Here is a 144,179-nt window from a genome sequence, read left to right as displayed (position 1 = left end):
CTATTGTAAGTATATACCACATTTTCTTTATCCATTCATCTGTGGGTACACATTTGAGTTGTTTCTACCTTTTGGCTATTGTGAATAATGCTGCTGTTACTGCACAAAATTGGGATTCACTTGCCTGATGCCTGTAAACAGCCAATTAATTACAACATCAGCCTTTGGGAAAAAAAGATCAGCTTTATTCTGTGAGATTGACCTGAAGGGAGACAGGATGTGTGCCTTCAGATCTGTCTCCATGATTCAGGATTTGGGGTGAAATTTAAGAGGTTAGGGAGAACAGGCTGGCATGCGGAAGTGCTGGTGGGACAGGTTTTGATTGGTGGGCTTCAAGAATTTATGGTAAGGTTTTAAACATTTATGACAGTGTTCTAAACATTTATGATAGGCTTCTAAACATCTTTGATGAGGTGGGCAAGGAATTTTAACATCATATCTTCCTAAATGAGGGACCCCTCGCTTCTGATAAGAGTCTAACTTTCAAGTTCTGGTTGTGTTCAAGTCCTTGGGTTCTGTGGGAAGGAGAATCTTTGGTTCCATGGTCATTTAAGGTCAAGCTTTCTTCTTTTGTGTATGCACGGCTGCGTGAGTTTGCAGATTTTCTGCAAGGCAATTCTTAATCACTCTGTTGATAAGAGATGGAGTCAGTTGAACTGGCCCCAGAGGGCCCACAGTTACAAATCTCCCCTTTTTGTTGTTCATTCCTCATTCTTGAGGGACATAGGGTGACGACTACTTTAGCTTCTTCCTACTGATAAGGGGCAGAGGTTGTTCCATCTCGTTGAACCAATCTCTTAGTAAGACAGTGATACAGGTGGGCTCCCAAATTTAGACCTATATTGTGTAAACAAGTAACCAGGTATTTAATAAGAAGCATTTCCAGAGAAACAAAAAGAAAAATGAGGTTACTGCTTGGAGCAAATTATAAACCAGTTTCTGAAGCCAGGGGGCAACTGGTCAAAAAGATTTCTAGATGTCAGAGTTGAAGCATCTTTTGCCATTTGAAATGTCTCTGATGATGTCATCGGGTGTTCAGGTATCTTTCTGAGTGGCTTAAACAGCAACAGACATGAATCTCTCTTAAGTTTATATCAAGTTGTCCAGCTTCAGTTTGTAGGGCTTCAGGAAAAAGGGCCAGTTTAGTTCTCAGTGATTCCAAATGAAAATGATAGAAAAAAATTGGAAATGTTAGTTTGGAGATTTGTAGCCAGGTATTTCAGGAGACTAGAATTCAGGATCTGGTCCAGTTTACAGATAGAAGACAAAACCTCAAAGACAATTAACAGAACTAGAATCTAATATCTATGGATGTGTACTATAGTTTCTATTGAAACATAATTTTTTTCTCTAAAACCACCCTCATTTTTACCAAAGATAGCCAAATTAAGACTCATTCGTTTGCAAAATAAGTCTAGTTTCAATAAACTTGGCCCAACTATTTACATGAGTACAGCAAGAATAGCGATTGATTATATAGGCTCTTTCAAATCTGCTTTGCGGAACTTTTCATATGGAATCTCAGATTGAAATTTAAAGGCCTCTTGAGGCCAGGAAAACCAACCCAAGGACTAGTCCTCAGACTCTGCCTGCAATACCTGCAGATTTGGGTGAATTCCTTTCTTTTCGAGGTCCCCAAAATATGCTGAGGTTCTTTGTACCTGCCAGGGAAATTACCTTATTTATTCAGCTGGTAAGGTTACTCAGAACCCTGTAAGCAAGGCCAATATTTCCATGTGGCTTTATTCCATAAAGTCACATTTGTTCCTCAAAAGCTGTCTTATCATATCTGAGTCTGCATATTTCTCTCAAATATGACATTCCACATTGGAATGTCATATATCAATATCATTGATATATTATCAATGCTTTGGTAATATAACCAGTGTTTCCAATTGTGTCATGTTATAAGGAAAACAGATTCTTATTGAACTTATGCAAATAACAATATTACCATGAAAACAATACTCACTCACTAAGAGTTTCCAAATTCTCTAAGGATCAGGTAGGGAGAAAAAGATAAATGTTTCAATTCTGCTTACAAAGGTATAATTTACCAAATTGCTATAAGTTATAGTTAGCTTAAGAAAAAGAGAAAAAGGTTTCCTTAAATCTGGAAAAAATAAAACATTAAAAATCAGCAATATCTCAAATAGAAAGTCAGAAAAATTATAATCATCCTCATTAGTTCATTCAGTCCTGTGTAATCAATTCTTGATCTTAATCTTCCACTAGTAGTTTTATGAGGCCATCAGTTTCTCCATTATTGTTGTGTAATTTCTTACCCAGCACAGTTTTATAATCTGAAAGTTTACCAGAAACCTGTGTTCTAGAGCAAGTGTCAGAGTCCTTTCTATGAATCTCTCTGAGGGCGAAATACATCTGCAAAAACATCAGAGTAAAACAACTATCTGGGCCGGCCCTGTGGCTTAGCGGTTAAGTGCTCGTGCTCTGCTGCTGGCGGCCCACGGTTCGGATCCCGGGCTCGCACCGAGGCACCGCTTCTCCGGCCATGCTGGGGCCGCGTCCCACATACAGCAACTAGAAGGATGTGCAACTATGACATACAACTATCTACTGGGGCTTTGGGGGAAAAAATAAATAAATAAAAATTAAAACAACTATCTGCAAATGACAAAAGATTCAAAAAGGGCAATTGACGAGGAAACTTGGCTATTTCTGTCACATACAACACTTCAAGATAATAACTGGAATTATGGCTGACAACCAAAACAGATGAGAATTTTAGGAATGTTATGTAATTTTTAAAACACTTATGTCAATGACATTTACCCACATAATATCATAGGTGCCTATGAAACAATGCTTAGTTATCCATTTAACTGAAGTGACAACAGAAGATGTTAAGGCAAACAGAAAATTAAACAAATATTTTGAAACCTTTGTTTCTTTAGTAGAGAGACCTCAGCTTTTTGAGCATAGGAAATTATTTTGACAAAACATAAAACTTCTGTCTTTTAGGTAGACTTGCTCAAAGGTAAAGAAAAATCTTTTATAATCTCTTTACCAAGAGCAGACTAAAAGTTCAAGAAAATTATCCTTCTTAAGAAAGAGAAAACCAAATTCTAATTTTTACACCAGGTTACTTTTTATATTTAAGCTCGTTTACTTAATTAAATTCATTTTAATCTTAGCCAACTTGATCATGCACAGAATTCTTTCCTTAGGTTTCCTCTTCCACAAACCTTCTGTAACTTTCTTTTTTACCTTCAAAATTTTTCCCATACCTTCTTTCTTCTCTTCTAGTACTCTAGGACAAATTTATCTTTCTTAACAAAACAAACAAAAATATCTCTTATTTATACCTTCTTTACTGAAAACATACATCTTACTCTCCTTGAATACAAAGATGTTTTCCTTATTAATTTTTAGTAGCTTTAATCACATATATTAATTAGAATTTTTAACCCTTACAGACCTTAATTTTTAGTGAAAACTAAGAAGTGATTATGAACTGTCTTTTACATTAGCATTCCAAATACTTTTCATGAAATTTCTAGAAACACACTATTTCATCATAAAATTTTTAATAAAATACAAGACGTGTTTACTAATAGACCCAAACATCTTTTAGTTTCTCTGTAATAAGAAGCCAAAAGTAGATAAACTTAGACATGTTCAGTGATAGTGTTTCAGTATTTTATCTTATTTGAAAATGACCCAGATATTCAGTGAATTTTTTATCATTTAATTTCACCTAGCAAAACTTCAAAGTTTCAAGTTACCAGAGAGTTATCTTAAATATACATGCCGTAACACATAATTATTGTTAAAAAGTTCACCCAGTGCTTTTATCTTTTTCACATCTATTTAGTTTACTCATTCCCAATAATTATTTAGATTGCCTACAAAACTTTATGAGACATTAGGCAAAACTGGCCATCATTTTAAGTTGTTATTTTTGCTAACCAGTTTTGTAATAGAGATAACATCAGCTTATTTGACCAATAAATGTAGAATAAAAGCTGCATGTCTACGTGATATCCAATGCTGATAACTCTGAAGACATGTCCATTTTAATCAAACCAACAATCTTAAATAATCTTTCATTTACCAAAGATTAATTTTATCATGTTAACTTGAAAGACATTTGGATTAGTTGCTATTACCTTTAGAAATAATTTATATAAGCACTTACTAATTAAGCAAATTGAATAGAGCTCTTTAGAAAGTATACCATCCAGAGGTAAGACATCACACACACACACACACATATATATAGAGACACACATACACAGTGACTCCACTGCTATTGTTTTAAAATTACTGCTAGGAATCAGGTACAGTGATACAAGGCTCCCTGGTTATGAATCCAAATTTTGTTTTAAGCTTTTTAACTAATAAGAAGACACCTAAGATGCTAGATTTTTGGTGAGGGTGCTCTTATGGCAATTTTTCTTTCCTTTTTTTCCTTTTTTGTCCTTTAGTCTTAGGAATTGGTGACGGGATTAGATAATTCGTGGAGAGTTTGCAAGCTCTTTGAGGTAAGGGAAATGGGTGGAGTCTGAACTGCCTCCAGAGCTGCATTTTTAGTCTTGGAAGGATTTTTTTAAGGACAATTGTTCTTAATTCCTCAGAAATTGGGTTGTAATTTAAATGACATTATCGCTTGATCTACGTGTCCAACTACATTACAAAGGCACAGAGAAACCATTCAAGTTTTCTCCAAGATGGAGTTTCTGGAGCATATTTGCCTTATCCGTTTCTAACATCCCAATATCCTCAAGCATTTGGAGAGAAATGAGAGGCTTTGGGATTGGAAAAAGTACAAGTGAACTTTGAATCACCTTCTAGAGCCATAGCTCTGGCCTTGCAGGGATTTGCAAGATAAAGATGGTTCTTTCCAGTTCCCCAAAGAACTGGATTACAATCTGAATGATAAAGGAAGTTGAGCCACCCTTTTAGCTACATTTTTACAATTTAGAAGTTTTTCCAATTTAAGGATCCATCCTCTGACCATTGACAAGTAGGATCTAAATGGTGACTCAAGCTAATAAGCATTTATGGCTTAACTTTAGGTGTCCTAAAGAAAGCAAAAGAAGCAGTCCTCACAAGATCTAGAAAGTTCACTCCCAAAAATAGTCCAAGAAAGCAAAGGCTGCTGCTGCCCAGGCAGTAGTGCACTAACAAGTGATGAAGGTTGAGACAATAAAGGCCCCCGATGGGCTGGGACCCATCCTGACAAACTCCCCTGAGAGCTGATACAGCCAGACAAAGAGAGTATATCTCGGAACCCCAGTCTACTCGACTGGCTGCCAGGATGCATGCCAGTACCTGCGTCCTCCAGATGGTGGAGACAAAAAAGGTCACAAAGCCAAGCTAACAAGACAAAAGAAAAAAACCTCATGTTATATGCACATTACCCACTTTAGCTAAGCCTTGGGTTTCTCAGAGCCTAGGAGGGAGGTGCTGTGGGGTTGGGGATCATGTGTGCTTTACAGAGTACCTCGTTGCATGGACATTTTCTTGAAGTTGGCAGGGGACTTGTCATCATCTACCCTATTCCATGACCAACCTGTCCTATTACAGGAGTCTTCTTGAGGTGGCGAGTGCCCTAGTGGCGCTTAACTGCTCAACCCATGCCCACCAATTTTGCAGCCTTTTTTGGCTTCCAAGATGTCCCTTAGCAACAGCTTCCACCTTATGTGCGTGCTCCATAGGCCGGCCCTACAGCAAAGTTTACTGCGAGCTGCCCAGACAACAGGCTTATGGAGATGTCTGCGTCTTGCCCTATGATTTTTTTCCTTTTAATGACAAATGACACAAAAGATGGAGACAAGGAAAAATAGTGACCATTTCTGGGAGAAGAAGGATTAATAAACCAATGAGTACTCAAACCAAATTTCTCAGAGTTCCTGAATGATCCATCATTTGGCCATTTTCTCCAGAGTTTAAAGAATATTGTGGACATGCAGTGTTATAAAAGAATATCACCTTTTCCTGTTTCATGGGCTTGTAGCTAAAAGTTGCCCAGTTTGGGAGAATGGCCTACAGGGCTACAGGTGGGGATCAAATTAGTGTTTCCCATTGTTTCAGAATTTAGACACAGCCGGTCAAAAGCACATTGATACTGCAGCTGGAACCAGATCTTGAAAATTTTGGGCATCCCTGAACCAAGACCCCCACAATGATGGGAAAACCAAGGCTTCCTTCTAATGGCCAGTGTAATTCTCCTGAGGCTGATGGCAGTTTGGTAGGACCCTTAGCCATAAACGGGAGTGCACCCTGCATTTCTGCCCGACCATCTCTGACTGCAAAACGGAGTGCAACTGCATTTTCGCCCAACTGTATTTTGGGAACACCCCCAACGTGAGGATTACCAAGCCAAACCCTCAGGACACAAAACAAGCTTGGTAAGATTCTGCAGTTCTTTGTAAACATTTACAACTTCTGGAACCTTTAGGTTTTAAACAATTATGCCAGAAGGTGGCAAGCTTGACTCTTTAAAAAATTTCTCTATTACCTGGCTCTTAAAAAGGAGCCCCAAAATGGCCACTGTAATTTTAAATAATCTCAGGTTATTTTGCCAGCTGCTTACAGTTATCCGCATTTTAAGGAGCTTTTCCCAAGGTGGCCGCAACAAACAAGGTAATTTCTAAAGAGAGTTTGTTACAGTCACTGAGAAACTCAGTCCCTGAACAGCCAATTTTTAACAAATAAAACATTCAGACATAGACAAACATGGACAGACACAGAAATCCAATACCCTGGTACTCTAACTCTGGGACCCTACCCCAGAGCTCAGGACCCTAACCCAATCCTTTGAGTGCCCCAGCAGCTGTAACCCTTTTATATTGTCTCCCTTGGATCCACATTCCTAGCCTTGGGATTTTAACCTAGCAAAAATATCACCAGGGGGGCCTCTAACCCACCATCCTGATGAGATCTTATACAATTTTAGCCAGGCATGTTTTAATGAGGTCATTCACCCCAAAGACGTGTGATCCTAGAGGTGTTTTCTTCTCCCAAAAGGAAAAAAAAAAACGCCTTGGGGCCTGGAGCACCACAGCAGGGAAATGGGAATCCGATCAGTCAAGCTTCTAGACAAAATTGTCTAGGCAGCTGCTTAGAGTTGATGAAAAGACCCCACACCCCACTGGGCGTTCCAGAGTCTCAGGCGAGTGGTCACAGGACCTTGTCCCTTCGTGGTCGCCAATTTGTTACCACACAAAGTTGGGGTTCACTTGCCCGATGTGCATCAACAGCCAATTAATTATGGCACCAGCCTTTGGGAAAAAAGATCAACTTTATTCTGTGAGATTGACATGAAGGGAGAGGGGGTGTGTGCTCTCAGATCTCTCTGCCTGATTCAGGATTTGGGGCAAAATTTAAGAGGTGAGGGAGAACAGGCTGGCACATGGAAGCGCTGGTGGGATATGTTTTGATCGTTGGGCTTCAAGCATTTATAGTAAGGTTTTAAACATTTATGACAGGGTTCTAAACATTTATGATGAGGTTCTAAACTTTTATGATAGGGTTCTAAACATTTTTGATGAGATGGGGAAGGAATTTTAACACCAGATCTTCCTGAATGAGCGACCCCTTGCTTCTGATCAGAGTCCAACTTTCCAGTTCCAGCTGTTTCCCGGTCCTTGGGTTCCGTGAGAGGGAGGATCCTTGGTTCCATGGTCATTTCAGGTCAAGATTTCTTCTGCACATGCTCTGGCTATGTGACTTTGCAGATTTTCTGAAAGGCAATTCTTAATCTCTCTGTTGATAAGAGATAAGGTCGGTTGAACTGGTCCTGGAGGGCCCACGGTTACACTGCTATCTATGAACATTGGTGTACAAATATCTGTTCGTGTCCCTGCTTTCAATTCTTTGGGGTATATACCTAGAAATGGAATTGCTAGATTATATGGTAATTCTATGTTTAGTTTTTTGAGGAACCTCCATATTGTTTTCCACAGTAATTGTGCCATTTTACATTTTTACCAGTAATACACAAAGATTCCAATTTTTCCACATCCTCACCAACACTTGTTATTTTCTGTTTTTTTGATAATGGCTGTCCTAATGTGTGTGAAGCAGTGTCTTATTGTGGTGTTGGTTTGTATTTCCCTAATGATTAGTGATGTTGAGCACTTGTGCTTATTGGTCAACTGTATATCTTCTTTGGAGAAATGTCTATTCAAGTCCTTTGCCAATTATTTTAATTAGGTTGTTTACTTTTTGGTTTTTGAGTTGTAGGAGTTCTTTATATATTCTGGATATTAATACCTCATCAGATATACAATTTGTAAATATTTTCTCCAATTTTTTGGGTTGCCTTTTTACTTTATTGATACTATCCTTTGATGCACAAAAGTTTTTAATTTTGATGAAGTCCAATTTATGTGTTTTTTCTTTTGTTGCCTATGCATTGAATATGTAGATCACTTTGGGTATTACTGACATTTTAGCAATATTAATTCTTCTGATCCATTTATTTGTTGAGTATTATTTATCATGAAAGGATGCTGAATTTTGTCAAGTACTTTTTCCGCATCAGTTGAGATGATCACGTGGTTTTCCTCTCCAACTCATTTTATGAAGCTAGTATTATCTTGATACCAAAACTAGACAAAGAATGAAAAAAAAAAGTACAGACCCATATTCATCATGAATATGCATGATATGCATATGAATATGCAAAATCCTTAAAATATTCACAAATAGAATTCAGCAAGATATAAAAATAATTATACACCATGACCAAGTGGGTTTATTCTGGGGGTGCAAGGCTGGTTTAATATCTGAGAATTAATCAACATAATCCACCATATTAACAGGATAAAGAAGAAAAGTCACACAGTCATATTAATTGATGTAGAAAAAACATTTGACAAAATTTAACATCCATTCATGACAAAGACTCTCAAAACATAGGAAAAAAGGAGAACTTTCTCAACTTGGTAAAAAGCATGTACAAAAAACCTACAACTGAAATCATACTTACTGGTGAAAGACTGAATGTTTTCTTTTTCAGAGTGGGAACAAAAACAGTGGTAGAAGTTATAGCAGAGAATGAAAGGCATACAGATCAGAGAGGATGAAATAAAACTGTCCCTATTTGCAGATGACATCATTGTCTTCATAAAAAATCCCAGGTCATCAACAGAAAAACTCCTAGAACTAATGCATGAGTTCAGCAAGGTTGGAGGATACAAGAAAAACATACAAAAATCAATTGTATTTCTGAATGCTAGCAGTGAACATGTGGACACCAAAGTTAAAAATACAATACACTCCAAAAAAATGAAATACTTGGGTATAAATCTAACAAAAATTGTACAGGACTTGAATGCTGAAAACTATACAATGCTGATGAAAGAAATCAAAGATGATCTAAATACTTCTTTGGAGAGAAATACTGTGTATTGAAAGACTCTATGTAGTGAAGATGTTCATTCTCCCCAAATTGATATATAAGTTTATAATGCAATTCCTATCAAAATCTCAGCAATATTTTTGTAGCTATAGACAAGATTGTGCTAAAGTTTGTATGGAAAGGCAGAGTAACTAGAATAGCTACAACAGGACCAGCCCCATGGTCTAGTAGTTAAGTTCGGTGTGCTCCGCTTCGGCAGGCCAGGTTCAGTTCCTGGGCACAGACCTACACCACTCGTTGGCGGCCATGCTGTGGTGGCGACCCACGTACAAAATAGAGGAAGATTGGCACAGATGTTAGCTCAGGGTGAATCTTCCTCAGCAAAAAAGAAAAAAATTTTTAAAAATTAGAATAGCTACAGCAATTTTGAAGTAGAATAATAAAACGAGAGGAGTCAGCCTACCTGATTTCAAGACTTACTGTATATAGCTGCAGTAATCAAGGCTGTTGGTATTGGAGGAAGGATAGACACATAGATAAATGGGACAGAATGGAGAACCCAGATTCAGACCTACACAAATATACCCAACTGATTTTTGACGAAGATGCAAAAACAATTCAATGGAGGAAAGATAGCTTTTTCAACAAATGGTGCTAGAGAAATTGAATACCCACTGGCAAAAATATGAACTATAGCCCAAATCTCACATCTTATACAAAAATTAACTCAAAATGGATCACAGACATTTAAACGTAAAATTTTAAACTATAAAACTTTTAGAAAAAAACATATGAGAAAATGTTCAGGATCTAGGACTAGACAAAAAGTTGTTAGAATTAAAACCAAAAGCACAATCTGTAAAAGGAAACATTGATAAATTGGAATTCATCAAAATTAAAACTTCTGCTCTGCAAAAGACCTTAAGAGGATAAAAAGAGAAACTACAGACTGGGAGAAAACATTTGCAAACCACATGTCTGACAAAGGACTAGTATTTAGAATATATAAAGAGCTTTCAAAACTCAATAGTTAAACAAAAACCAATCAAATTAGAAAATGGGCAAAGACACAAGGAGACATTTCAACAAAGAGAATTTACAGATGGCAGGTAAGCACATGAAAAGGATGTTTAACATTATTAGCCATTAGGGACGTGCAAATTAAAACCACAGTGAGATATCACTATACAATTATTAGAATGGCTAAAATATAAAATTTTGAAAATACCAAATACTGACAAGGATGCTGAGAAACTGGATCACTCATACTTTGCTTGTAGAAATGTAAAATGGTACAGCCACTCTGGAAAACAACTTGGCAGTTTCTTATAAAACTAACCATGCAGTTACCATCCAACCCAGCAATAGCACTCAAGCATTTATTTATCCTAGAGAAATGAAAACTTGTTTACACAAAAACCTGTACACCAATGTTCCTATCGGCTGTATTTATAATAGCCAAAGACTGGCATCAGCCTAGATGTTTTTCAAAGGGTGAATATTTAAACTATGGTACATCCATACTATGGAACACTATTCAGCAATAAAAAGGACTGAAGTATTGATACATGCAACAACCTAGGTGGATTACCAGACAATTATGCTAATTGAAAAAAGCCAATCCCAAAAGGTTACATACCATATGATTCCATTTATATAACATTCTTGAAGTGACAAAATTATAGAAATGATGAACAAATTAGTGGTTGTCGCATGTTATGATGGAGGCGAGTGCAAGAGGGAAGTGGATATGGCTATAAAAGGGCGATGCAAGGGATCCTTATGGTGATGGAAATGCTCTGTGTTTTGACTGTATTGATGCCAATATCCTGGTTGTGATATTGTACTATAGTTCTGTAAGATGTTACCATTAGGAAAAACTGGATAAAGATACAAGAGACATCTCAGTATTATTTCTTACAACTACATGTGAATCTATAATTATGAAAAGTTTAATTAAAAAATTTTCCATAATTGAATTCAGCAAAGTAGCAGCATATAAAGTCAACACACAAAATCAGTTGCATTTCTATATGTGAACAGTGAACAATTTGAAAAGGAAATTACAAAAACAATTACATTTACAATAGCATCAAAAAGAATACAATACTTAGAATTAACTCAACCAGGGAGGTGAAAGACTTGTACAATGAAAACTGCAAAACATTACTGAGAGAAATTAAAGACATAAATAAATGAAAACACACCCCATGTTCATAGTTTGGAAGACTTAATATTGTTAAAATGTCATTACTACCTAAAATGATCTACACATTTAATGCAATCCCTAACAAAATGCCAGTGATGTTTTTTGCAGAAATAGAAAAACCCATCCTAAAATTCATGTGGAATTACAAGGGACTCCACATAGCCAAAATAATCTTGAAGAAGAACAAAACTGGAGGATTCACACTTCCTAATTTCAACATTTACTACAAAGCTATATAATCAAAACAGTGTGGTATTGGCATAAAGACAGACATATAGACCAATGGAATAGAGAGCCCAGAAATAAACCCTTGCACATATGGTCAAATGATTTTTGACAAGGGTGCCAAGACCATTCAATAGGGAAAGGACAATCTTTTTAACAATCGATGTTGGGAAAACTGGATATCTACATGCAAAAGAAGGAAGTTGGGGGGCTGGCCCTGTGGTGTAGCAGTTAAGTTCGCGTGCTCCGCTTCAGCGGCCTGGGGTTCGCAGGTTCGGATCCTGGGCGCGGACGGACACACCACTTGTCAAGCCATGCTGTGGCGGCGTCCCATATAAAGTAGAGGAAGATGGGCATGGATGTTAGCCCAGGGCCAGTCTTCCTCAGCAAAAAGAGGAGGATTGGCATCGGATGTTAGGTCAGGTCTAATCTTCCTCACAAAATAGAACCAAAAAAACCCACAAAGAATGAATTTAGACCCTTACCTACCACCGTATACAAAACTTAACTCAAAATGGATCAAGGACCTAAAAGTAAGACCTAAAAAAATAAAACTCATGGAAGAAAATCGATGGCAAAAGCTTCATGACATTGGATTTGGCATTGATTTCTTGGATGTGACACCAAAAGCACAGATAACAAAAGAAAAAATAGACAACTTGGTCTTTGTGAAAATTTTTACAACTTGTGCATCAAAAGACACTATCAATAGAGTGAAAAAGCAATCCACAGAATGGGATAAAATATTTGCAAATCATATATCTGATAAGGGGTTAATATCCAGAATATATAGAGAAATAACACTCAACAACCAAAAACAAACAACCCATTTCAGAAATGGGCAGGGGCCGGATCCCGGGTGCACACCGACGCACCACTTGTCTGGCCATGCTGAGGCTGCGTCCCACATACAGCAACTAGAAGGATGTGCAGCTATGACATACAGCTACCTACTGGGGCTTTGGGGGAAAAATAAATAAATAAAATTATTAAAAAAAAAAAAAGACTTAAATAATATTATTTCTCCAAAGAAGATGCATGAATGGCCAATAAGCACATGAAAAGATGCTCAACATCACTAATCATTAGGGACATGTAAATCAAAACTATAACCTCCCACCCATTAGGATGGCTACTACCAAAAAACAGAAAACAACAAGTGTTCGTGAGGATGTAGAGAAACTGGAACCCTTGTGCACTGTTGGTGGGAATGTAAGATGGTACAGCCACTGTGGTAAACAGTATGGTGTTTCCTCAAAAAAAATTTTTTTTAATTACCATATGATCTAGCAATTCCACTTCTGAGTATATACCTAAAAGAATTGAAAGCAGAGTCTTGAAGAGATATTTGTTCATAGCAGCATTATTCGCAGTAGCTAAAATGTGGAAGCAACCCAAGTGTCCATCAACAGATGAAGGGATAAGCAAAATGTGGTATATACATACAATGGAATATTATTCCTCCTTAAAAAGGAAGGAAATTCTGTGTATGCTACAACCTGGATGAAGCTTGAGGACGTTATGCTAAGTGAAATAAGCCAGTCACAAAACAGCAAATACTGTATGATTCCACTTATGTGAAGTACTTAGAGTAGTTAAAATCATAAAGACAGAGAGTAGAATGGTGGTTGCCAGGGGCTACGGGAAGGGGAGAATGAAGAATTCTTGTTTAATAGGAATAGAGTTTCAGTTCTACAAGATGAAAAGAGTTAAGGGGATGCATGGTGGTGATTGTTGCACAACATTGTGAATGTATTTAATATCACTGAACTGTACATCTAAAAATGGTTAAGATGGTAAAGTTTATGTTATGTGTATTTTACCACAATAAAAACAGGAAAAAAATTCCATAAAGAAGGATTTAGGTCCAGATGGCTTCATTGAGGAATTCTTCCAAACATTTAAGGAAAGAATAACACTAATCTTTCACAAACTTTTCCAAATAATAGAAAAAAACAGGAATATTCCCCAACTTGTTTGATGACGGCAGCATGACCCTGATACCAAAACCTGTCAAAGGCATTTTGAGAAGGGAAAATTACATACCTGCAAAACATAGGAACATAGATGGAAACTTTGGAACATAGATGCAGAATCCCAAATAAATATTAGTAAACCAGATCTAGGAATATGTAAAATAGAAAATAAATCACGAATTGTTGTTCCAATTAACACCAAGGAATGCTAAGTTGATTTAACATTAGTAAATCAATTAGTGTAATGTTCCATATCAACAGAGTAAAGGAGAAAAATCATATGACCATCTTGATAGTCAGGAAGTACATTTGATGAAATTGAATATCCATTGATGAAAAAGTTCTTAGCAACTAAGAAATAGAACTTCCTTGATCAAATCAAAGGGATATACAAAAAAAACCCTGCAACAAACATCATACTTAATGTTGAAATATTGAAAGCTTTCCTGTTGAGATTGGGAATGAGACAATAATGCTCCCTATCACCCATGTGTTCAGCATTGTACTAGTGATCCTAACCTGTGCAGTAAACAAGAAAACAAAAAACCCTAAACTGTGCTAAGGATTGGGAAGGAAGAAATAAAACTGTGATTACCATAGATCAAATGACTGTATATAGAAAATGCAAAAGCATCTAGAGATAAATTATTGGAATTACTAAGTAAATTTAGCAAGGTTGTTGGATTCAAGGCCAGTATACAAAAATCAATTGCTTTTCCGTATTGCTGCAACAAGCAAATAAATTTTGAAATAAGATAGTATTTTCAAAAGCATAAGAAATATTAAATACCTAGGAATACATCTACCATAACATATGTACTGTCTATGCAGAAAATTACAGAAGGTTATTGTGAGAAATTAAAGAGTGTCTGATAGAACCGTAAACCGAACCCTAATTCTAAACCTAACCCCAATCCACACCCTTACCCTAACCCTTACCCTAACTGAACCCAAACCCTAAACCGAACCCTAACCCAAATCCTAACCCAAAACTGAACCCTAGCCTGAACTCTAACCCGAACTGTAACCCTAACCTGAACCTGAAACCAAACCATAAGGGTGACCTTAACCTTAACCCTAATGTGAACCCAACCCTAACCCTAACCTGAACCCGAACCCTAATCCTATCGCTAACCCTAACGTGAACCCTAACCTTTACCCTACCCCGAACGCTAACCCTTACCCTAACCCTAACGCGAAACCTAAGCCTAACCTTAACCCTAACCCAAAGCCAACATTAACCACGAACTGAACCCAAACCCTAACCATATCCTTAAGACTAACCTGAACCCTAAACCTTACCCTAATACGAACGCTAAACCTAACCCTGACCCTAACCATAAAGGCTAACCCTAACCCTAAAAATAAATAAATAAAAATAAAATAAAGAGTGTCTGATAAATGGAGGGATATACCATGTTTATGGATTGGAAATCTCAACATTGTAAAGATTTCACTTCTTATCAAACTGATGTATTGACTCAATGCAATCATAACCCAAAGTCCAATCAGTTTTTTTGAGAACCTGACAAGCCAATTCTAAAATGTATATGGAAATGCAAAGGGCCTAGAATAGCCCAGACCATTTTGAACATGAGAGGACTAGCTGTATTGGATATTAAGACTTTATACTATAAAGTTGTAGTTATTAAGAAAGTGGAATGTTAATGGAAGGGTAGAAAAATTGACCAATAGAATAGAGAGCCCAGAAAGAGACTCACATATATCTGGACACTTGATATACGACAAAATTGACCCTAAAGAGAAGAGAGGAAAAGACTAATTTTTTTCAGTAAATGGTGCTGAGACAATAAGATATTATTATTTCAAAAAGAAAGAAAAATACAAAATAAACAAACCAAAACTTGAACAAAGCGGACACTATTAAAAAAATTAGTTCCAGGTAGCTTGTAGTTTTGAACGTGAACAGCAAAACAATAAAGTTCCTATGTGATAATATAGGAGATATCTTCATACCCTTTGTGTAGTAAAAGACTGTTTAATAGGATGCAAATAACACTAATTGTAAAGAGAAATACAGATAAATTGGACTACATTAGAATCAAAATATCCTGTTCATCAAAAGGCACCATTAAGACAGTATAAAAAGACAAGCCACAGTGAGGGAAGAAATGTTAATATTTGAAAAACTCTAACAGATAATACTAAACATTAGAATATAGAAAGAAGGTTGGCCCCGTGGCTTAGTGATTAAGTGCGTGTGCTCCGCTACTGGTGGCCCGGGTTTGGATCCCGGGTGTGCACTGACACACCGCTTCTCCGGCCATGCTGAGGCAGCGTCCCACATACAGCAACTAGAAGGATGTGCAACTGTGACATACAACTATCTGCTGGGGCTTTGGGGAAAAAAAAGGAGGAGGATTGGCAATAGATGTTAGCTCAGAGCCGGTCTTCCTCAGCAAAAAGAGGAGGATTGGCATGGATGTTAGCTCAGGGCTGATCTTCCTCAATAAAAAAAAAAAAAAGAATATAGAAAGAATTTCTATAAGTCAATAAGAAAAAAGTAGACAATCCAAAAGAAAAATGGGCAAGAGACTTAAACAGGACTTCACAAAAGCTATCCAAATAGCCAATAAATGTACAAAAATTGCTTAGCTTTGTTAGTAAGTAGGGAAATGCAAATTAAAACCTTAATGAGAAATCAATACACATTCACCAGAGTGGCTAAAATGAAAAAGACAGAACTCCAAGTGTTAGTAAGGGTGTAGAGAAACAGGAACTCTCAGAAACTACTGGTAGGGTATAAACTGGTAGAAAGCACTTTGGAAAGATGATTTGGCATTATCTACTAAAGTTGACCATATGCATACTCTTGGACCCAGAATTTTTTATATTAGGGTTTTATATTATATTTTGTTTGTATTTGTTTTATATTAGGGTAATCAACCATTCAGTTTTCCTGGGACTGAGGGGATTTCCCTGGACATGGGAGCTGTAGTGCTAAAGCTGGGAGAGTCCTAGGCCAGCTAGGGGGACATTTGGTCTCCTAGTCTATACTCAGCAGAAACACATGCACCTGTACACAAGGAAACACGCCCAAGAATGTTCAGAATATCATTATAATAGTTCCAAACTGGAAACAACCCACATGTTCTCCAACAATAGAACAGATAAATTACAGTCTGTTCAAACAATGGAATATTATACAGCAATAAAAGTGAACCATGAAAATGTAACTATATAGATGAATTTCACAAACATAATATTGAGTGAAAGAAGCTATATACAAAAGAATACATGCTGTATGATTCTATTTATATAAAGTTCAAAAAATAGAGAAACTAAACTAAAATGTTTAGGAACGCAAAATTAGGTGGTAAAACTGAAATGAAAAGCAGGGAAGTAATTATCGTAATAGTCAGGGTAGTGGGCCTTTGAAGGGCGGGGGGTAAGGGGGATGTTTTTGAGAAAAGGCGTAGATGGTCTTTGCGATGTTTAATTTCTTTTTTTTTTTCCCCCTGGGAAAGATTTGCCCTGAGCTAACATCTGTTGTCAATCTTCCTCTTTTTTTTTTCCTTCCCAAAGCCCCAGTACATAGTTGTATATTCTAGTTGTAGGTCTTTCTAGTTCTTATGTGAGCCACCACCACAGCATGGCTACTGACAGACAAGTGGTGTGGTTCCACACCTGGGAACCAAACCTGGGCCTCTGAAGCGTAGCACACCAAAATTTAACCACTAGGCAATCAGGGCTGGCTCTGCAATGTTTAATTTCTTGACCTGGGTGAGGTATATAGATATTTACTTTGTCATGAATGATTAAGTTTGTACATTTTTGTTTTGTGGTTTTTTTCCTGTATGTATGTCAAGTTTCTCAAAGAGCCCCTCCTCCTTCCTTGCTTCTTTCCTTCCCTCAGAATTATTAGAGAGCAACAATAAAAAGAAATTATTGGGGCCAGCCCCATGGCATAGTGGTTAAGTGCACGCACTCTGCTGCTGGTGGCCCGGGTTCAGATCCCTGGAGCACACCGACGCACCCCTTGTCAGGCCATGCTGTGGCGGCGTCCCATATAACGTGGAGGAAGCCCATCTGCCCACACAGATGTTAGCCCAGGGCCAGTCTTCCTCAGCAAAAAGACGAGAATTGGCATGGATGTTAGCTCAGGGCTGATCTTCCTCACACACACACAAAAAAATATTGCTCACCAGGAATACTGTGGTAGTATTCTCTCACTGGTATCCTCACATAAACTATTGTGATCCTTCAAGCCATTCTCCACAAGATAGCTAGAATGATCTTCTCAAAGTATACATCTAATTATGATACTCTTTGGCTTGAAATCCTTCCACAAAGACTGGTTAAATAAAGTCTAGGTTATCTCCATAAGTGAAATATTCGGTAGTCGTTAAAAAGAACGAGGTAGAGGGGCCGGCCCGGTGGTGCAAGCAGTTGGGTGCGTGCGCTCCGCTGTGGCGGCCCGGGGTTCGCCGGTTCGGATCCTGGGCACCCACCAACGCACTGCTTGGCAAGCCATTCTGTGGCGGCATCCCATGTAGAGTGGAGGAAGATGGGCAAGGATGTTAGCCCAGGGCCAGTCTTCCTCAGCAAAAAGAGGAGGATTGGCGTGGGTGTTCGCTCGGGGCTGATCTTCCTCACAAAAAAAATAAAAATAAAAAATAAAAAATGGTAGAGGAATAGATACAGTGGAATTTCATCATATATTCAAGTTACTCAAAATCAACAAATTCATTTGGGTAAAATGAAGAAAAATGTATATTATTAAATAGCGGTAGGGGACTGCCGTTCCCTTTTTTCCCACTTTGTGAGTGTGTAGTCCATCCCATAAGAGTCTATGGAAATAGTCTGCCAACAATTTTAAGGGTTTTACTGATCATTTATAGAAAAGAGTTAAGCATAATTCAGGAGACCAGACAAGTGAACAGTAGTGGTTTTCTTAACTATCAAGCAGAACAATTTGTTTAAGAGAGTGTCTCATATATTGCAGGATTTTTAGCATATTTGGCACTCAACCATTAACTGCCAGTCGTAGTTTCTGAGTCACTGGGTCAAACGAAGAACTGCCCCTACAGATCTTCAAACATCAATGGGCGGGGCAGGGGCTAGGAGTATACTGTCTCAGGTTGAGAATACTAGAGGAAAAAAACAGAAATAATATAGGGTCAGAGAGAAAGCTGAGTGAAGAAGAATTAAGAGGAACTGACAACCTGGTCTTTAGGATTGGTTGCACAAAGAACTGTATGTGTATGCTGTATTTGAATAAGAAATTAAGAGCTTTTCAAAGATTATTTTGACCATAAGCAAGGCAGGAAAGCAGGTAAGCTGGGTGCTCAAGTCCTATCTGGGGTTTTAAGTTGGGCTCTCAGTTGCCAGTAGCAGGGAGCTGCCAGGAAGTGGACATGTGCCTTTAGGACTCCTCAGTCTTCCCCTCCGACCCTCACCCAGAAGTGTTCCTCTGGGATCTGCACTTGCCTTATCTCCCCCCGGGCCAGCCTCTCTCTCCTCCCTCCCAAAGGAGGGGAAGGGGAAATGAGGGGGGGGGCCGCCCTGAGGTGAGGAAATAGGATGTGACTAATTTAGGAATTGTGAGGTGAGGCAATGTCTTACTGGATTAGACTAAGAAAACCCAGAATGAATTTAGCATAAAGAACTGTCTTAAAACTGTAATAACTGTGAAAAGTTAGAGAGACTTCCTCTCAGCAGCCGCTTGGCTGGACAGTGTTCCTTAGACAGCTTTTGGGCATAGCCAGCCTTGGTCTAGCACATCAGTAATAGACTGGATTGTGCCCAGTTTTGGTCACCACACTTTAAAAAAGATGTAGAAAAATTCAGGAGCCCACAGAAGGTGACCAAAATAATCAAAAGCAGAGAAAATATCAGCCCTAAAATTGTCATTGGAATTCTTTCTGGAGCCCAGACCAGAGGCCTTTCAAGTTTTCAGTAGTAGTACTATAAAAGACCACAAGATGGCAAAAGAACTCTAAAATGGCTTTTTTTTAAACCTGGGTTTTGGAGAGGCAATTATCAGATAAGATGTTCCCTGATGAAAACAAGGAAAAGAAAGTTTAAAAATGTCTATATTTCAAAACTTATGGAATGATCAAAATACTTGCTCTGGCAAACTTTTGCAATGCTTGCTTATTGATTATATGAAGGATTTCATACATGTTAAAGAGCAATACTGTGGTATCATTTATATGTGGAATCTAAAAAAACCCTCATACTCATAGAAATAGAGAGCAGAAAAGTGGTTGCCAGCAGCTGGGGGGTGGGGGATATAGGGAGAGGTTGGTAAAAGAGTACAAACTTTCATCTAGAAGATGAATAAATTCTGAGGAGCTAATGTAAACCAGGGTGACTATAGTTGATAACACTGTATTGTATAATGGAAAATTGCTAAGAGAGTAGAACTTAAATATTCTCACCAAAGAAAGTATATGTGTGTGTGTGTATCTAATATATATATAGTTAATTAACACGTCCGTCACCATATTTATATATATATGAAGCCACATGTTGAGATGGCAGTGTTGCAAGAAGATGGAGCCACTCGCAGCCAGGGACACTGTGTGATTACTTGGGACAGAACCCCTTTACCAAACTGCATTGCACATGTAGCACAAGCAAAAAATGAACCTTTGTTGTGTTAATCTAAAATATATATAGACACACACATACATATATATATATAAATATGTGAGGTGATGGATGTGTTAATTTAACTAGATGGGAGGATTCCCTTCACAATTTATACATATATCAAATCATCACAATGTACACTTTAAAGATCTTACAATTTTATTTGTCAATTATACCTCAATAAAGTTGGAAAAAAAAGCAATATTGGCAAATGTGTGAGATATTTGTCTCTCAGACTTTAACAGACATGAATTTTTCCTCCTTAGCTTTCTGCCCTCTTTTTCTCTCTCTCCCGACCTCTGTCCTTCTGTGTCCTTCCACCAAGACGTTATAATGTGAGGAAAGCCATATAAAGTAGTGGTTAGGGGCGTGAGTGTGGAGCCCTACTGCTTGAGCTCAGATAGAGACTGCCAGTTATTAACTGTGTGACATTTAGCAGATTATTTAACTCTGTGCTTTGGTTTCTTTTTCTGTAAAATGGGGATAATAATAGTACCCACTTCATTGGATTGTTCTCAGGATTAAATGAATCCATATGTGTAAAAGCACTTAGAACAATGCCTGGCATGTAAAAATGTTAAATTTCTATGGAATTAAAGTTTCAAATATTTTCTATTCATTTATGGAGTTACTTTGTTTTAATTGATTAAGCAGATGAGTGAGCTGTTTGAGGATTTTCTTTTTTTTTTTTTGCTGAGGAAGATTTGCCCTGAGCTAACATCTGTGCCAACCTCCCTCTATTTTGTATGTGGTCCAATGCCACAGAATGCCCATCGATGAGTGGTATAGGTCCTCGCCCAGGAACCGAACCCGGGTCACCAAAGTGGAGTGTGCCAAACTTAACATTTAGACCACCCGGGCTGGGCCTGAGGATTTTTTCTTGTTAAAAAAAAAACTACCAGAGTCAGCCCTGATGGCCTAGTGGTTACAAGTTAGGCGTGCTCTGCTTTGGAGGCCTGGGTTTGGTTTCCCTGTGCAGAACCACAACACTCATCTGTCAGTTGCCGTGCTGTGGCAGCGGCTCACGTAGAAGAACCAGAAGAACTTACAAATATACACAACTATGAACTGGGGCTTTCCGGGGTGGGGGGGAAGGAAGAAAAAAGGAGGAGGATTGGCTACAAATATTAGCTTAGGGTGAATCTTCCTCAGCCAAAATTTAATAGCTTTTTTTTTCTGTCAATCATTTCCCTATTTCCCACCCTTTTATTAGTAACCGGAGAGATGGCAGGGATTTTGTTTGTTTATATGGAGGATTTTTATTAGAGGGTATATGGTTGTTATGTTCCCAGAAAATGAAACAAGAAAAAAAAAGAAAAGAAAGAAAGATTAAAGCAGGATAGATTTTTATTTTATAAATATTTGCTGTCTGTGTAGAAGAAAGACCTTTTCAATAATCAAGAGTTTTGGGGTTTTTTTGCTGATGAAGATTTTGCCCTGAGCCGACATCCATTGCCAGTCCTCCTCTTTTTTTGCTTGAGGAAGATTAGCCCTGAGCTAACATCTGTGCCAATCTTCCTCTATTTTTTTGTATATGGGACACCTCCTCAGCATGGCTGATAAGTGGAGTATGTCCTTGACCGGGATCTGAACTTGTGAACCCCGGCCACCGAAGTGGAGTGCACAGAACCTTAACCACTTGGTCACGGGGCCGGGCCCAAGAAGATTTTTTTTAAAGGATACTGTGCTTTACTTATTTAACCATTTCAGAATCGTATTAAAACTATCTGCTAATGAAATTGAAACTTGTACATTCATTCTTTAGAAAACAAAAGAGGAGGTTATTTATTTTAAAATAAAACACTTCAAGTATCCAAAAGATATTGTATATATTTGTATGGTAAATATATATTTGTATGATAAAATTAATGTACTTACCACTCAGTTGAATAAATAGAACATTAATAATACCTTTGACGCCTCATCTACCCCTGCTGATCCCATGCCCCTCCCTGAACTTTCCCCATTCCGACTTTTTGATTTCTTAATCTCTTACATTAAAAAATATTTTCCCATTGATGAACATATTCATAAACCACATATTGCTGAGATTTGTATGTTTGAAAACTTTACATGAACAGAATCATATTATAGGTATTCTTCTGCAACTTGCTTTTTTTGTCAACATTAAATTCCTGACACTCATCCATGTAGATACATTTAGCTGGAGTTCCTTCATTTTAACTACTGTATAGTATTCTATTTTGTGAATATACCATTTATTTTGCCATTCTTCTGTCAATGAAGAATGGTATTAAAATCAAGAAGACTTTTAATTTTCTATTAAAAATCAGGGCTGGTACGACCATTTTGTACCTATTTCCTGGTAACATAACATTTAAGAGTTTTTCTAGGCTACATGCTTAGGAGGGTAGTGCTGGAAAGCTACAAATAGTTTTCCAAGGTGATCATTATCCACATACCTTCCCATCAGCAGTGTACAAGAGATAATGTTACTCCATAGCCCCACCATCAAGAAGCCCCATTTGGGGCCGGCCCCGTGGCTTAGCGGTTAAGTGCGCGCGCTCCGCTGCTGGCGGCCTAGGTTCGGATCCCGGGTGCTCACGGACGCACCGCTTCTCCGGCCATGCTGAGGCCGTGTCCCACATACAGCAGCTAGAAGGATGTGCAGCTATGACGTACAACTACCTACTGGGGCTTTGGGGGCGGGGGAGTAAATAAATAAAACCTTTAAAAAAAAAAAAGGCCGGCCCCGCGGCTTAGCGGTTAAACGTGCCCGTGCTCCGCTGCTGGCGGCCCGGGGTTCGGATCCGGGCGCGCACCGACGCACCGCTTCTCCGGCCATGCTGAGTCCGCGTCCCACATACAGCAACTAGAAGGATGTGCAGCTATGACATATAACTATCTACTGGGGCTTTGGGGGGGAAAATAAAAAATTAAAAAAAAAAAAAAAAAGAAGCCCCATTTGGCTTCTTAGGTTTTTGCATGGTGTATACAAAATGGTCTCTACTCCAGTCACTCTGGCCTCCTTCGTGTTCCTTAGGACCTTTGCACTTAAACTCTCCTCTGCCTGCAATGTTCTCCCACCTGATATCCCCATGGTTTGCTCTTTCACCTCCTTCAGACCTTTACTCAATTGTCAGTTTCTCTGTGACACCTTCCCGGAAGTCCATCTCTTTAAAAATTTGGCACACAGCTTCTGCACTCCCCATCTCCCTTCACTGCTTTACTTTTCTCCATAGCACTCATTACCACTGCCTTTCCCCATGGGAACCTAAACTCCACAAGGGGAGGGATTTTGTATTTCCTGTTCACAGTTGCATCCCTAGAGCTTAGAGCACTACCTTGCGCATAGTAGACTTTAATAGATACTTGTTGACTGAATGGAATGAATCTCATTGAGGTTTCATTTGCATTTTCTTGATTATTAATGAGATTGAGCAGATTTCTATTGGCTATTTATATTTCACCATCTGTGAAATGCCTCATCATATCTTTTGCTCATTTTTCTTTTTTTTTTTTTTGAAGAGGAAGATTGGCCCTGAGCTAACATCTGTTGCCAATCTTTCTCTTTTTGCTTGAAGAAGATTGTCCCTGAGCTAACATCTGTGCCAATCTCTATTTTTGATGTGAGATGCCACCACAGCATGGCTTGGTGAGTGGTGTGTAGGTCCGTGCCCGGGATCCAAGCCCACAAACCCTGGGCCACTGAAGCAGAGCGTGTGAACTTAACCACTATGCCAGCCCAATTGTATTGGGCCAGCCCCAATATAGTCATACATTTTGATCTATGCTAATCTGATAGGGAAGGTATGATATCTTCATGTAGTTTCAGCTTACATTTTCTTATGAGTCAAGTTGAGCATCTTTTCATATGCTTGACAGCAATTTGTACTTCTTTTTTGTCACGTCCTTTGCCCATTCTACTGAATTATTTTTTTTCCTTATTGATTTGTAGGTGCTATATATAGGAACTAGTCCTTTGTAATATGAGTTACAAATATTTTCCTAGATACATTTACTCTTTAGTAATGTTTTTCACACTTTCTGATTTTTTGAATTTTTTTTTGTAAATTCTTTCTTTCCTTGGTGCTAGTATGTAGTTGTGATAAGTGCCAGGCCAGAAAAAAATACAAATTTAGCATGTGGGAGAGATTGTATTTTCAAAGAATCTTTATGTTACTTTGGCAATCTTGAGTCAAAACTTGAGGGCTCTTATTTGATATATGATCTGTGTTTCAGGTAAAATTTTAAATCTGAGAACTGTATCCTGACATGCACATAAATTTTTAAAAGTTTGCTTTGGCACGAGGAAAAAACCGTGGTCATTGTAAAACAAATAAGAACGTAGAAGTAAAAATAAACAGGAAAAAAACCCCTCAATCTCTCCCACTGTTAACACCAGGCTTTTTATGACATATATTTTTGGATATATAATTACATATATATATATTTTTCCTGGTAAAAATGGGAACATACTATAAATACTTTAAACTTTTTCAGTTGATCTTACAAATCTAAAAATATTTGCTGAATAATATTCTATCATATGGATATAAAACAATTGTGTGGTTTGTTCTCATTTCTGCAAGCTCACCCTTTTCTTCACAGTCATTAAGTATTGCCTATTCTCGACACTTGGCCTTGACCATCTTCTCTTCCCACTCAGTATCTCCCCAGGTAATCTCATGGATGGCTCACAGCTTCTATTTTTAGATATATGCCAGTGACTTCCAAATTTACATCTTATAAGCCTCTTCTGAGCCCCAGCCTAGGTATCTAACTGCTTCTTTATCAGTTCTGCTTGTGTCAAAAACACCTCAAACTCTACACATCCATGCTAGACAGAACTAATGAATCCTCCCTCCCCCAAACCTGGCAGTTTTCCAGGGTTCCCTATCCAAGTGAATGGTAAGATCATCTGTCCCACAGAGTAAGCCATAATCTTAGGAGTCACCTTGATACATCCTTCACCTCTCCCCCATATCTACTGTATTACCAAATCATACCAATTTTTCCTCCTAAATATCTCAATTCTTTCTATTTCTTAGTGTCTTCACTGCCAACATCTTAGTCTATGCTATGATCTTTGGCCAGACCAACTGGTTTCCTGCACCCAGTCACGTCCCCATCTCATAAATTCTCTATACCAATGCTTCTCGGAGTATGTGTGGTGAAGAAATAGTTTTTAAAAATTTCCGATCTGTCATAGGCCAATATTTTTGTAAAACACAATAAAAATAAATTACTAGAAAAAAATGAAATAAAAAACAAAGATATACAAAATACAAGCCTCATATTTTTATTAGATTTAACAGACGTAAAACTGCTCTGTCAAACTGGTATAAAAGTTTCTGAACATGCTCAATTTTTGCACTTAACTTGTTGTGTACTGTTGTATCCCCAGTGCAGAGGACAATTCCTGGCATATAGAAGATGCTTAATAAATATTTGTGAAATGAAAGACAGAACTTTGGCAATTTAGGGACATTCAAGTTGTTTCCAGTGCGGTTCAAATACCACATGAATATATTTGTAGTTAAGTCTTCATTTCTTTAGGATTCATTCCTAGATATAGAATTGCTATATCCGGGGTAGAGACATTTTTTAGAAAGGTTTTTGTTAAGCTAAATTGCCTTCCAGAAAGATTATATCCCCATCAATATTGAATGTGCAGGCTCATTTCTGTTCCTTAGGAATAGGCCTCTTTCTCTATTAAGCTCCTTCACTCAATTTAACTGCTTGAGTCTTGGCCTCTGTCTTGGGGCATCTTTGAGATGGGGAGGCACAGCTTATCTTCCCCTTGTCCCCAGTCTGCATCCCGGAGACTGGTTCATTACCACTTGGTATCTGCCTTTGTCTCACCTAGAGTAGTTTGGGGTGGGGCGGAAAGAGGCATGCGGGACCTTGGCCCTTCAGGCTGTCCCAGTTCTTTGGGTCTTCCTGGATCCTACTCAGATCTCCCATTGTGTCTCCTTCTTTAATTTAGCTTGCAGCAGAAATTTTGGCTTTTGCAACCTAGTAAGGATGGTGATTTTCTGACTCACCCATTTTGGAATTACTGTCTGTAGACCATAAAGGTACCTCTTTGCAAGGCTCTATGGTATTTCCTATTTGCTTTCAGATGGACCAATTTGATGGAAGCTTGTTCTTTCTTGCAAGAATTCGATGTCAGAAGTAGCCAATTATATGACTTCAGATACTTTTTTGACTTTGAGATTAAAAAAACACCAATTCAAACAAATAAATTTATTGTCTTGCATAACTGGAAGTCCAGTGGTAGAGTGGGCTTCAACCTGGTAAAGATCAGCAATGGCTCACTTATGTCATTATCGACCCAGGTTTATTCCTCTCTTCATTCTACTATTCTCAACAGAGTCATCCACCTAGGGCTGGCTTCTTGTGGTGGTAAGGGAGCTGCCAGTAAATGTAGAGGACAGAGACTTCCTTGGTGATGTCTTGGAGTAGAGACGGAGAAGGGCCCTTCACTAAAATGAAATAAATCTTTTCTCTTAGTCTGATTAGACCAACTTAGGTCATGTGTTCACATCTAAAATGTTTCTAAAAGTCTCTAAAGCTTTAGGTTTGATTGGCACAAAGTCCGTGATCCAAGTTACAGCAGTTTAACCAGCTCTTTTATAACCACAGAATAAGGATTGTTACCTCCCAGCTAGGGATAGAGGGATCCTCATGGCATTCCATATTTTAAGGTCTATCATTGCCATCCCTCCTCTTGTCTGTTATCAATTTATACATTAGTGAGGACTCTGGTTTGCAAGTGACAAATACCTAACTCACACTGGCTTAAGGAAAATGAGAATTTATTGATACATGGAACTGAAAAGGCTATGGAATAGTCTAGCTTTGGGCATGGCTGGATATAAGGGCTCAAGTGATGTCATCCATATCCTTCTTTTCTCTCTAACAGGTTTTCTCCATTTAGTAGTCTTGAGGCCACCAGAAGCCCAAGACTCACATCTTATCAACTTAGCAACCTTGGCAGAAAGAGATCGATTCTCTGATAACTCAGACAGGAAAGATTCTGATTGGCTACATTCTCATTCCTGAATCAGTTACTGTGGCCATGGGAATGGAATATTCTGATTGGTCAGGTCTGGGTCACGTGTTTGTTATGTCAGGGGAGGCAGATCAGCCACACGTAAAGTACTTAAAAGTAGCTCCCCTCTGATTCTATATATAGAAAACCCTAAAGAACTCACCAAAAAACTGTTAGAAATAATCAACGAATACAGTAAAGTTGCAGGGTACAAAATCAATGTATAAAAATCAGTTGCATTTCTATACACTAATAATGAACCAGCAGAAAGAGCAATCAAGCATACAATCCCATTTACAATTGCAACAAAAAGAACAAAATACCTAGGAATAAATTTAGCCAAGGAGGTGAAAAATCTATACACTGAAAACTATAAGACATTATTGAAAGAAATCAAAGAAGACATGAAGAAATGGAAAGATATTCCATGCTCATGGATTCGGAAAATAAACTTAGTTAAAATGTCCATATTACCTAAAGCAATCTACAGATTCAATGCAATCCCAATCAGAATTCCAGAGACATTCTTCACAGAAATAGAACAAAGAATCCTAAAATTTATATGGAAGAACATAAGACTCTGAATAGCCAAAGCAATCCTGAGAAAAAAGAACAAAGCTGGAGGTATCACACTCCCTGAATTCAAAATATACCACAAAGTTATAGTAATCAAAACAGCATGGTGCTGACAGAGAAACAGACACATGATCAATGGAACAGAATTGAGAGTCCAGAAATAAAACCACACGTCTATGGACAGCTAATCTTTGACAAAGGAGCCAAGAACATAGAATGGAGAAAGGAAAGTCTCTTCAATAAGTAGTGGTGGGGGGGCCAGCCCCGTGGCGTAGCAGTTAAGTGCATGCGCTCCACTGCTGGCGGCCTGGGTTCGGATCCTGGGCGTGCAGCGATTCACCACTTGTCAGGCCATGCTGTAGCGGCATCCCATGTAAAAAGTGGGGGAAGATGGGCACAGATGTTAGCCCAGGGCCAGTCTTCCTCAGCAAAAAAAAGAGGAGGATTGGCACAGATGTTAGCTCAAGGCTGATCTTCCTCATACACACACAAAAAAATAGTGTTAGGAAAACTAGACAGCCACATGCAAAAGAATGAAAGTAGACCATTATCTCACACCATACACAAAAATGAACTCAAAATGGATTAAAGACTTGAATGTAAGACCTGAAACCATAAAACCCTTAGAAGAAAATATAAGCAGTGTGCTCTTTGACACTGATCTTAGCGGTATCTTTTCGAATACCATGTCCGCTCAGGCCAGGGAAACAAAAGAAAAAATATACAAATGGGACTACATCAGACTAAAAAGCTTCTGTGTGGCAAAGGAAACCATCAACAAAATGAAAAGACAACCCATCAACTGGGAGAAAATATTTGCAAATCATATATCGGACAAGGGGTTAATTTCCCAAATATATAAAGAACTCATATAACTCAGCAACAAAAAAATGAACAACCTGATCAAAAAATGGGCAGAGGATATGAAGAGACATTTTGCAAAGAAGATATACAGATGGCCAACAGGCACATGACAAGATATTCAACATCATTAATCATTAGGGAAATGCAAATCAAAACTACAATGAGATATCACCTGACTCCCATCAGAATGGCTATAATTAACAACAAAAAATAACAAGTGTTGGAGAGGATGTGGAGAAAAGAGAACTCGCATACATTGCTGGTGGGAATGCAAACTGGTGCAGACAATATGGAAAACAGTTTGGAGATTTCTCAAAAACTTAAAAATAGAAATACCATATGATCCAGCTATCCTGCTACTGGGTATTTATCCAAAGAGCATGAAATCAATAATTCAAAAAGATTTATTCACCCCTATGTTCATTGCAGCACTATTCACAATAGCCAAGACTTGCAAGCAACCCAAGTGTCCAACAATGGATGAATGGATAAAGAAGATGTGGTATGTATATTATATATATATATTTATATATATATATATACATATAACATTATATATAATATACACAGACACACAATGGAATACTACTCAGCCATAAAAAAGACAAAATTATACCATTTGCCACAACATGGACGGGCCTTGAGGGTGTTATGCTAAGTGAAATGAGTCAGACAGAAAAAGACAAATACCGTATGATTTCACTCATATGTGGAAGATAAACAAACACACACATAGATAAGGAGAACAGATTAGTGGTTACCAGAGGGCAAGGAGGTAGGGAGAGGGCAAAAGGGGTAAAGGGGCACATGTGTATGGTGATGGATAAAAACTAGACTATTGGTGGTGAACATGACGCAGTCTATATAGAAACTGAAATATAATAATGTACACCTGAAATTTACACAGTGTTATAAGCCAATATAACCTCAATAAATTAATTTTTTAAAAAAGTAATTCCCCTCTGGAAAAGTGTTTGGTTACTGAAAGAAGGGAAGACAAATGCTGAGAAGGCAAAAATAACAGCTGCTCACTATAACGGTATTTTAGCAATTCAAAAGAGGTTAATTTGGCTAGAGCAGTAGCTCTCAAATTGTGGTCCCCAGACCTACTGAATCAGAAACTCTGGGGGTGGGGCCAGCAATCTGTGTTTTAATAAAACAACAGGTGATGCAGGATGAAGTTTTAGAACCAGTGATCAAGAGGTTTCCCTCGGGGGCTATGGAAGTGCGATGGAACTAGCAATTGATTCTGGGTATAGGGGAAGTTTCTTAGGGAGTTGGAATCTAATTTGGGCCCTAAAGGAGGAGTGGACCTCACCTTGTGAAGAAGTTCCTATTTATTTCTTATTCTCCAGCTTCCTACTCTTCTCTTTCATTGAAGCCTGGCTAATGCCAATTTACCGTATTTATTATGCCTCTTGAGCCACTATATCTCAGCTTTTCTTTCTCCGTTTTGTTTTTCTCTCTTCTCGGATTCAAACCCTAGGCATCCTTGAAGGTTCAGCTTGAGCCTTCCTCTCTTCCAAAAAATCTTACCTGATAATCTCAATTCTCACACACTTATTAATTCCTTATATACCAAGTACTATGGTAAGTACTAGAGTTGCATAAATGAATTATATTATCTGGTTTAAAGGATATTTGCATATTCTTTAAGATGCCATCAGAATGCCCTCTAAAAAAAGTTTACATATTCATCAACATTGTGAGACTACTTGTTCCCCACATCCTCACCACCACTAGATACTATCAGTCTTTCTCATTTTTGCCAATCTGATAAGTGAACAATATCTTGTTGCTCTTTTAATTTGCATTCCTTTGATTACTAATAAATTTGAACATCTTTTCTTTATTGGCTATTTCCGTTTCTTTTTCTATAACTTGCTTGTTAATATTTGTCTTAGTTTGGGCTGCTATAACAGAATATCAGAGAATGAGTGACTTATAAACAACAAAAATTTGTATTTCACAGTTCTGGGGGCTGGAAGTCCAAGATCATGGTGCTAACCTGGTCAGATCTGGTGAGATTCCTCTTCTGGGTTGCAGACTGCCGTCTTCTTATTGTGTCCTCATATGGTAGAAAGAGAGCTAGAAAGAGCTCTCTGGGGTCTCTTTTGTAAGAGCATTAATCCCATTCATGAGGGCTCCGCTCTCATAAACTAATTACCTCCCAACAGTCCCACCTTCTAATATCGTCACATTAGGGGTTAGGATTTCAACTTACGAATTTTGGGGGAGGGGGACACAAATATTTAGTCCATAACAATATTCTAAGCCCATTAGTTTTTATTTCTTAGATTATCATACAGAAAAATTGATTTTTCTTTTGTTTTACCATTCTTTGCATTTTAACACATATATAGGTTTTTTTGTTTTTTGTTTTTTTTGTGTGCAGAAGATCAGCCCTGAGCTAACATCTGCTCTTTTTTGCTGAGGAAGATTGGCCCCGGGCTAACATCCGTGCCCATCTTCCTCCACTTTATATGGGACGATGCCACAGCATGGCTTGACAAGTGGTGCATCGGTGCACGCCGGGGTTCCGAACCCCATGCCGCCACAGCTGAGCGCACGTGCTTAACCACTAAGCCGCTGGGCCGGCCCCCATATGTAGGTTTTTATAACCACCACCATAATCAGAATAAAGAACAGTTTCATCATCAGAAAAACTCCCTTGTGCTAACCCTTTGTAGTCACACTTTCCCTCTACCCATAGCTCCTGGCTACTACTGATCTACTCTCCATCACTATAGTTTTATGGGTTTGAGAGTGTCATATAAATGGAATCATATAGTATGTAACCTCTTAAGACTGGATTTTTTCACCCAGCATAATGTCTTGAGATTCATCCAAGTTGTTGTATGTATCAGTAATTTGTTCCTTTTTATTGCTGAGTAGTGTACCAAAGTTTGTTTATCCATTCACCCTTTGAAGGACATTTGGGTTGTTTCCAGTTTGGGACTATGACAAATAAACCTGCTATGGACATTTGTGTACAGGTTTTTGTGTGAACATAAGTTTTTGTTTCTCTAGAGTAGTTACTCAGGAGTGGGATTGTTGGGTTATACAGTAAATGCATGTTTAACTTTATAAGCAAATGCCAAACCATTTTCTAGAGTGTCTGTACCATTTTGCATTCCCACCAGCAATGTATCATATTACCCTACTGCCTTTGCCATAGCTAACTAAATTAGGGCTAAGTGCCTTAGCTAAAAGGCACATTATGTTAACCAGGCCAGTGACTTATGAGTGGACTAGTATGAGAACTCTGCCAAAAAGGGGACAAAGGGACCCAAACAAATTTGAATTTGAGACTCTCAAAAAAGAAGTGAAGCAGAAGCCAAAATTAGAGGTAAAGCAGAAACCTAGAAATCCTGAGTCACCTGTATGGTAGACTAATTAAAGTAGGGAAAACAGTTGTCTATTTCAGAGGGAGTGAGGGGATGACTAAGTCAGCAGAGCTGCTGCTGGGTCATGAATGATGAAAAGTTCATATTCCATTGCTCTTTGAAAACTGGCTTCCAGCAGCTGAGCTGGAGCCTAGTACTTTTTTCTTTTCTATGAGCCTTAAAGTAAACTCTCATTAGTTATGGAAGGAACCTTTAATATAAATCCTTTATTGAAATATAATTCATATACCATACAATTCATCCATTGAAAGTGTACCATTCAGTGGTTTTGGCATAGTCACAGAGTTGTACAGCCATCAATATTGTACCACAATCAATAATAGAAACATTTTCATCACTCCAAAAAGAAACTCCATACCATACCACTAGTCAATCAACCTTTCTTATCTTGGGGACCAGGTGTAGTTCCTGCTTATATCTGAGTAACAGGTTTCCATTCCCTGCAAGTCTACAAAAGTATTCCAACAAGACAATTACAACTTACTGCAGGAACCAGGTATCAACCTACCCTCTTGAAATTACAAAGCCTACCTCCCACATGTGGTTGTTCATTCTGTTCCCGAGTACAACTCCCATAGGGCCATGAGGTGTGTGAGGTTCTCCTCCCCTAGGCTGTAAGCATATGTGACAAAAAACTGCTATCAATCTCATTTTTCCAGTGTTGGGTGTCATGTGTTCAGCCATGCCCATAATCCTAGAGTAGGAGTCCCACCCTCAGTAATGCAGTGAATAGGAGGAAATTAAAACAAGGTATCCAATAGCAGATTTGATCAGGAAGAAGAAAGAATCAACACACTGAAAATAGTTAATTGAAATTATCTAGTCTGGGGAGCAGAAAGAAAAAAGAATGAAGAAAAATGAACGAAGCCTAAGAGACATGTGGGACACCATCACACATACCAACATTTGTATAACAGGAATTCCAGAGGGAGGGGAGAGAGAAAACAGGGCAGAAAGACTTTTTGAAGAAATAATATACAAAGACTTCCCAAATTTGGTGAAAGATGTGAAACTACACATCTGAAAGGTTCAATGAACTACAAGAAGGATAAATTCAAAGAGATCCATGTGCAGGCACTATATAGTCAAATTGTTGGAAGACAAAGACAAGGAGAGAATCTTGAAAGCAGCAATAGAGAAGGGACTTATCTTGTACAAGGGAGTCTCAATAACACTGATGGCCAATTTCTCTTCAGAAACCATGTTGGCCAGAAGGCAATGGGATGAGATATTTAAAACGCTAAAAGAAAAAAATTGTCAGCCAAGAATTCTATATCTGGTAAAACTATCCTTCAAGAATGAACAAAAACCCCTCTCCTTTGATCTCTGTCACCACAGTCATCACCACTGCTGCCACCTCCCAGCAAGAGAGGAAGTGGGAGAAGAGCCCACGTCGCCTGTCATCCAAGTCCTCCAGCTGCACTGCCCAAAAGAGTGTAAGATGTTTGCCTGCACCAAGCTTGCCTGCAGCTCCGCTCTGATCCGAGCTGAATCCAGAATTCCATCCAGACCAATTTCTGCATCAGTGTTATCTTGACTGGAGAGGGCTCTGTAGTATTTAATGGGGCCCAGAATGGTGTGTCTCAGCTAATCCAATGGGAGTTTTAGACCAGTGAAATCAGCAGAGGCATTGATACTGCTGCCAAATTTATTGGTGCAGGTGCTGTAACAGTAGGAGTAGCTGGTTCTGGTGCCGGTATTGGAACAGTCTTTGGCAGCATTATCATTGGTTGTGCCAGAAAGCCTTCACTGAAGCAGCAGCTGCTCTCATATGCTGTCCTTGGATTTGCCTTATCTGAAGCTATGGGTCTCTTTTGTTTGATGGTTGCTTTCTTGATTTTGTTTGCCATGTAACAGAAATTATTACTTGAAGTGTTGTCATTCTTATTAATTAAGGATATAATTCTATGTATTTTACTGTGACTCTGAAAACTATAGTGTTGGCATCATGGAAATGTACATTATTTCCAAAGTCATTTCATTAAAGATGAAAACTTTAAAAAAACAAATGAAGGAGAAATTCATATATTCCCAGATAAATAAAAACTGGGGGAATTTGTTATTAGTAGACCTGCCGCATAAGAAATGCTAATAGAAATCCTTCAGGGTAAAATGAAAGTGCACTAGACAGTAACTCAAAGCTATATGAAGAAATAAAGAAACAATGGTAAAGGTACCTAGATAGGTAAATATAAAAGCCAGTATTATTGCTAGTTTGGTTTATAACAGTTTTTTTCCTATATGATTTAAAAAACAAATGCATAAAGCAATAATTGTAAATTTATATTAATGGGCACACATTGAATAAAAATGTAGTTTGTAATAATACCAATAAAAGAAAGGTGGAGCTGTAAAGAAGAGAGATTTTGTATATTATTAACACTGAGTTGGTATAAAGTCTATTTTGTCTAATATTAGTATAGCTACTCCTGTTTTTTTGTGTTTGTTTTGGGTGGAATGGTTTATTTACTTCAGGTCTGTTGAGAGAGTCAAAGTGTGTATTTGGAGATGTGTTCAGATGAGTAGGTGGGGTGGAAAGACATGGCTGTTGCTTGTAGAGGTGTCATTTGGAAAGAGTTGGAAGAGAAGAGAAGAGGAATTTTCTGGCCCAGACTATTGCTTAATGATTTTAAAGAGATTATCTCCTAAGAAAAAGTATGTAAGGAAATAGGTTTAAGAAAGACCAAGTCCTTCTCTACAAAAGTATGAATTTAACACCTTTCACAGAAAGAAATTCATAACAAAGGGTAAAATAAAATGTTTCATCCAGTTTTTTAGTATATTTATTTACTTGATATATGTTTTCCCATTCTTGCACTTTCAACCTATTTTTATCTTTGAGTCTAAAATGTGTGTCCTGTTGACAATATATAGTTGGACATGTGTTTTTATCAAGTCTAACAATCTCTGCTTTTTGATTGGATTCTTCAGTCCATTCACATTTAGTGTGATTATTGATATGGTTGGATTTATGTCTGCCATTTTACTTTTCATTTTCTGTTCATCTCATGACTTTTCCCCTCTATTCCTCCTTTATTGCTTTCTTTTGCATTGTGAATATTTTTCTAATGCATCATCTTAGTTCTTTTAATGATTTTTTTTAAATTTCCACTTCAGTTTATTTTTTATTTTTATTTTTGTGAAGAAGATCAGCCCTGAGCTAACATCCATGCCAATCCTCCCCTTTTTGCTGAGGAAGACTGGCCCTGAGCTAACATTCATGCCAATCTTCCTCCACTTTATGTGGGACGCTGCCACAGCATGGCCTGACAAGTGGTGCATAGGTGCGCGCCCGGGATCCGAACCCGGGCTGCCGGCAGTGGAGTGCATGCACTTAACCACTACGCCACGGGGCCGGCCCAATGATTTTTTTCATTATATAGATATTTTTGAATTATTTTCTTAGTTGTTGCTCTAGAGTTTACCGTATACATCTTAACTTTTCAAAATCCATTTTAGATTTATACTAACTTAATTATAGTGATATTTAAAAGCATGATTATGGTATAGCTCTATTGCCTCTTCCCCTTTTTGGCACTATTTTTTTTAACACATATTACTTGATGTATGGTACAAACCCAAAAATATATTGTTATAAATATTACTTTATATAATTTTATGTCTTCTAAAGAAGCTGAGAGAAGAAGAGCAAGTATATATTTATAGAGTTTGTTATAGTAACCTTCTTATTTACCATTTTTGGTTCTCTTCATTTGTTCCTGTGTTTTCAAGTTACCACCTGGTGTCCTTACCTCACTGCAATACAGATTTGCTCCCACTCACCTCCTTTGTGTTATTATTGTCAAATGGATTACATCTCTATGTGTTACATGCCAACAATACAATTATATACCTGTTGTTTTTTAAGTTCCTTTTTAAAATCACTTAACAGAAGAAAGGAGATGAAATATGCACTCATGTTGTCTTTCATAATTGCTTTTACTTGTGTCTTTATTTTTTATAAGGATTTGAGTTACTGTGTGCAGTCTCTTATTTTCCACCTTAAGAGCTTTCTTTCAGGGCTGGCCTGGTGGCACAAGTGGTTGGGTGCGTGTGCTCCTCTGCGGCAGCCCGGGGTTCGCCGGTTCGGATCCCGGGCATGCACCGACGCACTGCTTGTCGAGCCATGCCGTGGCAGCGTCCCATGTAAAGTAGAGGAAGATGGGCATAGGTGTTAGCTCAGGGCCAATCTTCCTCACTAAAAAGAGGAGATCAGCATCAGATGTTAGCTCAGGGCTGATTAAAAAAAAGAACTTTCTTTAGCATTTCTTGTAAGATAGATCTTCTTGCAACAAATTCTCTCAGTTTTTGTTCATCTGGAATGTCTTTATTTCACTTTCATTTTTGAAAGATAGATTTGCTAGATAGAAGATTCTTGGTTGACAACTTCTTTCTTTCAGCACTTTGAATATCATTCTACTGCCTTCTGGCCTCCATTGTTTCTGATTAGAAATCAGTATGTATGAGTCATTTTTCTCTTGCTGCTTGCAAAATCCTCTTTGTCTTTCAGCATTTTTACTATAATATGTTTGTGTGTGGGTCTCTTTGTGTTTATATTACTTGGTTGAGCTTCTTGGATGTGTAGGTTAATGGGTTTCATCAAATTTGGGAAGTATTTGGCCATTATTTATTCAAATTTTTTCTGCTCTTTTCTCTCTCTCCTCTCCTTCTGGTACTTCCACTCTCCATATGTTGATGCACTTAATGGTATACCACATTTCTTGGAGGCTCTGTTAACATTTCTCCATTCTTTTTTCTCTGTGTTCTTTGGGTTGCATAATCTCCATTGGTCTATTTTCAAGATAGCCAATTCTTTCTTCTGCCCGTTCAAATCTATTGTTGAACCCCTCTAGTAAACTTGTCATTTTAGTTACTGTACTTTTTACTGCCACAATGTCTATGTGGTCGATTTTAAAAATTATTTCTCTCTCTTTATTGATATTCTCTATTTATTGCAACATTGTCATACCTTCATTTACTTCTTTTAGCATGATTTTCTTTAGTTCTTTCAAGATATTTATAATGGTTATTATGAAGTTTTTGTCTGGTAAATCCAATATCTGGGACCTCTCACAGGCAGTTTCTGTTGCCTATCTTTTTTCCTATGTATGAGTCACACGTTCCTGTTTCTTTGTAGTCTTGTGATTTTTTTTGTTGAAAACTGGACATTTTAGGTAATATATTGTAGCAAATGTGGATAATGATTATCTCCCTCCCCTGGGGCTTGTTTTTATTGTTGTTTGCTTGTTCATTTGTTTAATGACTTGACTGAACTATTTTCGTGAAGCCTATTGCCCCTGCAATGAGCAGCCTCTGTTTTTGCTCCTCAAAGGTTGTAGCCTTGGATGTGCACAAGTCACTCTGGGATGACAGTGTTTTAGCAGGGCTCTTTTTCACTGTCTCTTTCCTTGATCTCTCTGTTAAGCTATCTGCCTCTGTTTGTATCACCCCTTGCTTTTAGGCTATATTAATTGCATGCTGATTGCCCTGTTGCTTCTGACCATGCCCTGAGGCATAAATTTCTCCACAGTCTGATCCAATTAAATTTGGACTCCTTTGCTTGCGTAGTTTTTTGTGTGTGTGTGTGAGGAAGAGCAGCCTTGAGCTAACATCTGCCAATCCTCCTCATTTTGCTGAGGAAGATTGACCCTGGGCTAACATCCATGCCTATCTTCCTCTGCTTTATATGGGATGCCCCCACAGCATGGCTTGACAAGCAGTGCGTCGGTGCGCGCCCGGGATCCGAACCTGCAAACCCCCGGCTGCTGAAGCAGAGCATGCGCACTTAACCGCTTGCCCCATCAGGCCAGCCCCTGCTTGGGTATTTAAGACCAATCTCTGACATTTGTTCTGTCCTCAGGAGACTCTTTTAGCTTTTTGTTTCCCTGATTCTCTTTTAAACCTGCTGGCCTACAATTTAGCTTGTTGGTATCATGAAACTATCAGCTTCCTCTTAATTTCTTATCCAATTTTTCCATTGTTTCTGAGATCACCCTTAGGCTTGAACTTCCCTATACTCTGTTTTAAATAAAGTTATTTCCTCTGAGGAGAGCTTAAGAGCTCTCTGTTGTTATGGCCTGCCTCTTTCCTTGGCCAAAATCTCTGAGCCACTGCTCCAGAGCTGGTGTTGGGGACAGTGGCACACTTCTTTTGGAATGACCACCCTGGTTTATGAGCAGGACTCTGGGTAGGGGTAGTATCCTCTGGTCTTCTTGACTTGCCTCTCCTCGAGTTGAACCTCTGCCCTACCAATGTGTTGGGACAAGGCCAATCAGGGTCATAGTATTTTTGGCCTGCTTTATCTGGGATTGAGCCTCCACCTTATGAGTGTGGGCTGGGTATAAGAAGGGAGCCCTTAACTTCTCTGCTGCACTTCCCTGAAATTTAGCCTCTATAACATGGAACTGGGAGGGAAAAGTAATGTTGATGGCCTATCTTTCTGGATGGATACCATATTCTTTGGGAGCTAGGGGAAGGGGGAGCCCCATCTTATTATCAATACCAACTGGAGTAGAGCTTCCATCACACTGAACTTGGTGGTGGTGAGCAAGCAGGTTTTGGCTCAAGTGCCACAGATTCTCACTGTTCTTACTGAGATTTAGTAGATTTTCTTGAATAAATGTTTCTTCATTTGCTGTATGCCCTTAGGACAATTTATAGAGACTTTAAATGGTTGTTTTTTAGTAATAATTTTCACCAGTATGGTTAATTCACTGGGGAGTGTGTCTATAGAACTCTGCATGCTTCTATTCTCAAAGTGAATCTTTCTCTTGAATTGCTTTTATAGCTAGTATGTAGACTCTATACATAGTGCTATAGCAGTAAGGAGTTCATCCGATGAAAATCCTGAAGGTAAAGGATTATTCTCATTTTATGCTTGAGGAAGCTATTAATATTGCTTAAATTAGAGTTCAAGTCAAAATTCTATTGTTTCTAAATCCCAGGTCATTGTTCACTGATTAATATATCATGCTTTTGATTTGTATTTTTAATGAATTGAGACCCTAATCGTCAGATAACAAGTGCATTAGTTATGCAGTGCTGCATAAAAAATTACCCCAAAACTTAATGGCTCAAAACAACAATATATATTTTTATCCTTACCATTACTATGGGTCAGGAGTTCAGCACTGACTTAGCTAGGCAGTCCTTGCTCAGCGTCCCTCATGAGATTGCTTTTAAGATATTGACTTAAGCTGCAGTCATTTGAAGGCTTAACTGAGGCTGGAGGTTCTGTCTCCAGAGTAGCTCACTGCAATGGCTGCCAGTTTGGTGATGTTGTTAGCATGAGTGAAGTCGGGTACCTGCAGGTTACTGTAAATATTAAGATTACCTTTTGACCTTGTTCCCAACACAGACATAAATGAAAAGAAGTTAATCTTGTCAATTTGCTATTTTTTTGTCAAGGGTCACAAGGATTTATGAGCTTGTTTTACACAAGAAAAAGAATGCCTTCAAGGATCACCAGATAACCAGCCCCCAGCTGCTGTTGACGCCCAGAAGTCAGATTGCCCAGGGGCTTATCATGAGTGAAAGAAACACAGATTACCCCTTTGTTTCTATGAAACTCCCCCTGCCAAGCCCCTTAGCTCTCTAAAACACCCTGCTCTCTTCTCTTGTGAAGGTGGATTTGAGAGACCTATTCTCCCACCTACTCATTTTGGCTAATTTGAATAAACTTTTCTCCATCTCCAAGCACCCGATGTCTCAGTGACATTAGTTTCTGAACTTACATATATTATACCTGGGTACACCTTATAGTCTGGCACAAATGCTGCAAAATTCAAGTATTAGTAAGAATCAGGTTTGCTTGATGTTTATGTTCTTTTTCAGGACATGAAATGGCTGTGGGATTTCCCAAACTTTCGTCATGCCGTGTGTCTTTCCCAATAGGTAGATTTGGATTCTAAAGACAGCAGGGGAGCAATAGTTGTCCCCAAATCCTATTTATTAGGACACTTGCACTTGAGATAAAATAATGATGGGATTCTTTATGTGACTGAGACAAAGCCTCATTTATGTGAACAAATCACAGGAAAAAGTTTGTAATGACTATTCTTTTTTCTAATACTTTCAGGTATTAAGCTGTGACTGTGCTGAGCAGGCAGAAGCTGAGCTCTGGATAGAGCTGCTCGGTACTTTTTATCTGGCCAATCAGAAAACAGAATGGGTAAAAGAAGAGGATGGGGAATTGTGGAATAGACTGATGGTAAGAAGAGGATGTAGGTAGGATAGCTTTTCTTCTGTCAAGAATATTGACATTTTTAGATGGGAATGAAAATTTCTGTAAGTGCTCCTAGGAGACTGGAAGACATAAAAGCTTGGATATAGTAGCATGGATATAGTAGACTCTAAGATAAAGAAAATATTTTTCTTAGGAATGCCATAAATATTAATGAGCATCTTTCAGTTTACAGGAGATTTCCAGACTCACATTTTATGGGAAAGCTAATCTAGTCTCCTCTCATCCCCCTTTGTAGTTGTGAGACACTGAAATCCAGTGAGGTTCATATCACAGCAGGGGCTAGAAAGGTAACTCTTGTGATTCCTAATCCAGTGTTTTATTCAATGTTCTATATTGCCTTAAGTGGCTTATAAGGCTTTGCATGCTCTGGTCCTTTGCTACTTTGCCATCCTCATCTTGTCCTTCCTCTACATCACTCCACCTCAAAGGAGCTGGCCTTCTTATTATTCTTCCAACACACCCAACATGCTCCTTTTCTAGGGCCTTTGCACTTGATGTGGCCTCTAGCACAAAGCTCTTCTTCCAGATATCTGTATGACTTTCCTCCGTCTTCTTTTATATCTCTGCTCAGATGTCACCGCATCAGAGAGGACTTCCCTAACTATCTAAAGCATTACCCAGCCCTTGCTTCATCATTTTCCTCTTATTTGCGTTATTTTGTTACCACATTACATATTTCTTTGTTTATGGTTTTTTTCTACTAAAATGTAAATTGCACAAAAGCAGGTACTTGATTTTTGTTGACTGCCGTATCTTCCATTGCTTAGAATAGTGGTGCAGAGTAAGTATTCAATGTAATGTGAGTCCAATTATGTCACTCCTTTGCTCAAAACCTTCCCAGCTCATTCACAGTAAAAACCAAAGCCCTGAAAATGGCCAATGTTATGGACTGAATTGTGTCCCCCTGCACCCAATTCATATGTTGAGGTCTTAACCCCCAGTATGTCTCAGAATGTATTTGGCGATAGGGCCTTTAAAGAGGTCATTACAGTTAAATGAGGTCAGATGGGTGGGCCCTAATCCAACATGACTGGTGTCCTTATAAGAAGAGGGAGAGACACCAGGGATGGTGTGCATAGAGAAAAGCCCATGTGAGGGCACAGCAAGAAGATGGCCAACTGCAAGCCAAGGAGAGAAGCCTCAGGAGAGACCAAACCTGTCCACACCTTGATCTTGGACTTCCAGCCTCCAGAACTGGGAGAAAATAAATTCCTGTTGTTTAAGCCACGCCTGTGGTGTTTCGTTCTGGCGGCCCGAGCCGACTAATACAGCCTGTAAGTATTCCTGGTTCCCTCACCTCGTCTCCTGCGTCCGCTCTCACTCATGCTGTTGCAGCCTCTGGTCTTCTTGCTGTTTCTCAAGTACGCCAAGGTGGCTTTCACCTCAGAGCTTTTGTATTTTATGTTCACTCTGCCTGGAATACTCTTCCTCCCAGATATCTCCAGTGCTTATTCACACACTTCAATCAGGTTTCTGAATGCTGCCTTCTTAGTGATTCTTTCTTGACCATCCTGTCTAAATTGCAGCTTCTGTCACCTCCTCATTCCCTGTGATGTTGCTTTGTTTTTCTCCATAGCACTTATCACCATCAGGCATATTGTCTATTTACTTGTTTATTGTCTGTCCCCTCCATCAAGGCTGTACATGCCATGAGGGCAGGACTTAGTGTTGCCTTGCAGTTTGTCACTGACTCTTTGGTACCCAGAAGAGTTCCTGGCACAGAGTAGGTCCTGAAGTAATATTTATTGGATCAGTTGATGAATGAACAAGTGGTCCTGACCCATGGGTGTGGACACATAGATCGGTAAGACGGACTAGACGGTCCATAAATCCATTTCTCACATGGAAACTTAATAATTTGCTGTTATTTGTTTTTTAAAGGGAAGAGGCATTTCAATGAAGGGGGGGAAAGAATGATTTACTTAATATCTGGAAACTTCATTACTGACAATACATTTGGAAGAAAACAAAGATCCGTACTTCATATCACAAAAATAAGTTTTAGATTAATTAAATGTCTCACTAAAAAATAAAATTATGTACAAAAATTTAGAAAGCTTAGGAAAATTTTTGTATAATTTCTGGGTGTGTATGCTTCTGGGGGGTGGAGTGAGGCTTCTTAGTTAAAAAAAGGACTCTCGGGAGTCAGAAAAAATTGACAAATTTGATTACATTTACAATTTATCATGCTAAAGACATTAAAAAAAATCAACGGGGAGAAACCAATTGCAAAATATTTGACAAAGGGTTAATATTGCTAATATTAATGTTAATATTGCTTATATTTACTAAGAACTATCTCCTGATTAAAAAAGAGACAATCAGCTCATTAGAAATATAAGCAAAGAATATTAAAAAGTTTTTTGTGGGCCGGCCCTGTGGCTTGGTGGTTGAGTGCGCGCGCTGCGATGCTGGTTGCCCGGGTTCGGATCCCGGGTGCGCATCGAGGCACCACTTCTCCGTCCATCCTGAGGCCGAGTCCCACGTGCAGCAACTAGAAGCATGTGCAGCTATGACATACAGCTGTCTGCTGGGGCTTTGGGGGGAAAAAATAAAATAAATAAAATCTTAAAAAAAAAAAAGTTTTTTGTGTGTGAGGAAGATTCACTCTGAGCTAACATCCGTTGCCAGTCCCCCTCTTTTTTTGCTTGAGGAAGATTAGCCCTGAGCTAACATCTGTGCCAGGCTGCCTCTATTTTGTACGTGGGTCACCACCACAACATGGCTTGAAGAGTGGAGTATGTCCATGCCCAGGATCCAAACCTGTGAACCCGGGCCACTGAAATGTAGCCTGTCAGACTTAACCCCTATACCATGGGGCCAGCCCCTAAAAGGTTTTTTAAAAGGAGGAAATGCACATGACCAGTAGATGTGAAAAGATGCTCAACAATTTCATACACACACACACACACACACGCACACAAATTTTTACCCATTAGGGTCATTCATTCTTTCATCAAATATACACTGATTTTCTACTGTGTGCCAAGTATCATTCCAGGTATTGGAGATAAAGCAGTGAAGAAAACAAATAAATATCCCTGACATCATGGAACTCATGTTCTAGTGGAGAGTGATAGATAACAAATAAGTTATATGGTATGTTAGAAGGTGATAAGTGCTGCAGAAATAAAGCCACATTAGGGAGCAACATAAGAGGTTGCTTTGCCCAACTCTAGGGAAATGAATTTGAAAACCTTGGATGCTCTTCTAGGAGAATATAAATTACAAAAATGATTGTGGAGGAGAGAGAGAAATTCTAATCAAATTATATATCATAAAATATTTAGAGAAAGCTGTTCAAGAGAAGCCCGTAGAAATAAAGCACCAGACAAGATATTTCAAAGGTGAATTCTACCAAAGCTTTAAAGAAAAGACAAATCCAATGATATTTAAATTATTTCAGAGTTTGGAGAAAGAAGTGAGGTTGTGGAGAAATGGTCATTCTCCTACATATTTAGTGGAAGTGGGAATTTGTGTAAGCTCTTTGGAAAGTATTCTGACAATATCTATTAAAATTAAATATATATACACACACATATATATTTTTTTAATGTATTTATATACATATATTGTGTATATATATATATACATATATCCTTTAATCTAGCAGTCTCACTATTGGTATTCTAGCCTTTAGAAATAAAAATATCATTTGGTAAGGCTGTTTGCATATGGCAATGTTTGTAGTATCAAAAAGACTGAAAAAAACTTCAGCCTTCAACAACAGGTTGAATAATTGAGGATGGAGCCATACTATGAATATTATGCAACTATTAACAAAAGAGAGGATATATGTGGTTCACTTGGAGAAATGTCAGTAATCAGAAAATGTTAATGTGTACATTTTTGGAAAAAAAGAATAAAGAACATTTCCCCCCATTACTTGCAAATAACATGTTTATGTATATTTGTATGAATCTAAAGAAATGTGTGGAAGGAAACACATCAAGCTTTAACATTGGTTATTTGGAGCTTTGGGAGAGCTTGTTGGCTCTTTGTTGTTTTTGGCTTGTTGCCTTTAGCAAGATTTTTAGTTTGAAATGAAAATCCGATAAGATAGATTTTATAACAGGCTTTTCTTTCAGCCTTTTCTATGCTTATTTTAATGTGAATACAAGAAATACATCTGCTCGGGTGCTAGGTAAAACTGATGCATGAGACTCAAGGTAGATGGAGTGGTATCTGTAAGGGAGGACTTGTGAGTTTTACCAGATTTTGCCGAATGATTGTGTTTTTATGCTTATATAGTAGAGTAACCTTGAGAAGTTACTCAAGTTTTCAACCTAAGGGTTTTCATCAGTAAGATGAGGGCTAAAAATATTTACCACACAGGTAGGTATTTTTATTGTGAAATGACATATGAAAGGATTTTCAGCGTTAAGTTTTTAGCTCAATAGGGTTTAACTGAATTCTAATTTCCTGATATTTTGAGTGGCTATGACATAGATCACATGATTGCTATAGGGATGCAAAAAAGAAAACAAAAGGCGAGAGGGTAAAATCTTAACAGGCAAAAATCTTAACCATACAAAGTATTATGATATCAAGTGCCAGATGAATACTATCTATTTTAATGTATTATTGAAGGCAAAAATGATCAGGGAAGACTTCATGGAGGAGGCGAGACAATACACGTCTTACGGATGTGCATGACTTGAATAGGACCGGCAGGAAACAGGCAGAGGCACTGACGCGGGTGCCTGAGTTTTGCGGTAGACGCCTGGAACGCCACCCGCGAGAGCGCCCTCTCCCGGAACCAAGCTCCTCTGGCCCTGTCTCGTGCCTCCGGGCGAGCGCGGTGCCGGCGGTACGCAGGCGCCGGGAGTCGACGAGGGCTCGCAAAGGCTCGACAGGCGCGCATGCGTGTAGCTCCCTGGAGGCGGTAGCTTCTTCGGCATCGAGACTGGAGGCTGAGTGCTAAACTGTGTGGGGCGCAAATGCGATCCGGCTGTTAGTCGGGTAGGCATAGGTAGGACCGCTGCCTGGTGGGGAGTAGGGGCTGGAAGGCGGGAGCCCATAGCGTGGGGGTCCCGAGCCTTTCCTGAGAGATCCGGGCCGACTATTGTATCTGTGTCGCAGCGGCTGCGCACAAAATGGCGGCGGGCAGACGGCGGGGGCGGGAGGAGCTTGGGGGACCCCCGGGATGGGAAGGGACGCTCGGCTGCCCCGCCACCGCGTCGGTTTACCTCACCGCCCCAGAGGGCCGGGTCGGGCACCGGCGTGGACCCTGCTCCAGGAAAAGCCGCCGACGCCGCTGCACCGGGCGAGGACCGAGAGCAGCCTTCGGCACGGCCGTGGCGGCCCCTGCCCCATCGGCGCGGGCTGCCGAGGCCGCCGGGCCTGATGGAGGAAGCGGTGGTGAGGGAGCGCCCGTTCCCGTCGGGCCTCGAAGAGGCGGCGGAGCTTGAGCTGAGCCGAGCCGTTTGGCAGGCGACGTTGTGCACGAAGCGTGGCGAGAAGAGCGTGTTTGTGTTTGGGGCTGGGGAAGGGGGAGTGTTAGGATCCAGCGGCGTCTGCTGGTCCGTGTGTCCTGTGCCTGCCTTGTGCGGGGGGTGAAAAAAGCAAAGAAAATGCCACTTCTGTGCGGGATATGGAGGGCTCGTAAATGGCTCTGCTGCTTACTTGCAGATTCCTCCGAAGAATCGCGAAGACGATCAGTAGTGATTTATTTTTGTGTGATGCCTAGCTGGGGCCCCGTTCTGTTAAAGGTGGGGGGAGAATGTAAACCACGTACATGAATCCTTGAGGACGTTTGAAACGGATCTTTTGTTGTGCGAGCTAATTGCGAATGAGGGAGACTTACTCCCAAAATCTTTACTTGAACTAGACAACGAAGGCTGCTCTAATGTTAATTTTTCTTAACCTGAAAATTTGCTTTTAGGAGAAATTTTGGGGGAAAAAATACTGTTTTAATCTGAAGGAGTTCTGAAGAAAAACTTGTTACCGGGATCCGGCGATTTATGTTGGTTCAAATTCTTTTTCTAACCAGCTCTGGAATGGTGCAGAAAATATTTTCTTCAGTTTTTTTCCTCATTTGTTGTAAAGGGTTAACTTATTTTTCAGGGATGATGGCTGGTTCAGATTTGCGATTAAAATTGATACACTGGAAACAGAAATTTACAAAAAAAGTGATGAGTTTAGTGAAGCTTATACAGAAAAATAAACGCGTAATTTACATTATTTCAGCATAGCTTTAAATTTTGTTGACTGTTAGGCATTCTAAACGTAGTGGTCTTTTGTTGCATTCTTTTTTTTTTTTTTTTTTAATTTGACAGCATTTCATATACACTTTATTTTGTATCCCCATACTCTGTAATATGCACTTTTAAATAATTAAATGGACTCCAACATGTTAATACACTAAAATGTGCTGGGCTATTCCCTTCTTGGTGGTTTGTGTTGGAACCAAGTAAGGATAAAGATAAAACAATTGGAAGAAATCACAAAATCTCATTCGTTTTTATTAACTAGTTTTCAGAGTGTGTTTATTCATGTCACACATATCTATTATCTTGAATATTGGATATATTTTAGTTTTGTAATCTCTTGTATTTTGTTAGGGAGGGTGTATACAGCAGATACTCTGGTTTAAAAAACACTCCTTAACCTCAGTGATCGCTGTGTACTTCGTGCCTGTCTTAAAGATTTTCTCCTGGGTGCTCTTAAGAAGATGTCTGGAAATTTTGTTTTTATGTAGTGACAGAAAATGAGAGACAAATAGTTTAGTGGAAAGAGAATAGGCTTTGAAATCAGAAGATCTGGATTTGAATCCCTGTTTTCCTCTTACTATGTGTGGGAGGTTTGGGGTAAGTTATTTTAGTCTCTGAACTTTTGTTTTCTTATCTGTAAAATGGTGATAATACTGCTTCTTGCTTGGGCTTGTGAGGATTAAGTGAGACAATGTGTAGAAAGCTCCTATCCCTTGGCACATACTAGGTGTTTAATAAATGTTAACTGTTACCTTTATTACAAATTTTTAAGTGCTTAGGCAGCCATCTTTTGATAGAAAATTGTAACCTGTGGATACTCCCTTAGAGGAGTTGGCCTTAGAAGAGGCTCAAAGGAATTTAGATTAAATTGATAGAATTGTGGAGCTGAAAGATCATCTAATCTTTCCTTAAAATATTATGTGCATCTATAAACTTTATAAATGCCTCTCTTGTAGTACTTATCGAAATATTGTAACCATTTATTTATAGGATTGTTAATGTTTGTCTTTGTATCTGTCCCAGTGCCTGGTATGTATGAGATGCGTATGTTGAGTGAATGAACTCAGCTGGTAGTTGCCAGAGCCTGGATAAGAATACAGGCCCTTGGAGTCCAAATCATGATCTTTCTACTGTGGTTTAATGTATACTGGTCAAGGTTTGAATGAATCTGTCTCATTAATTCTTAATAAAGTGCTTTATATACTAAGAAACAGTGCTTACAGTATGGATACCCAGTAACATAGTTTGGGCTGTTTTGCAAAGGAAACAGGAGCTACTGGATGTCGAAATGTGGTGGTTTAGAGATCCTCTAAACTGAAAGTAATTATATTTGTGCTTAAAGCCAATAAGCCCCTGTTTGTACCCAACTTTACCTACTCTTTCCTTGCTTCAGCTTTATTTACTGTAGTCTGAAATTTGTGGTTGAAAATGGAAGGAACATAGGCATATGGAAGATAAGAGAATAATGGAAAGGAAGAAGGGTGAGGAAAAGTTGAGGTGTCGAAATAAAACACATAGCTATACTAATGATCAGCGAGGGTCAAGAGTAACAAGGGATTTGTTTGAAAAGAAAAAAGTTCAGGGAGTATAGGAAAAAGTTAAGGTATACATATTTTGATATTCTCTTAGTGGTTACCTTGGGATACATATATTTTGGATTATTTTTCAACTCTTTTGAACCCCTTAGATACCAAAATATATTTATTCTTCCAGTCTTTTAAAAATTTCTATACTTTTTTTGTGCTTTATTTCTACATTCTTCATTTTATTAAACTTGCAACTAATTTCCCTGTTGATGAGTGAATGTTGCCAACTTTCTTTTCTTTTGAGTTTCTTTACTTTAAAAAAATTATTATTATGGAAAATTTTAAACATACACAAAAGCAGAGAGTATTATATAATGATTGACCCATGTACCTGTCACCAGCTTCAACAATTACAAGCTAATGGTCAATTTGGTCTTCTGCCCCCTACTCTATATTGTTTTTAAGCAAATCCCATATATCATTCATTAATTTATAGGTCAAAATTTTTCTATAAAATATTTAGAGAAAAACATATGCTTATCACTCCTAAAATAATAATTCCTTAATGTCAGATAGTATTCACATTTCCCCAGTTGTCTCATATACCACCCACGTACGTGTGTGTATACCTATATTAATTTAATTTGTATTTCTTCTGCAGTAATGAAATTTTCAGAAATTACCCAAGTCAGAATAAAAGGAGCATACACCTACCTGCTTCTTAAGTAAAGCATTTTGTTTATTATCTAACATTTTTTGAGTATTTTGAGTTAGGTGTAATTTTAATTAATTGTCACATCAACATTCTGAAGTGAGTACTGTTTTTATTCCCATTTTTCATATGAGGAAACTGAGGCTTGAGTTAACCAGCTTGCTCAGGGTCACATTTTTACCAAGCAGCAGGACCAGAGTTAAAACACTGAATGTAGGGTCCAAGTACTTGAAAAACACTATGCTACTTTATCGTTAAATTTTACTTATGGGAGTTAACCAGTTTTGCATGAAGTCATTCACTGGCACCTCTCCTTGCGGGGTGGGTATCCTCAGATCAGTGGAAATTTCGCCAAAGATCAGATTATTATGGGTTGCATAATAGGCTGACTAAGTCAATAGTTAGGGAGTAAACATGTTGCAGGAAAAGAAGAGCCAAATCCAAAAATGTGTTTAAGGCTCATGCTCTTTATCATTTTGCAGGTTTTCTGCCTGTTGCCATGCTTATAGTCCTTTTTTTAACGTAGTAAGTAACGAAGAAGTTCAGTAGTCTGGTGTTGGACTTAAAGGGTTGGGCCATTAACTGTTTCTCAATGAGTGAAAGCTGTGGCAGACAGGAAAATTCCTTGTCTCCTCTTTCCCTTCCCTCTATCCTTACACACACACACACACACACACACACACACACACACAGGAAAATTCCTTGTCTCCTCTTTCCCTTCCCTCTATCCTTACACACACACACACACACACACACACACACACACACACCACATTTTTTTTCCTGATCTATTTGAGAGTAAGGTGCTCCTTTACCCTAGTTTATTTCCTAAGAACAGGATATTTTCCTTTGTAGTCATAGTACAGTTATCAACCTCAGTAAATTTAACATTGATAAAATTCTTTAATCTACTGTATTCTGATTTTGTTGACCCAATAATGTTTTTTTCCCCTCCAGTACAGTCAGTCTAGGATCAGACAGTTGCATTTAGTTGTCATGCCTCTTTAGTGTTCTTTGCTCTGGAACGTTTCTGTAACCTTTATCTTTTGTGAAGTTGACATTTTTGAAGAATAGATGATTTTTTTTTTTAATAGAACATTTCTTATGTGGAATTTGTCTGATGTTTCCTCTTGATTAGATTCAAATTATGTGTGTCCCTGGCCAGAAAAAAATCACGTAAGTGATGCTGTCCCCCTATGGTATCAGATCTGGAGGTGCATGATGTCCTTCTGCCCCTTATGGGTGATATTATGTTTGGTAACATATTTGGTCAAAATGTTTTGATTTTTTTTTTTCCCTCTTGAACTAATTGATTTGTGGAGAGACATTTTAAGACCATGTGAGTGTCCTACTCCTCATCAAAATTTCCCTCTAGATTTAACATGCACAGATAATTTTTGTCTGAATTATGTCTGAATTTGTCTGAATTTTGTCTGTATTATGATGGTTACAAAATGATGATTTTCTGACTCAGCAGTCCCTCTACATTTACATTGATTGATTGGTATGGTCCTGTTTTTTTCAGTGGTTTATAATTTATTACTGTTCAGTTGTTTCTTGCTTTCTCATATTTCATATTTATGTATCTTCCACAGCAAGGTGCCTGGTTTCCAGTGCTATCAACACATTTACTTATTGGTTCAATCCTATGATATATCTAAAGTAATTAAGAATTGCTTCACCCATACCACTACAAAAAAACAACAAACTACTCAAAAGACTAAGAATTTATTTGTAGTTCTCTCCTTTCTCCTAGCTCCACCCAAACTGGATATCTAAATCAAATAGTGGGTTCATAAATTAGTTGCATTAGTTTTCTTTTTCCCTTTCAGAGATTATGGTATTCATTTGGAAAACGACTGAATTAGTTTGCTTTCAGTTTTAGATTTTTTTTCCCTCCTTCCCATCCTCATTTTAACTTAAAAAAAAAACGTAGATTGTTAACATGCTTCTAAAAGTCAAAACTATATAATAAGATGTACTTGATGAAATATCATTTCCATTTCCTTTCAGTCCTTTCAGTCCATTACCCCTTATAGGTGACCCACTTCATTGTTTTCTTATTTCCCTTTTTTTTTTGCTAAGGAAGATTGGCCATGAGCTAACATCTGTGCCCATCTTCCTCTATTTTATATGGGAGGCCACCACAGCATGGCTTGACAAGTGGCATGTAGGTCTGTGCCCAGGATCCGAACCTGTGAACCCTGGGCCGCGGAAGTGGAACATGTCAACTTAACTACTATGCTACCGGCTCAACCCCTCATTTCCATTTTTTATACAAAAAGTAACATTATATATGCCCTTTTATACTTTGTGACGGCTTTAAGGCATTTGCCATTTTAAGGCATTTGGGCAGATAGTTTAGGTATGCTTAATTGAAGATTTTGGAAACCTATTGTAGGCAGATAGGAACATTTTTTGGCTGGCGCACTTCGTGAAAGAAGTGAACAAACAAATGGCAGGGAGGGCAAGGATGCAGTTAGGCCTTAGGAACAATTGGAACTGGTTAATGAATGTCTTCAATACTGTATTTACCTCTTGGTCCTGCTTACCTCTGTTATATTGGCTTTATTTTGTTTCAGTGTTTGTGCTTTCTCACTAAGGCAGTAAATACACTGCCAACAGCATTTGAATTTTAACATCCACCACTTTTTTCACTTCTAGTTTTAAAAAAAAAATCCCAGGAGAGATTTCTTTATTTCAGCTTGGATCTGGTGATTTGTCTTGGACTAATGCATTATATTGAGGGTAGCAAAGTAAGCAGGACTACCAGTGGACATCTCAGAGGGGCATCCTTTACTATGGATACAGTGTTGTTTATAGAGACCCATTTATGTATGCAGTGCACATGATCTTTAAAAAAAAAATAAAAGTACATCTAATTATACTCACGTATCCCATTTACCAGAAAGTTGTTTTCCTGGAAATAATAACTTAAATCATTGCTATATCGGGTTGTTAATGCATGGTTCTCATGGTGATTTGTTCCTGGTGTTGTGCATTAGCAAGTTGATCTTTCATTATTTTTTCAAATCTGAAATCATAATGTTTGTCAATCCTTTCAGGTAGGTGAAATTTGTTGATACCCTTCCTGATACCAAATAATGTTTCTAATTGTCTGCTTATTTTTTCTTTCTGTTTGACAATTTCCTTGAGGTACCCACATTTTGGCATTTTAACATCCAGTGATCCTCTCTATCCATACTTGTGGCACCTTCAGAATTATGACTTGCATGTCTTTTGTGAGACATGAGGGGACAAAACTAATGGTAGAAAGGAGTTGTCTGAGTGGATCTATCTAGATCCTAGAAGTGATTAGCAGGTTGAGTGCCAGTTAAACTGAGGAAAGCACAGAATGACATGTCCTCCCTCTTGTATTGATGGGCCAGTGTAATACCTGCCTTAGGTGCGAAAGTGATTTTATATATTCTGAGACAAACAGTTGCTCTAACAAAGCAGTACCAAATGAGGTATGTGGTTATATATCTAGAAAAATAATGGTGGTTTTTTCCTTTGTGGTATAGAAAACTGTTTTTATTCTTTTTGACATGTCGTAAGGGTGATTTTTCTTTCTTTTTGGGGAGTAGTAATGAACATGTATTACTTTTTTTATAATGAGAAAAAACAAAGCTATAAAATAAATTTTAATTTAATGTATCTAGAACACAGCATGGAAAGAACACCTAGAAGAGCTGTAGGTGCTAGTTGTGATCTTACCGCTTAGTTCTAAGGCTTTACTTAATCTGTAAACGGGGATTTCCTTCCTCACAGGGTTGTTGTGAAGCTTAAATGAGATAATGAATATTAAATTACATGAAGTGCTGTATTCACGTGTGGGGTTTGATATAAATCTTTTCATTATAAATCTAATGCAGCCATTATGATCTGGCTAATTTTTGATGATGCTTTTAGAGTTTTAGATTATAGATTTCTTTACCAATATCTATAAAGAAAACTGAGAGACTTCATCAAAATAACAGGCAGTTCTTGATTTGTCCATGGTAGTGGACATCTCAGAAATAACTCATGGGATCGAATGGCAGTATCTTTTTAATCCATCAAGCCATTTCTTCACATCTGCCTCAAAAGCTCAGTTTCTAGGTGCTTGTAAAAGAATTTTTATGGTTGACATTTTATTGAATATTTCTTGTTTCAGAATGGCATGTTTTAGTTCTTAAAAGGACATACAGAAGAGTTTTTAACTGTTCCTTGTCAAAATAATAAAAATTTCTTCAGGAGTTTGGAATGTTTTGTGACCATTAAACATTCTGGTTTTGAAAAATATTAAATATAGGAAAATAAAATGTTAATTGAAAATAGTATAGTTCTAATTTCATACAGTAAAGTTTGATGTACCCTCCTCCCCTTCTCATCCATGTGTGCAGGCACATACACAGAACTAGAAGAAATTATATCAAAATATTCACACTAAGTGATAATTTTATTGGTAAGGATTTAATTTACCACTTTTTATTGTTTTCTATATCAAGCATATATTATTTATATAATCAGGAATAAGAATTTATTTTAAAGGGTTAATGTTATTTAATTGCAGTTGTTTTCAAAGGAGTTAATAATTAAGAAATCAGGTTTCAACTCAGATTTTTCCAAGTTAGTTTAATGATTTCATAAGTTGGATATCCTTAAATTCCTCTTGGTGAATGAACCTTTTTATGGCCAGAGCTCCTGGAGTTAAATGAAAAAGGCTTTATAATGGCTGTCTTTGTTTGTTTTCCAGGTATTAATGCCAAATTTACCCTTGTCTTCCTGGTTCCTGTTTCTTATCACATTGTTTTCAGGTTATATCGGTATCACTCTCAAAAGACAGAGAGTTTATTTTCTTTGGTGTGACATAAGCTAATTCTTTTTTTTTATGTGTGTGTGTGTGTGTGTGTGTGTGTGTGTGAGGAGGATCAGCCCCGACCTAACATCCATGCTAATCCTCCTCTTTTTGCTGAGGAAGACCGACTCTGAGCTAACATCTATTGCCAATCTTCCTCCTTTTTTTTCCCCCCCAAAGCCCCAGTAGATAGTTGTATGTCATAGTTGCACATCCTTCTAGTTGCTGTATGTGGGACACGGCCTCAGCATGGCCAGAGAAGCGGTGTGTCGGTGCGCGCCCGGGATTCGAACCCGGGCCCCCAGTAGCGGAGCACGTGCACTTAACCGCTAAGCCATGGGGCCAGCCCTTCCTAATTCTTAATCAGAGGTTTCTTATCAAGAACCCTTTGCTTGTTTTGCTTAATTTTACCTTCTTCATTTCACAAATTAGTTTTTTCCACCAAAAGGTATAATGAAACAGAGAGTGAAATAAAAAACTGTTTAATCACGGATAAGTCAGTTAAGTCAAGTGGAAAGGAACAGTGTAAGGAATAATAAACTAAAATGAGATGTTAGGCTTAAATCTGCATTTATTATTTTATATAGCCTGTTAATCACAGCAAATTAGCTGATTTTGTCTTTCGTTAGACCTTGGTGTGATAATGTTAGATTAGATTGAGAAATATGAACTATTTTTTTTATACCCCCCCCCATTTCATTTTCTGGTAAGAATCTCATACTTAATATTTAGCATTTCCACTCTTTGTTTTGGAAATGTTCAGACATGTAAAAACGTAGAGAGGAAAGGTAATAAATCCTAATGGACCTGTCACTCAGCCTCTACAACAAATATTTTTGCCAGTCCTGCTTTATGAAACTTCCCTCACCCACTGCTCACCTCAGACACACACCGTTTTTTTTAGATTATTTTAAAGAAAATCCCAAATTCATCATTCCACTATGAAAGTACTTTAGTCTATAACATTTGACTCTTTATGTCAGTGCATCAATGAATTTGTGCACATAAGTGTAGATTTTCAGTTAATATTAGCCAAGGAAAAAGTGTAATGTTACACTGGAGCATACTGTTGTGCAGTTGAGGAGCTTACTTTTTTCTGGTCTCTTTGCATTTTGAGTTTTCTTTTTTTTTTTTTTTTAAGATTTTTGCACTATTAGGAATTATCGCTTCAAAACACTAACAGCTGACTTGTTGGATTTCTTTTATCTCTGGGCTTCCAGAGCACCTATTATATTGTAGTTCTTCCAGGGCAGGTTTTATTTTCTAGATATTTAACTGTTATTCTTGTGAATCTGTTTATTTTATTTTATTTTATTTTATTTTATTTTAATTATTTTATTTTTGAGGTAGAGAGGCCCTGCACTAACGTCTGTTGCCAGTCTTCCTCCTTTTCTTTTTTTTCTCCCCAAAGCCCCAGTACATAGTTGTGTATCATAGTTGTGAGTTGTAGCTCTTCTCTGTGGGACACCACCTCATCATGGCTTGACGAGCATTGAGTAGGTCTGTGCCCAGGATCTGAACCGGTGAACCCTGGGCTGCCGAAGGGGAATGCATGAACTTAACTGCTGAACTGCTGTGCCACCGGGCAGGCCCCTGTGAATCTGTTAAGAGAGAAAGAGGTTGTGTGTGAATTGGAATAGGAATTATTTTTATAATTTCTATTGTTGCTCATCTCTTATCCTTTTTTTCCTCCCTAAATTTAACTACCCTATCCTTTGCAGAGGCAGAGATTTAAAAAATATTGATGCTCAGGAGTGTGATCTGCCTGAAAAGCCGCTGCTCAATGAAAGAGTGAGGAGAGGGCGAGTAGAACTAACATTTATTGGGCTGCTCTTTTGCCAGACGTTATACATGTTTATATTTTATCTAACTCAGTTCTTAACAATAATCCAAGGAGGAAGATACTTTTCCCATTTTACAGATGTGGAAACTGACGTTCAGAGTTTTGAGTAGCTTATCCAAGATCTCAGTTGTAAATGGCGAATCTGATATATTTCATACCCTTCTCCTCTGGTATAAAGAGATATATTACTAGCTTAGAAATGAGTTTGAAACATTGCATATGTTATTTACTGCATTTATTGAGTTGTTAGATTAATAACTTAATGTGTGCCATAGGAGATAATCAACGAGATTCTTGTGGGGTGGGCCTTGGAAAAAATCTTGAGGAATGGGTTTGATTCAGAGAGGGAGGAGTATTCTAGGTAGTGGGGTGTGAATAAAGAGTGGAAGCAAGAATGTGTTGGAAGGGGTAAGGAGATAGCAAATAGACCAATTTTGCTGTAACAAAAGATGTTAGTTGAGTATTAGCTAGTAAGATGCGAAAGGTAGGTAGGGATCAGGTTATACCTTAAATGCCAGTTTGATGAATTTGGATAATATCTTAGAGGCGGCAGTAAAGTGAAGATTTTTATGTAGAGGAGTGGTACTAAAAGAAGTGTTTTAAGGATGTTTATCAGTTAGTGACAGAATGAATGGGGATGGAGGTCAGCTGTGGTGTAAAGTGATGAGGGCTAGTAATAGTGTGGTGATGGTGGTGAGAGGAAAAAAGTACATATTGGAGATACTGACAGGACTACATAGAATTTTATGATTAGTTGGAGATGGAGAATAAAATATTTTTGAACCTTTTTGACTAATGCTGTAGAGAGCAGAGGATTGCAAATGGATAATTTTTGGAGAAAGTTCAAAAGTCAATAAAAACAGTAGCTAATAGTTGGCATAAGGTTCCTATCAAATATTTTTTTTCTATCTTCACACATTATTTTATCAGATGGTCCTGAGGTTACCAAATATTCAAAGGTTTTAACTGAAGCTATATCTTATCTTGGTCCAGAATTTTATAGCTTTGTCAGAAATAAGCAGTCAATAGGTTTATTCATTTATGATTTTTAAAATCATTCCAGCGCAGCTGTCTTATTACAGTATTTTATTCAGAAACTTTAACCGAGCCTATTCTAAATTTTCTAAAATTTGATAAACACGTGTTTAGTAAGACCTTGTTATCTGAAATCTCACTTCTCCCAGTTCCCTCAGAACTCTAGAAGATACTCATCCTACAGAACTCAACTCATGCATTACCTCTTCCAGAAATAAATCTTTTTCTATGTTAGCATTGTCATAATACTGACAAACTACTGCAGTTGCTTTGCTTTTTATTGCTAGATTGCTTGCACTTGGCTATAAGAATCGTGTTTTATTCGACTTTAAAACTCTAGGGATAAAACTCTAGGGACTAGCATAATGACTGTCATGTTAGAATCTCAAAAAATGTTTAATAAATTGAATGAATGATTTTGAACTTATTCCTTTCCACTAAAATCAAAAACGGGGGGAAAAAAGAGATCTATAGGGATAAAGAAACAACCTCTGAGAACTTTTTGACCACAACAACTGAATACCTCCTCACCCCATCTTCCAATGGCAGGCAGGATTTGGACAATTTGCTGAGAAGTGTTTTAGTGTTTTCTAACTTACTGACATTGCCTTTTAAATGCTCCTCTCCACCAAAGAACCAAAACAACAACAACAACAAAAGGTGAGATGTACAGTAGTGATAGCAGCAAAAAGCGTCAGGCTTGTGGCATTGTAGGAGAGTAGTAGCTAAAAATTGGATAGGGGTAGAGAAGTACATAGGGAGTTATCACAGCCACCTAAATTTAGGCCTTGAAGACCTAGATTCTGAAACCCCTGAATAGGATTTGTTAACCTTTTTGGGTCATAGGCCTTTTAAAAAAATTAGATGACAGTTTCTCTCAGTTTGAATTTACTATTCCCTGCCTTCCCCCAACCCCCAAACAAAACAAAACAAAACACTTTTCTGGAGTATTGTTCCATCTCCTGGTTTCAACATTAACAACTTTTTGTCTCCAAATTCTGAAGCTCCTCTCCAACCCAGAAAGAGCTTTATCTTTTCTATGGTTCCTAATCCTGGCCATTAAAAGCCTTTCAATAGTGTTTTGTGTCTGAAAAAAATTCATTTAGAACCTCATTTTTTTTTTTTTTTTAATCTTAAGCTGTCTTTCTCCTTAAGGCGGTGGATGCTGTATATTCCATGGCTGGGAGAATAAGAAAAATGAAAAACTCAAAATTTTTTGCTGAGTCACGTATTAGGAAGTATTTGTTTTAAAAACATCTAATTGAAATGTAAAGGATTAGCTTTTCAGCTACTAGGAAACTCAATTATCCAGAAAATGGCATATTCTTTAATGATTGTGGATAATAAAGATTATATTTACTGTATCAAGCATTTGTTTTGAGTATAAGTTTTCCCCACTAAAAGAAAGTAGAGCGTTCTGTGAAACATTTTGTAAGCCGGAATGGGGTACAGCGAAGGAGCAGTTACCATTAATTTATATGGGGAAATCTTTTGAACATTCCAAGACCCAAAAAATAACCTGCCACGTTAAGTTGAGATAAGGCCAAATGCTCACAAACACAGTTCAAGTTGTGGTGGCTTGATGCTGAGATGCTAAGTGTAATTCCCAGGAGGGAGCTTGGCGGCGCCCCGTTTGCTGCTCGGGATGCTCGCTGCATAACAAACGCTGAACATTATTGCTTTTCGCCTTTTTTTCATAAAATCAAAAATCTTCGGATTTCTTTCAGTAAGTGAAAACATACTAATTTTAATGTAGGTCTTCTGTAAAAGTGAAGTGGTATAAAGTGAACTTTTGGATAGTGGGGGAAACCTGTATCTGGCTATCATTTGTTACCTTGATTGTATAAATTCTGTGATATTAACAGTGTTTAAAAATTATTGCTAAATCAATGAATGCCATTGTTGGTGAAACCCCTGGAGTTTCTTTACTTCTAATAGAAGATTTGGAGTACCTAGGACTCTTATGTTTTGACTCTATTATTTCCTATTTTGGGGTTAGAAACCAGCTTGACTTTAGACATAGGTGATGGTAATACTGTTTACATATGTAATACTATTGTACAGGCATTTTGGCTTTAATCAGCATTTTATATTTTGCCCTTATGCTAATTTAAAACGTGAAAGTAATTTGAAGGGTTTTTTAATCCACTAGTTCTTATCCTTTGGGTATATCCTACCAGGGATGTATAATACCATTCCTTTTTACACCTGCAAAATATGGATATACCATAGTTTATTCAACCAGTTTCCAGTCTCTGCAAACCCTCTTAATTACAGAGCCCTGAAAAGGGAAACTTCCAGGAGGCTTGTAACTGTATTTTATCATTTTGGTTTCTCTAGTTTTTATGAGATACTAGCTCCACCTTAAAAACTGCGGGAAAGGGTCTGTTCTGGCTTAATAACTTTGCTCGTTCCCCACCCAGAACAGCAATGTCAATTATTTGTAAAATGGATGAATAACAGCAGGATGTGAAGTTACTTTCTGATATATTTATTGCTAAGAAGACAGCTTCTCTAAGTATTTTAGGAGTACTTAACATTTTTTAAAGATATCCTAAATGACCTAGTATTTGATTTTGGAATTTTTTTCCCATAAATTGATTGAGAAGGCTATAAATTCCTAGCTTCTGTTAGGTGTTAGCATTTGCATTAAGTAGTTTTACTCTGGGGTGTCATTGATAAGGCTGAAGTTTAAACAAGAGAAAGTGGAGAAAAGTTAAGGGACAAAGAAAGAAAAGGATGCTGATGGTGGGACTTGCCTCCCCTCAAGTTAGAAAGCTTGAAATATAAATACAAGCTTCGTTTTAGTCAAAACATTTTATTTGGAGTGAATTTGAATGATAGTTGGTAAGAAGATTAAACAGTACCTGTCCTAAATGATTAAAAATGTGCTTACATTTTTAAAATAAAAATGAAAATTATGCAAATAAAATATGAATATACTCCTTAAATTTCCTTCACAAAGAAAATACAAGATTACTTAAAAAACTTTTTTTAACCATTGAAGATACGTTATTTGGCGTATATATTGTAAGCAGACTTTTCATTTTAAAAAATGTCGGTTCTTAACAGTGCCCAACGTTGTGTTTCATGCTTCGAATTTAAAATTCACGTCATTGTAATGAGAATAGAACTGCACACAGTTGAATGCATATATAGTAAAGTAATTTATCATAATTCCTCTTTTAGTGATAATACTTGGAAGAACTACCTTGTTAGAAACTTCTCTACCAGGATTAGAAATGATATGGTAGCATAAGAAGGGGTTTGATGATTTTGTGTTAGTGGATTACTGTCTGAAAATGTTACTAAATACAAACTAAAATGAGATAAAATATACTAGACTTTAAAGCCTGAAATTCAGAAGGAATCTTGGGGTAAAAGTTAGGAGAAATTGTTGGCTTAAAGTTCATCAGGATTAAAGAAATTTGTTCTCAGAAAGGAGATTAGTGGAAGAGACCTATTGAAAGAGTGACATTTGCTTATAATGATGGATTTTCCAGGCTATACATGCCAAGAGAGAAACTTGGTTACCTCTAGCTAGCAGGTTCTGAAATTAGAATGCTTAATAAATAACCTTGGCTGAACAGGCCTCTAACTTGTCTTATTAAGAGAGAAGGGAAAGAGATCTCTTTGGGAGAGCCAGGGCTGTTAACTTATTACTCTGTCCTCATTATATTAGATGGCACAATGGTCATTATATTAGATTGCACAGTGGGACTAACCATATAGGAGGTCTAGGGTGATTTTTTTTTTTTGACGCTCCTAAAAAAATGCAAACTAGCCAAACCTCTGCTTGTTGGTTAAATTCCTTCATTAGAAAAAGGACTTTTTGGGTCGGCCCCGTGGCTTGGCGGTTGGGTGCGTGCGCTCCGCTGCTGGTGGCCCAGGTTCGGAACCCGGGTGCACACCGAGGCACCACTTCTCCGGCCATGCTGAGGCCGAGTCCCCCATACAGCAACTAGAAGGATGTGCAGCTATGACATATAACTATCTACTGGGGCTTTGGGGGGAAAAAAATGGATAAATAAAACCTTCAAAAAAAAAAAAGAAGAAAAAGGGCTTTTAATTCTTCTCTTCATGTATATTTTAGACTGTTCTGTGAAAGACTGGTGTCTTTTCAGGACTGATATTCAGTGACTGTACATCAATACAGATGTGCCATTTGTTAAAATATGGAAATAATTCTGCCCTGATTAGTAAGTAGCTGCTGCCTCAAGGGTGGACCTCCACTTCCCCCACTCGTCTAGTTCCTCCCTGAGGACTGCCCCGCCACCACCTTGTGTTGTAGCATAAGCTTATGGGGGTAGAGGAAGGAGGGGCTCAGGACCCTACTTGTACACTATAAAGCATAAGTTACTGTTCTGATTGTTAATTGCTTGTGCTTTACCAGTTACTAAATATTTCACATATCACCCCATTTTCTTCATATGCTTGAAGAAAAACTCAAGTTTGGGAAGTACAAAATGAAAAAGAGTTTTTTGATAAACAACAGGGCATCTCAGCCTTTGATATGCAGTAGAAATTGTACCCCTCTGTTAGGTAGCAAGTGCATCCATTTCAAACTTTCTTGACCAGGGAACTCTTGTAGAAGACCTGGAATCTTACAGGACACTAGTTTCTGCAGAATGCAGTTTGTGAAGGGCTGCTCTCTTGCATTCTATAAACGTATACTTACATCCATGTAAGGCAGTGCTAGGCACATTACGAAATACCTAGATAGGTTTTTGCCTTTAAATAACTTAAAACATAGGGCCGGCCCCGTGGCTTGGTGGTTAAGTGCGCACGCTCCGATGCTGGTGGCCCGGGTTCGGACCCCGGGCGCGCATCGAAGCACCACTTCTCCGTCCATCCTGAGGCCGAGTCCCACATACAGCAACTAGAGGGATGTGCAGCTATGACATACAGCTATCTACTGGGGCTTTGGGGGGAAAAATAAATAAATAAAATCTTTAAAAAAAAAAATAAATAAATAACTTAAAACATAGATACCTCCAATTGATACTTGTTCACAATTCCATGTGGTAATTAGATGACTAATTGAAATCTGTTCTCTTTTGGTTTTATTATGGGAGAGAAACAGTATTTGGAAGAGTTTGTGTTCCTGAAGTTGTGAGAGAAGTCTTCACCAAATAAGAAAAATGGTGCAGAGTTTGAGTAACTAGATGACAAACTGTTTACAGAAGCAATGATTGTCTTTAAGAACTGGGTAAAGATGCTTGTTCTGGGAAATATTTTTATTTTGTAGAAGGTAGACACAGTTTCATGTGATTTATGATTGTTTAAAAAGACTTGGAGTTTGTTATAAATGAACATTATTTACAGAGAATTTGATTATCATTGTTCAGTAAACTTGTGTCTGCTGCTTGTATCTGGTGAATCAGAAGTGTATGTGATTTTTGTTGTGTTTTTGTGTTTCATTGTAATTTGAAAATTAATAATCTATGTGTGTTAACAATGAAGACTTTGGATGTGATCATTCAAATAGCTTAACAAATATTTGAGGGTATTTTGAGTAGAAGTAGAGTTATATGGTTGGGAGATAAGACAATAGTGAACATATGCCTTTAATTGACGCTAGATTGTTGAAAAAGACCACACGTATGAACACAAAAACCTAAGATAGTCAAAGGTATGAGTCCCCAGATGGTACAAGCAGCAAATAAAAAAGTTTGTTGCGAGACTCCCTCTGGGCCTCAGTGCTCAAGAAGGTTTAATGGAGGCTGACCTTGAAGGATGAGTAAAATCAAATAAGTCAGGTCCAGACCAAGCTTCTTTCGTTTGTTTGTTTTGATTGGAAGAGATAAAGGGAGGTGGGAAGAGAAGAACAGGAGCAAAGCCTAGCTGGAATAAGTGCTTGGTAAAATTAGAAAGGTAGAGATTGGCTAGATTGGTTGGACCTTAAACGTAAAGCAAAGAAGTAAAGGGAATGAGATACTTGTGGATTTTCCAACAGAGGAGTGATGTGGTAAAAATGCCATTTTGAGGAGATTAAATGTTGTGGCAGCATGCAAGATGGTTGGAAGGGAGAGTGTTAGGCAAATAAAGCCCATTTCTCAGCCAAATTAGCATTTCACTAACATTATGTATAAATAAAGAAAAAAATATGTAGTAGAGTTCTGGATGAGATTGTAGCTTGCACCAGAAAGTGATGATCAGCAAATAGGATCCATAGTATGGGTTTCCCGGGTATGGGTAGATGCCTCAAGGCCTCAGGTTTCCCACCCTACATTTCTATCCAGTATAAAAGTAGGGACCTGGTAGAAAGCATAAGTGTAGTCTGTGTTCTTTTTTGTTTGTTTGTTTAAACTGGGAGAGGGAAGACAAGTTGTGTGGCTGCTGACCTTGGTCCTGAATGATAGCTAAAGTACTGTTTCTCTTAGAAGTGGTTTGAAATGAGTTGTACTGCACTCTCATGGGCTGGACAGCAACCAGTTTTAACTAATACAATGCCTGAGAACTGCAAGATGATCTTGCTCATTATTAGTGGTTAAGAGCATGGATTGTGGGGCCAAATTACCTTAAGTGTAAATCTTTGCCCAGCCACTTGTTATCTGTGTAAGTTACTTAACTTCTCTGTGCCTTAGTGTCCTCTTTTGTAAAACTGCACATACCTCGGGATTTTTGGGAGAATTAAATGGATCAATCCATGTGAAGCACTTAGAATAGTCATTGGCACGTGGACAATACTCTATGAAGTTAATCATTGTTGTTATCCATATATATTTGTCTGTACTTTCACTATAGTGGGAATCCAAGAGAAAGGTGACTGGTTTTGTTATGTATTATGTTGTATGTTATAATCAGTTCCATGCTGCTGCACACTCTTTTGTCAGACTGTACTCAAGTTATTGGTGACAGATTTTTGTTTTAAAAGAAACAACTGTTTAACAACAGAAACCTAGGCATACTCTAATTGCCATATGGAATTTATTAGATGTGATTCCAAGGAAGACTGTGTCTTGGAGAAATGGGTCTTGTAAAATTTTAGTCTTACAGTTACTGTTTTCATTGTATGTACATCTGATAACATGCATATCATCTCTAACTAGTTTAATGCCTTCCGTCTTTTTTTCCAGTATTAAACCATGAATAAATCCCCAGTGTTTTTCAAGATTATTTAAAGGGAGTTGTAATTACCACTCAGCACCTAAGACAGCACCTAGTACAACACAGTTTACGTGAACTCTGGCTTGAGGTTTGGGGTTTGTGTTCTGGATTCGAGAAAGAAGAGGAAGTTTTGGGGAAAGTTTAAAATCCTCGTAAACACTTACTCTAAAAGTATATGAAATGCAGAATGGTTTCATGGCTTTTTTTCAAAATGTTTTACACTGGCTGTAGAACCCACTTCATGACGTAGTTTGAGTTAAAATGATCTAATATTTGTGTTTTAACTTTCAGCTTTGTGTTATTCTTGGAAAATTTCGCACCACTTGTGAATTCCTTGAACCTGGGCATTGCAAACCCACTTCTGTTGGGCCCATCTCCTTTGCACTTTGCTCAGATTAAGACTCAGTTGGCTCTTCAGCAGCTGAATGCCGTTGCCTCACATAGTTCAACACCACCTTATACTTTATTAAATCAGGCTTTCTTGAAAATAGCCATGTCGAGACCCAGGTTTAATCCACGAGGAAACTTTCCACTTCAGAGACCACGAGCACCTAACCCTTCTGGGATGAGGCCTCCAGGACCATTTATGAGGCCTGGATCTATGGGTCTTCCAAGATTTTACCCAGCAGGGAGAGCCCGTGGAATCCCACACAGATTTGCTGGCCATGAATCTTATCAGAACATGGGACCACAGAGAATGAATGTTCAGGTAACTCAACACCGAACTGATCCAAGATTGACCAAAGAAAAATTGGATTTTCATGAAGCACAACAAAAGAAGGGGAAGCCTCATGGTAGCCGGTGGGATGATGAGCCTCATATATCTGCGTCAGTGGGAGTGAAGCAGAGTTCTGTAACACAGGTTACAGAGCAGAGTCCGAAAGTGCAGAGCCGCTATACAAAAGAGAGTGCCTCAAGTATCTTAGCAAGTTTTGGATTATCTAATGAAGACTTAGAAGAACTCAGTCGCTATCCTGATGAACAGCTAACTCCTGAAAATATGCCATTAATTTTGAGGGATATAAGGATGCGAAAAATGGGGCGTCGATTACCTAATTTACCTTCTCAGAGCAGAAATAAAGAAACGCTTGGTAGTGAGGCAGTTTCGAGTAATGTGATTGATTATGGGCATGCAAGCAAATATGGCTACACAGAAGATCCACTTGAAGTACGTATTTATGATCCTGAAATTCCTACTGATGAGGTCAAGAATGAATTTCGGTCACAGCAGAGCATTTCTGCGTCTGTTCCCACCCCAAATGTGATATGTAATTCTATGTTTCCTGTTGAAGATGTGTTTCGACAGATGGACTTCCCCAGTGAGTCCTCCAATAATCAGTCCTTTTTCCCAGTTGAGAGTGGAACCAAGATGTCAGGCTTACACATTTCAGGCGGACAGTCAGTCCTTGAACCTGTAAAATCTGTCAGCCAATCCATTAGCCAAACAGTTAACCAGACAATGAGTCAGTCTCTCATTCCTCCTTCGATGAACCAGCAACCTTTTTCACCAGAATTAATTTCAGCTGTAAGCCAACAAGAGCGGATGCCACGTGAACCTGTGATTAATTCATCTAATGTACACGGATCAGGAGGAAGTAAAAAGAATTACCAGTCAGAGGCTGACATTCCCATTCAGTCTCCTTTTGGGATTGTGAAAGCATCATGGTTACCAAAGTTTTCTCATGCTGATGCCCAGAAGATGAAGAGACTTCCAACTCCTTCTATGATGAATGATTATTATGCAGCATCTCCGAGAATATTTCCACATTTGTGTTCTCTGTGTAACGTAGAATGTAGTCATTTGAAGGTGAGTGTTTTTAAAGATCACTGTATAATGATACTCAGCGCCCAAGTTTCCTCTAAATTCTCATTTATGAGAATGAGAATATGTATGCTGGTGTTAACGAGGCATTCAGAAATGGCAGAAATTAATTTCAGTTGCAACATCAATGCTTACTTGTAATCTCAATAGCCCTGGCCTAAGTACTGAATTGAGTGTTAGACTTTCTGTGTTCCTGTAACTGGGTGTACCACACGGTTTGTCCATTTAGTTTGAACTTTTGATTAGTTACCCCAGAAAATTTATGCAACATAAATTTATATAACATAAAATTTATATATAACAAACATAAAAGTTATATAACATAAACTATGTACTTATAAAAATGTCACGTGAGTCACCTTTATTTAAGAGAATCTGTTAGTATAAAAATATAAAAAGTTGGAATAAAATATTTGTACTGCACACTTTTAAGAGACAGTATATTGTAGCTTTACACGTCTTGTCTTGGGCTAAAAGACGGTTAATGTCAATTTAAATATTTTCTAACTCTATCTGTACTAGAATTTTTAGTGTTTCCTTAGAAGCAGCTTCTTAAAATAATCCATAGCAAAATTATTTTGGGACCAGCTGTGAGCTCAGAGAATAAAGTGTAAAATGCTAAAACTTTAGAGAAAAAAATCTCTTAAAAATAAAGAAGCCCTAGGGTACCTTCATAGTTAGTATAGTTAGAAGGAAGTATTTTACAGAGGTGCTGAAGAGTAACGTAGAATATACTGTTTGATAGCAATCATTGGTGGATTTGAGTAGTACTTTCCAAGTATGTTTTATTTATTATATATGTTTGTAAACCATGTTTCTTCTATTTACTAATGTGATTTGTAGATCTATGTTATAAATGGTCAGGAAGGAGTATACTTCCCATGGGAACAAGCTTTGATTCAAGGCGTTAGCATTGACTATACTTTGAATGGGCCTAAAAATCTGTAAGTGTTAATTTTCTTGTTTTTTCTCCTTCCACTGCTGCCCGTTTATTGTCTTTCTATTACCTACTCACCAGGTTTTAGCCAACAAGAATCTGATACCTAGAGGGGCCGGCCCCGTGGCATAGTGGTTAAGTGTGCATGCTCTGCTGTTGGCGGCCCGGGTTTGGATCCCGGGCTCACACCAACATACCGCTTGTCAGGCCATGCTGTGGTGGCGTCCCACATAAAGTGGAGGAAGATCGGCACAGATGTTAGCGTAGGGCCAGTCTTCCTCGGCAAAAAGAGGAGGATTGGCATGGATGTTAGCTCAGGGCTGATCTTCCTCACAAAAAAAAAGAATCTGATACCTAGAGCTGATGCTTTTTCTTAAGGTTAACTCCAGCAAAGGAAAGCAGCATTCTACCTCATTTTAGCCAGACTTGTTAAGTTCTAGTAAAATAATAATTGCCTTACCCTGTGAAAGGGGATAGCAAAGTCTTGAAAAATCCCAAAATAATTTATAGCACTTAATTATAATCTATAAGTAACCCTGGCCTAAGTACTGAATTGATTGTTAGGCTCTCTGTATTCTATTTATTTTGAACTTTCAGTTAGTCATGATGAATCCAAGAAAAATACCTTAAAATAAAGAACTTAAGTTTTTTTATTCTGTAGAATAGAAAAGGTGTACATTTATTCAGTAGGTATTGACTGATTACTAGTTTTGTACTTGACTATATTAGGTGCTAGCACAGAAATGAAGAACTATATAAAATGTAAGCATTATTCTTAAGCAGTTTATACAGTCTCATTGAGGAGAAAAGTTATACACCTAAGCAATTTAAAAAAAGATTAGAGGGCAGCAAGCAGTTCAGTGATTGTATTTAACTTATTTGGGTATGCTGTAGGGGAGAAATATTTGATATTTCTGTCTTGATTTTAGGTGTATATCAGGTTAGGCCAGCGTTATCAGTTTACCAACACCTACTGTGTATTTAGCAGTATGTAATTAAAAAGAAGTATAAATATACTTTCTGGTGTGAAAAGACTTCTATAGTCTAGTTAGATAAGATTAATTGAGTGACAGTGACTGACTTCACAATGTCTCTCTGGACTAGAATGATCTGGGAGGGAAGATTTCATAGAGTAGGTTGAAGATGGGTCTTGAATGATGAGTAAACTTGAGATATACCTAGGGGACAAGAGATGACATTTCAGATGGGGGCAACAACAGTAAGTACTCAGGGTCTTGAAAAGCTAGCCTAAGGAGTTTAGGCTTGAGGTGAGAAGCCTTCTGAAGCTATTTGAGGTTCTTGATAGTGAAGTGACATGTTGAAAGTGTGTTTTAGGGAGATAAATCTGGCTTGCCTGTGCAGGGTGAATAGGAATGAGAAGAGAGGGTAGGGCACCTAATATGAGGCTTTCCTAGTTATTCAGGTGTAAGATGGTGAAAGTCTGGGTTGATATAATAAAAGTAAAAATTAGGAAAAGAAATCATTTAGTGATCATTAGAGTTCACAGAGATTGCCATTTGAAACAAACGCACACACCTTTTAACAGTCAAACAGCACAATGGACCTAACTAATGAATTCTTCACTACTGGATGACCAAATGATAGGGATTTCTGAACATGGACTTGGATGGTACAAATTACCTCTCGTTTCTTTGATTTATCTTGCTGCCTTGTAAGTGTACATATATATGACATTTTTAGTATGTAGCCAATAAATGGAAATTACCAATTGCAAACTTTTTCTTACTGAGTAACATGTGACAATATGTTCCCCACCTCCCAGTGTTTAAAATTATAGCCTGAAAAAAGGCAACAATAGAATGTGAAATTTCTTTTTTTATTTTATCTTATCTTTTATTTCTTTTCTAAATTGGGATTCAGACATTAGAAGAAGAGCTGTCCGTGGTTTAGAAGTTATGCCTTTTTGACTGTCCTTGGTTTAGAAGCTATGTCTTTCTCACTGAAATAATTCAGTTCAAGAAAGTACTGACTGACATAAAAGAATTTTGAGGTGGTTGGGGGATAGAGAGTGAGCTCTGGTGGGGGTAGGTATTTTCACAGTTTGATTCTAGGCCAGCTCAAATCTACACTCCTTGCAACATCTTCTGCTTAGTAGGTAATTATCACTTTTTCTCTGGAGAGGCAGTACTGCTTTTGGACCCTTATGTAATCTGGCTATTGCTACTAGAGAGTCTAGAAATTGGCATAGATATATTTACTGAGCTTAAAGCAAGTAACGTTACTGACTGAAGTGGGCCTGTTAAAAGATAGAGAGAGAAAGAGAGAGGAGAGTGTGTGTGTGTGTGTGTGAAGAACTGGAGAGAATATGCCTAAAGTAGGGAAGCTGTCAGCATTAGCTGATGGTTGCTACATGGAATATATATTCAGTATTATATTTTCTTATTTTTTCAAGAAAAGCTGGAAATCTGGATTTGGGGTAAAATTTCTGGATTTTTAAATGTTTGCAACTTATTCAAATAAAACACTTTATGGTCCAAATAAATCATACCTAACCCACTACCTGCTAGTGTGTCTGTTTGAATGTGAACAATGTCCAGTTAGTGTCAAAGACATGCGTTTAGTAGTAGTAGAGACTCTTAACTGCCAGTCTCTTCTAGCTTTCCATTTCTCTCACTGAGCAGGATGTGCAAACATTTCTTTTTTGAAATCCACAATCAGTTCCATGGCTTAATGAAATAGTTTAGGGTTTGTCATAACTTGTGTTGAGTATTGCAAGTAGTATGCACTTATTTTCAGATAGTTCTTGAGAGGGCAGATTCCAAAGTTAGTGTCAACTGTGGTTTTAATTGTGGACACTTCTAGTTCATCTTTAGCAATGACAAACTAAAATGTTTTGAAATGGAAATGAATAACGTTTTCCTCAAGGAAAATTTTAAAATACAGAACTGTTTAGTGAGTTTTCTGTTTATCCGAATGCTGGAGAAACAATAAAACATTGAATAATAATACATATTGCTTTTAACTAATTGTTTTACTTGGGGGACTGTATCTTTGAAACCCGCATTGCCTCTTTTTTTTTTTTTTTTAAATCAGATGTATCTTCCAGGAGCTATTTATAAGTACAGAATGTAATTTTAGGACAGATTTGAAATGAAGTAATGTATAAGAAAGCATTTTGTTCGTTGTAAAGCTCTATATGTAAGAGATATTGTCTTTGAAATGGTGTTAACCCTTAAATCCTGCCAATAAATTAGATTTGATCAGCAGCAGTTTTTCATATATTTACTAATTTTATCCTTTGCCAATATAGTGAGTACCTTGTTTGGAATGGTACTGGCCTAAGAGGTAGGATTTTTTGTTGTTAATGTTGTTAGCTTGAATTTTAGAGCTATAAGTCATTCAGACTCTCTATTTTGAAGATGCCATTTCAGATACGATTTTATTTATAGTTTTTGGTGTTCCCTATAGTGTTGTTTTTATATTTGAAATGAGTTCTTTCTGATCCGTGCTTTTATTTTCTCCAAGTTTAAATATATATTTGATTTCAAAATGAGTATCCATGTGTATGATTTTTAAAATGTTTTCTATATTAAAATGTTTTAAAATGGCATCAGTGAGGCATGGTGTTAAGTGCCTTTGTTTGGAGGCCTTTTATTTTTGTTTGTAAAAATTTTATTGAGTAGCCAAATGCTACTTATAACTAGATTTGTTTAATTTTTGAAAAAAAAATTTATGCTGTGTCATTTTAAGAAGCCTAATTTCATTAGCATGAGCAATATTCTAATTTCAGCACTTTTTTCCTTTTACAATAGGATTGGATTCAGCATCAAAATACATCTACTCATATTGAGAGCTGCCGACAGTTACGTCAACAGTAAGAATAATCTTTTATTTTTTATAGGTAGCAAATTTATAAAATATGTTCAGGTATGTTCAGGTGACTGTTTAATACCTTTAATGCGGTACTTTGGAGAAAAATATTTTTAGAAAGGAATTGCCTATTTGAAATATTAATTTTATAGGAGTATATTTAATCTTTTTCCAAAAGGAGAGAATTAAATATGATCCTTTCTTCTGACTCCTTCCTAATTTAATCCTAGTAGGTAGACTTTTTAATATCATTGGTTCATTCCTTGCTGGCTTGCCTTCCTTGTGATGGTTTATCTATTTCAGAGCAGAGAGTCTGCCCTTCTCTTATCTCCCCCCCTTCCTCAAAGGATAAATAACTAAAAAGCGCCCAAACCAAACACCAGTATTTAATTTCAGGTCTAAAGCTCTCCTCTGGCTTACAGCCTATTTCAGAATAAACCCTTAAGTAGGAGGTGAACAAGCTAGATGTATCGATTCCTCAGCACTGGTTCTTCAATTCTTCCACCTATTCCTTCTTTAAGACAGAGCACCTATGAAGGTGAAAAGTATGATTTTAACAGTTTTCTCTTATATCTCTTTGAGTAACATAAAATCAAGTTGCATTCCTCCTAGCCTCATTAAACGTGCTGATATAGTTGAGTGTCAAGTTCCTGGTCACTAGACTAATGATAGTAACGTGTTCTTAGGCAAATGGATTTGTGGCAGCTGTTTGGTTTTTGATCTTGTAACAACTTTATGAAAACATCACCAAAATTTTTTGAGATTATTTAGAACTCTTCTAGTCATAAGTGATAAACTTAACTCAAGTAGTTTTTAAAGTAAGGGAATTTATTAGCTCATTTAACTATGAAGCTTAAGGAATGGTTCTAGTTTCAGGAACAGCTAAGTGGGATGCTCAAACAAAAATCAGTGTCAGAAATATTTTTGTTTCTTGGCTGTTCACTTCTGCTTTGGCCTCATGAGATCCCAGGCACACTTTCTCCACAAAGCAAAATGACCACCATAGTCCTGGACTTAAGTGATCTGTATATCTAGCAATTCCAGGAGTTAAAAAAAAAAAAAGCACCTCTTTCTTCATAACTCCTGCAGAAGTCCTTGGTTTGATGCTTTTGGTCCACTTTGTGTTAGTTGTCCATGTCTAAACCAACTATAATAGTTGTGGGAATAGAGTACTCTACCTCGGTTGGTGTCATGTGCCTACTCCTAGTATTGAGTGTGATAGAAGTCCTAGCTGAATCATATAGACTAAGAATAGAGATTGGAGTTGCTTCCCTATATAGATGCTATGCAGACAAACATAGGTTATCATGCAGAGATAATTTGTTACCTGAATTGGATAGACCTTACTGTCGCTGTAAATGGAAAATCTCTCCTGAGCCATAAATTTTTCCCACAGATACCCAATGGGATATCTAATTTTTGTGAAGATGAGGGATTTAGGTGGGAGTGAGTTATTTGCTATAGGTAGACATTAATTCCAGTGAGAGGATTTTAGCTACATACACTGCCATTAATTTACTAGAGCAAATGGTATGTATGCCTATTAAAGCCTTCTATGAGATAAGCATATTTTTTTCATGCACATAGGAACTCTGATTTTAAAGCAGGTGCTTTTCCTGCCTGCCACTAGCTTACTTTATCCTGCATTTTTACCTTTTTCAGGTTGTGTGCTCTTGAATAATTCTTTCATGGCTTTCTCCACTGGAAAAAAATCTGACAAATAAATTAGATTTGCTTTGGTACTTGGCATCCTTACATGGCAAAATATATCCTACTACATTCTTTTTTTTTTTTTTTTTTTTTGGTGAGGAAGATTAGCCCAGAGCTAACATCTGATGCCAATCCTCCTCTGTTTTTTTGCTGAGGAAGATTGGCTCTGAGCCAACGTCTGTGCCCATCTTCCTCTACTTTATATGGGACGCCACCACAGCATGGCTGGACAAGCAGTGTGTTGGTGCACGCCAGGGATCCGAACCTGTGAACCCGGGGCCGCCGCAGCGGAGCGCACGCACCCAACCGCTACGCCACCGGGCCAGCCCCTACATTCTTTGTTTTTTAAGCTGCATTGTGTTCCATTGTGTTTCTTTACCTTAATCTATTTAGTTATTCCTCTGCTGATATGTATTTTGGTTCTTATTCTTTCTCTTAAGGCTTATCTCTTCCCTCTCTTTGTGTTTGTTGGATCTTTCTGGATTATAACACGAGAATAGTTGGTTAACTTGAGAAAAGATACGATGCATCAGAGTTTTAGTATTAAAAATAATAAATAATAGCTGTATGTTTATTGTGTGCTGGGCATTATTATAAACGCTTTACATAATTTATTTAATCTTCAAAGCAGCACTATGAGATATATGTATAGTGATTGTTCATGATTTTACCAGTGAGGAAACTGAAGCATAGAGAGGCAACTTCCCTACTCTCACACAGCAAATAATTGGCACAACTAGTCTGTCTAGCCCATGTCTCTTTGCTCTTTTTTCCCCGCTTTGTCCTCTCAACAGTTTACTCTGAAAAATTTCTAAGCTGCAAAAAAGTTGAAAGGATAGTAAACATTCATATATTCTTCTTTATTCACCAGTTATTAACATTTGCTGCATCTATTTTATTATATCTTTATACATTTTTTGAACTATTTGAAAATAAATTGCAGACGTTATGACACTTCACTCCTCAATTCAACATCTATCTCCTAAGAATAAGCAAATTTTTCTACCTTGGGTATCTGTGATAACCACAATATAACACATTTAAGAAGAGTGATAATAATTTCATAATGCCTTCTAATATATAGGCCAAGTTCAAATGTTCCCACTTCTTTCCAAAATAGCTTTTATAACTATCCCTGCATACCTCCTACCCACACCCCTAATCCAAGATTCACGCATTGCAGTCTCTTTTAATCTAGAATAGCCCACTTCGTGCCTTTTTTTTTTTTTTTTTGAGGAGGAGGAAGAGGATGTTTTTGTAATGTTGGCTTCTTTTGAAATGTCTAGGAAAATTGGCTTGTGGAATGTCCCACATTATGTACTTCTCTGTTTCCTCATTAAATTCAGGTTGAACATTTTGTCACAAAACCTTCATAGGTGATTGTATACTTAGTCTATCACATTGAGACACAATAATTTAAAGATAAGTTACTTAGGTCCTTGTTCTTAGCCATTGTGTTAGACTGCCTGTGTAAGAGGTATTATGCTTCTGAAACACATTTTAAACTAGTTAGGCAGTATACTGGTGGTCCAGACTCTACTTTCAGAATAGTATACGTGCTTTATCTTTCTGCCCTGGGCAGCAGAGACAAGAACATGTATTCTGCAATCAACCTAGTGAAGATTTAAAATATTATTACCAACTCTTGAATAAGAGTTCTCAAGCTCTTATGAATCCATAAACTGGACAGCTCTGGAAATTTAAGGACTTCTTTTTTATTTTATTTATTTATTTATTCCCCCAAAGCCCCAGTAGACAGTTGTATGTCATAGCTGCACATCTTTCCAGTCGCTGTATGTGGGACGCGGCCTCAGCATGGCCGGAGAAGCGGTGCGTCGGTGCGCCCCCGGGATCCGAACCCGGGCCGCCAGCAGCGGAGCGCGCGCACCCAACCGCTAAGCCACGGGGCCGGCCCTAAGGACTTCTGTGTGTTGACAACCAGCTCTATTTCCAGCATTATGCATATAAGGAAGCTAAGGCTTACTTATATTAAGGAACTGGCCTTCAGATACATGGTTGTTAAGTGGCAGCACCTACACTTAGACCCAGCTTGCTTTGATCCCAAAGGTCTTGCTTTTAAATATTATACCAAAAGACTAGAAATTTATCTTCTCAGATGGTACAGAGTAATGAAAGTTTTAAAAAGTGTAGGAGTAGATGAGACAAAATTATTCATGTTTGACTATTGTTAACGATAGGTGATGGATGCATTGGATTAAAGTTAACTTCTTTTTTCTTCATAGTTTGTTACCTTATAGTTACAAGATGCTCCAGGCATTATGTCTGCTCTCAAAGCAGGAAGAAGGGAGCAAGAAGTAGAAAGAAATCTGCCAGTGGTTTTGCACCTGTGTATCGTTGGTTAGAACCTGTCGCCAGCTAGCTATCTTCTGAGAGGCTGAGAAAGCAAATATTTAGCTTTTTTAGCCTTTGTACTAGAGGCAGGCAAGGGAAAAGGGAGTTGAGAATTGCTTTTGAGTTAACCTGCTAACAATATCGGAGACAGATGGCAACAAATAAAAACCACTTTACCTTTACAGTCATGTGTTGATTAACGATGGGAATGCGTTCTGAGAAATGCATCGTTAGGCAATTTTGTTGTTGTGCGAACATCATAGAGTGTACTTACACAAACCTAGATGGTATAGCCTACTACACACATTATGGTACTAATCTTATGGGTCCACCGTTGTATATGGGGTCCGTTGTTGACTGAAACGTTGTAAAGTGCATGACTGTACTAAGGTTTTAACTTAACACTATTTTCCTGCCAGGTGACTTGTTGAAAGAGTTTGCTGCCTCCATTTCCTTACTTGGCTCTCCTCTTGGTTACTGAAATTGTATTCTTGAATATTAGTGATTTGATGATTTAATCACCATTTCCAGTTAACATTTAGAGTCTAGATTCTCTAGAAAATTTGAGGATGAAGATGTCTTTTTCTTAGGCTTCTGTCATGTTACTGTTCCTCCTACTTATTCTTTCTGTGATTACCCCTTAATCTCTTTCGTTGGTTTATCTTTGTCTGCTTTACTGTTAAGTGTTGGTGTGCATAAGATTCTGTCCTCAGCCCTCTTTTTCTCCTACAAACTCCATTCTGTGTTAGTCTTACTTTTAGTACTATAGTTGTGGCTTCTACATGCCTGATTTCTAAATATCTCAGCCCTCATCTTTTCCCTTAATTCTAGATATTCATTTTCAGTTGTTCTGAAAACATTCCTATGTTCACTTCAGAAATGTTTATTGATTCCCCATTGCCTTTTACTTATGTACAACCTCCTTACCTGATTTCAAGGACCTTCATAATTTGTCTCTGAGCTCACTTTCCAGGTTTTCCCCCTCATAATTCCTTTTCATCATTTCCATGCTGCAGACCGGTTCTTGAATAGAACACGTGCTTTGCCTCCAATCTTTCTTTTATGTATTGCCACTGCATGAAACCTAACCTGATACATGCCTATTGATAGACCTTTTTAAGGGCTCCTTGGAAAGCAACCTGTTCTGTGAATTCTGCCCTGATTCCTCCAGCTAGATGTATCTCTGTGCGGTACCTCTTGGTACAGTGTAACGGGCACCATTCATGTTGTGTTCTGTAGAATGGTGTCCCCTGGAGTTCTTCCAAGTGGGGTGAACTGTCTTCCCTCTTTTAACCCCTACCTAAGCTTGTGTCTTATACCTCTCTATACCTCTTAGCACTTTTATGTGTACTGCCTGTTTTACTTAAATAAATTTTGAAGTCTTTAAAGTATGGAGAATGTGTTTTTTTCCCTGAATTGCTTACTTGCATAATACTTTGATTATTTATTAATTAGACCTTCAAAATATTTCACTTCCAAGAAAATTTTTCGTATTTTAATATACTGATAAATCACTATGTAAACTTAGGTTTACACAGTCCTCCTGATACAGGGAAAGATTAATTGAGCCTTATAGTCTATTTTAACTGTTCATTAACATTGTTTATTCTCAAAATAGGTACCCTGATTGGAATCCTGAGATCCTCCCATCAAGAAGGTAATTTTTTTTAATAGTGATGTTATTGAAACTTGATTTTCTTTTAAAAGTAAACAAGTACTTTTGTTTTTTGAAGGTATTGTTTTGAGTTGAGTCCTGTTTTTCCATTTTTACCTTTAAACAGCAGGCAAATGCAACAATCTGTATGAATCTTTCTTTAATTACCCCAGCTTAAATGTGGTAGCTCCCCTCTGTGAACTTTGACTATTTTTGGTCTTTGCTGATAGTACTTTATGCTTTTATTATTATTTTATATTTGTGGGATCTTAGATTTTAAATATCTTGAAGGCTGGGAATGGTTTTATTAAGCTTTGTATACCTTAGGAGGTCCCCATTCAGTGTGTATGTGTACAAGTACAGCATTCAAAGAAATATTTGTAGATTGCATGATCTTTTAGAAAAAAATTGTTGAAAAAGATGTTTATGTAAATCATTTCCTAAATTATTTATATAACTTAATACTTCCAAAACATAATTGGATATAATAGTGGTAAAGGAAAAGCACAAGAAATTGATGATGATATTCTTCTTTAAATTAGCAAAACAGAGGGATCCAAGCAGTTAGAGGACTGATCATCTGTTCTGATTGTTTCTTATTTATCTACAGGGCTGAATTGCATTATAACAAACAGGTTTTTGTTTTAAATAAGTACATGGTGTCAGAGTTTGTTATTGTTAATAGACTGTTTTTAAGAAGGTACTTTTGTCATTTGATATAATTTAAATTTACATTAAATTGGTGAATCTTGTGGGATTTTTTTCCATACTTGTAGAAATGAAGGCAATAGAAAAGAAAATGAAACTCCAAGACGACGTTCTCATTCCCCCAGCCCTAGACATTCTAGGAGATCAAGCTCAAGTCACAGATTCCGTCGATCTCGAAGCCCAATTCGTTATATATATAGACCAAGAAGTCGAAGTCCAAGAATTTGCCATCGTTTCATTCCTAGATACAGATCCAGATCCCGTTCACCGTATCGAATGAGAAATCCATTTAGAGGTAGTCCAAAATACTATCGATCAGTTAGCCCTGAAAGGACATCAAGGAGATCAGTGAGATCAGCAGGTACACTTATGATCGTGAATAATAAATCTACTTATTTTAACCAAATTTTTTAGGGTTTTTTTGTTTGAATTTTTTTATTTCTATATTTCTAATAAGTTTGAAATAGTAACTTATATACTACTGTCAAGATTTAACAGAAGTTAACATTTTGAGCTGTTTGCCTCAGCTCTTTTTAAACTTCTAAGGTTTTTAACAAATGAAATGTTTTATTTTACTAAATTTTAAAATTGCTATATGAAATCTGACCCACATCCCAACCTGGTCCATTCTTCTTCCCTTTATTAACTAGCAGAAGAAATGTGGGAGAGTATATCTATCTACCCAAAATTTAAAAACCAAGGATATACAAACATCTTAAATTTGCCCTGATAATTGATTGTAGACTTTTCTTCCATTAGTTAATTTAAAACTTTTTAGAAATTATTCATATTTTCAACCGGTATCTTAATATTGGTTTAGTGACCTTTCCAGGAATAGTTCTTATATGTATTGTATATATTTTCTCTGAGATCTTTTCAGAGGTCTGCGAGGTCTTCCCTTTTCCAACTGCATGTCCATGTAAAACAATTTTCTTTATATTTTTCAACCAAAATAATGTATCCAACAGATTGGATGCAGAAGCAGATATGAGAATTTTCAGGTGTCTTCTTTTAAGCCCAACATTGAAGTGTTTGGAAAAATATATAATGATGCTACTCATTTAACTAATTCTTTTTGTTTGAGGAATTAAAGTTGTTTTTCCTAAAAATATGTTATTTATGTTAACATAGGAGTTTATTATTATTAAATTAATTAAATATTTTTAAAATTTTATTTTAATTTCTTATATGGTAAATATTTATAAATTTAACACAAACAAAAACTCTTTGGCGTCCTCAACTTTTAAGAGTATTAAAGGGATACTGAACCAAAAGTTTGAGGACCACTGGTGTAAGAGAAGCTCACTGAATAAAGGAACTTCATTTAAAAGCCTTTTGAGTGAAGAATTAAAGACTAAGCAGTTTTTTGTGTGTATTTGCTCCCTATTTGGCCTAACAGTGGCTCTGTGTGCTAAGTATTTGGGCAGTTGAGGGATTCTTTTTATATAATGTGATGAGATGGTTCTTACTGTAAGTTCTTTTCGATTGAAGTTGTATTTATGTCCTTTTTACTAGATAGAAAAAAAGCATTAGAAGATGTGGTTCAGCGATCTGGGCATGGATCAGAGTTCACTAAACAGAAGCATCTTGAAGCAGTTGATACAGGACACTCACCAGCACAAAAGCCTAAAACTGGCAGTGGATCAAAGCCATCAGTTAAAACTACAAGCTCTGCAAAGAGTGATTCAAATTTAGGAGGACATTCTACTCGTTACAAATCAAAGAATCTTGAAGATGATGACACCTTACCAGAATGTAAACAGTTGTCTGATAAAGCTGTTTCTCTCCAGCGTAAGGTCAGTAGTTCTTTAATTTGTTAGTGCAAATGTGTGCATCCATTTGTTATGATGACAAAGAGAAGAAGTTCTCTGAATTTTTTATTTTCATATTCTAAAAGTTTGAAATCATAACTTGTTAAATTATGTTGCTATATGGAATATTTTATTGGTTTTTCTTAGGAATATAATAAAAGTTCAATAATTCAGAATCTTGTAGTTTACAAATCCTAAAGATTTGGTATTTGATGTCTGAAAAGTGAGAACACTTTGATGGTTTGGTGTTTTTGTCTAGCCACACAAGCAGATTGTTGTGATGAGTTTTGCTATCTGATTAGGGAAGTGAATGTAATCACCAGCATTAATGAGCTTTTGTAATCTTTGTTAGTAAGCTATAAAAGTGATGAGTCTCTACTGAGAATTGATCATTTTTAATCTGTTTTATAGTTTTTGCAGTACAGTTCAGAAGTCAAGTACTTTGTTGTTCAGTGCAGAATAGTCTGTTTTCTGGGCTGATTTATCGGTGTATTTTGACTGTAACCCTCTAGTTACAATACTGAGGTATTATTTTATTGTATTTGTTAAATTACTGTTATAGTAAATAATGTATGAAGCATCCTGAGAATATCAGAGTAACTCCTAATAGGCCCAGATTATTAAATGTTTAGTGTATTAACTAACATTTACTAATATACTGTGTAACTAATATACTAATAAAAACTATAATGTATACTATATACTAAGATAACTGTAGTATATTAACAAGTCTTGAAGTATGTAGGTACACATTGTTCTTAACATTGTCTAAATAAATACTTTCAACAACTACAATTCCCTGCTCCAAAGAGCTTATATTTAGAAGAATAAACTTAGAATAACCTATAATTACAGAATTTTCAAGACCATTGGGAAGAAAGAAATGCTGAGTACAGGGAAAATTGTGGAGAGGCTGAATTAGTCTAACATTCTTTTCGTTTTGTTTCAAGACTTCCAGATGGTGGCAGTGGAACTTTTTAAAAGTTTTTTTTAAGTCAAATTTTAACATCAGTGGTAAATTTGATATTACAATGTATTCAAATTGTATATATTACATATGAATCTTTTAAGGTATTACACCTATCTAGATATCATTTTCAATTAGAAGAACACAGAGTGAATAGAGCTCTAATTTCTGCTTCACTAGTGACGGACCACGCAGATTCATATAGAAAAATACTCTTTAATAGTTTTGGACCATTCCATAGGTCTTGTTTGTTACAAAAAATTAAACAGAAAAGCATTTGTAGTTGGTTACCTATAAACTCTGACCACTGATGGGTTTGAGTGGTAAAATATAATATTTCTTACCACCCTTCTTTAGTATTTAAAAAAATTTTTTTAAATTGTGCTAAAATATTTAGAAGATTTTTAAAGGACTAAGATTAGTAGTAGAAGAAATCATATTGGAAATTATTACTATACTTCATGTCTTAATTGGTTTATTTTTAATTTTCTTTCATCCCAAAAATAGCTTCGGAAAGACCAGGCGTCACATTATGATTCAGTTCTTCTTGTATCTGAATTACCAGAGGATGGCTGTACTGAAGAAGATATTAGAAAAATATTTCAACCATTTGGAAAAGTTAATGATGTCCTGATTGTTCCGTATAGAAAGGAGGTGAGCCATTCAGTCTGTTCAAAAAATGCATACAAAGTCATTACTTATAAAGACTGTTGTTGGATGTTTTAGCTGCTTTTACTACATGTATAATTGTTAATTGGGAGTTATGTAAATGTTTAGATGTAAGTGGACTAGTTCCCAAAATACTATTTTATATCCTTTAGAACAGAGGTTGACACACTTTTTCAGTAAAGGGCCAGATAGTAAATATTTTAGGCTGTGCCTACCATAGGATTGTAACTAGTCAATTCTGTCGTTGTACTAAAGCAGTCATAGATGATACATAAATAAATAAAGCATCGGTGTGTTCAGAAAAACTATTTACAAAAACAAGTGGCAGGCTGTGGTTTGCCATGCATTGCTTTAGCACACCTGTAAGGTTATACTGAAAAAATGATTTTGTTTGTACAATATTTTTTACATGTAGGTTGTCTTCCTGTAACTCACATAATAAAGTTCATCAAAACTACGTACAACCCTAGACTAAGCAGAGCATAAAGGTGTGAGATAAGACAAGGAAACATAGTTGGTAGTGTTTTCTTTGTTGCAAGAAGCCTTAAAAATGTTGCCGCTAGACCAGATCCTGCCTTCTGTCTGATTTTTCAGTGAGCCCTGCCTTCCCATTTCTTATTGTTCCATGAGCCTGCCATGGACCCCTGTTTCCCTCTTTTTATCTTGGTAATGGTATAGAAATTCTATAAGGTTAAATGTCCATTTCAGATTTACATGTTAGCAAAACAAGAAGAAAGGTAAAAACAACCAGGACTTGAGGTAATTTCATAGTTTTATGTTCCACAAAGAAGTATTAAGTCATGCAGAGAATTTTTACGATAGATTTTTGACCAAAAATGGAATATATTTCATTTTAGGCTTACTTGGAAATGAAATTTAAAGAGGCAATTACTGCGGTTATGAAGTTCATTGAAACGACACCTCTTCTGATAAAAGGGAAAAGTGTGAAAGTATGTGTTCCAGGAAAAAAAAAATCACAGGTAAACTGGATTTAGATTTTGTGTTTCGTCATTGTTGTGGATTAGTTTAACTTTTTGTTCAATTATGGTGCTTACAGAAAAATGCATAAAACATAAATGTTCACTCAACAGATTGTATGTGTATAAATTTGAATACACTGAAATTAACAGCTTCTTTATATAAATGTAATATAGCACTATAAACAGTATTAAATGGCAAGCAACAGACTAGGAGAAAATACTTGACAGAATTAGCAAACATCTGTGAAACTTCTACCTGGGTCACAAACTATAAATTGACAACATCCTGGAAGCCCTTTGCATGTTTTTTCTTAATCCTTATACCCTCCCTTCTGCCCAAAAGTAACCCCTAACTTGATTTCTAATATCATAGTTGAGTTTTACTATTTGGAACTTTATTATAAACAGAATCACAGAACTTCTTTTGGGCCTTGTGCTTTCTTAGAAGTATCAATGTTTATGAGTTTAGTCTTTCTAGATCATTTTCTATGCTTTAGTTTATATATCCATAGATAATGTCTATAGAAGTACTTAAAGATATCTAATAGGTTTTGCTTTGTGTATGTGTGTCCTTTTCATTTTTTTTTTTTTATTTGCTGAAGAATGCCTACTTTATAGGGGCTTTGTAGTACACATTTTTCAGTCAGTAATTTGATTTAGAAATCTAACTGTGTTAGTACATATAGATTTTCCTCATTCTTTTTAACTGCTTTGTGGTATTACTTTGTGTGAATATACCACAGTTATTTTACCAGTTCCTTATGGATGGATATTTAGGTTATTTCTAATTTTTCATTACTATAAACAGGACTTTAGTTAACTTTCTTATGTGTGGCTTTCACAGGCCTTTCTTAGGCATTTATGATAGTGTGTTTTAAGGTGATATCTACAGTGAAATTGCTGGGTTATAGGATATATAGTAATAATAGGTAGGTAATACCAAATTGCCCATTAAGTAGCTATAATAATTTACAGTCTGATAATTTATGAGAGTAGTGGTGTTTCCGTATTATCAACAACATCTTAATATTTGCAGTTTTAAAATCCAGTATGTCAACAACGGTATCTAGTTTTAATTTGCATTTTTATGATTATTATAGAACTTCAGCATCTTTTAATATAATAATTAGCTATTTCTCTTACTGTTTTAGTGAGTTGTGGTTATCTTTTTCCCATTTTTCTGTTGGGTTATCTGTCTTTCTAAAAAATTTCGTCTGAAGGTGTTCATTACTACATACTAATTTTGTATTATATGTGAGAAGTATTTTGTTGTTTGTATGTATGTATATATATAAAGTTTTGATTTCAGTGTAGTCAAGTTCATTGATTTTTTTTCCTCTTAATGACTTGCACTTCTTTTCTTTTGTCTCGTTTTAGAAGACAGTCTCTGTACTAGTGCCAAAAAAGATATGCTTCCATTATTTTTTTAATGTATAATTTGTGGTATAATGTGTGATTGGGATCAATATTATTTCCAAAATAGGCAATTAGTCCAACAGCATTTGTGCCTAATTTGTCCTTCCTTGTTGATTTGAAAAGCTGTCTTTATGTGTATAAATTACCGTATATACCTAGATCTATTTCAGACTATTTTGTTACATCAGTCTGTTTATTTTTGTACCAATACTGTGTGGTTTCAATTATAACAGTTATAACTTTATAATATTTGCCTATCTTTCTAGTAGAATCCTTTTTCTTTGTTCCTTATTTAAATTTATTTTGGTTGATCTTGAACATTTATTTCTGCATATTAGTTTTAGAATCAGTTTAAGTTCTTTGAAAAATCTTATTGGAAGTTTAATTGATAGTGTATTGAATTTGTATTGATGTTTTTGTAATACTAAGTCTGTCAAAACATAGTTTATCCCTTCATTTTTTTAGATTTCATTTAGTATCCTTCATCAAGTTCTATATTTTTTTCCTTAACATTGTTTTGTAACTTTTCTATAACATACATTTTGGAGGAGTTGTTTATTTCTTATTTATATTTATTTGTGTATATCATAAATAGTATTTAAATTGCTATTAGAGAAAGGATCTTTATTTTTTATTTCTCTTACGTGTTCTGATTAGTTACTGCTAGAGTAACCCATTATCCTAGTTTACACCTGCTTCATGCCATCCATTTAATTCCCATTGTCCTGATTTGAATAATGTATCATATGGTGATCCTAGTTATTAACCAATTTTCTCATTTAGGATTTCTCTCATTTTCAACTAACAGAAAACTTCACCAGTGGTTTATTAAACAAATAAGAGGTTTATTTATCTCATAATAGGAAATCTGCAGGTAGGTGGTCCATAGCTGGTGCTGGAGCTCCATGATATCTTCAGTAACCCAGCCTTTTTGTTTTTCTGCTCCACCATCTTTAGCATGTACTTTTCATCCTCAGTTATAAGATAGTTGCTGTACCTTCTGGCATCATTTCTATCTTCCAAGCAGAAATGAAGGAATAAAAATCAAGAGTAAAATGGATTTTGATTTTCTTTTTTGCTGGGAAGAATGAGTTCCCCAGTGACTTTTCCCTGCGTTTGATTTACCAGAACTATGACACATAGCCATCTCTAGTTGCAGAGGAGGTTAAGGGGAAGCAAGAATTGAGTGCATAATTTAAGAACTTAAACTTTATCCTGTAGACAGTTAAATATTATTCAAGGTTTTGAACAGGGCTATGACATAATGAAATAGATGGATTAGAAAAATCCATCTGGAAGCAATCTACAGAATGAATTACTGGGCAAATGACTCTGAAGGGGAGAAGAGAAAAGATGGCTGAAGTCCAGTTAGAAGACTCATCTAGTCAACCAGTTGTTACTACAATTATTATTATTACAGTTACAATTATTATTGTAATAATAGTAATGGTTTTGGGTAATTTAGTAACCTTGAGAGTAGAAAGGAGAAATTGTTTATACCAGTAACTCTCAAGTAAGACCTGGCTGATCATTAAATTTGGACAACTGGGGAGAAAGTCAGTCTTCTTTAATTCTGAAAAGTTTAATCTGGGAAAATAGGTGAATAAGGATACATTTAGGGTATTAGCCTATTTTAAACAGATTAAAATAATTCTCTTGGATGACTTTTTGATAAAGTTGGTAAAGTAGCGGCATAAATCCAAGAGCCAAAACTTATTTACTATCCTGATTTTTATAATAGTGAATAGGGGAAAGTATCAACACTGGAAACTAGAAAACATGCCATCTGCCTATCAAAAATACTGATACTCTTCAAATAAATATGGTTTGGATAGTGCTGAATTGAAGGAGCCTTAGAAGGCTAATTATGACTCCTCTGTTGTGATAGAGCGGCATTCCTAGGTATTGACTGGAGGGGACCCCCAAAGAACTCTGGTATGGCTTCTTCAGGTAGGAAATATGTGGACAGTCTTTTTGACCTATTACTGCAGAGGAAGACATCAAGTTTTCCTGTCAGAGCAAGCCCAAAATAGGCTGGAAGCCCAAAGTAGTAAGAAGAAGGATAGTGCTATAACTTCCTTGGTCCAGATCTTAATTTTGACATGAATAGTCAAAATGAAGACAAGACTTTTCTGGAGCCGGCCCCGTGGCATAGCAGTTAAGCGCATGCACTCCACTGCTGGCTGCCTGGGTTCAGATCCCAGGTGTGCACCGAGGCACCGTTTGTCAGGCCATGCTGTGGCGGCGTCCCAAATAAAGTGGAGGAAGATGGGCACAGATGTTAGCTCGGGGCCAGTCTTCCTCGGCAAAGAAAAAAAAAGAGAGAAGGATTGGCATGGATGTTAGCTCAGGGCTGATCTTCCTCACACACACAAGAGACAAGACTTTTCTGCCCACATTTGATGTTTTATGTTAGGACTGCCTTTGACTCTGGCTGTGATTCTCAGAACATTCTCTCCATTTTGCTTCTTCTTGGAATCAATAAAGAAATGTTATAGAAAAGGTAAAAATTTCCACATCCTTGTATTTAAACCTGAAGGATTAAAGTATGTGCCTGTACAACTCTGACAAACTCAATTACCTTGTCTTTTTAGTTATAAGCCAGCATAGACCTCAATCCTCAACAATGGTTTTTAACCTTTTTTCAGCTGCTCTCCACCACCACTACCAATAATCTGATGAAAGCAAGCGGATTTTTTCCCCAGAGAAATGGACACATGTCCATATTCACAGAATTTTCCTTCAAGGAGCAGGAGCTCTTGATCTTTAGAAAAAAGTATGAGCAGATTTCCTGACAAACAAAACCCTTGCAACTGTGAAGTAGTGCTGTAGCTCAACCCTCTGCAAAAATAAAACAAAAAAGCAAGACTTTAAAAATTCTGATTTAGTGTTTTCAGCAAGATTCGTAGGGACATTATATCTAAAACCTAGAGCAAGCAGTCCGCCAGGATCCAAGAAGACTGCATGGAAATGAAAAACAGTGCTGGGAAGCAGTGAACAGTGGTTTGTACATTATGGAAAATCTAATAAATAACAAAAAGATACAACTGAAGAGATATAACCAGAATTCAGATGAGAATTTAATTTCATTTTAGTTCAGAAACTATTTCTTAAACATCTGTTATTTGCTAGGCATTGTGCTATCTGTAGAAGATGCAGTGGTGAACAAGACAGATGTGCTTCCACCCTTCTTGGAGCTTATAGTCTTATTAGTGAGGGTTAAAGTACCTAAAATGGTGAAAAGGAAAGGCATAGTGGATACATCTAGGAGACCCAATTCGCATATAACTGGAATTCCAGAAAGAGAACACCACTAAATGCTGGTGAAGAGTTTAAATTTTGTAGTTATGGAGGGGCAACCTATAGTGATCCAGTATCTGAGTGTAAAAAGAAAAAATCTAGCATTAGAAAGCAGAGCAATACATTCTCAAGGTGGAATGGCAAAAAGATTGATTCATTGTAATTCAGTACATCCATTTCAAGTCAAATCCTAAAATGTGCCCTAGGACAGTATTCTCAGATGTGCCTGTGCTTAGAAAGTATTTCATCTGTATATCTTTCCTAAAATATTACTGTCAAAACGAAGAACTTAAGAAACAGAGAAGTTATGATCTAAAATGATTGGTAATGAGCACTGAAATCACTTAAACATAGAGTAAAATCTTAAATAATCATATTTTTATAAAATAAAGTAAATTGCAAAAGATGTGACTCAAAATTACAAAACAATAATTTTGGTCTAAAATGTGTCATCCAAAATTGGCGTGTAGCCCAAAGGGTAAGGGCTAAATTTTTAAACTTACACAGAGGATATCAGTAGTTTCAACTTTCTTTTAAAATTGAGGATAACCGCTAGTAGAACAAAAGTTAGGAGGATGAATATCTCCTAAATCATTTGGGTGAGGGAAGTGTTTGGGATAAAATCCCACATAGCACAAAAGGAAATGGCAAGGATGCCTAAAAAGAACTGAAAACATAAAATAACATGACAAGAATTATTATGAAGTTCAGATCAATTTAACATATATTTATTCCATGTACACTAATTGCCAAGCATGATTTTAGGCACTGGAGATATGGTAGTGAATAAAAACAAAGTCCCTGCTCTCACTGAGTTTAACTTCAAGGGATAGGGAGAGAAAGACCACAAGGAAATTAAAAATATATACATATTGTGTCTGTTAGCGGCAAGTGCTGTGGAGAAAAATAACAGAAAAGGGAAATAGAAGTGCTCTTGTTGGGGAATGAGGAGGTATGTAACTTTTAATAAGGTTATGGAAGGTCTCATTGAAAAGATGAAATTGGAGCAAACACCTGAACAAGGTGAGGGAGCGAGTCATTCCCTGGGTTGAGAGCATTCCAGACAGAAGGAATGGCAACTGCAAAAGGCTTTTAAGATCCATGCCTCTGTAGCTTGTTTGAGGAGTATAAAGGATGCTTGGGGTTGGAAGTAGAGAAGGATAGGGAGAGGTATGTGGTGGTTTGAGGGTAGAGAATGAAGGGAATGTGTGGTATAAACTCTTATAGACCATTCTGATTATTGGCTTTTTCTCTTAGTGTGATGAAAGGTTTTGAGTTTAGGAATGGCAAGATCAATCTGGTTCTGTGTTGTGAATAGACTAGAGGTGGGTGAACAGGCAAAGACAGAAGCAGAGACACCTTCATGAGGCTGTTGTAGTAATCAAAGCAAAAGATGGTGGTAGATTGGATCAGGGTAATAGCAGTTAGACATCTGAAATATCATAACACTATTTGAAGTAATATTTTTGAAAGTTAGTGCTAAGAAAATGTAGGTGAGTGGTAAAAGGTGTAAAATTATGCTGTTTGATCACAAATTGAAAAAATATTTTTATTCTATCTATAAATAGCAAAAGGCAATAAGCATTTATACTTCAGGGTAGGAAGATTTTAGATGTTTTTTGTTGTATTTCTTATGCTTTTGTGATTTTTCTAAATTGCATTTTATATTTAGGGAAGAAACTAAATTTTTTTCCTTCATAGAACAAAGAGGTGAAGAAAAAGACATCAGATTTAAAGAAAATATCTGCATCTACTTTAAAGTAAGTAGTTCCCTGATTTCATATGTGAGAATGAATGTGTGTATGAATTAAAAATTTTTAATTTTTATAACTGCATTTTTAATATATTTTATCACCCTGACTCCAGTTTAAATGGGACATTGTTCAAATTGAATGATTTTAAACTTCTTTAGGTTTAAGCTTTGCATCTTTAGAAGTTTTAGAACGTAGAATTTCAGTCTTTGCTAAATTTTTTTTCTTTTGCATAGAAAAGATACAGATACTTCCAAAGCGGTTGAAACTGTGACTACAGCTTCTGCCAGTAAGTTGTTAGTTTTAATACTTCTTCTCAAAATGAGTATATTTTGTCAATTTACTAGAAACTTCTTTTAAGATGATGCTGGAAAAACATTATTTTCTTGCGCTTCAGTAGAAGAGACCCACATTGGCCCCTGTATTAAGCCAGTGGTTAATATTTAGTACTGTGTAATTATGGAATCTCTTCTGGAATAAATATAAGGACTCAATGAGATAATGTATGTAAAATGCCTATCAGAGTTTCATAGTTATTAGCTGTTTAGGTTAATTTTGCAATGTCTCCCTCCATTCCCTCTCCATAAACCCACAAGACAAAACATAAAGAAAGGTATGTTATGATTACTTGCCTGCTCCCCTTTGATTTTGAAAGTCTGCTGACAGGGCCGGCCCCGTGGCTTAGCGGTTGAGTGCACGTGCTCCGCTGCTGGCGGCCCGGGTTCGGATCCTGGGCGCGCACTGACGCACCGCTTCTCGGGCCATGCTGGGGCCGCGTCCCACATGCACCAGCTGGAAGGATGTGCAGCTATGACATACAGCTATCTACTGGGGCTTTGGGGGGAAAAAATAAATAAATAAAATCTTTAAAAAAAAAAAAAAAAAGTCTGCTGAGAGGCAAAAAATAAACAAAAAAGACTAAACAGAAATAGATGTTATTATAGTCATGTGCTAAAAGTTGTTTCTTTTTTTCTTTTTGCTGAGGAAGATTCTCCCTCAACTAACATCTGTCACCAATCTTCCTCTTTTTGCTTGAGGAAGATTCTCCCTGAGCTAACATCTGTACCAGTCTTCCTCTATTTTTTATATGTGGGTCCCTGCCACAGCATGGCTGATGAGTGGTATAGGTCCTCGCCTGGACACTGAAACCAGGCCGCCCAAGCAGCGCGTGCCGAACTTAACCACTAGGCCGGCCCCTAAAAGTTGTTTCTTTACACTCAGGAAAACACTTCAGGTCTTTATTATGAATCTAGCTAAATGAATTTTGCATACAATTTTAATCAACTGGATTATCTTTTTTCTCAGTTCATTTAGAATTGGAAAGGTGGAGAGAAAGAAGTCGTTGCCAAAACATACACTCTTGAGTCTAGTAAGAATAAACACTTTGATGGTGAAAGACAAGACAGAAAAGCTTAATTAAAGTAGACATAAAATATATTCAGAAAGTTAAATTGTGTTTTGTATGTTCTATTTTGGAAAGGCAGGTGTATAGTGTGTTCTGGATTTCTATTCAGAGTAGATTAAGAGTTTTTGGTACTAAAACTGTAATATTCATGTGACTGGAAAATTGGATTGTATAGAATATCTCGTTTTCCCATAATGTTTAGTTGGAGAGTGTACTGAAGTTTTTGGAAGTTAGTGGAGGTGACTATGGGTGGCTTCTGGAAGGCAGTAGATTTTCACTAAAGTTTTAAATGTGAACATATAAACAGATAATATATGGTTAGGGAGATGATATAACAAAAGTAACAGAATTGAAGAATCACTTTATAGAAGGTCTTGAAGAGTCAAACTGGGAAGTTTTTGAATTTGAACCCACTAATAGCATTTCTCAAAATGTGATGTGTAGAAGACTAATTCCTGGAAGATGTTTGGATCAGATAAAGTTTGAGATATGTATTATACCTTTTTTGTTTGTTTGTTTTCCTTAAATTTCACAGAACACATTCACTTTATGAAGGCCTGCAGGAAAGAAACCTATTTAGCTTTGTTTAACCCACTGTTTCTGAAGCTTGGCTAAAGTGCACCCCATTTTTTCTTTGTGAGACCTAGTAATACTTGGTACAGACTCTGGGAAATTGCCATGGAGAATAAAGAACCTTTAGTTGTTTAGGATTCTCATATAGATTGGATAAATGGAGAGACTGAAAAATCCAATTGAGAAAACATAGTTGCAGTTACTTTAAGGTAATTAGGACCTGATATAAAAAGGTTAATTAAAATGATGTGGGATGGTAAAATCTGAATTTTTGTTATATAGAATTTTTTAGTGGATAAAATATAAAAATTAAAAGAAAATAATTTTATAATTTTTTTATTGATTTTTTTTTTTTTTTCCCCCAAAGCCCCAGTAGATAGTTGTATGTCATAGTTGCACGTCCTTCTAGTTGCTGTATGTGGGACGCGGCCTCAGCATGGCTGGAGAAGCAGTGCGTCGGTGCGCACCCGGGATCCGAACCCAGGCCACCAGCAGCAGAGCACGCTCACTTAACCGCTAAGCCATGGGGCCGGCCCAAGAAAATAATTTTAAAACTTCAAGGTTTCAGGCTGGATTTTACTCGAAGAGTGTGGTGATATTGATTATAATAGCAAAACTTAGATGCAGTGATTTCTTTGAATTTGGGGAAAACCATGAACTTAGATTTCAACATTGCTGAATTTCAGCTATCAAAGAATGTCTATTGGCGATATCGTTTAGTCAGCCAATCACGTGGCATTGCCAGTGGGGTAATTAGGAAATTTTTTGTTAAGTTTAATGTCTAAGTTTTGGGAATAGTCCTAACATAACAAAAGTAATGAGGGAGAAGTGCTTCCAGCTAAGTGCTTCCTCCATTCCAATATAAATGTAGAAAGAAAAAAGAAAGAGGAACCTGTAAATAAGACTGAGAAAGTATCAGATGAGAAAGATAAGGGTGCACGGTATCTTTTTGAGTTAAGCAGTGTCAGATTAAAGAGTGATAGGGGGGCTGGCCCCATGGCTTGGCGGTTGGGTGTGCGCGCTCCGCTGCTGGCAGCCCAGGTTCAGATCCAGGGCGCGCACCGATGCACCGCTTGTCTGGCCCTGCTGAGGCCGCGTCCCACGTACAGCAACTAGAAGGATGGGCAACTGTGACATAGAACTATCTGCTGGGGCTTTGCGGGGGGGGAAAAACAGAGAGGAGGATTGGCAATGGATGTTGTCTCAGAGCCGGTCTTCCTCGGCAAAAGGAGGAGGATTGGCACGGATGTTAGCTCACGGCTGATCTTCCTCACAAAAAAAAAAAAAAGTGATAGGAAGTTAATTAGGATAGTTTTAAAGAGAACTTTGGTTATAAGCACAAATCAAAAAGGGAGAAGTACCGGGAGGAAGGAAAAGCTTAATTTTATCAGAAAGGAAGACTTTAGAACTCTTACCCAGTGCTTATTAAAAAGAAATAAAAATACTTACTGAGCACCTACTATATGCCCATAATTGGAGGTGTTTTTATTTTTTTATTCTTTTTTTTGTGATGAAGACCAGCCCTGAGCTAACATCCGATGCCAATCCTCCTGTTTTTTGCTGAGGAAGACTGGCCCTTGGCTAACATCTGTGCCCATCTTCCCCTACTTTATATCGGACGCCACCACAGCATGGCTTAACAAGCGGTGCATCAGTGTGCGCCCAGGATCCGAACCGATGAACTGATGAACCCAGGGCCGCTGCAGCGGAGTGCGCACACTTAACTGCTTGTGCCACCGGGCAGGCCCTGGAGGTGTTTTTAAAGTGTTAGGATACACCAGTGAACCAGATAGCCAAGAGCTCTCTTGCTAAGTAGCTTACATTTTAACTTGAGGTGACAAATAATAAACATGAAATAATATGTGTTTTAGAGAGTGAGACAGGAAAAAAAGAGAGTGCTATGACAGGATAAAGGTGATGTAGGGTTAGTTTGATTTAGAGTTAGAATTTAGCGTGCAGAATAAGGTAATGATTTGTTAAGTAGAAGGGTCTGCTAAGGGGCATAACCTGTGCAGAAGACAGAAAACAAGGGAAAGAAACCTGCCATGGGTTACGCTATTGATACTAGGCAGTTTATGTTATCTCGCTTAATCTTTCAAACCACACTGCGAACATAGTTAATACTGTTCTCATTTTATAGTTGAGGAAACAGATTCGGAGAGGTTAAATGAATCTGCCTTACTCAAGGTCATGTGGAAGAGTTAGGATTCAAACCCAAAACTGTGTGATTCCAAGGCTTTTCACCTATACTAAACCACGTCTCTGAGAATGAGACTTGTTCTTAATCTCCTTTGATTGCTCTTCTTTTATCTTCCCTTAATGTTTTCCTTAAAAGTCTGTTCCTCTTCTGTTGTCATACTCTTCTTCCTGGGTGATTTCTTTCCTCCTGGGTGATTTCTTTCTTTCTCACATCTTTAAGGACTAGTGACATCTCCCATACGTACATAAACCTCCTACCCCTCAAATTTACTCCTCTCATTTTTTTATATCATCTAACAATCACCACTAGGCATCCAATGTAGAAATCCATTAGTAATCCTTTACCCTGTCTTGTCTTCTCTTCTGTCCACCCAGTTCACATTTAAATAACATCTTTCTCTTTTCATCCAATCAGTGGCTGATTTAAATTAGTTCTCTCTTGAATCTACCTCAAACTATGTCTTTCTCCTTTGCTCCATCATACCTGTAACTTTTAATTCAGACTCACATTTGAATTTTTGAAGGTAGCCTCCTGACTGGTGTTTTTTTCTTCCCCTCTCTGCTCCATTATTCACACTGTTGCCTTGAGGTCTTTTTAAAGCAGATCTGATCATTCCGTTCTTAGGGACCCGCAGGAGAAAGCCCAAATTTCTTCACCATTACATAAAAGACCGTTTACTCTTTGGTTCCAGGTTACGTTTTCAGTCTCTTGTCACTTAACTGTATGTTATGTTCCAGCCACTCAGAACAGTTTATTTTCCAGTTATACTATACTATTTCATTTCTCAGTTCTTTATTTATGCTGTCCATTTGTGTGGAATCGTTGTCTGAATTCCAGTTAATTTTACTTAGTGAGCACTTATTAAGGACCTGCTAAGTAGATGCCAGCCCTTGTGCAAGGTACTGAAGATACAAAATCAATTAAGATGCCTTTTTGGGGGCGTACGTAGGGCAAATCCTCATTTATCCTTTAAGGCCCATCTCAGGTGGAACTTCTTTGTGATACCTTCCCTGACTCTCCTAGGCAGTTAGAAGCTCCCAACACCGTTCTAGTAATACTGTGTACATGATAAGTCTATCTCTCTTTCACTTGGCTGGGTGAGGGAATATTCCTAGTTTTATTTTTCCATCCCTTAATATCTCAAGTAGTGTAAGAGTTAATGAATAAACATTTGCAGGAGGAAGAGTACAGGGATACTCACACCAAGTTTGTATTAATGGTATAACTGAACCCATGGAAAAATACATGGTGAACCAAAATTTTCTGGTTCATCATCCTTGACTTAATGATTTTTTCCTGTAAGATTTTATTGGATTCTTTTTTTTTTTAAGTAAGTGTATCTTTTTCTTTTTACCTTTCCAATTCCCAGATGAAAATGACCCTTGAAGTTAGTTATTTCCCCAATAAAAGCACTCTGCCCAAATAGTTCCCACATGTGAGTTCTTTCAAACCTTTAAGGAAGTGATAACTCTGGTTCTATTTCAGCTGTTCCATAACATTCAGAGGAAAGGAAAACTTTCTTTAAAAGGGGGGGTGGTGAGAGGACAAACAAGAAGAAAAAAAACAGGCTAGTACATCAAATGCTGACGAAGATATCAGAATGGCTAAAAGAAGAACATAGTAACACCAAATGCTGTTGAGGATGTGGAGAAACTCGTACATTGCTGGTGGGAATGTAAAATGGTATAGCCGTTCTGGAAAAGAGTATTGCAGTTTTTTAACAAAGTGAAACGTGCTTATAATAGGACGCAGCAATTACACTCTTTGGCATTTATCCCAAATGAATTATGTTCACACAAAACCTATTTGCACAAAAACCTATATATGAATATTCATAGCCTCCTTATTCATAATAGCCAAAAACTGGGAATAACCCAAATGTCCTTCAGTGGGTGAATGGTTAAACAAACTGTGATATGTCTGTAGCATAGAATACTACTCCGCAATAAAAAGGAATGAATTATTGATGCATGCAGCAACTTGGATGGCTCACAGAGGAATTAGGCTGAGTGAAAAAAAAAATCAATCTCAAAAAATTATATATTGTAAGCTTCCCTTTATATAACATACTTGAAATGATAAAATTATATAGAGAACAGATTAGTGGTTGTCAGAGGTTGAGAGGGAGGGAATGAGGTGGCTGTTATAAATGGGTAATAGGAAAGATCCTTGTGATGGAACTGTTCTGCATCTTGACTGGTGGTCGCAGTAATCTACACTTATGTGATAAAATTTCAAAGAACTAAATACACAGTAATGAGTGCATGTAACCTGGGTAAATTTAACTGTTGGTAGGTTGTATCAGTGTCAATTTCCTGTTTGTGATATAGTACATAGTTATAAAAAATATTATCATTAGGGGAAACTGGATGAATTATATATGGGATCTCTATTATTTCTTACCACTCCATGTGGATTTACAATTATCTCAAAATTAAAAGTTAAAGAAATGGGGGCCAGCCTGGTGGCATAGTGGTTAAGTTCACATGCTCTGCTTTGGTGGCCTGGAGTTTGCGTCTTCAGACCCCGGACGCGGACCTATACACTGCTCATCAAGCCATGCTGTGGCAGCGTCCCACATACAAATCTCAAATGGTTTTTCGTAGGACTTGGTAAGCTGATTCTAAAATTCATATGGAAAAACAAAGGGCAAGAATAGCTAAGAGACTCTTGAAGAAGGAATTTACCCTGTCCAATAGTAAGACTTCTTATAAATCTATAGTAATGAAATCAATGTGCTATTGGCAGAGGGAGAGATCAAGCAACAGAATGACAAGCCCAGAAACAGATCCATACATATATGGAAGCTATATGATGCAGCAAGGACAGATTTCTCAATAAATAGTACAGGAAACAGTGGTTATCTATTTGGAGAAAAACTGAAATTGGATCCCTATGAGGGAGAAGAATTCTTCAAAACAGAAGGCTGTGAGCCGTGTCAAGAACAGCTGGAGGATGCAGGACCCGAGAACAGAGCGGTGGAGTATTTGGCAAAGCCAAAGCTGAGAGTCCCCTTCAAAAGAACAATTTCAGCAGCGTGGTGAGGATGGAGCCTGGATTGGAGGGGGTTAAAAACTGAACCGGAAGTGATAGATCAAGACTGGCATAGATGTTGTTAGCTCAGGGCCAATCTTCCTCACCAAAAAAAAAAAGTTAAATGTTTTAATATGCTGATAAAGCTATCATAATAAAACTACAGAAGTTTCACTTATGAATCTTAATGTAAAATTTTTAAGTAAAATTTTAGCATATAGTGTCTGAGAGCACATTAAATGAATTATGTAGTGTGCCCAAGAGGGGTTCATATCAGAAGTATAAAGATGGTTCAAGATTAGGAAATCTGTTAATTCAATTTACCATATTAAGTAGAGAAAGATAAATGTTGAAGGATATTTGGTAAAGTTCAACATCCATTTGTAGCATTCAAAAAAAAATTCTTAAAGTAGGTGACTACTTCTTAATATTATAGTGTTTGTGTGTACATAAATTTTGTTTCTATATATACAGACATACATAATATCTCAAGTCAAAAGTCAGCATATGCTTAATAGTGAAACAGAGGAAGCATGCCCATTAAGATTGGGAACAAAACAAGGGATACTCATTATCACCTCTGTGAATTAACAAATACTATTCTAAAATTAGCCAGTGCACTACAAGTCAAGAGGCATAAAAATTGGCAAGTATGGTACAACATTATTATTTGAAATATGTATGTATGATGAAAAACCCAAGAGAATCTATTGAAATGCTGTTAAATATAATTAGCCATCTTAATTCTCTAAATATAAGGTTTCAATTGCTTTATTATATGAAAAGAGTAACCACTTATATATAATCTAATAAAATATTCCATTTACAATAATAAAAAAGGTAAAAGCTATGAAAAGAAAACTTGAAATACTAAGGGACATAAAATAAGGTAAACAGCTCATTCTTGGATAGAAAGCCTCACCATTGTAATAGGCCCTTTTTTCTTATATTAAAACATAAATATTATGAACCTAGTAAAAATAGCAATAAGATTTCTTTTGTGTGAGGAAGATCAGCCCTGAGCTAACATCCATGCCAATCCTCCTCTTTTTGCTGAGGAAGACCGGCTCTGAGCTGACATCTATTGCCAATCCTCCTCCATTTTTTTCCCCAAAGCCACAGTAGATAGTTGTATGCCATAGTGGCACATCCTTCCAGTTGCTGCATGTGGGACGTGGCCCCAGCATGGCCAGAGAAGCAGTGCGTCGGTGTGCGCCCGGGATCCAAACCCGGGCCGCCAGTAGCGGAGCACGTGCACTTAACCACTAAGCCACGGGGCCAGCCCCAGCAATAAGATTTTTTAAACCATATAGCTGATTATAAAGTTTACACACAAAAAATTAACAAAGAATAAACAGGAAAATTCTGCAAAGAAAGAGTAATTAGGACAGACTAGGACTAACAGATATTAAAATACATTACAAAGTTAAAGATTCATAATAGTTTCATAAATAGACAAAAGATCAGTAGGACAGAGGAAATTCCAGAGATATTCCCCAAAACATATGCAACATCAGTAAATCATTATGGTAACATTTCAGATTAGCAGGGAATTATTCATTAGATTGACTAGCCACTTTGTAAAAGTAAAGCACTTATGCCATCAAAATAAATTACAGATGGATCAAAGATTTAAAGTAATACATAAGGGGGTAATTAAAAGTATTGAAAGAAAATATGGAGAATTTGTTTGTTTTCAATTTCAGAGTGAGGAGGTCCTTCCCTATCAGGAACACATTTGACTACATAAAAATTTTTGCATAAGTATTTTGCATAACTTGTTTTTTAAGAATTGTTACCTGTGTGATATAGACTAATTTTCATAATATGTAGACTCTAATAAATAATAAGAAAAACTGCAACAACCCAAAAGATAAATTGGCAAATACTAAGAATAGGCAGATCACAGAGAAAGAGAGATGAATTAAACATATGAAAATCGATATAACTTGACTCATAATTAAAGAAATAAAAATTAAATCATACTAGTTTCCATCTCAAATTGGAATGATTAATAACTTCTCTTACATACTGTGTTTGTGTTGAAATGGGGAAGCCCCATTCTCATGTACTATTGATGAGAATATTAATTGGTACAACTTTTCTGGAGGACAATTTAATGTTAATTGTTAAAATTTACGTATATGCCTTTTGTGTCAGCAAGTCCATGTCTAAGAACTTATCTGTAGTTATAGTTCTATGGGCATACAAAGATGAGTATAAGATGTTTCTTGCAGTGTTTTTTCAAAATCATCGCCAGGTTAGCTCTTTCCTAAATCTAAATGATGTTATTTGTAATGTTTTATTGATAATATTTTTTCTTGTTATTTTAGCCAAAACTGGGCAAGCCAAGACGTCTGCAGCCAAAGTGAATAAATCTTCAGGTAGGTCTTTTATTAGGATTCTATACATATTAGTTAACTTTAAATTATTTAAGAAATATATAGCAGTAGTCTTGTATTTCATGTGATATAGTATAGTATGTGCCAAGTATATGCTAATCTTTGAAATTTATAGTCATCTGGAAATTTTGAGAAAGGAGATATAGTAGATAATGTTCTTTCCTTGTAGTAATTTAAGATTATTTAAAGATAATTTAACTGGGAAACTGTTTCTCATGATGTGAATATCAGAGATATTTCCCTCTTTCTCTTTTATTGAGGTCCTCTCTTTATATACTTTCTTTTATAGAGAAAGTCCAGATAAACTTACAGCAAATTATGTTCTCTTTGTAGTTTTTATGGACTATAGTGGATTTTAAAGTAATTATTAATTTTTTTCTCTTTCCCCTAGCATTATCCTTTTTACTTTCCCTCCCATTTCTGCTAAATACTGGTTAATTCAGGGTCATCTTTTTAAGTGGTTAGAGATCAGTGTGTTCAATTGTCTTCCCTATAATGGTAGAAAGGAACAGAAGCAGCCTTGAACTAGCAAATACCATTGTTGGTGGCAGATCTAGAATTTTCGTATAGTAGTTCCTTAGAAGCAGTAATCAGAAGAGGTCAGGGGTGGCTAGAAAACTTGTTTTGAAGGTACATTTATTTAGCAGTTTGATATTACTTTTATAGTAGGTTTATGAGATTCACTGGTGGCGATTTGGGGGAGTGGGCACTAAAGCCACTAGCCACCACTTAACTGTTGGAAATTAATTCTAGATATTTTTTCCTTAAGTTTTGGCACCCTAGAAGTAGTAAAGTGGATTGACTTGTGGTCATAACAGGAGTAGTGAAAGAAATACCTTAAGGGCCCATTGGGGCTCAGATTACTGCAGTCTGGCAAAACTTGGAATTGACTAAGAAATGATTAGTTAAGTGACGGTCTGTATAAGGATTCGTGTTGCTCTTTTTGAGTGAAGATTAGGGTCTGTCTTTGGATATAAAGGGTGGATTTGTGAACTATTTCGATTGATTTTTGTGGCTGTCAATAATTCTTTTTATTTGTATGATAACTTTTCAAAAGCATACGCATATTTTCATAAGAGTCTGGTTAGGTAATTATAGTGATCGCCACCCTTGTTTATAGTTGGGGAAACGTGCACAGAAATCAGTTAATGCCCCAAGTCTTCACAGCTTTACTTGGAATTCAACTTGGATCTACTGACCTGATCCTGGGCTTTTTCCTCATACTACCTTGCTAGTTGTTATGAATCCTAATTTTCAAAGCTAAACCTCCTGTTCTCTAAATGGAAAGGGTTTTGGCTCTCTGGTGATCTTTTCAGTGACACTTTGATGACAATAAACATCATCTTGAAAAATAAGCAACAGTAAGTAATAGATGTGTATGTACAAAAAAGGGTCACAGCAATTTAAGTAGTCCTGTTCAGATAGGGCCCACTAGGAATGAGTCAAAGCAATATTTATGTGACCTGACCACGATGTAGGTGTTCTTGCATGTTTTTCAGTCAAGTGGGAGCCAAGGAAGCATGGGCTGGGAGGCCCTAAATAGAACTGCTTTTGGAATCATTAAAAGCATCATGAGATTGTTTTTATATTCTTGCAGTTAGTGAGTTTGCTTCTAGTTGATCCACATTTGCCTGAATGCTCTTTTTAAGTACCCCAGTGGGGAGGTGAATTCTTATTTCAGTGATGTTTTTCTTCCTGAAGAAATTATCGTCATTGCTAGATTTAGAAAATGACCTGTGTCGCCAAAGGTGGTAGCATTTTATGTTTTGAATAAAATATAGTCTGTTGCTCTTAGGTTCTTTGTGAGGTTCTTTAGGGATTGTTGATACTAGATAAATAAACCAGTTTTGACTGCAGCTTTTATCATTTAGGGAAATCAGCAGGTTCTGTAAAATCTGTGGTAACAGTAGCTGCTAAAGGTAATAAAGCTTCAATCAAGACAGGTAAGACTATTGGGAAGGAGAGGTTTTATTAAGCTTATTCTTAATTCTGCGTTAAAGAATATAATAAACATAATATCAAAAGCAAGTTTTAAATTCATAACTTGCATTGTCTAATATCCTGAAAAGTTTGGTAGATACTTCTTTGATATTTAAAACCTGACACATACAGGACTTTTAATTTTTGGTACTTTGGTCTTTGACAGTATCTGCCACTGCAGATATATTTTTGTGTCAGAAACCTTTTTTTGCTGAGGAAGAGTCACCCTGAGCTAACATCTGTTGCCAGTATTCCTCTATTTTGTATGTGGGCTGTCACAGCATGGCCACTGACGAGTGGTGTAGGTCTGCATTCAGGAACCGAACCCAGGCCACCGAAGCAGTGTGTGCCGAACTTAACCACTAGGCCACCTGGGCTGGCCCAAAGTAGGAAACATTTTTGACAGCTGTGTAATCACAGGCTGTTTTACCCCCCACCCCAACCCCCAAACAAATTGTTTAATCTTTGTTTCCCTCATTTTTTTAGAGCTGTCACTTCATACTATCTTCCCCAGCCTGTACAATTCCTCTGATATTTGTTACTTTAAAGATTTTTCTTTCTGTTATAAGAATGTATTTCCTCCATAAAGAAATGGAACAGTATTTTAAATAAATGTAACGTATTGAAACTAACATGATCTGTTAATTATAAATTAAATATAAATTAATACATTTTTCCAATAGACTAATGTAATTTTAAAAAACCCTTGTAGAAATTATAAAATATGATTTTTTTGTGTGATTATGATGTGCTTCTGCCACGTGAGAGTTAAACTTGTGGCTCTAGTGGCTCATTAATGGCCATCAACAAAAATTGTATGCACTTTTAATCTTATTGGTGAATAGATACTGAAAATAAACGGAAATAATAAATAGATGGAAAAGAAATGCTTTTATAATAAAGTTGAACTACTTATTTACTAATACGTTGGTATGAAACATGCTAAATGATCAAACAGACCTGTAGAATAATGGTTCAATTCTACTTTTAAAAGCAAAATCGAGTGGAAAGAAGTCTCTAGAAGTCAAAAAGGCTGGCATTGTCAAAAACAAAGACGCCAATAAACCTATGATTATACAAGGTAAGCTTGAAATGCTGTCATTCAGTGCTTTCTTTTCTTTAGATCCTCTTGGTGTACATTTGAGGTATATTTTGAAATTACTGCTTAAAAATCTTCAAAGGGATTGTTTTGTTTTTCTAAGAGAAGTTTATATTACCTTTGACTTAAATCAGGTCAGCCTAAGGATACTTTAAGTGACAAAATATAAACTAGTTTAAGTTCCGTTTTAGTTTCATTAGTTAATTATATTAGCATGTTTTTCTAGACTATTAAAGCAGACTATTTCCTGCAGAAAACTCTGAAATAAAGACCAGTATGGAAGTCAAAACCACTGAAAATAGTGCTAAAGAAACTGTTTCAGGTAGGTCAATACAAATTTTATTTTGTTCTCTTATGTGTAAAGATAGAAAGTTAAATTTTAAGAAAATAAGGTATTTAATTTTGTGTCCCATATATACTTTTTATAACACCAAGGTCATACCTAAGTGAAATTAAGAATATTACGATTCTGGGCCGGCCCCATGGCTTAACGGTTGAGTGCACGTGCTCCGCTACTGGCGGCCCGGGTTTGGATCCCGGGCGTGCACTGACGCACCGCTTCTCTGGCCATGCTGAGGCCGTGTCCCACGTACAGCAACTGGAAGGATGTGCAACGGTGACATACAACTATCTGCTGGGGCTTTGGGGGGAAAAAAAAGGAGGAGGATTGGCAATAGATGTTAGCTCAGAGCCAGTCTTCCTCAGCAAAAAGAGGAGGATTAGCACGGATGTTAGCTCAGGGCTGATCTTCCTCACACAAAAAAAGAATATTACGCTTCAAATCTTCACCCTGTCTCTTGATTACTCTTAAATTTTGCTCTCAGAAGGAATAAAACTAAACATAACGATTTAAAAGCCAATTTTACTTCTTTTTTGTGTGTGTGAGGAAGATCAGCCCTGAGCTAACATCCAATTCCAACCTTCCCCTTTTTGCTGAGGAAGACTGGCCCTGGGCTGACATCTGTGCCCATCTTCCTCTACTTTATATGGGACGCTGCCACAACGTGGCTTGACAAGTGGCGTGCCCGGGATCCACACTTGTGAACCCTGGGCCGCGGAAGCGGATCGCGCACCTAACTGCTGCGCCACCGGGCTGGCCCCTCAATTTTACTTCTGTAGCTATTTCCTACTTAAATTCTCTAGACTTTTGTCAGTTGTATACATTTTCATGTAGCTACTGTTTAATCCATTACGGAATAAAGTGGGATCTTGATAAATAAAAATCTGCATGAATTCTTACTTTATTTTGTGTCTTAAGAAGCTGCTTTGGAGGCTGCAGAAAATGAACCAGTTAACAAGGTCAGCTTTTATTTTTCACTTACTTTTTAAAAGCCTAAGAAATTTTAACACAACGTTTTTCTTACTAAAAACCTAGGTAAAGAATGTATAGGATTTGGCCTGGTGAAAAATCCCAGTCATTTGTGACTTTTAAAATATGGTTTGAGTTCAAAAATCTCGAGTTACAAAGTCAGTCACAAAAATTTACGTGCAGATTATCGTTAAATGTGCATGTTTTTGAGGATTACTTTTCACTAAGATCAAAATTTTAGGCCAAAATGGGTTTTTAAGTAGACAACAGGTTTTCATTTTAGACACAATAGAATTTTGTGAATTCTTTTCTTCTTTTTTTCTTCGAGACAAATGGGAGATAATGTCTCTATTTAGAATGTCAGTTGTTCTTTGCATTTTTTAGAGGAGCAAGTGAGGTTTGTAGTTTTCTTTGAAGGGCATAAAGCTCACTTTATTGTTTTCCTTTGGTTACATTTGTCATTATGAATGTATTAAAATCTCACTAATTTAGATTTTGCTGGTTAAGATCTTGAGATCATTCAGGTGCTAAGCATAAGTTTATTTTTGACTGGTAGATCCATTCTTCAAATAGTAACTAAGTTTTGTTTTAGCAAGAGTATTTTAAAGCACCAATAGAGTATTTTAGATTCACTTAAAGGACTTTAGAAGAAACCATTTATGAATACAATTGACGTGCTAGTTAAAAATCATTCTCAACTAGTTTATGAAAATTATAACTGCCCACCCTTTTTTTTTCTTCCAAAAGAAAGTCACAAGTTGCCAATTTATTATAGTACACCTTTGGGGATTTCCCTGACATCCACTAAAGGAAAAATTGGCATTGATGAGAGTCATCTTGAAGAATAAAATAGATGTGAGAGAAGAGAAGGCAGAAATGAAAGTATTTACTTTGTAGTGGGGATTGGGTTATGGGCTAAGGATCCTAAGAGACTAGGTAAGCTTTTTTTTATTGCCTAAGTGATTATTTTATTCAGTAAGATAAAAGGATATGCACTGATATGGAGCTAGGGGGTGTTCGCATCACAAGGCACAAGAATGGCAGCAGTATGTGAAAGGAAGGAGTTGTCAGAGGCAGGTAATTTGTGTTTTTAAACTTGTATTTTTAAACAGCAGTTGAAAAAGAGAACTAAAGATCTTGACTAGATGACAGATGGTATGACTGAAATTATTCTATGTACTTGAAGAGAGGAAATTTGCATTTTGTTTTGTTTTTAATTTGAGATTCAGACCAGCCTTCTGAATTGATCAGATTTAGTATTAAATGGAATTTAAATACTAACATAACTTATGATCTGCAGTATAAACTTAAGTAAATATAAAAGTAGTTAAAGAAATTTTAATGTCAATTCTTAAATTTGTTTTGAAGGAAACAGAGGAAGTGTGTGTGGTACTTATTTCTAATTTGCCTAATAAAGGATATTCTATAGAAGAAGTTTACAACCTAGTAAAACCATTTGGTGGTTTAAAGGATATTTTGATTTTATCATCTCATAATAAGGTAAGGGTTGATAGTAGCTGTTCATATTGTCTGTAAGCACATTTTGAAAAACATTTACGTTCACAAAACTAGAAAGAAAGGGTTTAAAAGCAGCACCTCAAAATAAGCTGTCTCAAGCTAAGGGATTTTTAAAATATAAAACACAGATATCGCTTATTTTAGTAGTATTCTAATCATAGTTTTAATAATGGGAGGATGGCTTACTAATTTGTCAAAGCTTTGCTCAAAATTCTAGTTTAATAGAAAATGTTTTACATCTTTAGTATTTATTAATACAGAGTTTTTTAAATGACTTATGAAATTTTGTGGAGTACTCTTTTACTGGTATTTCTTTTACCAATTATACTTAAATGGGAAGTAACCATTTTCGGACTCAGACTAATGATGTCATCAGTACTTACAACAGCCTAGTTTTATCTGTATGTTTTAAGTTTACTGTAATAAGTATATTGCTTTTGTCATTTTAAAACAAAACATATTGTTAATAATGAACAACTTGTGGAAGGTATTTTATCGGAGGTGAGATTTCAGGAAAGTTTAAATAATGGAAATGACATCATTAGGGGGGTGGTTAGTAGTGTTCTTACAATATAAAGGAGTTGGTGATCACTGGAGACCTTGAGAGCAGAGTAGGATATATATGTTTGATGGTCATTGGAGCCAGTGCACTTAAGAAAACAGTAGGAGAGAAGAGTGAATAGAAGTGAGTTATATGCAATTTCACATCATGTTAAAAGTATACCATCTGAGTGGTTGCACAACTCTCTAACTATACTAAAAACCATCGAATTGTATACTTGAGTAGGTGAACTTTATGTTATGTAAATTATATTTCAATAAAGCTGTTTTTAAAAAGCAGATTATTTGTAATGTTTAGAGACAGACAAGAATAAAAAGGAATGCATTTTTTAATGTAAGAATTTTTTTATGTGACAATACATTGAAATAGGGGAAAATTGTGGGGATCTGGGAAGAAATAACTCAAATACGTACTTTACATGATATACCGAAGTAGATATATAATTAGATAAATATAAAATCCACATGCAGAAAATCTAGATTATTGTCTGTCTAGGTTTGATTAGAGTTAAATAGAATTATGATACTTTTCTAGAAATTATATGGAGAGATACCAGATTCAATCATATAAATAAACATTTTAAACATTTGTAAAATTAAAATTAACATAATCAAAGAAAAATGGAAATAAAACATTAAAAATATTTGTGTAAAATGGGAAACAATTCATATCCACATTATGCTATAAAATATTAAAAGTTCAATAAATAAATTGGCAAATGACATAGATAATTCATTAAAAAAAAAGTTACAACTATAAACAAATACGTGGAAGGTTTCCACCTCGTTAACTATCAAACATACGAAAGAATGTTCAACCTCTTTACTTAGCCAGGTCTGAAAATTAAAACCAAAATATATGGAGCTACAGTTTTACACTTATGAAAACAATAAAATAAAAAATAACTTTGGAATCATTACACATTTTTTTGGTTCTTTTATTTCTCTTTATCAATCATTAAATTTATTCACTTAACAAATATTCATTAAAAGTCTTCTATATGCTAGATACTGCTCTAGGTACTAAGGATACAGTGATGGTTAAGATAAATGAGATTTTCCTTAATGTTGTTTACTGTGATGTCCACTCCTATTTCTCTCTTTTGTATTGACTTATGAGTTTAGTCATTCATTATTTCATGCTTATGGTTGTAATATTCTGAGTCTGTTGGCCTCACCTTTCTGAAGAATGCATTTTTTATCTTAAAAATGTTTACTAAGTTATTCAGTTTATTTATTCTTAAGTATTAAATCTTTTCAAGAAAAAGCAACTTAAATAAGACATTTTTTTTGTTCTTGTGATTTCTATTTTAAAAGGCATTTATAGAGATAAATAGAAAATCTGCAGATTCTATGGTAAAATTTTATACCTGCTTCCCAATATCAGTGGATGGAAATCAACTCTCAATAAGTATGGCTCCTGAAAACATGAATATAAAAGATGAGGTAAATAATAGACTTGCCATCATCTTTACTAGAATATTGTTAAATTTTCTTATCAGATTTGTTGTAGTCTGTTATGTTTTCTGGTTTTCTTCTCTGGGTTACATGTTTTCTTTCAGACCCTGAGAAAGCTTCCTTTCCCTCCAGTCTCCCATCCCACTGTGAAAGAGTTACTTCCATATTGAGGGAATCCAATCCCTCATGTATGTTGAAATGGAGAAAAAGTTGAAAACTATTGTCTGTAGAGAGCTCTGTTCTTATCTCACTGCCATTATCTGTTATCCAAACTAGAATCCCGGAGATTATCTTTAACGTTTTTCTCTCATTTCTCAACAACCAGTCCGTCACTAGGTCCTGTCTATTTTAACTCGTAAATATTCTGGAATTTGTTCCCTCTTCATCCCATCCACCATTGCTTCACCTCTTAAAAACTCCTACTGAAGTAGTTGTTCTTTATATTTTTTCTACCTTCAGTTTTGTCTCTCTTTTTTTTTTATTAAATTGGTCTTTTTTTTTTTTTTTTTTTTTTGAGATTTTTTTATTTATTTATTTATTTTTCCCCCCCAAAGCCCCAGTAGATAGTTGTGTGTCATAGCTGCACATCCTTCTAGTTGCTGCATGTGGGACGCGGCCTCAGCATGGCCGGAGAAGCAGCGCGTCGGTGCGAGCCCGGGATCCGAACCCGGGTCGCCAGCAGTGGAGCGCGCTCACTTAACCACCAAGCCACGGGGCCGGCCCCAGTTTTGTCTCTCTTAAAACCTTTCTCCACAAAGTCATGAGACTGACATAAAATTCAAATTCAACTGATTTAGAAACCCTTCCTTATTTCCGTGTGGCCTACAAACATTTACTGTCAACTGCTAAGAGACATGAAGCAGAGATATTAGAATCTCTAGAGGAAGGTGGAAGTGCATGTAATTTGGAAAAGCCTTCCATTGAGAATCACTCTAACGTGATATAATTGCTGAGATTGTTTTACACGTCAGTAGTGTCGAAGAAAAAAAAATGTTTAAGAACCATAGTCTCATAAGATAAAGTTCCTTTCCTATACATGTGACCTTACCAGTAGCTAGTCTCTCCCAGCTTTGACATCCTTGTCTCATGCCATTCTTTGCCTTTTTCTAATTCAATAGCACCAAATTGCTGTACACTTAATACCCGGTTCTGTTTTTTCACTACCCTACATCTCTGTTCTTCCTCATTCCCTACTTTGCTTAATTAACTTTTTGTTTTATAATTTGAATTCTCTTACTGTTTGCTAAAGTAAATCTCTTATTCTTTGTATGTTAATTTGAGTGTCCTCCCCTAAATGGTACCACTTTTTTAATCTTTAATGTACTTAGAGGAATAGGAAGAATTAAGGTGTATGGGTAGGATGGGACTTGGATAACTTGTTTAGGAAGAGAGAAAGATTTTTGGAAGGAACAGAACTTTTGCTGATTCTTCATTTTATGAAATAGTGCTTAATGCTTATTCATATAGGTTATTTTATTATAAATCTTGACTAGTTAAATATATGAAGGAGGAAGAGCTTACACCTCCCATCTTCGTCTGTTTTGCCTTTCTAGGAAGCTTTATTTACAACCTTGACTAAAGAAAATGACACAGAGGTGAGTTTTGCATTTAAATGCTTTTGTACACTTGTTTAGTTGATAGAGACATTGGTTGGTTTATTTATTCACCTGTTAGGAATTAAAGAAAACCTGAGTACTAATTTTAAAATATTGAGGTGATGGAGGTGTCAGATGGATCTTCTCGGTAAAAATAAGAAATGTAAGGGTCATGGTAGTCCCTCATGTAAAATATTTTCCAGATGCTGGAGCCATATTAGTAGCTTGGGTATATTAAGTGTTTTGGGTAAATACTATGTTGTTAGAAGAAAGATTATACTTCCTGTTCTGGTATATTGTTTCCCTCATTACTCAAATCTAAAACTAAGACCTCACTATCTTCACCCACATAGTCACTTTCTTACTCTTGGGAGAGGATATCATCTGACCTCTGAAAAGTTAAATTGCTGTTAATCTGTGTTTTACAGTCTGATACTTCAGCTCTGTTTCTCTTTTTCTGTGCTGTTTTCTTAAAAAAAAGCTACAGGCAAATGTGGATAAAATTTACAGTCGATTTGTACATCTTGATAACTTACCAGAAGATGGACTTCAATGTGTACTTTGTATTGGACTTCAGTTTGGAAAAGTGGATCACCACATATTTATAAGTAATAAAAACAAGGTAACAAGGTCCTAATTTTAGCTGTATGTTCTGTCAAGAATATATAACTGAACCCCATAGTCTCATGGTCTGCAACTTTTAATTCAGCTTCTGACCTGAAGCACCTATAAACATTATTCAACCTTTTAGCGGAATTATGATAGACCAGCATATTTTCTCCTGGACTGTGACAAGAAGGAAGAGGTGATCTCTCTCTCCTCAGAACTCCTAGTTTTAAGGGGAAGTAAATGTTGCACAAGGGAGAGAGGTAATGTATGCAAAAAGCATTATGTTACAGGGAAGTTTGTTTATTTTTTTTTGTGAGGAAGATCAGCCCTGAGCTAACATCCATGCTAATCCTCCTCTTTTTGCTGAGGAAGACCGGCTCTGAGCTAACATCTATTGCCAATCCTCCTCCTTTTTTTCCCCAAGCCCCAGTAGATAGTTGTATGTCATAGTTGCACATCCTTCTAGTTGCTGTATGTGGGACGCGGCCTCAGCATGGCCAGAGAAACAGTGCATCGGTGAGCGCCCGGGATCCGAACCTGGGCCGCCGGTAGCGGAGCGCGCGCACTTAACCACTAAGCTACAGGCAGGCCCTACAGGGAAGTTTAGACTTGAATTCATTTAGTCTTAACTACCTATGTGACCTTGGCTAAGTTGGTTTACACTTTTAGTCCTTAATTGTACAATAAAAGGATGTTACCAGGTATTTTCTGAAGTTCCTTCTAGCCATAAAACAGAGAGAGTTAGGTCTCTTTGTGCAGTTTATGTGGAAAGAAGTATAAAATGATCATTCCGGGGCCGGCCCCCGCTTCTCCCGCCATGCTGAGGCCGCGTCCCACATACGGCAACTAGAAGGATGTGCAACTATGACATACAACTACCTACTGGGGGCTTTGGGGGAAAAATAAAATTATTAAAAAAAAAATGATCATTCTGTCCTTACATGATGTGGCTTCTTACAAGAAATTGTCCACCTCTTTACATTTTCTTTGCCCTCCCTGTTTAATATTTAATTCAGATATATGTTCATTATAAAATTAGATTTTGATCAGTCATATATTACCTAGAAAGATAGGGTTTCATGTCAAAGTTGACGTTTGCTTCATAAAAAGTACCTAACTGACCAACAAGTAGGTATTAATTTTTCTGACATGCTTTTAACTGGTGCATAGAGCATATCTGGTACTTTAGAAATAGTGTGGCATAGTGTGGAAGGGAGATGACAGATGGCATAAGGAATTCTGAACCTTTACTTTAGACATCTTTAATCCTGATGTGAAAATACTGACCATCCTTTTCAATTTTGCCTTGACTTTGCAACACTTTAAAGATTGTTTTCTCTTGTTTACTTTGAAATGAGGTTTAACCTTACTTGTGTAATCATATATTTGAAGTCTGGAAGAAAAATTATTGATACTTTTAAAAAGTTGTAAAGGAATTTTTTTATTGTGGTAAAATATTTAGAACAAAACTTACCATTTTAATTATGTTTAAGTGTCAGTTGAGTGGCATTAAGTACATTCACATTGTTTTGCAACCATCACCACTATCCCTCTCCGGAACTTTTTCTTTCTTCCCAAACTGAAACTCCATGTCCATTGAACAATAACCCTCCATTGCCCCTCTTCCTAGCCCCTGGCAACCACCATTCTGCCATTCTACTTTCTGTCTCTATGAATTTGACTACTCTATGTACCTCATGTAAGTGGAGTCATACAATATTTGTCCTTTTGTGATTTGCTTATTTCACCTAGCGTGATGTTTTTCAGCATGTGTTGCAGCATATGTCAGACTGGTCCTTCCTTTTTAAGGCTGAGTAATATTCCATTGTATGTTTATACCACATTTTGTTTATCCACTCATCTGTTGATCAACACGTGGGTTGCTTCTACCTTTTGGCTATTGTGAGTAATACTGGTATGAACAGGGGTATACAAATATCTGTTCAAGTCTCAGCCTTCAATTTTTTGGGGTATATACCAGAAAGTGGAATTGCTGGATTCATATGGAAATTCTACTTTTAATTTGTTTAGGAACTATTGATACTTTTTTTGTCTTCTCCAAAAGGCAATTCTTCAGTTAGATAGTCCTGAATCTGCTCAGTCAATGTACAGCTTTATGAAACAAAATCCACAGAACATAGGTGACTATGTATTGACCTGCACATTATCTCCAAAGATGGACTCATCAGAGGTAAGATTGTTTTGTATTGATTTTTGTGCTTTTAGAAAATGAAGAAAGCTGTAAAAATCATTCTCCCAAAGCTAGAAGATGTACTCTGAAGGTAATTTTAAGAATTATTCTTGGGCAGTAGCCAAACTGGTTCTGAGTTTAGATATTCTTTCTTGTAAAATTATGTTTTGCAATCACTATTCCAGTTTTCGTGTTTTATGGAGCACGATAAATTTGTCTAAATGAGGATAAATTGAGGTAATTTTGAAAAATGTGATATATTCCTTCTGATACTTATGGACATATGTGTAGAGTGAGTCCATCTATGTAACATGATTATCTCCAGAATGCAGAGCTTACTTTGCAGAGTGTTTTGAGGCCATTTTGGCTTCCTTCTGATAGAAAGAAGTTTTATTCTTTTATTTGTTTAAATTATATTTATTATAAACTCTCTTGCATAAGAAATAAGATTTGACAGGTTCTTGGCTTACACAGTAATAATACACGCATGCCATCTATGAATGGTCCACCTTTGAGAGAATTACATTCAAACTCGTTTATTTTCTCTTAGTTTCATTATATCTCAATAACAGGAGGTAAATAGTAGGGTCTTATATTTGGTGTCTGCATGTTTTTGTTTGTTAATCTGCCAAAAATTTTGTGTGCGCTCAAGAAAAAGAAAAAATTTCATCATCTAAAACCAGATTAGGGCCGGCTCCGTGGCTTAGCAGTTAAGTGCGCGCGCTCTGATGCTGGCGGCCCGGGTTCGGATCCCGGGAGCGCCCCGAGGCACCACTTCTCCGTCCAACGTGAGGCCGGGTCCCACGTACAGCAACTAGAAGGATGTGAACCTATGACATACAACTATCTACTGGGGCTTTGGGGGGAAAAAACTGAATAAATAAAATCTTTAAAACCAGATTAAATAGAGCTCCTATAAGTAAATGCATCATAATAGGTTTCAGCACAAATTTGAGTGGCTTGTTTAACCTGATAATTTGGAAAGAATTTTTAAAGTTTTTAGCAATTTTTTTTTCAGTAGAACATTGTATTTTCTAAAATTTGTGTTTTTGATATTTTTCAAGTTATTACTTTGTTCAGCTATGTTAAGAATTATAGTAAACGCTGACTATACAGAAATTTTTCTTCCAGAAATATGGTCTCAAATTCTTGGACTTAAAAAATGAAACAAGTGAAAATTACGTAAAACCTCTGCCTGTTGATAGGACTGGGGAAAGGATTGGGATGAAGAATATTGAGTTCAGTTTGGTTAGAGCAGAGGATGGGTGAGGGGAGTAATGGGTGATCAAGTTAAAAAGCAAGGTTGGGCCCATGTGGAATATCTGTCAATTTGCGTGTCTATATTATCTATCATGTGGTATTAATTGACATTCATGATAGTAATAAGCTACTACAAAATTCAAGATGCGTTGTAAATTGCCAAAGTTTAAATAACATTTAATATGATTGCAATGCTTGTATTGATACTTAACTTCCCAAGCCCTTACTCAGAACCTTATTCTTACAGCTCATTTAATTGGAGAGCACATTAGGCTTATTGTGAAAAACTTGGCTTCACCACTGATAAGCTAGCCTCATAATCTCTTGCACATGTCACATAGTGTCCGTTATATCCGTTCAACAAATGATGTATTGTATCCTAGAGGCAGGTAGACTAATTTCAAGGTATTGTAATGGTCTGTCTGAGAAGTAATGAAAGCCTGAGCTAGACTATGAAATGGAAATAAATCCTACCCCCAGATTTTTTTAATAACAGTTTTTAATTTATCATGTTTTTTTTTTTTGTTTTTTTTTATTTTTTTTTATTTTTTCCCCACAAAGCCCCAGTAGATAGTTGTGTGTCATAGCTGCACATCCTTCTAGTTGCTGTATGTGGGACGCAGCCTCAGCATGGCCGGAGAAGCAGCGCGTCGGTGCGAGCCCGGGATCCGAACCCGGGTCGCCAGCAGTGGAGTGCGCTCACTTAACCACTAAGCCACGGGGCCGGCCCAAATTTATCATGTTTATAATGAGTTAATTAACATCTTTATATTACCCTCTCTTCAATACTACCCCACCATTTTTGTTACCTGTAATGTTACTTCCACGTGTGGTATGGTACAACCTTTAGTTCTATAACTAAAGGTTCTAAAGTTATAAAGGTTCTATAGTTACCCTGCACATGGAGCCCGAAGGCTTAATTCTAAGTACTGAAAACCAATATGTACATTTTTGATATCTTGGTTATGAAGATATTTACTGCAAGATTAAGTAGTAACAAGAATGAGTCTATGAAGAAGGAAATACAGTTTGCGTCTATAACTTGTACACTTGGACGTGACTTTGTAATATTCTCAGTCATTTCTCAAAATGATGTTATGGTTTTTTTTTCTTCAGTATTTGGTTAATGGCTTTCCTATACAGTTAGGAGTTGTTTTTTGTGGTTGAGAGGAAAAAAAGACTTTCTTCATGTTACTCAAGTCATATAACTTAATTAGTATTTGTTGAATAGAATCTACTCTCTTAGAGCTATTCTTCTGACTCCTTGTTCTAAATTTATGGCTTTTAGCTTCGTAAAGCAACTACAGGTCCCCGACTTAACGATGGTTCACCTTATGATTTTTCAACTTTACGATGGTGTGAAAGTGATAGGTGTTCAGTAGAAACTGTACTTTGAATTTTGAATTTTGATCTTTCCCCAGGCTAGCAATATGATACTCTTTCGTGATGCTGGGCAGCGGCAGCAAGCTGCAACTCCCAGTCAGCCACGTGATCGAGAGGGTAAACAGCCCATACTCTTGAACCATTCTGTACCCATACAATCTGTTTTTCACTTTCAGTACAATATTCAATAAATTACATGAACTATTCAACACTTTATTGTAAAATAGGCTTTGTGTTAGATGATTTTGCCCAACCATAGGCTAATGTAGGTGTTCTGAGCATGTTTAAGGTAGGCTAGGCTAAGCTATGGTGTTCAGTAGGTTAGGTGTGTTAAATGCATTTTTTTTTTTTTTTTAATTTTTTGCTGGGAAAGGTTTGCCCTGAACTAACATCTGTTGCCAATCTTCCTCTTTTTTTTTTTTCCTCCCCAAAACCCCAGTACGTAGTTGTATATTCTAGTTGTAGGTCCTTCTAGTTCTTTTATGTGAGCTGCCACCACAACATGGCTACCGAGAGACGAATGGTGTGGTTCCTCGCCCAAGAACCAAACCCGGGCTTCCGAAGCAGAGTGTGCCGAACTTTAACCACTAGGCCTTCAGGGCTGGCTCTTTTTTTTTTTTTGGCTGAGGAAGATGTGCCCTGAGCTAACATCTGTTCCCAGTCTTCCTCTTTTTGCTTGAGGAATAGTGACCGTGAGCTAATGTCTGTGCCAGTCTTCCTCTATTTTGTATGTGGGTTGCCGCCACAGCATATCTGCCGACGGGTGGTGTAGGTCCATGCCCAGGAACCAAACCTGGGTCACCGAAGTGGAGCGTGCTGAACTTTAACCACTAGACCATCAGGGATCTCCCCCCCCCCCCCCCCAGGAAGATTGGCCCTGAGCTAACATCTGTGCCCGTCTTCCTCTATTTTTGTATGTGGGATGCCACCACAGCATGGCTTAATGATTGGTGTGTAGGTCCATGCCCAGGATATGAACCTGTGAACTCCAGGCCTCAGAAGCAGAGCAGGCAAACTTAACCACTGTGCCACTGGGTGGGCCCCTTAAATGCATTTTTGACTTAACGATATTTTCAACTTAGGATGGGTTTGTTGGGACATAACCCCATTGTTAAGTCAAGGAAGATGTGTATACACTTTTGATTTTCTTTTTATTGCTCTTCTAAGTTACTTCTGTTGTTTCTTAGATTCTGTGTCTCCCACTCTTTTGGATTACTTTTCAACTGGCAAGAGTACATTGTTAAATAATTTTCCCCAGAAAGTATGTGTGGGTAGTAAACTTTCTGAACCCCTGCATATTTGAAAATGACTTTATTTTGCTCTTACATATTTTGTTGATAGTTTATCTAGGCGGAGATTTCTTTGCTCAGATTGTTTTTCCTTTCATCGTTTTTCTTAACTAGGTATTGTTAAGGAGAAGGCTGATGCTAATCATACCTTGTTGTATTCTGTGTTTTTCTCTCTGAAAGCTTTTAGCGTTTGTTCATTAATTCATTAAACAAATATTTATCTAATTCCTTCTCTACGCCAGCACTGTTTTAGACATTAGAATACGTTGATAAACAGGAGTCAATGTTCCACTTCTCAGGAGCTTATATTTTAGTGGAAGAGCCAGACTATAAATAGAAGAGAAATATATATGTATTTATTTATAATCCTTTTATATGTATATATGTGTTTATATAATGTCAGGTGGTAAAAAATGCTATGAAGTGCTATGGAGACAAATAAATCCAGATAAAGGGATGGAGAGTGATGGATGAGGGGATGTGTATTTTGGAGTGGTCAGGGATAGCCCCTCTGAGGACGAGTTGTTTGAGAGACCTGAAGGAAGTAAGAGAGCAAGCTCTCCGAATATGTCAAGAAGAGGTTTTTAGAAAAGCAAGAGCTAAGGCCTTAAGGACGTATTTGGTGATTCAAGAACTCCAAGGAGGATCGGTATGGCTGATGCTTTGAGCAAGGTTTTATCTTGGTTTAAGACTAATTTTTTCCTATAGCCTGCTTAGAGCACTCAGTGAATTTATAAAATCTAAAGATTAATATGTTTCTTCACCTGAGGAAAAGTTTTCCTCTTATTTGATTATTTCTTCTTTTAAATTTTAATGTTTTATCTTTCTGGAAATAACACCTGTACTGATTTTGGGGATCCTATTGTATTGAATTTTCCTTTATAAAAATTCTTTAGAGTTGTTTTTAAAGCTGTTCAGTTCTCTGAAATATCTTCACCCAGTTTTGTATGCTTATTTTCTCTCTTCTGCATTTTTCTCTTTTATTCATTTATGACTAAAGAAGCAAGTTAGCTAATACACATATCTAGTATAGATTTTCTCTACTATCATATAGGGCTTTTTTTCTCTCTCTCTAACAAGCTTCTGTGAATGGGAAGACTACTTGTGAACGTTGTGGATGGGGCTTATCAACTGCCGTCTTAATTTCGGTTATATAGCATTATGATGTAGACTGGATGCCCCACACCCCAGTAAAAGCAGGCCTTTACTCTGGTGGAACTCCCAACACCCATCCCAGGAATCCTCTAGGCACATTATTCAATTTCTTTAAAGTGAAGTTCTTGGTTTTTAATCTTAAAAAAGAAGGATAATTCTCAACTCAGAGTATACGTGATTCCTACAGAAAAAGCCTTCAGTTAGTATATATAAGCTCTAGAGGGCAGACATTTTTGCTGTTTTGTTCACTGATATATCCTGAATGCCTGGACCAGTACTTGGTTTATAGGCACTGAATTTTAACTCCTGCTTCCATTTTGGGCTCCAGGACATTGCTTTTCTTGGTGATTCAGATATATGTTTAAAAGGATTATTGTTAAGGTTTGTTCAGCACTTCTAGGTGTTTTGAGTAGAAAGCTTTTTAAGTCAACTAGTCTCCCTTATAAGTAGAAGACTTTTTAAGTAATAATTACCCAATAAAGATGTTGATTTTTCAGGTTCTTTTTATTCTTAGCAAAAGGTGGTGTTTCTAGGCTTTTAAAGTTAGAAAAATTTCTTATTTATATGAAACTTATTTTTCTCCTTAATTGCCATGTCAGTTATTCAGTATAATCTAATTAAGAGCTCTTTATCTAATGAGAAAAAAATTCTAGAACCTGGTAGTTTTGTGGACACAGAAAACTAGCTCTTTTGATTTATTTTTAAGGTATGGTCCTGATTTTTAGCAAAGATTTTAAGAACTGAGAGCATTGCATTGATGAATTAAATATTTAAAATCCAGTAGAATAGCCTCTAATAAAATGTGGAATTATGTTACAGGCTCAAGCTGAGAAAGACCCAGAACCAGGAAAAGAAAGGTATGTTGCTTTAAGTTTGCTAACATTTTCATATACTACTAATTATGAATTTATTTCTGTATTTTATAGTCATTGTTCACTTGTAGCAAAAGTTCATATCATGTTCATTTCGTGTGTGTGTGTGTATGTATACACACACACACACGAGTGTTGTGGGTTTTTTTGGCTCTGTTTGGCCTAGGGGTTTTTTGTTTTTTGGTCCCTTTTTAAATTTCATTGGCTTAAAACCAAAAAGATAGTATTCAGTGTGTTTTTTGACACTTTTTGAAAACAACCGGGATGGGGAAGGGATATTTATAAAACAAAATAATATGTACATTGCTTTATATTTTCAGAGGATGAAAGCTTGTTCTTCAGAGTGTACACAAACTAGTGACTCACAATTTTGTTTTGACCACATATGGTACACCGTCTTAGTAACATTCTCATCCTGATGAATACTACCCTTATCACCACCTTTTCCCCAATTAATAACTTCTCTTCTACTGCTCTTCATTGGGAATCACTGATGAAGAATTCTTTTCCCTCTTTTTTGCTAAGTAATTTACCCTTGTTGGTTAGTCAGTGTAGTAAGAGCTTATCAGTTTGAAAGAGCAGTTTAGAAGTATTTAAATATGGAAAGTTTAATTATTTTATTTGATGCACTGTCTAATTTTAAGATGCCTGAAAACATGATGTCTTATGGATTTTTCTTCTCAGTAATTCTTACAAAATGAGACTTATAAATGATAAAGATGATTATGAGTACATTAAAACATATTGGTAACTTTAAACAGTAGGTTTGCCATGTGTCATCATAGACTTTTTTAAGTTGCATATCATCATACCAATTATATTCACATGCCTAAGAAGTAATACCAACAGCAGTGTTTATTATAAAACCCCACAAAGGGCTTAATAAGTAACAATGCCACATGTAGTATAGATAGACCTACAGTTTGGCCACGGTAACTCTGGCTGGTAAGTAAGTAGGCTCTTCCAAAAATCATTTTATATATTTCATTTGACAAAGTTTCTTTCAGGTCTGCAAGAATAGCTATTGTCTGTGTTTCAGTCATTTTTTTCCTCTCATTGTTTTGACATGCTTTAAAATCAAAGATATCTCTTAATTTACACAGATAGTTGTCTAATCTTATAAATTTAATTTTAAAAATTCTAGTACTAATAACTTCTTAATTCCCATTTCACAATCATTTTTTTCTGACTTACATGACATTAAGGCGTGAGATGTGGCCCGAATACTTCACATTTCTTTATTGGAGTCAGCTGATCCTGAGAAAATACTAGTGCTTGTTGTGTTGGCTTCATTTTTTTAAAAGCACTTACGGGTGCTAATTCATCATGAATATAATCTTTTTGTTTATAGTTAATGTAAAGTATTTAAATATATTTCCAATTTAAAGGCAATCTCGTGTGAATATATTAATAATTTAATAATACTCTACACTTTTCCTGTTCTCATCCCCCTCCATGTAAACTTTTTTATTTATCATGTGATTAAGGCTCCAAATAAGGATGCTAGATGAAATTTTCACCAATTCATTAATAATGTTGGGCAGTACCCAGTGGCAACCTGAAATAAATACTAATCTTCAGTGTTGTTAAGTCTCTGTCTAAAGTTTCTCAGAAAGTTTATGGTATAGTGTTAACTTTTGTTCTCATGCCCAGCTTTCATTGTATGCCTTTTCTGAAGGTTTTGAAACCCTGAAATTATTGGGGGCGGGGAGGGGAGTGGGACCTGGGGGGGGGGAAATTAGATACCTGTATCCTGAATGGCTTCTTGAAATCCTTTTTTGCGCCATTTCCCAGAATATGACTATATTTTCCTTTGCTCTTTTAAAAGACTTTTTTTTGACTCTAGTGTTAATAATTTCATTTATTTGACATTTCAAACTGACTTTCCAAGCTGACTTGATGAACACTGATGCTTTTTCTCGTTAGTGAGAAAACTAGATATTAATTTTTGGTAAGTGAACTCTATGAAGGAAGCACTATAATTTTAAAAGACTGACACACAAGAACAAATAGGGAATTAAGCCATGTTTCCAAATAGGTCCGTGCTCTCTGTTTGAAGTGTGGATCTGCATAGTGATTCATTTTGTATAAAAGATAACAGCTTTTTTTGTTTTTTAGTGACAAACTTTAACTACGGTAAAGGGGAAAGACTTGCTGTATCCTAGAGCCAGGAATCAAAATCTCTGTTACCCTTCTGGCCCAGTAGATTGGTGTTTTTGTATAGCCCTAATTTGTAAAGCCTTTAGGGTTAATGTGCAGTTCTCTAATGAGAGGGGAATTTGAATTTAATCTTCATTATTGGAAATGAGTCTTGTAATTTAAAAATGAAAGCTCATATTTTGAGACATAATATTTACATAACAGCTGTAACTGAAGGTCACAACTTTTTTCTTATCTTTGTCATATTTGTGCTTGGCCACAAGTTTTAGTTTGACTAGTCCTAAGAATTTGGAACACTTAAAATCAGTCATTGCTATTTTTGAATATAAGGGATGTGAATCATTTCAAATAAAAACCTTTAAACCCTTTCACCATACAAAGGGTAACTTACACAAATGCATAGAATATGTATTGATTAAGGTCTATGGTTACTGGCTGTTTAACTTAAATAAATTCCCCAAACTGTGCCTTTACAACTTTTCATCAAGAAGTGTTTCTCTGATCTCTTAGAAGTTTTCTCCTTTGAAAGTTTAAACTTACCATCTTTGGGGGGAGGACCAGTTTATTGGCTCAAGTAATTAGACCCTGATGTGGTAACACTTAACTTTTTCCAAAGTTCTGAAATATTATTAACGTCTCAGGACACAGATAGCCATCCCTTGCGTTAACTAAAGGATATGTGGCTACTCTTTGAGAAGCATATCAAGGGGGATGTCTTATTCCCTCCTCTTCCTTGAAAAACGGGAGGAAAAAGGTTAATACTCTTTATGAGGTATTGATATGACGTGATCACTTTCTGGTGTCTTCCTCCATCCTCCTGCTTTTAATGTAATCAAGTGAATGTATTTGTTAAACTTTAATTTGTGTTGATAGCATGCTAGACATTGTGTTCAGAAGCTAGGATTTTCCTTGTTACTTTTCAAGATAACCTCTGATCTGTGGAGCATTCATTTAAAAATAGTTTATTTTGTCTCTGTTTCAGTGAAAGTAGTTGAATTATAGAATCACACACTTGTTTACTTTGGATTTGGGAAGACCATGATGAATAAGATCAATTGTGTATACTTGTCATGTATTTCCTCTATTTCTTCTGAATAATTTTACTTAAAATTTTAAGTTGTGTATTAGAATTTTGAATTATTCTATGTAACTAGAAAGATTTCTTTTAACTTATTCCTTCTCATAATGTAGCCAGAGGCAAATATTTTATAAGAAGATTACATGTTTATGTTAAGGTGATTCTATCAGTTTTGCCTCTAACTTTAAATCTTAAACAAAGTATTTAAAAGATACTTCCAAAGAAAGTTTTCTTTTAAGTATTATTAATAAATATAGTTCTTGGAAAATTAAAAACAAATCTGTCACACATCCAAAAAAAGAGGTGACATGGTTACGAGTATGGAGTATTCTCCCTATTAGTTTCTGTTTATGTTCCTTTTAGGTAAGGTTCACTTATAAAATTTTAAATTTCAGTGCATGGATCATTAGTTTCCTTGTAGAACTATACACATAGTTTATTATTTTGGTTACCTATGTGGGAAGATAGGACCTAATAATAATTTGAGATGTTTCAAATTCACATTCAGCCTTCTGATGTCAGGTGCAAACTTGACACAGAAGGAGAAACAATAGTTATAACGTACATGAGTAAAAGGATCGTATCAATGGTCATAATTTTGCCATTATTTCCTTTGAACTAAAAAGAAATCTTCAGTGCGATGGAGGATCTCTTTAAAAATTTTGTATTGTTTACATATTTGCGTCAAATCACCTTAACCATTTTAATGCTGATTGGCTGGATTTCCCAATGCTTATCACTAATGCATCAGGAAGTCTTAACAATTGGCATCAACAGGATTATTTATAATGGTTGAATTCTCATCATAGTTTGATTTTTGTTTGTGTTTTTGTTTGTGTTCTTTTTTGTTTGTTTTTAAATACTTTTAGCCCTGACTTGAAAAACAGTCCAGTTGATGAAAGTGAGTTGCAAACAGCAGCTGGTAGTCCCTCTGTTAAACCTAGTGAGGTTGAAGAAGAAACTATTCCCAACATTCAGACAGAAACTTCTGTACAGCAGGAAGAGCCTTGTGAGGAAGAACCTGAAAAAGCACTATGTGACTCTGACTTTGCTATTGAAACTTTGGAAGTTGAAACTCAAGGAGAGGAGGTCAAAGTGGAAATTCCTCTTGTAGCATCCACTCCAGCTTGTATTGAATTATTCACTGAAAATTTAGAGGAGTCTGTTTTAAATCAGCAGATGTATACCAGTGACTTTGAGAAAGAAGAGGCAGAAATTATTAACCCTGAAACAGAATTATCAATGTCTGACAGTACATTTATAGAAGAAAGGAACATCAAAGGAATTCTAGAAGAATCTCCATCTGAAGCAGAAGATTTCTTTTCTGGGATTACAGAGTCTATGATAGAAGCTGTAGCTGAAGTGGACAAACATGAAACTGTTTTAGAAATAGTACCATCTACTTGTGTTGTGGCCTTAGTACCAGGAATTTCCACTGGGGATGAGAAGGTAGTGAGCAAAAAGGGAATTTCTGAAAAAAGTAACATGGATGAAAATGAGGACAATGAATTTAATACTAAGGAGACCAGAATGGATCTGCAAATAGGAACTGAGAAGGCTGAAAAGAATGACGCTAGGTTGGTTGCAGAGAAATTGGAAAAGATTGTGGCAGCAATGAAAGAAAAGCCTGCAGAAAATGCTGTGACTAAGGCATACCCAAATAAAGGAGTGGGTCAGGCCAGTAAGCCTGATGAAACTAGTAAAACTAGTATGCTAGCTGCATCAAATGCACCTAGCAGTAAATCAAGCATCAAGGCTGGTATAGTCTCTTCTCCAAAGGTAAAAGCTACAGCTTCAAAATCTGAAAACCAGAAAAGTTTTCTAAAATCTGTACTCAGAGATCAAATAAATGCTGAAAAGAAACTTTCAGCCAAGGAATTGGGTCTACTTAAACCTACAAGTGCCAGGTCAGGCTTGGCTGAAAGCAGCAGTAAATTCAAACCCACTCAGAGCGGTGTTCCCAGAGGAGGCAGTGGAAGGATCTCAGCCCTGCAAGGCAAGGATTCTAAACTGGATTACAGGGATATTACAAAACAATCTCAGGAAACAGAGGCTAGATCTTCCATCATGAAACGGGATGACAGCAACAATAAGGTGAGGAGGGTAGGAAGAATGGTTCAGTGTATCTTTGAAGTGATTAGTTCTGCTGTTGTAGCTATGGAGTAGGAGATGTAATCTTGTTTTCTACTTTCATCTCCTCACTCCACTGGCAAGCTCCTACTTCCCCTTTCTTAAACAGTTCCATTGACTTAAGCCTATAGACATTTAGAATAATAAGCTCAAGTTCATAATTTATTAACAGGTTTGAAAAACATTCTTTGAATAAAATGTGGTCAGAAATATAACTGTGGTTTGAAAAAAAAAAGTCTGAAGTGAATCTCCTGAGATGATTTAGCACTCTGCCTCTGAATGGGAAACTGTTTTCTCTCATAAATTGAAGCTTCTTTTATCAGCTTACCGGTTTTTGTTAACTTAGTTTGGTATACCTGTTAAATATTTGCATGGTTGAGTGGATAATATTTGCTGTTTGAATTCTTTTTTGTTTTTGTTAACATTAATAACTTAGTTGTAAATTCTGTTTTTCTGTATTTCTTACTTAATATTTCAGACTTTGGCTGGGCAAAACACTAAGAATCCTAAAAGCACCACTGGTAGAAGTTCCAAATCTAAAGAGGTAAGAAACAGTCCACTAACACTAACCCTTCTATTCTATTCCTCCATAGAAGAGTTCATCTACCTTATAACTTGTGTCTCTCCTATAATAATCAGTTTGATATGGAGCAAGGGACAGGAGTGAGATGTTTTATTTTTGACCCTACCACCAATTCATTTTTTGACCTTTAGCTAGGCTATATAGTTTGTGTTCTTGATGCAGGGCAAAAAGTTACACAGGGATGGAAAGAGAATTAGAGTAGGAAAATACCTCCAGTCTCGTATTGACAGAAATAGGTTATAAACACAGAATAAAATCAAATGTGTAAAGGACACTGGTGTTTGACTGGAGTCTTCCCCATTTTGTGGAACTTCCAAACCAGTGGTCCTTTTAGGTATGGCTCAATTTAACCTACCTGGATGAGCTCTAAAATTTACTTTCCTGGTACTGAGTTCTACTGCCAAATAAATGTGTTACATTTTATATTTGGTTGTTGGTATTTTAGATTTCCACCATTCATAGAATATTTTTTCAGTCATTTTACTTTTTTCTACCACTAGGGGATGAATTTGGGCCTATTTTATTGGGGCAAAGAGAAGTATTAGTAGTTTAAAAAGCAGAAGTAAGGATTATGGTTAGTTCCATTGGCTTAAGTTGATAGTACAATTGCTTACAGATTTTTTTCCCCCTGAAATTACTGGTTATATAGTCTAATGTCATTATTATATGTACTAGTAATTGATCATTGATAGCATACTAAATGTGTAGGCTGCCTGCCAGGAATTTATTTTCTTAAGTATTGGCATCATTTTTCAAATTACAGGTACTGTTTTTTTGAAGTGCAGTTATATCTGGCATTAAGTCTTAGTAACAGCAGGGCCTGCCCTGTGGCTTAGCGGTTGAGTGTGCGCGCTCTTGCTGCTGGCAGCCCAGGTTCAGATCCCGGCCGCGCACCGACGCACCACTTTTCCGGCCATGCTGAGGCCACGTCCCACATACAGCAACTGGGAAGGATGTGCAGCTATGACATACAACTATCTACTGGGGCTTTGGGGGAATAAATAAATAAATAAAAATTATTAAAAAAAAAAAAAAGTAACAGTTTTTCATATAACTCTCAAAATATAAACTTCCTCAGTGTTGCATATCTTAAATATATATATATATATATATAATTGGTCAGTGGAACAATCTAGTTAACTATTTACTTTCTAGCTACATATGAGGTGCTTTTGGTAGTCTAAGTCTCCTATAACACTTGTTAGATATTATTTAATATATGGAACAGTAAATTCTTTACATTATATTGATTGATAAATGCTGTAAATGTATTTTTGTGCATGATATTTCAAAGCTCGTACATCATTTAGGAAATAATTGTAATCTTATTGAAATTAAGTAAAAGTGGAATTAGATTGATATTGTTAGGATTTTCCCTTTGGCATTGTTTTTTTTGTAATTTACAGCTAATTCATTTGTGGGACTTTTAAAAATAACACTAATTTCAGTCTTTAGGAAACTTCCCTGCACTGAAATTCTCACAAATGATACTTCAGGCACATTTACTGGGACTGTTTAGAACGTAGCTAGTTATCAGTTGTTGTTCACAATTCAGTGATTTTTTTTTTTTCCTTTCCAATAGGAAACATTATTTCCATTTAATTTGGATGAATTTGTTACTGTGGATGAGGTTATAGAAGATGTGAATCCTTTTCAAGCCAAGCAGACTCCACTAAAGGGAAAAAGGAAAGAGGCTCTCAAAAATACACCTTCCTCTGAACTTAACTTGAAGAAGAAGAAGGGGAAAACTTCTGCATCTCGTGTCATTGAGGGAGAATTATCTTTTGTAACATTGGATGAGATTGGGGAAGAGGAAGATGCAGCTGCACATCTAGCACAAGCTCTAGTCACTGTGGATGAAGTAATTGATGAAGAAGAAATAAATATGGAAGAAATGGTAAAAAATTCAAATTCACTTCTTACATTAGATGAGTTAATTGATCAAGATGATTGCATTTCCCACAGTGAACCTAAAGATGTTACTGTACTGTCAGTGGCTGAAGAACAAGATCTTCTCAAACAAGAACGCCTGGTAACTGTGGATGAAATTGGAGAAGTAGAAGAGCTACCTTTAAATGAGTCGACAGACATAAGTTTTGCCACTTTAAATACTAAAGGAGATGAGGGAAATACTGGAAGGGATTCCATTGGGTTCATTTCTTCTCAGATGCCTGAAGACCCTTCTACTTTAGTTACTGTAGATGAAATACAGGATGACAGCAGTGATCTGCATTTAGTGACTTTGGATGAAGTAACTGAAGAGGATGAAGACTCTCTGGCAGATTTTAACAACCTTAAAGAAGAGCTTAATTTTGTTACTGTTGATGAAGTTGGAGAGGAGGAAGACGGAGACAATGATTTAAAAGTTGAATTAGCACAAAGCAAAAATGACCATCCCACAGATAAAAGAGGGGATAGAAAAAAGAGAGCTGTGGACACGAAGAAGACAAAACTTGAAGCCTCGTCCCAAGTGGGTCCAGTAAGTGAGACTGTTATGGAAGAAGATCTGAAAACCATGATTGAAAGACACTTAGCAGGTAGATACTTAGAAGTGGTAGTCTTTCTGTTTTAAGAGGGGATTACATTTAAAATTTCAAAAATATATGTTGCAGCATTGCTAATAATTTCACCCTATGTTGATATAAGAAGCCAACAAATAGTTATGGCTAGTGATATTTTCCAAAGAAATGTGTACAAGTTTGACAAATTTCTCTTAAATTACAGAGCAGGCCTTGTCCCAAGTTGTTATACCTCAAGAAAGATGGCAAAATCAGAAAGCGAACTAGAGTGCCCAAATAAGAATTGGAGTGAAAATGGTATATTTGTATTATTGGGAAAATACACCTTTTGATGAGTAGAAGGATGTTTATAGTAGACTGCCTCCCAATTCTTGCTTAGACTTAGGATGTAGAAAAATTTGTGAAGTACCATTTCACTTTTAAGTAAATATTTTGGTGGTATATAATAATAGGTGAGCTCACTCTCAGGACTTGAGGGACATGAAAATAATGTTCAATAAGAAATCTTGAACGATTTAACTAAACTAAGAGTTAAAAATACTAGGAAGGTCCCACAGTCTTAAGGAACAAAACAGAAAAATATGTATGGGCTCCTTGGGAAAAAGCAGGTAGGAAGGTATAGTTTGGAACAAGATAAATGGGAAAATAAAAGGAGAATGTTTAGACTAATGCTGAATATTTTTTAATAGAGTTCTCATACTTTATATTAGAAATAGGTTTCCTTCCCAAATTTGAGTGTTATTTTGTTTGCAAAAAAAGGTGTTAAAATTGTTATTCAGAATTAAAAGCAATTTAAATGCTGCTACTATAGCAATAAATTAGACTTTCTCTTTAAAGCTAAAATGCCAACCAAGAGAGTTAGAATTGGGAAAACGCCACCATCCGAAAAAGCTGTCGTGACAGAACCAGTGAAAGGTGAAGAGGCCTTCCAAATTAGTGAAGGTAAAGCAGAATTGATGGAAGTGGGGGGAAGAGAGTAACACAACATGGGTGGTGGTTGAAGTTCCAAAGACCTACCATCTAAGAAGAAAAGTAGAAAAACAATGAAATAGAGTAGGAGGAAGTGGGAAAGATAGCCTTATAATGATTAGATCTGGATAAATGTTTTTATTTTTATAATTTAGAGAGATAATGGAACATAATGGAATGGGATAAGAGAATAATAGGTGATCCTATTATAATAGAATGTGACAGTTTATGGAAATGATCTGTGAAAGGTTATTCTTAACCATGTTGCAGCCTCAAGTAGGAATGATGTATTAACTAGCTCTTATTTGTGGACCAGATCCCTTGCTTTGTGGATGCTGCCAGGCAGTCAGCCGATGAATTACATAAGATGTCTTAATAACATTAATAAAATTTATGTTGAAACTAATAGAGAACAGTGTCTAGTGAGGGAGAGTACTCTAGTCACTCAATAAATATTTGTCGTTGTTTCCATTATATTGATAGCAAAATGCTAAAAAGGGTAGAAAAAAAGAAAAGCACACAGTTCCAGATCTCAAGCTTATTGATTCAGAGAGGTAAAGCAAAAAATCGACTACCAGTGTGACTTAAAGAGTACTATACCGTTCTCTTTGCAAGCATCCTCCTTGCCCTCTTGCTTTTCTGTTCTGTCTACTCTAAGGAGAAATTACTGACTGGGATTCAGTTCAAGTACATTGAATCTGATCTCAGCTGGGCCATCAGTGCTGCTCCACAACCTATTATAGGCCTTCTTCCTTTCCCCATTTCCTAACTAAATGTAACATAAGTCTTTTTCCCTTTCTGCGTCACCTAGCCCATTCCTCACTGGATAACCTTGCTTTCGTTTCTATTTACCAGAGTAAATATAGGATCTGCTCTGTCTGCCAGCTTGTGTTTTACCTACTTTGTCTCTGCACACATGAAGTATAGTCAAGTCTTTCCCATTTGAAAAACCATACCCTTAACTTTGGAATCCTTATAGCTCCCATCTTTTCTCTTTGCTTTCAGAGCAAAGCATCTAGAAAGAACCACCTGTTTTTCATTTCATCATCTTCCATTGAACTGGATGTATTTTGGCTTCTTTCTAAACCACCTTCCTGAAATTGATGTTGATAAAGATCCCTCGTTGGGTTGTTGTCAAACTTGATTCATTATGGTTTTTTTCTTCTTAATTTAGTCTTGTTTGACTTCTTGGCATCATTTGTTACTATTGATCATGCCGTCTTTCTTGAAGCTGGCTCCCATGGCCAAGTGGGTACTCCTCCTCCTTTGTCTATTCTTTTCCATAACTTTTCCTTGATACTAAACCATAGTGGTTTAGTAATCTGACAAATAGCTCCTAGCATGATTTCGTGAGGTTTTTTTCCCCCCAGGATTTCTCTTGGAATAGGGCAACTTCACCTGCCAGCTTGCGTAGAACTGCCTCATCGCAACTGAAGAATAGAGAAAGGATGATTTATTTACTGCTTATGTAACAGTTATTTCCATTAATGGACAATATATTTGACAAAAGGACCTAGCTTAAGAAAAGGGCATCTTTTAAACAAATTTAAACTTAAAATATTTATTTTAATCTATTTAAGTTGTTATATAATCATTATATGTAATTTATTATCATTACATAAGTGTGCCTTTGGAGTGGCAGGAGCAAATGTGTTTGAGAAAGTTTATTACTCTGGTGAGGGAATAAACTTTTGTAGGAAGAGACTAGAGGCTCTTTTAACCATTAAGTTAAGAAAAGAGAGAGAGCCTTTTTTTTTTTTTATCAACTCTTTAGGACTTGATGACTGGTAAAATGCAAGAAATAAGAGAAGAGTAAATAATGATTTCATAGTTCCTAGCCATCCCCTCAGGTTACATAAAGAGTAGTCCAGTTGCAGGGAGAGAGCAGTGAACTTGAAGTCACAAGTCTTGTTTCTCGCCTCTGTCACTTACTAGCTATGCAACCTTGGGCATATCAGCTTCTTACCTCCCTTGGATTTGCTTTCTCCACATGTGCAGAAATAGGGATACTAATGATTTGACCTGCCTATCTCACACGAGATAAAAGCTAAATGAATGATATATGTGTGAAAGGGATTTGTCAAGTACTATGCAACAGTAAGGTATTTCAGCTGCTGAGGATAACCCAAGTTGCTTGGAACCAGTTCCCATTTTTGTCATCCCCCAAGATCTTTTTATGCAGAGTCTGCTAACATTGAGTGCTTTTTACATGTTATTTACTTTGCTGGGCTTTAACATTTGTAATTTCACTTGATTGTGCCTAACAAGGGTCTTAGTGTATAATTTTAGGCTCAGTTTTTGTTAGTTGGAGGGGCGTCAGTACAGGGCATCACAATTCTCTGCTCGCGTCCTTTTCATCTTACTTCATACTCTTCCCGCAAAGCAGCACTTTGTGTATACAAGTTAACTCTTGCCACTAATTATAGAACTTGAATTTTTTTTATTATCCTTTAAATTCTTTCTGGAACAATGTATAAATAAAATATACCCTTAAATCCCTTTAATAAGGTTGAACAGGTTTACCCATTTATTCCTTTTCAAAGGATCTTGGAAGAGTGGTCAGGTGGGATTAACCAAGGAAGGTTTACTTAAAGAGATGAACCATAAATTAATCTTTGAAGGCAGGGATTATCTCATGTTAGCTTCACAAAGTCTGTAAATGTATTTTGAATAACTTTTTTTCCTTGAAAAATTTAATGATGTAGTTGATGAAGAATCTGGATTAAAGGATTCAGAACCAGAACGAAAACGAAAGAAGATTGAGGACTCTTCTTTAGGGAAATCAGTGGCATCTGATGTCCCTGAAGGTAAAGTAAACATGACATTTTTTTCCTTATCCATATGAAATAAAAATTCAGTACCATAGAAAGTGTTCTGTTGTTCAGTTGAGTAATGGAATAACCTTGCTTAGATGATTATTTTAGAGTGTAAATCAGCAAGTTTTGCACATTGGCATTTCTGAAAACAGTTTATTAGGCTGTGTTTTTACCTGGCAAGGATATTTTTATTGCACTCTTAAAGTCGGATATGTCTCTTCTTTTTTTTCCTGGTACTTTCTTTGCTGCTTTGGTAAGAATTGAGTTATACTTGTCCAGGCAGAAATTCCAGTTAACTAGAGCATACTGAAAAGCTTAGCTAGCAAACTTTGTTCATGGCCAGCTAAGATGAGCTGAGGGGCACCTTATTTGTTTATTCAGCATATTCCTCAAGCAGCCAGTTGCCTATCATTCTGCCTCGTCTTCCTGTTTTATTTTAACAGGAGATTCCTAAGAGGTTTATTTCAAAGACTCTCTATCAGTTTATTTTCCAAGGAACTGCTGTTCTGAAGGAATTCGCTGGCATTCCTGGAGGCTCTGGAATATTACAGAATTTGTTAAAAAATAAAGATCTGGGTTTTGTGATTAAAGGCTTAATTGCTCTTGATCCCTAGATATATAGCACTATATATTATGTTTGTGTGTAAGTATATACTGTGCTTAGTAGGGTTGTCATGTTTAGATCAATTGATTAACACAGCTATAGATAAGTTATCATTAATTTTCCTCCTTTCTCTTCCCCCCGTCTCTTGTCCTCTAGATTTAGACTTTCTTGTACCGAAGGCTGGATTTTTCTGTCCAATTTGTTCCCTTTTCTACTCAGGTGAAAAAGCAATGACAAATCACTGCAAGAGTACACGTCATAAGCAAAATACAGAGGTACGTTTTTTCTATTCTTAACTCCTAAAATCTTCAGGTGTGGTATTGTAATCAAACTCCTTAAATGTCCACCCAAAATACACGTTCTTTTCTCTTTGGAAGAACTTCTGAAGGTTTGTGCCAGTTTATTCCTCTTAGGTCCAGAATCCCCTTCCTCTCCTTCACTGTAACATACCAGTAACTTCCAGTCTTTATTCCTTTCCTCTGGCAGCATTTGCCAGAGTAAATTCTGCAGATCACTAGTCCCAGGTGACAGTCCATTAAAGTGTGGATACCTGTATATTCTGATGCCCTCTTTCAGTCATGGACACATAGTATATTAAAGTTTCTGAATTGTCTGGTCAGAAAGAATCCACTTAACTTTATTTAACCCATTTCCTAAACGGATTTAATCCCCATCTCCCCTGCAAATCCCACCCCCTCTTTTTTTTAGTTGTACACCTCTTTGGGAAGTGCTGCTAGAGAATCATTGTTAGCCATAGTTGAAGCAATAGTTCTGATTCCTCCTGACTGTTTGAGAGTTGTTTTATACATCCTCTATATTGAATTTATGGCACAGATACTCATCTAACATTTATTGAGCTGTTACTTGCTGGAAGTTTATTTAATCCCCCCATCAGCTTTATGATGTAGATGCCATCGTTTCAATTTAAAGATGAGGAAACTGGCTTAGAGAATACCAAAACCCAAGCATCTAATCCCAAGGTCACAAGCTAGTGAGTGGCAGACCTAGGATTTGAACCCAGCTCTGTTTTGTTCCATGCTCAAGCCCTTAAACATTGTGCTATGCTACCTGTACTCTTAAGTTTTTCCTGTCATTTTTCCATTTAAAATCTTCCACTAGCTTCATATTACACTTGGAATAATATCCACACTTTTTGTGCGTGTGTAAGGCCCTACATGATCTGATTCCTTTCTACTTCTCTGACCGTACTGTTTTTTATTGCTCACTGTGTTCCAGCTTTTTTGGCTTTTTTTGTTTTAAATATTTTTCATATGTCAAAGGCCCCTTTGCTGCCTTTGCACCTCTAGTGCTATTCTTTTCCCCTTTCCCAATCCCACTTGTATAGCTGGTTCTTCCTCTTCTTTAGGTCTTGACTCAAATAATCAGCTTCCCAGAAAGGGCTTTGCCTAAGAAATACATAGCTAAGGAAGAATACTCTTTCTCACCCCAAAAAAGTGTCAGCCTCAATCAGTGACCTTATTGTATTTCTTTGCTTTATAGTGCTTTCCCACCACCCAAAATTATCTTGTTTATTTGTTGTTTTATTATTTCTCTTCCCCTACTAGAATGTAGCTCTATGAGATAAAGGGCCTTACCTATCTTGTTGACCACTGAATCCCCAAGCACCAAGTGTAATGCCTTGTGTATCATAAATACCAGGTGACTCATGATGAATGGAAGGAAGGAATGTGAATATAAGACACTGTGTTTCTAATGACTATTTTATAGGATCAGGCTCTTTTAAATTGTAAATACAATGAAATATATTGGATATTTTGTACATACAGCAAAACAACATCTAATAAATATTTTATATTGCACATTGCTTTTAACAGAAGTTCATGGCCAAGCAAAGAAAGGAAAAGGAGCAGAATGAGGCTGAAGAAAGAAGCTCTAGGTGATTGGGGGAAAGGGGAAAGAATTCATTAGAAATTCGTTTAGGGTCCAGTTGATTTGTGTATTTTTGTTACCATTTAATTTGTAATTTTTGTTTGAGAAGCAAATATTCATGTTGTACAAATTTCTGATTGCCCTTGATGTAGAGAGACTAATGGGAAAAGTATGATGGGTTTGATTTTTATATCAAATCATCAGGCATGGAGAAATATCTTTTAGAAGTGTTAAAATAAATGTTCCTAATGTATATTTAAAATACCATCTTGTGTTTGTGGCTGATTTATTAAAGACTTGCTTGCCTCTGATTGCAGACAGGCTTCTTCTCTACATCTGCTGTGACTTGGGATGTTTGGGGATTCTTCATATATTACTGCAAGTCATAGCATGCCAGTGTTTCACTTTGCTTCAACCATCCGTGTACAAAGATTTTTTAAAATTCTCTGTTTTTCTGGATAAAATTAGATTACAGCATGTTTGGCCCAGGTAGGTTTGAGTAAAACTTTGCTTGAGTTTTTTAATGTGTTGGGAAGATATTTTTTCTGCTTCTGGTAACATCTACTCTTTCTGTCAGGACCCATTGGAAGTAGCTCCTAGAAAGTCATTTAGTATTAGCTTGAAACTACAAAGACAAAGCAGCCTTTATTTCTGTGGACCACTGGAGTTGCTTTTTAAACCATTTGAATTATTATTTAATATATTTCTAAGAAGTTGTAAAGGTACAAAAAAATACTTCAGTGGATCATTAGGTGCTGGACACAGCCCTGCACTGTAAATTTTTAGATTAGGCCATGCTTCAGGCATAAACTTGTTGATTTTGAATTGTTATAATATCTGATTTCTCAGCTCTTCCAAGATTAGAATGCACCAATTAAGGATAGAGGCTGAGTGGAGGGAAATGGAAAAACACTACTTTTTTAGATCTGTTACTCCCATCACAGCACAAGTCACCTCACAGCCAGCAAGAGTGTAGTGAAGAACCAAAAGCAACTTTTTGTTGTTGCTCACCAAACTCAGTACACACTCAGTTCACACTTAGCCACATCCTGAGCAAAATGACAGAGTACTACATGCCGCAGACAAAGGAATGGAGTGAGGAGGAGGATGGCTTGTGAGTGCCCAAGAGTCTGTTGTAATTAAAACTGTATAGGTGCGGGGGCCGGCCCTGTGGCTTGGTGGTTAAGTGCGCGCGCTGCAATGCTGGTGGCCCGGGTTCGGATCCTGGGTGCGCATCGAGGCACCACTTCTCCGTCCATCCTGAGGCCGAGTCCCACATATAGCAACTAGAAGGATGTGCAGCTGTGACATACAACTATCTACTGGGGCTTTGGGGGGAAAAAATAAAATAAATTAAAAAAAAATCTTTAAAAAAAAAACTGTATAGGTGCGGGCTGGCCCCGTGGCTTAGCAGTTGGGTGCACGTGCTCTGCTGCTGGCGGCCCGGGTTCGGATCCCCTGTGCGCACTGACACACTGCTTCTCCGGCCATGCTGAGGCCACGTCCCACGTACAGCAACTAGAATGATGTGCAGCTATGACACACAACTATCTACTGGGGCTTTGGGGGAAAAAAATAAATAAATAAAATTATAAAAAACAAAACAAAACTGTATAGGTGAATGAGGTAATGAGGGAAAAGAGCTATTAAAAGGTTGGAGAATAAGGTGCCAGCAAGCCAAAGCAGCACAGTCAGAGTAAATAAGAATATTACTTCTCAAGGATCTTCTCCGGGGCTGGCCCAGTGGCGTACTGGTTATGTTCAGTGCACTCCACTTTGGCGGCCCAGGTTCATGGGTTCAGATCCGGGGTGCAGACCCATACCACTCATCAAGCCATGTTGTGGTGGCAACCCACGTACAAAATAGAGGAAGACGGGCACAATGTTAGTTCAGAGCCACTCTTCCTCAAGCAAAAAGAGGAAGATTGGCAACAGGTGTTAGCTCGGGGCCAATCTTCCTCACCAAAAAAAAAAGAAAAGGGAATCTCTTCCTGGGATTGCTTCTGAAGCTTTTAAATTTAAGCCAGAGAATTTAGGAGCTTCTTTAATCTTATTTGGATCAACCTTGGAGTTTAATCTTAAGAATTTAAGTGTGAAACTTATTTTCTTTAAATTAGTTATCTGGAAATTGGGATTCTAAATTAGAATAAAAGGAACTGCTAAGGTATAAAAGTGATAGGGGTAATTTTTGTGTTTTATCTTAGTGACAGATGTTGATGGTTAGCTATACATAGTGAATAATGTTCCTCTCTTGCTTTTTTGCGCTTAGGACTGGGAATTTTTATCATAGGGCTCCAAATACAAAAGCTTTTTGTCTGTTTTTCTAAAAATAAACATAATGCTCTTTGCATATAATTTTAGAATTGTTCTAGGCTTTTTCAGAAAACCTTGAAATGCCTCCTTCCTTTATTTATACTACACATATGGAATATCATGTACATAGCAGTTTCTGCTTAGTAGTTGGTTGTGGTGTGTAATTGGATTGCAGCTCACTTTTAAGTTTCTATCATTTTATCATCTAAATACCAAAGCAAGAAAAGATTGCATTCAACATCACCTTATAAAAGTTTTTAGATTTATTACCCTTTCTGGCACAGAATGCTATATAGAAGTTTGCCTTTCCAAAACTGCCCTTTTTGAGTTCTTTAAAAAAAAAATTTCATTATGAGAGTCAGGTTTTAAAAGCTTTAAAATTTTGTTTTAATATTTTATTTGTGGAAAATATCAAGCATATTGAAAAGAATAGGATAATTTACCTATGTATACTAATTACCTAGTTTCAACAATTATCAACTCAAGGCCAAATAAATATATATATATATCTTGACTCTAACCTCTCGTGTTATTTTATTTATTTGTTTTTCCCCCAAAGCCCCAGTAGATAGTTGTATGTCATAGTTGCACATCCTTCTAGTTGCTGTATGTGGGATGTGGCCCCAGCATGGCCGGAGAAGCGGTGCGTCGGTGCACGCCCGGGACCCGAACCCGGGCCGCCAGCAGTGGAGCGTGCGCACTTAACCACTAAGCCACGGGGCCGGCCCTCTCGTGTTATTTTAAAGTAAATCTCAGCATGTCATGTTACCCGTAAATGTTTCACTATGTATTTCTAAAAGATAAGGATTCTTTTTAACATAACCAATAATATCATTAAAAATACTCCTTATTTAAATAAAAATCCAGTTAAGATTTTCTACTGTCTCATAAACGATTTTTGTTTTGTTTTATTGCGTTTGAATCAAGATCCAAATAAGGTCCATACATTGTGACTAGTTTGATGACTCTTTTAAATTATTTCTAATATGTAGACTCTCTCCTGTTAGGATTTATTTGATGAAGAAATGAGATATTTGGTTCTGCAAAGCCATGCTGCTCAAAACATAGTCTTTGGATCTCATGCTGGTCCACAAACTGTCTACCGGTTTGTGATGACTTAAGTACAGAAATTGAGAGTGTTTAGAAACTGTCGCAGTTTGACAGTGACTTTGTCTGTTGAATCTAATAATTAAAAAATTGGGGTTTGTATGTTTTTTGGGTTTTTTTCTTTTTATTTTTTTGTATTTTACAAAGTATTAGTCTGTGATAGATTGGAAATTAGGGGGAAAAAGAAAAATAAACTGATCCCTCACATAGTTTGAGAAGCACTATTGAAGGGCTTCCCACAGTCTGGATTTTGTTGATTGCCACCCTATAGTGTAATTTTAACGTATTCCTCTGTCATTTGTGTATCTTATAAATTGGTAGTTGAATATAGAAACTTGATCAGAATTTGGTTCTTTGTTTTTGGCAAGACTGCTTCAGACATCGTGTGACCTTCCTGATCAGGAGGTAGAAAATATCTGATTGCTTTCTTTGATCTTCTAGTAGCAGTTGATGCTTAAAGCTTTGATGCATTTATTCATTGGGGACTGCAAAACTGATGATATTTTAATTCTATATTCCTTCTTTACGTGTAAGCTGGAATACTTTTCTGAAAAGAGAAACTTCCTCTCATCTGCTATTTGGTTACTCATTGGTGTAGTTTGTATAAGAAAGACATGATAGGAGCCGGCCCCGTGGCTTAGTGGTTAATCGCGTGCACTCCACTACTGGCGGCCCGGGTTGGGATCCCGGGTGTGCACCGAAACACCGCTTGTCTGGCCATGCTGAGGCGGCGTCCCACATACAGCAACTAGAAGGATGTGCAACTATGAGTTCACACAACTATCTACTGGGGCTTTTTTTTTTTTTTTTTTAAAGATTTTATTTATTTATTTTTTCCCCTCAAAGCCCCAGTAGATAGTTGTCTGTCATAGCTGCACATCCATCTAGTTGCTGTATGTGGGACGCGGCCTCAGCGTGGCCGGAGAAGCGGTGCGTCGGTGCGCGCCCGGGATCCGAACCCGGGCCGCCAGTAGCAGAGCGCACGCACTTAACCGCTAAGCCACGGGGTCGGCCCCTCTACTGGGGCTTTGAGGAGAAAAAGAGAAAAACAAAAGGAGGAGGATTGGCAGTAGATGTTAGCTCAGCGCCGGTCTTCCTCAGCAAAAAGAGGAGGATTGGCATGGATGTTAGCTCAGGGCTGATCTTCCTCACAAAAAAAAAAGAAAGAAAAGAAAGAAAGACATGATAAATATTTGATGCTTTTCCTTTATTTACCAGTTTTTTCAAAATGTGTTTTCTTGACATCTACCACCTATGATAAATTCTTTTTAAGTATTAATTTGGACTCATAAATTTTAATATATTTGATGTTGCAAACCTTTGCATTGTTAGCCTTCTTAATGCTCAAATTGTCTCATTTTTGGCCTTTTTGATTTGACTCATCATTCCTTTTAACGTGACACTACTAATTTTTATAGACTCCTTGCTATCTGTATATGAAGATGTTGCAGGCTCACCTTACACACTTCCTGCCCCAGACCTGAAGTCAGCCATTTCTTTAAGGAACAGTGGCTACTTAGGATGTTCATTGCTTCTGCTGTGGTTTTCTTCAGTTTTTCTTTTGTCTTCAGGGTGTATTCTACTAATGCTATACATTCAGATTATAGGCCTTTGAAGTCACTTGGAGTAGCTCTTCTTTGGTATTTATGTTACCATCTAGATTAACTTCGAGGTTCATTTGTTTAATTTCATTTTTTATTTTTAGAGGTTAATTTTTTTTTTCTCCCAAGTGTCAGACTATTCGTCATCCAGACGTTCACAGGCCAGAACACTGAGCGTAGACAAGCCTCTTTTCTCTCTGCCACCTAATGACACAAACGTGACACCGCAGCCACATCTGCAACGCCTTTAGGGGCAGTTTTTTGGGTTTTTTTTTTGAGGAAGATCAGCCCTGAGCTAACATCTGATGCCAATCCTCTTTTTTTGCCCAGGAAGATTGGCCCTGGGCTAACATCTGTGCCCATTTTCCTCTACTTTTTATGGGACACTGCCCACAGCACGGCTTGACAGGCGGTGTGTCGGTGTGCCCCCGGGATCCTAACCTGCAAACCCTGGGCCGCTGAAGCAGAGCGTGTGCACTTAACCACTATGCGACCGGGCCGGCCCCCAGGGTTACATTTTTAAATTTAATTTTATGTTACATAAAACATATTACATAGTTCTCAAGTTACACTTATATAAAACAAGGTATATTCAAAGAAGTCTAGCTTCTTTCTCACTCCATCTTACTGCCTCCCTTCCTAATATAAATAATCTTTCTTTGTTAACTTTGTAATATATTTTTTATATATATAAAAGTAGATTTATATCCATGGGATAATCACTTTTTAGTACCTTGTGTCTTTTAATGATTGCTAACCTAAAAAAGGAACCAGTGACAACAAGAACAGAGGTTGAAGGTAGATGAGGGCCAGGAAATATCTGAATCCTGTGTAAACCTAGGAGGAGGGGATTTGCCACATGTTGAACCTTTTAATTTACCGGTCACAAAACTGATGGAATTAAATTGCAGTAAGTTCCATGAGCTGAAGGGAAGTATACCTTTTTGTGTGTGTGTGTGTGTGAGGAGATCAGCGCTGTGCTAACATCTGCCAGTCCTCCTCTTTTTTTGCCGAGGAAGACTGGCCCTGGGCCAACATCTGTGCCCACCCTGCTCCACTTCATATGGGATGCCGCCATAGCATGGCCTGCCAAGCAGTGCGCCAGTGTGCGCCCGGGACCAAACCCGTGAACCCCAGGCTGCCGCAGCAGAGCGTGCACACTTAACCGCTTGCGCCACCAGGCTGGCCCCGCGGGAAGTATACCTTTTGATAAAACTATGATTTTTTTTTTAAAGGGATGATTTTTATAAGAAAACTTTTTTAAAGATTTAAAAAGAAAGGTGGTTTGGGTGGCCCGATGGCGTAGTAGTTAAGTTTGCATGCTCCGCTTCCGTGGCCCAGAGTTCACAGGTTCAGATGAGCATAAAAAGATACTTGAGGGTCTGGCCCAGTGGTGTAGTAATTTAGTTCCCGCGGTCTGCTTACGCAGCCCAGGATTCGCGCGTTCTGGTCCCGGGCACAGACCTACACACTGCTTATCAAGCCATACTGTGGCAGGCGTCCCACATATAAAGTAGAGGAAGATGGGCACGGATGTTAGCCCAGGGCCAATCTTCCTCAGCAAAAAAGAGGAAGGTTGGCAACAGATGTTAGCTCAAGGCTAAACTTCATCACCAAAAAAAAGACTCGACAACTTCACCTGTACTAAATGCTTACTGAATGGTATAGGCATTGAGAGTTAACATATGGAGAAGTAAAATAAATGACCACAATTAAAGAAGGGGCTTAGAGAGTAAAATGGAATTAAACTGTTGTAAGTTTTTACATTATTTGTGAAGTGGTATAAAATTAACTTAAGATAGACTGTAATAAATTAAGCATCTATGCCATTAAAAAAATAATACAAATAGATATGGTTAAAAAAGTCAATAGAGAAGATAAAATCGATTGCTAAGAAATAGTCTAACCCAAAAAAGAGACAGGAAAGGGAAAATAAAGGACCGAAGAGACAAATAGAAAACTTACAGAAAGATGGTTGACCTGTACCCAACCATGTCAGCAATTTTATTGAATGTCAATAGACTGTACATTCCAGTTAAACTGAAGTGTTGGATACTTTAGGCAGGAACTGGAATTAATTGGTTAGCACGTCCTCACTTGGACAGCATGTTTGCACTCTAGGGAAGCCCTCAACTTTGGAGATGAAGGATTGGCTTTTCTTAAATTCACGTCTCTTACAGAAAAAGTAATACAACCTGTGAGAAAACAACTCTAGTTACTGTAGGCATGTAAATAATTTGTGTGAAAATAAAAAATCTCACATACGATGAGCTCATTTCTCAAACTACACTGGAACTAGAGTCAGGAGTGAAAAAGAATTTGGTTGGTAGAATGTGTGCTGGTAGCTTTTTAATTCTCATAACCTAGGAGTAGGTGAAAATATGAATCCTATTTATCTGTCAGTGTGCTAAATGTTTTTACAGCATTCTTAATCTTCAAAATGATCGTAGGAATTAAATGCTATGATAATTCCCATTTTACCTTTGAGGAAAGAAGCTCCAAGAGATGGTCACTTGCTCAGGGCCACCCAAGTGATAGAAATGGGCCTGGAAACCAGTACATCTTTTCCCCAGAGCCCATGTTCTTCCACCCTCCAGCGTTCTGGTCAGCCAGTCAGGCCCCTTGGGGTCATGAGGAAGAGAAGTTTATTGATAAACATAGCAATGTAGCTGTATTGGCAGGACCAGGGATCAGAGAGGGAGGAAGGGTGGCCTTCCTTGGATGGATGTGGAGTACTTGGTTTCAGTTCCCTGCAAAAGCATTAGTGGATAAGGTGGAAAACTCTGGTAGCTCACTCGTAGGAGTAGTCTCCAGTCTCTGGCTGGGTGAGATCTTTTATCACTAATATTGTTTAGGATTGTTTGTAGCAAATGGTGATGATAAAAAGCAGATATAGTCAGTTTTGTTATTTTTAAGGTCTCTGCAGACTGCACCCTCCGTTTGCCTCCATGGAGTAGACTGTGCCTATTGCCCTGCTTTGAGTACATTCCTGCTAGTGGAGCTGCTTTCCCCTAGAGCTAGCAGCCTTGCTGCATCTGGGGTGTCTCCTTCAGCTCTGCAGAACAGCCAGAGCCTTCTGAGCCTCTCCTGACTTGAAAGGCTTTTGGCTGGCCAGGGAGTTTGCTGGTGCCTTTTTGTCAAGAGTGGTTAGAGGCTTAGGTGGAAGTATAACTAGGGCACCACCTCTCTAACCAGGCTTGGTTGCAGTGAGCACAACCTCATTGCCGCAGTTTATGTAGGCCCCTGAGTTAATCCTAGTCATGTATTAAGGACCAGAGAAATTATGCCTGGTCTCCTATGGCCACCCACAGGAACTCGCTGGAAGCTGCACTAGAGTGTTATCTGCCTTACAATGACCCTGGAGTCTGGAACTTCCTCATTTTCACTTCTCCAACGCCAGCAGACCTGTTGCCACCACATTCCCAGGCAAGCACTTGTGAGCTGCCCCAGCCAGGGAAGGAGAGGGTCAAGAGGCCTCAGGGAGGTTGCAAAGGTGAGGTTCTAACTTGGGCACTCAAGTACAGATACTCTGCAGTTAGGGAAGTGGCCCCCTACTTTCCTGTGAGCTGCTGACTCTTGTTAAGTGTTACCCAGCTAGGTTTTCCTAACAACATTCAAGGCTATATTAATTAGAAGAGAAACCTGACGAACACGTAAACATAAGGAAACTAAATTAAGCAGAGGACACTCTGCTTAAATGAATCTTGCTATTCTTTTCCTTCTTTGAGCCCTCATAAGTAATTGGCTTGTATTTCAGGACTTTCTTATTTATTTAAGAAACATATTCTGTGTCATTAAGCTTGGAATCATACTCAGTAGCTAGAGCTGCACATGCCAAAAGGGGCACCTGCGACCTTCAGACTGCTTAAAGGAAGGCAAAATCACATCTCCCTTGTGTTTACCCCGGGCCTTTCTCCTTGAAGTGGAACAGCTTAGTACCTAAGAATTTGAAACTTCCAGTCTCTTCTGTCAAGCACGTCAATTAAGGGGGCGTATAATGTAGCTCTGAGACCTGAGAGTCTAGTGCTGATGTTGTGGGATAGTGAAATTTAGAGGTGGAAATGAATGGTACTTTAGGAGGGCTTCTGCATGTGGGTACTGTGTTGATTGCTTGTGAAGCATTCATTTCTCCTCTTCCTTCCAAGTAGCCCTGCACTTAGGAATCTGACCCTAGGCACAGATTCACAGATGGGCCTTGATTAATTTGAGCCAATCAGTAATCCCATCCACCTTGCCAGGGTGATTTTCCCAGAGAGATCCAAGGGGAAGTTTGCCCAGGACTCCTAAGAAAGGAGAGGCCTACTTTATATAAACCCAGAAGAAGCCATGTTTCTAATTTTAGATAGCCCTGAGTGTTTTAACCACAAGGGTCTCTAGGCTTTGAAAGAAACGTGCTGAGGCCAGTAAAGCTGAGAAACAGTACATATCTGGGCCCAGGATGACATCCTTATGCTGTTGAAACATGGAAGCTACCTTACCTCTGGATTTTCAGTCCAGAGAGCTAATACTTTTCCTTATGTTTAAGTCAGTTTTGTCAGGGTTTCTATTGAACTTATATAGCTTTGGCTGTTGAACTAGGGAATTTGAACTTCATCCCATTTCACAGAAAACTTGCAGAGACTTTTGAGATGAAATCTTATATTAAAGAAAATCACCTTTACACAATGCCTTTTACATGCTATCCACTTTGGTGCTGATGTAAGAGAACAGTTTAATTTCCATCCTTTGTCTAATGTGATATTGCTGCTTTTCTTGTTCATTTGTGGCTGATATCCAGTAGACACCTGTTCCTGTTCATCTCCACAACCATGCCCCAAACATCCACACAGTACCCACATGCAGAAGCCCTCCTAAAGTACCATTCATTTCCACCTCTAAACTTCACTATCCCACAACATCAGCACTAGACTCTCAGGTCTCAGAGCTACATTATACGCCCCCTTAATTGACGTGCTTGACAGAAGAGACTGGAAGTTTCAAATTCTTAGGTACTAAGAATGCCTCAGTCATGCCCCATTGATAACCCCAGTCTGCTTCTGCACCAACCCCCACACACACACCTGATTCCTAATGCCAGTGGTTAGGACCTCCACACCGACTAGAGTTTCTGTACTTTTTAGGCTGTTTCGTTGCAGCTTTCTCAGCAGCAGAATCTCAAGGCTGGGGGGAACTTCAGAGGTCCCCAAAGCCAGTCCTCAGATGCTTAAAGATTCTCCATGGTGTTCCCACCACTGGCTGTCCCCTGAAGGAGTATTTCTAGGTTCTGGGTGTTCTTGTGGTAGTCAGTTCCATTTTTAGATAGAGTTCAGGTCCTATAAATGTAGAGGTAATCCAAATGAAAAATTATCAGCTCAGGGTCCTTCAGGTTAGTAAGTCTTAGATATTTTTTGTTTGCCCTACCAGATCTACTCTCCACCCTTTCCTACCCTGCTTTCTGCCCCAGGAGGCTAACCTATATGGACTGCATCCTTGCCTCCTCACTTCTGACTTGGTTTGAACAATGAGGAGCCAGGGCAGGAGAGTGAACAGAGGAAGTGAGGTCAGGGTATTTCTGGCTCTCTCCCTGTGGGATCACCTTGGTCTGGCTTTTTTCCTCAACCAGAGATCACTGTTTCTTTCCATCAAGGTCGCATTCTTTATAGGACTCTCTCTTGGGTTCCAGTAACTAGTAACTACTGTTACTAATCCTAGGGTGCTGAACTACTCGTGGTTCCCCTATAGCCTGTTCACACCTTTGTAAATAGTCCCTTTATTAAACCTTCCTCAAGCTGTCCTAAGATCAGTGTGCCATCTATTTCTTTTTGAGACTCAGACTGATAAAAATAATTGGTCACTGCAAGTGGCTTTAGGAAACTAACTTTCAAAACTGGGCTAACGTTAATTTAAAAAAAAAGTACTGGCTATATTAATATCAGATAAATTCGACTTCAAAGCAAAATGTATTACTAGAGACAATGAGGGACGTTACATGATGATGACAGGGTTGGTCCACCAAGAAGATGGAGCAACCCTAAATGTGTATACACCAAGCAACAAAGCTTCAAAATACATGAAGCAAAAACATAGAGCTAAAAGGAGAAATAGGCAAATCCAGTTATATTTAGGGACTTCAACCCCCCACTCTCACCAGTTGATAGAACTGCTAGAGAAAATCAGCAAGGGTATAGAAGAACTGAACAAGACAATCAAAAGGGATCTAATTGACTTTTTTTTTTGAGGAAGAAGATCAGCCCTGAGCTAACATCAATGCCAGTCCTCTTTTTGCTGAGGAAGACCAGCCCTGAGCTAACATCTATTGCCAATCCTCCTTTTTTTCCCCAAAGCTCCAGTAGATAGTTCCATGTCGTAGTTGCACATCCTTCTAGTTGCTGTATGTGGGACGCCGCCTCAGCATGGCCAGACAAGCAGTGCGTCGGTGCACACCCGGGATCCAAACTCAGGCCGCCAGTAGCGGAGTGCGTGTACTTAACCGCTAAGCCACGGGGCCGGCCCCTCTAATTGACATTTATAGAACACTCAGCAACAGCAGAAGACACATTCTTTTCAAGCGCCCATGGAGCATACACCAGCGTATATCATAATGTGGGCTATAGAACAAACCTTGACACATATAAAAGGATTGCAACCATACAGAATATGTTCTCTGACTATAATGGAATCAAACTAGAAATCAACAACAGAATGATGATAGGAAAATCATCAAACACTTGGAAATTAAACAGCACATTTATAAATAATCCATGGGTCAAAGAACGAGTCTCAAAAGGAAAAAAAATACGTAGAAGTGAATGAAAACGAAAGCATCAAAATCTGTGAGATACAGCTAATGAAGCACTGAAAGGGAAATTTATAGCACTATGTGCTTACATTATAAAAGAAGAAAGATCTCAAATCAATAAGTTCGTAGCTCAAGAAACTAGAAAAAAGAGCAAAATAAAAGCAAAGCAATCAGAAGGAAGGAAATGATAAAGAGCAGAAATCAATGAAATTGAAAAGAGGAAAAGGAGAGGGAAAAGTTAAACATAAAGCTAGTCCCTCAAAAAATACAATCGGTAAATCTCTAACAAGATTAAGAAAAAGAAGGCACAAACTACTAATATCAGGAATGAAAATAGGAAATGTTACAACAGATCCTGCAGCCATTAAAAGAATAATAAAGGAATACAATGAACAACTCTATGCTCAAATTCGACAACTTAGAAGAAATGGACGAATTCCTTGAAAATCACAAACCACCAAAACTACGCCAACATGAAGTAGAGAAACAATAATCCTAAAATTGAATTTGTAATTAAAATACTCTCAAAAAAGATATCTCCAAGCCCAGATGGTTTCACCAGAGAATCTTACAAAACATTCAAAGAATTAATCTATACAGGCTTTTCCAGAAAATAGAGAATACTTCCTGACCTATTATAAGGGATTTATTCCTGATATACAAGGCTGGTTCAATATTGGAAAATCAATGTAATCCACCATAGCAACAGCCTAAAGAAGGAACAACCTTATGATATCGATTCAGAAAAGGCATTTGACAAAATTCAACACCAATACGTGGTAAAAACTCGCAATACACTAAAAATAGAGGGGCACTTCCTCAATCTCATAAAGAGAATCTACCAAAAAAAAATCCAGCTAGCATCATGCTTAATGTTGAAAGATTGAATGCTTTCCCTCTGAGATCGGGAACAATGAAAGGATGTTTACTCTCACCACTGCTATTCAACATAGTACTGCACATTCCAGCCACTGCAAGAAAAAGAAAGAAAAGGCACACAGATTGGAAAGAAGAAATAAAACTGTCTCTATTTGCAGATGGCATGATTATCTACATAAAAAACTTTAAGGAATGTACAACAAAACTAGAAGAAATGAGTTCAGTAAGATACAAGATCAACACAAAAATCTATTGTATTTTCTATATACTGACAACGAATAAGTGGAAACCAAAAATTTTTTGATTGCAATACCATTTACAATTGCTCCAAAGAAAATTACTTAGGTATAAGTGTACCAAAACATGTATAGGATCTGTATAATGAAAATTATAAAATGCTGGTGAAATTAAGGGAGACCTAAATAAATCGAGAGTTTTATTATGTTCATGGATTGAAAAATTCAACATAGTAAAGATGTTAATTCTCCCCTAAATTGTTCTATAGGTTTAATGCAATTCCTGTCAAAATCCCAGCAAGTTTTTTTTGTAGACATAGACAAGTTTATTCTAAAGTTTATTTGGGAAGGGAAAAGCCCTAAAATAGCCAAAACAATTGTGAAAAAGAAGAATAAAGTGGAAATATCAGTTGTAAGAAATGTACCACTCTGTTGTGGGATGTTGGTGGTGGGAGAGCCTATGTGTGGTTGTGGGAAGGAGTATGTGGGAACTCTCTGTACTTTTTGCTTAATTTTGCAATGAACCTAAAACTGCTCTTAAAAATAAAATCTATTAATTAAAATAAAGTGGGAAGAATCATTTTCCAGTGTTAAAGCTTACTATAAGGTGCAGTAATCAAGAGAGAGTGGTACTGGCAGAGGGAAAGACAGATCAATGGAACAGAATAAAAAACCTGGAAATAGATCCACACAAATATACCCAATTAATTATTTACAGAAAAGCAAAGACAATTCAATGGAAGAGGAGTAGCCTTTTTAATAAATGGTGCTGGAACAATTGGACATCCATCAGCAAAATAAGAACCTTGACCATCACACCTTATATTAAAAACTCAAAAGGGACCATGGATTTAAATGGAAAACATAGAACTATAAAACTTTTCAGAAAAGAGCGTAAGAAAAAAATCTTCAGGATCTAGAACTTGGCAAAAGTTCTTAAACCTGATACAAAAAGCACAATCCACAAGA

General features: G+C 37.1%; 1 protein-coding gene, 1 non-coding gene and 1 pseudogene across 10 annotated transcripts; 2 read left to right on the top strand and 1 right to left on the bottom strand.

The window, feature by feature from the left end:
- Window positions 1–33,466: 33,466 nt before the first annotated feature.
- LOC101395960 (ATP synthase F(0) complex subunit C3, mitochondrial pseudogene) lies at window positions 33,467–34,233 on the top strand (annotated as a pseudogene).
- An 11,058-nt stretch (window positions 34,234–45,291) lies between these two features.
- ZNF638 (zinc finger protein 638) lies at window positions 45,292–130,561 on the top strand. 9 transcript variants are annotated; one of them, XM_087436594.1, is made up of 28 exons: window positions 45,292–45,441; window positions 64,039–65,554; window positions 70,280–70,341; window positions 76,018–76,056; window positions 76,830–77,122; window positions 78,277–78,557; window positions 80,047–80,193; window positions 81,066–81,188; window positions 87,606–87,664; window positions 87,892–87,944; window positions 97,200–97,250; window positions 99,140–99,211; window positions 100,243–100,329; window positions 100,601–100,669; window positions 101,606–101,646; window positions 103,025–103,156; window positions 105,053–105,181; window positions 106,747–106,788; window positions 107,270–107,410; window positions 109,463–109,588; window positions 115,495–115,532; window positions 119,655–120,879; window positions 121,394–121,459; window positions 123,081–124,035; window positions 124,840–124,959; window positions 127,692–127,793; window positions 128,563–128,681; window positions 130,242–130,561. In XM_087436594.1, the coding sequence occupies exons 2-28, from the start codon at window positions 64,241–64,243 to the stop codon at window positions 130,305–130,307; spliced, it is 5,952 nt and encodes a 1,983-aa protein (XP_087292720.1). In that variant the 5' UTR covers window positions 45,292–45,441; window positions 64,039–64,240; the 3' UTR covers window positions 130,308–130,561. The 9 variants fall into 9 exon arrangements, with proteins under 9 accessions (XP_087292720.1, XP_087292721.1, XP_087292717.1 ...); XM_087436595.1 differs by having other exon boundaries at window positions 45,298–45,431; XM_087436591.1 differs by lacking the exon at window positions 45,292–45,441 and having other exon boundaries at window positions 101,609–101,646; window positions 107,276–107,410; window positions 124,855–124,959.
- Window positions 130,562–135,444: 4,883 nt separating this feature from the next.
- LOC147915930 (small nucleolar RNA SNORA17) lies at window positions 135,445–135,575 on the bottom strand. Its single transcript, XR_015553719.1, has one exon. It is a non-coding gene; the product is annotated as a small nucleolar RNA SNORA17 (small nucleolar RNA).
- Window positions 135,576–144,179: the final 8,604 nt, after the last annotated feature.

The sequence above is a fragment of the Ceratotherium simum genome, chromosome 11 (assembly GCF_057802395.1).
Source record: "Ceratotherium simum simum isolate JZ-2026a chromosome 11, ASM5780239v1, whole genome shotgun sequence".
Taxonomy (NCBI): Eukaryota; Metazoa; Chordata; class Mammalia; order Perissodactyla; family Rhinocerotidae; genus Ceratotherium; species Ceratotherium simum.
Note: the sequence above shows the minus strand (reverse complement) of the source record. Positions and strands in the feature narration are given on the sequence as shown.

Bases quoted from the DNA above. Each gene is read 5' to 3' on its own strand.
- ZNF638 (XM_087436594.1), top strand. From the start codon at position 64,241: ATGTCGAGACCCAGGTTTAATCCACGAGGAAACTTTCCACTTCAGAGA. The intron at 80,194-81,065 runs GTGAGCCATTCA...ATTTCATTTTAG, and splicing joins TTGTTCCGTATAGAAAGGAG to GCTTACTTGGAAATGAAATT. The intron at 106,789-107,269 runs GTGAGTTTTGCA...CTTAAAAAAAAG, and splicing joins CTAAAGAAAATGACACAGAG to CTACAGGCAAATGTGGATAA.